The sequence below is a fragment of the Sceloporus occidentalis genome, unplaced genomic scaffold (assembly GCF_023333645.1).
Source record: "Sceloporus occidentalis isolate IW3139 unplaced genomic scaffold, rSceOcc1.0.p SCAF_214, whole genome shotgun sequence".
In the NCBI taxonomy this organism is placed as follows: Eukaryota; Metazoa; Chordata; class Lepidosauria; order Squamata; family Phrynosomatidae; genus Sceloporus; species Sceloporus occidentalis.
The window spans coordinates 141,738-264,404 of record NW_028317194.1 but is presented as its reverse complement, the minus strand read 5'-3'; the positions used below and the strand labels follow the sequence as shown (position 1 = coordinate 264,404).

At 43.0% G+C, this 122,667-nt stretch overlaps 3 protein-coding genes across 9 annotated transcripts; 1 reads left to right on the top strand and 2 right to left on the bottom strand.

Moving 5' to 3' along the window:
- Window positions 1–4,068: 4,068 nt before the first annotated feature.
- Window positions 4,069–62,258, top strand: LOC149277421 (potassium channel subfamily T member 1-like). 6 transcript variants are annotated; one of them, XM_089502867.1, is made up of 32 exons: window positions 4,069–4,187; window positions 22,483–22,524; window positions 29,915–29,994; window positions 30,839–30,938; window positions 31,756–31,809; window positions 32,124–32,172; window positions 32,693–32,752; window positions 34,438–34,512; window positions 36,278–36,361; window positions 37,222–37,316; window positions 40,561–40,741; window positions 42,528–42,692; window positions 43,168–43,304; window positions 43,415–43,478; window positions 43,665–43,773; window positions 43,910–44,018; window positions 44,885–45,034; window positions 45,314–45,543; window positions 50,014–50,230; window positions 51,747–51,852; window positions 52,225–52,397; window positions 52,826–52,897; window positions 53,188–53,322; window positions 54,019–54,130; window positions 54,311–54,412; window positions 54,975–55,058; window positions 55,542–55,670; window positions 56,255–56,275; window positions 56,498–56,798; window positions 58,855–58,917; window positions 61,833–61,917; window positions 62,135–62,258. In XM_089502867.1, exons 1-32 carry the CDS (start codon window positions 4,093–4,095, stop codon window positions 62,256–62,258), a joined length of 3,603 nt encoding a protein of 1,200 aa, XP_089358993.1. In that variant the 5' UTR covers window positions 4,069–4,092. The 6 variants fall into 6 exon arrangements, with proteins under 6 accessions (XP_089358993.1, XP_089358994.1, XP_089358989.1 ...); XM_089502868.1 differs by lacking the exon at window positions 22,483–22,524; XM_089502862.1 differs by lacking the exons at window positions 4,069–4,187; window positions 58,855–58,917 and adding an exon at window positions 16,559–16,707.
- Window positions 62,259–79,784: 17,526 nt separating this feature from the next.
- Window positions 79,785–94,346, bottom strand: LOC149277420 (calmodulin-regulated spectrin-associated protein 1-like). 2 transcript variants are annotated; one of them, XM_089502860.1, is made up of 18 exons: window positions 94,184–94,346; window positions 90,629–90,891; window positions 89,835–89,996; window positions 89,205–89,285; window positions 88,090–88,122; window positions 86,902–87,043; window positions 86,572–86,711; window positions 86,334–86,430; window positions 85,933–86,092; window positions 85,511–85,602; window positions 84,736–84,811; window positions 82,276–84,619; window positions 81,599–81,735; window positions 80,928–81,142; window positions 80,712–80,814; window positions 80,489–80,604; window positions 80,242–80,360; window positions 79,785–80,087 (listed from the first exon to the last, which is right to left on the bottom strand). In XM_089502860.1, exons 1-18 carry the CDS (start codon window positions 94,344–94,346, stop codon window positions 79,785–79,787), a joined length of 4,746 nt encoding a protein of 1,581 aa, XP_089358986.1. The 2 variants fall into 2 exon arrangements, with proteins under 2 accessions (XP_089358986.1, XP_089358987.1); XM_089502861.1 differs by lacking the exon at window positions 88,090–88,122.
- An 11,517-nt stretch (window positions 94,347–105,863) lies between these two features.
- On the bottom strand, window positions 105,864–112,927 carry LOC149277419 (ubiquitin-associated domain-containing protein 1). The gene is made up of 10 exons (XM_089502926.1): window positions 112,790–112,927; window positions 109,594–109,714; window positions 109,261–109,334; window positions 109,011–109,118; window positions 108,502–108,604; window positions 108,293–108,401; window positions 107,932–108,157; window positions 107,618–107,704; window positions 107,303–107,441; window positions 105,864–105,979 (listed from the first exon to the last, which is right to left on the bottom strand). Exons 1-10 carry the CDS (start codon window positions 112,925–112,927, stop codon window positions 105,864–105,866), a joined length of 1,221 nt encoding a protein of 406 aa, XP_089359052.1.
- Between the last annotated feature and the right edge of the window lie 9,740 nt (window positions 112,928–122,667).

Sequence of the window (122,667 nt, the reverse complement as noted above, 5' to 3'; positions counted from 1 at the left end):
GTTCTGATGGGTGTATCAGCACGTGGCTGCGCAGGAAACCCTGGTAAACGAAATTTACTAATAATTGGTATTTAAAATCTCCTTGTAATTCAAATATAATTATTATTTTTTTTGTAATTTATTTATTATATTATTTTTTATTTATTTTTATTTTTATTTATTTATTATTTTTGAATTTTAATATTTTTATTTATTTATTTGCAACCAAACCCCCCCCCCAAAATGACACACATTACGTGGTAAAGTTTAGAAACTTTTATACTGATCGCGATTTAAAAGAAAAAAAATTCAAGGCGTCTGTGGAATGTTCAGGGCGTTTTATGAATATTTAAGGGTTACTTTGTAATTTACTTGATGTACAGAAGGGAAGTTTGTTTAAAAGGGGGGAGAAATGTTACAAGAGACCATAATCTAAAGCTAGAGGGTTGGGTGGAATGGAACGTAGTTTTACTTTACTGAGAGGGTGGTAGATAAGTGGAACAGCCTCCCAGCAGAAGTGGTAGAGGCTAATACAGTGAGGGTATTAAACATGCATGGGATAGACATACGGCTCCTGAATCTAAGACGAGACCAACGACTGATTAAGGTTCGAGTCGTTACAGCGGGAGAAACGGGCGACTAGATGGGGGCCGGTCACAACGACACACCCGATGATCTGCCTGCCTTCATGTGAGGAGATCCTGAAAGCCTCCGCCGGTGGCAGGGCTGAGGCTGTGAGCCAGCAGTGGAAAGATTTTTCTCTCCGGTTGAGCGCTGGGTTAGAGTGAGGAGGGCAGCTGGATTATTTCAGACTCTCAATAACATTAAAAGCGTTCTGCCGATAGATATTTAACTGTTTCAGTGCCTGAGGGGTTAAGGAAAAGAACTACCTTTTCCCCCTAGGCATGAAAAGGGATCAGATGTCCAGGTATTGATAAATTACCCTTCCCAGACTGGCGGGGGCAGGGAGAGCTGGAAAGCTACCTGTTTCTTCCCATTTTCAGTGGGGGAGGGGGTCTCGCTCTCATGGTCCCTGTGCAGGTGGTCCTGGCCATTTTGTTGTAGGATTATAACCAGAAGGTGGGTGTAGACCCCGAGACACCCAGCGGGGTCACGCAACGCACACAGCGGTAGTGGCAGTAAGGACAGGACAGGTGTGTGTATGGATAAGTATATAAAGTGTTAAAAGTGTGTGTATGTGTGTGTATGTGTGTGTATGTGTGTGTGTGTGAGTGTATGGTGTTTAAGTGTATGTTAGTAGAGTGAGTGTGTGTTACTGTATGGTATTAGCATGTGTGTGTATGTTTATGGTATTCGCATGAGTGTGCGTTACTGTGTTATTGTGGGGTGCACATGTGTTTGTATATGGTGTTAGCGCATGCGTGTCTGAGGGTATGGTGTTAGCATGAGTGGAAGGATGCTTTTAGTGTGTAAGTGCAGGTTACTGTATGGTGCTGGAGTGTGTGTATGTTAGTGGATAGTGTTATCATGAGTATGTGTTACTGTTATGGTGTTATGGTGTTAGCATGGGTGAAAGGATGTTAGTGGATGGTGTTAGAGTGTGTGTGTGTCAGCATATGGTGCTAGAGTGTCAGAGGTGAGCCTGGGTGGTGGTGCGAGAGAGAGGAGGGAGATGTATGTGTATGGTGTTAGAGTGTGTGTGTGTCAGTGGATGGTTTTAGAGTGTGTGTGTGAGTGTATGGTGTTAGCATGAGTGTGTGTGTCAGCATTTGGTGCTAGAATGTGTATGGTGTTAGAGTGAGTGGGTGCCAGAGTATGTGCATGTCTTTTAGTTACAATTTGGGGCCCTGAAAAAATACTGCATCCAGAGGCCACTAACCCAAGGCTCACCACTGGGTATAACTGACCCCTCTCCGGGGCATCCCTATGATTTGGGGAAATTTAAGGCTCAGATGCACATTGAGGTCTCGCTTGCTCGAATCCATCTCTAATTTATGTCTCCGAGGGACAGTTTGAGGTCTTTGCGTCGTTGAGTAGGGAGAGCAGAACTCTAGCGATAAATCTCATGAGATGTTCTTGCTGGATGTCAACTCCATGAACAAAAGCTAGAGGAGAAAAGAGAGATACAGATTCTGCCACCGCTCCACTCACTTCCAGCTCTCCCCATGCCCCACGGGTTAAGTTCTGTAATACGTTATGATTGAGCACAAGGGTTAAAAATCCCGAGGACGTTGTATCCAGGTCCCAATAACCACTTGTGGTCGGATTCATTGATCGAAAAGCATCCATTGAAGACACAGAGGACGCTCTGGAGGTCACGTTGTGGGCCGACCAACCTCCTGTCCATCTGCCGAGGACAATGTCCGATCTCGGCAGGGTTTAATGTATGGGGTGGTATTGCCATGGAAACAGCACTGATACAATGTGACAGCAAGAAGCTCAGGAGGAGGAAACTCGTTACTCGTGAGTTATTCCTGACGTGTCCTCTGCGTGTGGAGGTGAAATGATTCAGCGGCGTGGCTGGGCTGGTGGTGAGACACGCGGTATATCCGGGGGGGGCGAGCCGAACGAGTCTGATCTGCCGGCAGATTCCGGGTTTCATCTAAAAGCCGATTCTCGGGAATTCTTTCTGTTACGAGAAAACGTGAATTAGGATTTTATTTTTTTGTGCATTCAAGAAAAATTCACTTTGATCTAGGAAAAAAAAATGAAATGTGAATCAGGAGCAGCCACCGCCCTGCAGAGAGGACGGCGCTAAATGATGTCTGGCGAGGGCTTCTACATTTACAGCCAATGACTGCAGGCGATACGGAGGCGCGATACGGGGGGTCATATACAGTAACGATGCAGCAGCCAAGACACTGCAGCATTTATTCTGGTTCTTGCCCAAAGTCTTAAGCCTATGGTATTCCTTGGTGTCTCCTTAAAGGGTTAATAGTCTAAGAATTTTAAGTACAATACATCAAAGATAATACGGGCGTCATGGTTACTATCAATGAAGTAAATAAAGGTTTTATCTCATTTTGTTCCAATAAACTCCTTTTATCTGCCGTTGCTGTCAGTCATGTGATATTTTGGGTGACTTTCCCGGCTCAAACACCGCACTGAGCTGATGCTTTATGGCGATGCTAATGAAGTCCGTTCCTCCATAGACTTTCATTAGACAGAGAGTCTGGCTGGGTGATTAAGACTGAGCCATTCTATTGTTCCCCACAGGCAGGATGATAAGGAGTCGGGGGGTTTAGTAGATCGGGGGTCAGATAACAGAGCGAGAATCATACAAACGGCTGATATGCAGCTGCCTGAAAACATCATATTATGGGGCAAAAACTACAAAAAAAACCAGCAATATTTTTCAAAAAATATTTTTAATCTGATACAGGAAATAAAAATAAAAGTGGGAGATCGCTTTAAACAAAGGTAAATGAAACTGCTCTGAAATGTTACATTTTTTCCCTGCACAGATGATTCTTAGATTTCCTGCTGCTATGGCAACACAATCACTGCACTCTGCTTGTGTCATATATATACTGAAGCAACAATAAGTATTTATATATATATGTATAAGTATAACACAATACTGTAAATTAGGGGGGAAATATTTAACATCTTGTGAGCCATTACAGTCTGCGTATCCTCACATTAACCCATTAAGTGCCAGCTTTGCCGAGCCTGAGATGGGCTTTTTACCCCCCATTTAACCCTGATGACTTACTGTTGGTGCATTCAACTCTTTCTCTGCGGGGATCTCCAGCCATGCACAGCAGCACAGAGTGTCTGGAGGAGATTAAAGGGGTAACTCCCATCACTCCTGGTCAATAAAGCATTAAGAATGTGAGTAGCACGTACCTGATGCTCTATCCCAGCCTGCAGGGGTCTCCCTCTCCCGGGCTCCTGCGTGAGGCTCCTGGGGCATCCAGCTGAGGCTGCTGTCCCCCCCCTGGTGTCATTAGCCCCCCCCGATGTCAGTAGCCCCCCTGATGCCAGTAGCCCCCCGATGTCAGTAGCCCCCCTGATGTGAGTAGCCCCCCAGCAGGGGTGAGGCTGTTTGGGGAGGGTTAGAAGCTGTTACATTGTATCCACCTCCTTCCTCCTTCTTCTTCTCCCAGGCTCGCTCCCGATGGGGTCCTCTTAGACATCGGCTCCCTGAAAATGACCGAGCTGGAGACCGAGGTGCCCCCCCTGCCGCCCAGGTACCGATTCCGGGATCTGCTGCTCGGGGATCAGACCTTCCAGAACGACGACAGGTAAGAGCGGGGGCTGCGGCTGAGCGAGGCCGCCCTGGAAGGCACCGGAGCCGGCTGCACGAGGCTGGAGCTGTCCGAGGTGCTGAACGTTCCACGCAGCTCCCAACACGGAGACTCCCGTGACCTTCCCTGACCTGACATACTTCTTACTGATATAGGGAGAGATAAGGGAGGACTCAGCAGTCTCCTCATCAAACAGCAATCCAAGGGTCAACACCACTGGCTAATAGGCACCAGTTACCCCCTTTTATAACACCCGGTACCCCAGTAAACACTGAGGCTCCCTGGGACCTTCCCTGACCTACTAATATAGGGAGAAAAAGAGGGAGGACACAACAGTCTCAGCATCACATAGTAATCAATAGCAACACCATTAACCAGTAGGCACCAGTTCACCCCATTATAATACCCCAGTAAGGTTTACCCCACTCGGCTGAGGCTTTAGCTCTGCCGTCTTTCCCCCGCCGAGCCCAGAGGGAGCGATCAGAGCGCCAACGATATCAATTCCCGATCAATAGCCTTAATTAAACGGTGCCGGCTAATTGCCCGAAGCCGAGCCCTGTCTGCCCCGGGCAGGAACCGGCTGCTCCAGATACACCGTCAGACTGCGCGGTCTCTTGCGAGACATGGACTTCGCGACAGTTTTTGATGTTACGTCTAAAGCATGGACGAGACCTGGCGGGCAAATTCGCGGGGGCGGGGCTGGCAAGTATGGATTGGCCCCCCGCCGCGCAGGGTTTAGAACATTGAGGTTGTATTTCTAATAAGAAACCCAGAACACCTCTGCGGATAGAGCGTCAGAGATGGAAGGAAGTTTTCGTTTGCTGAGATGGTGGTGGATAAGTGGAACAGCCTCCCAGCAGAGGTGGTAGAGGGTAAAACAGTGAGGGTATTAAACATGCATGGGATAGGACTATGGCTCCTGGATCAACGACGATGTATTTAGATTTTTGTAATTTTAATGTATTTGATTTTTTTTCATTTAAAATTCCAAACTCTGGTCCCTTTTGTGATTTGATCAAACGGGGTAAAACTTGCTTATTTGATGAAAACGCGTTCTGTTTGGAATTCCGGCGGGATCCGGGTTTTGATGTCGGATCCGCGGTTGTAAATTGGAACTTTATTAATTTAGAAATGAAATCCTCTGAGAACGGCCAAACCTTTGATTTTATGCCTCCTTAGTCTTAGAAGTTACAGAAAATGAATATTTCAGAAAAAAACCCCTCAAATATACAGGAAAAAAAATGCCGCTAAGTGTTGCTTAGATTATGAGGATAATTATTAGATTAATCATCGCTAATTCTATCCCAAAAGGGATAATGACAATTATCTCCTGTAATTACGCTTAAATCGCTTACATCGTTTTCATTTTATTCGCTATCATAAACCCCCAATAGATCTTGGACAGAGAAAGGGTTAATTGCTCACTAAACAAACAATAAATGCAATAAAGCTGATTTATCCAATTATGATGACAATTTAGTTTTGTTTTTGCATTTTGTACATTTTTCATTAAATAATTTGATAATTCCGAAAGAATATTGAGAAATAAAAAGAATAATAAAAACACATTTTAAAATTAATTAGAATTAAGAAATTGTGAGTTTTTTTTGTGGGGGAGGGGAGTGGGTGAAATCAAGGATGACCCCCCCCAAAAATGAAGACTTTAAGGCTTGGAAATCCTAAATAATAGAACTTCCGATGACATCATAGGCATGAATAACGTTCTATACAATATTATGGTTAAAATTTTAAGGGGAAATTATGATTTTAATTTGAAATTTTTTAAGAATTCGGCAGTATCTGTAAAAATTATATTTCTATTTTTCTAAATGTTATTAAAAAAAAGTGATGTTATAAAAAAACAGATTTATTTCGATAAATAATATATAATATATAGAATAATCTGAAATATAATATATAATAAATCATATCTAAAATAATATGAAATATTATATATCATTCTAATAATATAGAATATATAGAATAATATATTAATGTATCAATATTATTATTTATTATATAATACATTTTGATATATAGAATAATATGAAATGTAATATATAACAAATATAAATATATATAGAATAATATATATTATATGGAATATATATTATAAATATTGACATATACCTAAAATAAAATGAAATGTAATATATAATAAATATTATATTTAATCAAATAAGAAAAAGAAAGGGGAAAAAATCCAGTTATAGACCTGACGCGTTTCAAGGCACCTTAATACTTTATCAAAGGTATTATTATGGGAGGGATCAGGTGACCCAAAACATTACATAAAAAGTAGTGGATACTGTTACAGGGTCACCGTACCCAAGGCCGGGTCCCCCTGTTTGAGGGCTGAGGAATCACCAGTCAGTCCCTCATATGGATAGCACTCAGCTATCTACGGATCATCCAGACCACCATTCGTAGTAAACCAAGAAGAACTCTCTTTATTACAAACACACAGAACTTATATACAATCTCAATGCAATGTGTACCGAACCCAACCCCCAATCCCATCACTCACATCCCATCACAAATCCCATCAGTATACAGGGGATGTATCAGGTGAGGGGATTACAGAATACAATGGGTTCCCCCACCTGTGTTATCCCCCCTGTAGTGCGGGTGCCGTCTGGGCAGACAGGGCTGTGCTGGCTGATTAAGAGCCCCAGCCAGATTATAGGATCGTCTCTTTGAAGGCTGGGGCTGAATCCACATCAGTCTCTGGGCCGGTTACACAATAAACACAATATAATATATTACCGGGTCACGGTATACAGAACCGGACACAAAAGTGCTCCGTGACCCGGCTAAACTTCATATGACACATGAGCCAGCTAGCCTGGCCCTGTCACAGATACGTGGACCAACATCCTTGGAATCCTCGTAAGATAATAGCGACAGTTATTGCTTTAATCGCTGACCGGCGCTTTGTGTCCCATAAACCGGGAATAATGAGATTGTTTGTAATACAGAATGGTGAGTCGGGGAGAGATACGGTGACCAGCGGTGGGTCAATATTTGGACTGCGGGTGTTACCTGCGCAGACAGGTGCTCGATGGGCTTTCTGTTATCGCCAGATGATTTCTTTGGCATGGAAAGGGCGAGCTGAGTGACGGCTGGAAGTCTGTGTTATGGTAACCCGGGGGCAGCTTAGACAATAGAAACTGGATCCCCTATGTGGTCATGGGTTGCGGTCCTGCTGGACTCGCGCTGGACTCGCGCTGGTCTCGCGCTGGACTCACGGTATCACGCTGGACTCACGCTGGACTCACGCTGGACTCACGCTGGACTCACGCTGGACTCACGCTGGACTCACGCTGGACTCACGCTGGACGTGCTTGACCAGGACATCTAGTTGTGAGAAGTAGACCTCAGCTGGTGGAGACCCTCTTCATGCAAAGAGTTGTTAACCCTTAGAAATCTAGAACCTGCCGGCAGATCGGCCCCATTTGGCCCCATTCGGCCCCCTGTCTAGTCGCCCGTTTCTCCTGCTGTAAAGACTCAAACCTTAATCAGTCGTTGGTCTCGTCTTAGATTCAGGAGCCGTATGTCTATCCCATGCATGTTTAATACCTTCACTGTATTACCCTCTACCACCTCTGCTGGGAGGCTGTTCCACTTATCTACCACCCTCTCAGTAAAATAAATTATATTTTTCCTCTTAGCAGTCACAGGCATATGATTGTATGGAAAATGTCGCTAAATAAACTGAAAATACACTCCCGCTCCTCAGGTTATTCTGATTAAGGTTTGAGTCTTTACAGCGGGAGAAACGGGCGACTAGACGGGGGCCGCCGGGGGGCCGATCTATATTTTCCATCTTTTATACTCCAGATTTTCTGCTGACTCAGCGCTCTCCTCCAGCTCGGCTCGCGGTGTGTAATAGGCGCTATCTGCCCAAAATATCTCCATTCATCACCTACTTTGTAAAGAACGGCCGGCGGAAAAACAACGAGAATTTATCTCTCCAGAAAATACCGATTGTCACGCCGCAGATTCCGGTTGCCTTTTCTGGTTTTATCTGTTTTTCCTAATTTTTGCCCCATAATATAAAGTTTTCAGGCAGCTGCATATCAGCCGTTTGTATGATTCTCGCTCTGTTATCTGATCCCCGATCTACTAAACCCCCCCGACTCCTTATCATACTGCCTGTGGGGAACTATAGAATGTCTCACTCTTAATCACCCAGCTGGACTCTTTCATTAATGCATATCTATGGAGGGACAGACTTCATTAGCATTGCCATAAAGCATCAGCTCAGTGATGACCACCATACCACCCTGATCATGATAGAATGAGGTCGGGGGGTGCAGAGGTTTAAGGAAGGCGTTTCTTTCATTAGATGGCGTTTTGCTTTGTGGTAGAAGCCGGCATGCAGAGGGAATGGCACAGCTGCAGTGATTACAGGGAGGGTATCCCCAGGAGTGAAGGTTTGCTTTAACAGAGGTTAAGAACACGGCATTCAATCCATGCGCGGCTGAGCGCCTGCCCTCGGGGGGGGTTGTTGTCATCTGTCACTTCTCATGGCTGTTACTGTATCTCCCGCGTGCAGCGGTGACACCGGGACACATGTTTGTCTCCCTCTGCACTTTTACTTACAAAAAGCAGTATAACATCTGAGCCATAAAAACATTAAATTCATTATTAATTTAAGGGAAGGTGGCAGGGTGCAAAAAAATCTATATATAAAGAGAGGCCACAGCAGTCTCAGCATCAAACAGCAATCCAGCCATCAATACCAGAGGCATCAGTTAACCCCTTTATAACCCTGAACCCCAGTAACACTTAACAAATGTATCCAATAATCCATGGGAAATAACTGATTTTTTTTTTAATTCCCCAAAGTTTTTGTAATACTTTTTTCATATAAATTCCGCCAATTTTAGGCAAAAAAATAGGATATAAATAAAGTGTGAAATTATACCCTCACTGGCCATGCGCGGAAAGGACGCTCCGGGGGGTATCCAGGTGTAAGTGAATAATTGCACAGAGCCTGTAAAATTTCTCGCAGATCCATTGAGCCCTACGAGCAATTATTTCATACTGCGTCAGCAAGGTACGTGGCCCCCGGGGGGCCGCTTCGGAGCCCTTCAACCGTGTCATTGTGTTAGGAAATGTTTGCATCGCTATGCATCTGAGCGAACCATGCGCAATGCCAGATGCACACCGGACAGTTATAGCATCTGCCTGCACACCGTGAGAGAGAGGATATAGGCTATTAGTTAGAGTGTGGTAGATGAGTGGAACAGCCTCCCAGCAGAAGTGGTAGAGGGTAATACAGTGAGGGTATTAAACATGCGCGGGATAGACATACGGCTCCTGAATCTAAGACGAGACCAACGACTGATTAAGGTTTGAGTCGTTACAGCAGGAGAAACGGACGGGGGGGGCGACGGGGGCCGATTTCTGGAATTCTTTGTTCATGAAGCGTTATCGGAAGAGAACATCATTGAAATCCATTCTCATCTATAATTTCCCCCTGCATCGAGTTAAGTGCGTCGTAGCAGCACCGGCCCAAACTCATCATTTTTATGGATTTCACAGAATTTCCCTTACATGTGAAGCTGTCACTCCCGCTGCTCGCGGAGCACAAAGTGTTCGCCGATGACATCACAAACGCTTTATTAGCCTGAATATATTTTACCAAGCAACGCACATCACGTGGCTCGAGATCTGAAGATAAAATGACAAGAAGCAACTGATTTGATGGATCCTGTTGTAATAAATGAACGTTTTATGTCACTGGGTGGGTGTTCATCGGGGCCGCGCGCCATGTTACAAGATATGGATTCTGTGGGTGACACGCGGTGGTAACGCTGTACGAGTGACATTGTTAGTACATGAATATTACAATAAAAATCTTTATATTGAATGCAAGGACTGGGTGGTAGATAAGTGGAACAGCCTCCCAGGAGAAGTGGTAGAGGGTAATACAGTGAGGGTATTAAACATGTATGGGATAGACATACGGCTCCTGAATCTAAGACGAGACCGACGACTGATTATGGTTTAAGTCGTTACAGCAGGAGAAACGGGCAGACTAGACGGGGGCCGGATGGGGCCGATCTGCCGGCAGGTTCTCGGTTTCTATATTTGTAAACGATAGCCCCGTAGCAGTTGCCTGTAATACCCTTTGGCTCCACTAGAGGGGGGTGTTGCGCAGTCTTCTCGATGGTCTCTCGTTGTCTGGTTACTTTGTATAAATCTTACAGAAGACGAGGTGTGGGGGGGGGGCATACCACTTTTTTGCCCCCTGCCCCCCTTTTCCCTTAGATTTGCCCATGAAGTGGTGGCCGTTGGGAAGCCAATCTACCCTTTCAGAGATTTTTCTACATGAAGTCAGTTATCGATAATTCTGAGTTTGAGCATATTATTAGAGTAACCATTTCCGGTTATCCTCCCCGAATTGCTCATAACGACCTCATAAGGGTTCTCAGTCTCAGCCCTTTCCCAGTTCCTTGCTGGTGCGTCTGACCCGCGAAGTAGCATGGAACGGGTTTTGAAGCCGATTCTGTAGCCCGGGCAGGGAGTCCTGTGGGCAGTAAAGCCTGCGCGGCGGGTACCAAGAAGCCGTGCCAGAGATTGATAGGTTAATAATATACTCAGCGGCTGCCTCGCGTAGGGCGTTATTGCGCGGTACAGATGGAATACCCCGCTGCTTCCAACCATAATAACACCGGGGGGCTTTCATATAGAAATAGGTCTCCAGGGATTATTTTAAGACATATTTTAAATTTCAAGTCATTTTTTTTTTTCATAAAGTGAAAATGTTGATAGACAAAAGTATTGGGACACCTGAACATTACGCCAACGGGGACTGTGATGGGGTTGAGGTCAGGGCTGAAGAGGACGCGCCAAGACATTTTGGACAATGCTCTGCTTCTGACTTTGTGGGAACAGTTTGGGGAAACCATTTTCTCTTCCAGGATGACTGTTGGAGGAGTTGGGTGGGAAGAACCGGCCGCCCAGAGCCCTGACCTCAACCCCATTGAACCCACTGTGACCAGATCCACTAACAAGCTCAGTGATGGCGTGTCCACGTGTCCACCATGGGTGCATGAGAACAGAGACCCTGGTCACTCACTGGTTACCATTGGCATTGGCAAGTTTGATGGCCCAGGAGTTCTTGTTACCTTCCAAGTGCCCCTGTTTAGTTTGGCCAGCCCCTCTTTGTGCCCTAAATGCCCATTCCCCTCTTTGCTCATTTAAAACCCCTCCTTCCTCCCTCGTGCTCCTCTCTCCTCCCCTGATGCCCCCCTCTCTCCTCCCCTGATGCCCCTCTTTTCTAGGAGGTCAGAATGTTTGCTGGGTATGAGGGGATCGCAGGGTTCCACAGCCCTAAAAGCCCCAATCATGTGTATAGAAAACAGCAGGAGATGGGTTAATTAGTTACCCCTCTTTGTGGTTGGGTTTCTGCAGTTTATATACAGAAAAAGGCAACATCTTCTAAATTGTGTTATCTATGCCATCATATGGCATCTTTTTGCTGACCGAAGTCCAAACGAAATCAAATTTAAGTCGGTGATTTAGAGCCGCCAGCAACAAATTACATTCCGCTCTGTGAGGGCAGGGGGTTTATTTAATACAAGTGAACAATCTGTGAAATGTAAGGACTTCAGGTCTATTCCCCATCTGCTCTGATCTGTAGGACCAGGAAGTCACAAAACAGCATTATTAATGGGGCATTAACCCTTGCTGCCCTGGGCTGCTATTTGTCCCTTGGAGGGAGCTGTAGGAATCTACAGAAGAGATTAATGTATGCGGAAACATCGAGGTACTTTAACAAAAAGGTACTTTTTCTCTCCACACACTAGGGGAAGGTTTTTTTCAGTGCGCTCTTCACTTCCTGTTGTGTCAGGATGTGCTCAGAGAACGCACAGTGGTTCGTTTATAGTTTCTGGAAACACCAGAGGCCAAGTGATGATACCAAATGTGAATTATTTAAACAAAATGGGAAAACCTTAAAACAAAAACTTAGAAAGCTTAAATTTTTGTTTGCATGAGCAGCCAGAAAAAAAACTAGATGGCCTTATTGTTTCGAGCTGTATTAAAAAAAATCCTTTTTATGCGGTTAAGAAATGTTTCAGACCTCAGATCCCCGCAGTGTTCCTGTATAAAGCCTCCTGCCTTTCACGGCGAGAGCAGCGATGACGCACATTGAAGTCGAGATGGTGTTATCTGTAACACAAGAGAGATGCTGACACGGCAAACAATGTTTGAGGTCCAGTATGAACATTTTTACAAGAAAGCATCACTATTGACAAATAAATATTTGAAACAATGTCTACAAGCCCTCTTTAGTTTGATCAGTCCCTCTTTTGACCCAAAACCACTGTACTCCTCTTCCTTATCATGATGCCCTTCTTTCTTCCTCTGATGCCCCACTTTCCTATGTTCATGTCCTTCTTCCCTCCCTTGTGCCCCTCTTTCCTCCCCTGGTGCCCTCTTTCTTCCTTTGATTCGCCACTTTCCTATCTTCATGTACTTCTTCCAACCCCTGTGCCCCTCTATCCTCCTCTGATTCCCTCTTTCCTGCCCTTTCTTCCTTTGATTCCTTTGATCCCATGCCCTTTTTCTTACCTCGATGTCCCTCTTCCTCTCCCCTATGCCGCTCTTACCTCCACATGCCACTCTTTCTTCCTTTAAATACCTCTTTCCTTCCCTGTGCCCCTTTTTTTCTCCCCTGATGCCCATCTTTTTTAGGGGCTTAGAATATTTGCTGGGTATGAGGGTATCGCAGGGTATTCTACAGCTTCCCTTTAAAATCTCGGGGAGGGTGTGTGGCTATTAAGGGTGTCAAATGGAATAATTGTCCGATTATTGTCACATTTCTGTTAGCCTCCGCTACATACTGTGAAGCCACCTATTATGTGTAACTTGAGAATGGGAAACATCTTGCGTGCCAAGATAGACATTCTAAAGGCTTGTTTGTGCCTGAGTAGCTTAGCAAAGGAAAACAGAAGTGCCGAGCTGACACTTGCTTCATTGTTTAACAAGATAATGGGGGACAGATCCAGGTCTTGGTGTTTTTTTCTACATTGACCAAAAAAAGTCCTCCGGGTGACAAGTACGCAGGCAGTTGTTACTTTGGACTCTTCAAGGACTCTCTGCCATTTTCATATTTGGTGTTTGATGGAGGTTAAGAAATGGACAGCTGCTGTGAAGACCACCAGTGTCTTGGACCTTCATGACAAACCCTCGCTTCGCTCTTCAGCCTTCTCCTAATGATGATGTTATCTGGGGGAAAAAATCTACTGGAAAAATACGTTTTGATCAAAAGGATTTTATGTTCAAGACAATGGAACCCAGCTGTGTTCCTTCGGGATCCCAGATAGATCTCGATGACTTTATCTTATCAAAGACACGTTAGGAACGGCATACATTTTAAATGACAATCTTCTAAACGATTACAAGTTGTACACGCTAGGAGGCTCTTGTGATCTGTGTATTTGTGATCTTGAAACTCCTTTTGATCATCTGATTCTCTGTTTGAAATGAGTTGGCCTCCCAGCCTTATAAATGAAGTCATTAAACAGGGATGAGCCTCTTGGTGATCATCGCTGATCATGGAAGGTTAAGAGCGCGTGAAACAATGTTTCTACAATCCACTCGCAGACGTGGTCTCCATTAACACCCAGTTACTTTCTGCAGGAAAATAAAAAGCTGACTCATCAAAGATTTCAAAGGCCGAAGCGGCTGGGTGCACAATCGGTCCGCGTCGCGCCACTTAGCAGGTCAACCGTTGCCCACTAAATGTCTCAAGTCATTACACGAATTAGCAGATGACCCAGAAAGCTATGGAATCACGAGGAGAGACTGTAATACACTTGCTGGAAATTCTATTCTGAAACTAGCTTAAAGTTCCTTGGGTTTCATAAAAGTTCTCTAGGACCTTAAGGGGTAACCGGGTGGCTTCTAACCAAGCTGCTAAGGATACATCGATGATCACATTGGCGGAAGGCTTCGCATGTAGTCCAAACAATTAAAAATACTGTATTTTCAGTGAAGTCATATTTTTTTATCTCTGAGGGTCTCAGAGGATGTGAGGGGCTCCTTGACTTCAAAGTCTCTTGGAGCCCCTTCTTCGACACTTGCGTGGTTACAGCAGTTACCTAAACTGATGGAATGAGACTCGGCTTTAACAAGCCACAGCTCAGGAATTGCATTAGTAAAGTGCTATAGACTTCACTTACATTAAGTGTTACAAATGATAATTATGGCATCCAAAAGCTAGCACTCAGATTGGTGATTAGAAGGAGCGCAGTTCCACGGAGACTTTGTAATGGAAACAAAGAGTGTAACGTTGGGTCTGTTCCAGTAAAATGACTTAATATGCCCCGTTGGAAAACAGAAGGAGAAAACGGATTGCTACATTGTATACACGGGCTAGAACAAAAGCCATTACACTTGGATTGCTTTAAAAGCATTGGCCGTTGGGGTTGCATGGAGAACGAGGTGCTTTGGGACATCTCTACTCCGATGGGTCTAGAATCTTAGGGTAAAACGTTCTCTAATTATTAGAACCGATGAGTTCTAGTGCAATATTCTATGAAGATCGCTTGACTTATTGTGCTCTGTCCTATGGAGATCACGTCTCGAAGGCATAAGAAGATGGTCATCCAACAGATTCGAGAAGCTTACAAACACAGAAGTCAAAGAATTCATCCCAATTTCTACCAGTAGCGTCTTTTTATTTATTTCTCTTTACAATTTCAGGCTCGATATATGTCCCAAAATCCAAATCAGAGGATTGATTCACTTCTTATGATAACTTCACGTCCAACATCTACTGGGACGTCCAACAGGTAATGCAGATAAGGAAAACTTCACTTTTACGTTATCTTGAAGAAATCTGCGGAAACCCTCTTCTTATAGGAGATTTTATTTACTTCTGATGAATGAAGACATCAAGTTTGCAGATATATTCTTTGATGTCCCGGTCAAAGTAGGACAATGGAGTATCAACCCAAGCCATTGGGATAGTAAACTCAAGTCTTAGACTGATGATGAAGAGCGACCTGAGAATGTGATGTTTCTGGAAATAGTTCCTTAATGGAATGCTGTCCATCGTCTTGGTATTATAACGACCCTGCTCTGTAACCTGGTTGTGCTAAGTATCTAGACCACCATTGTCCAACCTTGAGTCAATGGTGATGAGTTTCTCCAAATCAGAGGACCAGGTTGGGCAGTGTTCTCATAACCAAGGAACCCACCGTGTCACTTGATGGAGATCCACCATGATCCATCGAAAGATTCTACCCAGAATTATTGTAATTTGGGTCCACTTGAGCCAATATGTTAAGTTAGTGAATATGTTGTAAGGTGAATATCATTTCTTTTCACGTCGAGTAATGGCCTCGTTTCCACCCTTTGAATGGACTTTGTGATGTGATACCAGAAAACAGGTTGCCCTCCGAAGGGCTCCATCATTTGTTTTTGGAACTTTCCAGGGTTCCCAGTAAGAACCAGGTGGACGGGAAGCTGTATACAGGAGCTGTCAGGTCTAAGCAGGATCCGGGAGGGTAATTCGGACGTCCACTTTTTTTGTGAGCCCTGAGTCCCGAGAGGCGGCCATTTCCTTATCTGGGAGGCATTTACAGCGATAAAATACAGTGACCACATACGCTTTCTACCACTCAGGGGCATTAATATTTCATAAGGGGGTCATATCCACCCGGGGGGAGGGGTAATGGAGTCTGTCTACTTGTACATTTTGTAATTTTGTTTTTTTTTACCAAATTCTCTAAAATTAAGCTGACATATTTTTGTGGTTCCTTTAAGAGGCTTTAACCCTTTGTGTATCATATACCTTTTTCTGTAGGGCAGATCATTAACCCTCGTCAGTCTGGGTTGTTACAACAACGCTAGAGGCTCAGATTGAATGGAAGGAAGCTTTATTTTAAGGGCGGTAGATAAGTGGAAAAGCCTCCCAGCAGAAGTGGTAGAGGGTAATACAGTGAAGGGATTAAACATGCATGGGATAGACATACGGCTCCTGAATCTAAGACGAGACCAACGACTGATTAAGGTTTGAGTCTCTACAGCAGGAGAAACGGGCAGACTAGCCGGGGGCCGGATGGGGGCCGATCAGCCGGCAGGTTGTGGGTTTCTATGAGACGTATTCAGGTGATTAGGAATGAAAGTGTGATGTGAGAGCGGGAGGCAGGGTGTCTGCGCGCGAGATCTCAGCCAAAAGAGCTCTGCCTGCTGCCCAATATCTTGCTTAGAGAGGAGAGGAGAGGAATGTTCCATTCCTCGACGGGGAGCGGGGAAGAAGTATAAATAAGGTGGTACTTTCCAGCATCACCGAACTGCATGCACCATAAAGATTCTCATCCATGTGAGTTGGGAGCAGAAGGAGGATGACCAGAGCCAAGATGAAGAATTCTCCGTCAGACACCAGCGCCGGCTCCAAAATCGTCCCACCAATTAGCAGGGAAGATCTTAACGGCGTCAGCCCCCTGCTACCAGCTCGGATAATGGGGTCTTTAACAAGCGACGCCGGCCAAAGGTATTAAGGGAGCTGCAGCGATGCATGAGGCATGCAGGGGTGCGTAGCAATGCGATGAATGGGTCCATACGCTGCATGGGATGGAGGCACCGGCGGGATTTCACCCCAATTCCCCATTTTGTAATCAAAGATGCTGGAATTGAATGGGTTAACAGGAATGATGCATACTGGCACTGAAGGGTGGCGTACGTGTTATACCAGTAGAGTAAGAAGCATCGTGTTTATAGGATCACATGATGCCAAACCCAAAATCATGAGAAATCTCTGCCCGGACCGGCCTTATGCCCTGAAGGGTTAATGTTTACATTTGCGGCTCTGGAAGATGATGCATGGAAGTGGTAGATACCCCCTATGTCATGTATCACCCCTCCTATACCATGTATCACCCCCCAATACCATGTATAGCCCCCCTATACTGCATATCACCCCCCTTTACTATATATCACCCAATACCATGTATCACCCCTATCCCATATAACCCCCAATACCATGTATCAGATCACCCCCTATACCGTGCATCACCCCCCATACAGCGTAATACCTCCCCTATACCACGTATCACCCCCTATACCGTGTATCACCCCTATACCGTGCATCACCCCCCATACAGCGTATCACCTCCCCTATACCGTGTATCATCCCCTATCCCATATAACCCCCCATGCCCTGTATAGCCCCTATACCACGTATCACCCCCTATACCGTGTATCACCCCCTATTCCATATAACCCCCCATGCCCTGCAAGCCCCCTATACCATGTATCGCCCCCATGCCCTGTTTATTTCTCATGCATTTGTGGCACTTTGCATTTGCTTGACTTCCTATTTCCATGTCCATAAATGCAAAGCAGTTCGGCTCCCACGACATGCGGTGTGCAAGCTCTTCTTTGCGTATGTTGCATTAACCCTTTCGTGTCCAGCATCTCACAGCTGCACCGTGGAGAACACTCTATACATTACATATAATTTATAATATATATATAAATAATCATAAAAAGAGGAGCGTGTTACACTTAATCCCCGACGGACAGTGTTCTTTGTTTGTTTTGTGTTGTCTGGTGCAAAACAACATAAAATTAGTAAATTTTCCTCCCAAAACTCAGAATACCAGAATTCTCTGGTGTCTGACGGTAATTTTGGGGGTAAAATAAACTTTTTTTATATATATATCAGCGCGGTGATGTGTTCTTGCTTAGAGTTGTATAATATCCGGGCTTCTCTAAAACCCAAGTTGGTAAATGTTCAAAACATGAGTTAGAATGCAAAGAAATGTTACTTTACCAAGAGGGTGGTGGATAAATGGAACAGCCTCCCAGCAGAGGTGGTAGAGGGTAATACAGTGAGGGTATTAAACATGCATGGGATAGACATACGGCTCCTGAATCTAAGACGAGACCAGCGACTGATTAAGGTTTGAGTCGTTACAGCAGGTTTCTATGGCATTTAAGTTAGTTTTAGTGAACCTATACATTAGATAAAAGTAATTGGCCAGTGTGTGTGATTCTAGCCCAGAGATACAATCTAAATGATATATATATGAATAGAATAAATGTACGTATATATAATTCAATAGTTGGACCAATCGATCAGCTGTCTGTTCAAGAGTTCGGAAACTTAGTTGCAAAAAAAATGTCCACAAACAAAAAAATAGGAAACATAGAAACCGAGTATTTTCAGAACCCGATTTCCAATCAGTTGGAAGTCCAAGAAAACCACCCATTGGAGTTTTCCAACAAACAAACTTCTCGGCTCGTGGTCTCGACTCAGGAACGTTTCTCCTACTTGACGGTCCGAGCCGACGCGGCGTAATATGTGATTAAATCAGTGAGATAATCTATCCTCAAGTATTATCCAAGGCCGCCTCTTGGTAGACAAAACTCACCAGGGTTGTCCCTTCATGATGGAGTCAACCCATCGATAACCCACTGTTTATAAAATAAACCTCATCAAAGCAAAGTTTGGTAACTTTGTATCATTGCGTCGTCTCAATGGTGTCTCTGATGTAGATATGATTTATTTTCTGCTCTAAAATTGTGGTATTGCCGATAACCAAATAAAATAAGTGTAGTAATGAAATATATAAATATAACAAATAAATGTAAAATTAAATGACGATATAAAAAGTAGGACCATTTGTAATTATAGAAAATATATCTTGAAATCCAATATAAAAGTATTTTTGTTATTATTTCTATGTATTTATTATACTATTTTAAAAAAACATGCGTTCTTTAAATTTGCAATTAATTAAATCTTAATAAATGTTTTAAAGAGGTCCCTAAAAAAAAAGATATAAATTAGTTGCTAAGTGGGTAATAATAATAATAATAATTCTTATTATTATTATTAATAATATATGTTTAGATTTGTATTATTATTATTCTTCTTATTATTATTAATAATAATAATCTTATATTTTTTATTATTATTTTTATTATTATTATTATAATTTATTCGCCGCGCATGTTCTTTTAAGGCATCCCTAAGCTGTAGGAATACAAGACGCGGAATTAGTATCAATTTCGTGGAGGAACACGGGAAACACAACATTCCGAGCTTGTTAATGGAGCACCTGTGGTCAGTTGTTAAATGACATTGAAATCCGCTTTCTGGAGCAATAAGCCATTCTTGGTTACTTATGAAGAATGGTTGATGAGGACGGGACGTGGCCATGAGAAGATGCAGTGGACGGGGAGCTCGCTGTGGCTTTTAATCGACCGGGGTGTTACTTGTAACATTGTGGCAGTTTGTTTTTTATTTGATGCAAAGAACAGGAGGGGAGTTTGTTTGAAAGGAGGAGAAACGTTAGAACAAGAGGCCAGAATCTAACACTAGAGGGTCAGAGGCTGAGATGGGATGGAAGGAAGTTTTACTTTACTGAGAGGGTGGTAGATAAGTGGAACAGCCTCCCAGCAGAGGTGAGAGAGTCTCTACAGCAGGAACAACTTGAAGTTAAACAAGTGGGGTTTTTTGGCCATATCCCGCACCTAATCATTTAATGGTTGTATTTTGCGTTATCCTGCTGGTAGAGGTCTGGTGCCTGGAAAGCCCTACGGTGAAATGATTTTATCAGACGAGTGGCAATCTACAAATGTCTTGCTGTATGTTAATATAATTAGGGTTATTTATAATAGGCATAGGCCGGGCTAACAAGGGGAATCGAGACAACAGACATGCCCAGGGGCAGAGGGATGGTGCCACGTCTGTTAGAAGAAAGAGTTGGCTTGACCTGTTGGGTGGGATGCAGGGGACGTTGGGTATGAGGAGCCATCGTTCTTCTCGATGGTTTTATAGAGTATTTGCAGGTCTGGATTTATCTTTAGATTTGGCATGGGGATTTTGGAAAAAATTTTTAGGGACAAGGACCAATTTAAGAAAATGACCAAAGATTTCAGGATGTCTTCTCCTTGGTATGGTCCATTGGTAGGTTCTCAAGAGCTTTTTTGATGCACATTTGAAGACTATAGACCCAACTTTTTTAAGTTTTTAAAGTAAAGGAAGTGACACTCGCAAACTCATTAGACGTCCCATGGGGACTTCCATTAGATTACTGATATCAGAAGAGACATCTCTTTGTGATTTATTGCCAAATGCATCATTATCTAATGACTTCTGGAAAAATTCCAGCATCCCGCTGATTACCAGAGTGAATATTTAATTCCATTTTATTTGGGAGGATAAAAGAATTGTGCCCCAGAGTCCTTAATGAAGGAGCCAGCATTGTATAAAGGTCCAATTACATATATAGAGTACTTTAGGGCAGTTTATTGTTCTTTTGGCCACCAAAGGATTATTAAAGAGCATATTTTGGATATTTCAGTAGGTGTACGTTCTATGGATAATTTCTTCTATTCTGTATAATTCCAAAATTATTAGAATTTACTGGCAATAAAGAACATTTTCTTTGGTTCTGTGTTAAGCAAAACCATGATATCAATCAGATTTATTCATCTACTTGCTATTAGATGAACTGTCAGAATGAGTTAACTGTAAGCAAAAATATATATAAATATAAACATATCTATAACTATTCAAAATTATAAAACAAATTGCTAATATATAAAGATATACAAGTATGAAATGATTATATAAATAAATACAATTATTATTATTAATTTAAAAAAAAATGGAAAAAATGGTAGAACCCCGGCAGCTGAAGTGTTAACTAATGATTTGCATTCTAAATTTAAAAAAATGGCCTTAATTCTAAAAAAAAATTGATTAAACTCAAAACTGAAATTAATCATTGTTAGTCCTTTTAAGGATACAATACCCACTCAGGGCACAGGGGAAAAACTCTTAACCCCAAAATGTTTTGTATTAAAGAAAAAAATAGAGAATTTTGAAATATTTGTCACATATATGTATGTGTATGTATGTATATATATATATATATATATATAATGAGCTGCGATTTCTTCACGCTGTAACAGGCTGTTTTATGAGATGGCCTCATTCTTGAATTGTTCTGTAGAATGTTGGCGGAGTTTCTTCCTCCGATATAATAGAACAGCCTTTTGTTATACAGAATTATGGTGAAATCAGCTGGGGGTGCACTTTACGGAAACCTAAGGCTATTGAGTTTGCAATCCAACGTCCCGCACGAGCATTTACAAGCTTCGTAATTGCCGTCTTCAAGAAGGAGCGCTTCGCTAGTTGCTCTCCTCCATGCTGGGCCCTAAAAGCCTGACCGTGGGGGTTTCATGATGAAAATATGACAGATATCCGGGCTAAGTAGCTTGCAAAACCTGCCATTAAACTTATACAGATACATTAGATATGAAAAAATAAGGATTTTTTGGTTATTTTAGGTTTGTTGTAGACCATCGATGGTCAATGGAGCTTTCATGAAGGTCTTGAGGTTCTTCCATTATATAAATTAAAAAATATATATTTCTAGGAGATACATTTAGTCTTAATTCTTTAATATGTAGTGAAACGCCAGCTCTGTCTTTATTTTGGAGGAGAAACATCATGAGGTTCCCCCTTGATCATGAATAGTTGATACTGTTGATGGAGTCATGCTATGACATCATAAGGGGTGAAAAATTGCATCACTCATGTTTTTTATTTTTTATTTCTGCAAAAAATATATTTTGGGATAAATGCTTCTAGCGTTCCTGTTAACCGACATATTGAAGACCAAGCGCAGAATGAATATTTAAACATATCTCCACGGGCATTTAAAGATGGCTGTTTGAGGTCTTGCTTTAAGGTTGTCGCTGTTCTAAGATGCTCTGTGGGGCTTTGCGATCGGCCCTGGCTGCCACGAGAAGCATGAATGGGGGGAATGCCAGCATGTCTGAAGACGCTCCACCATCCTTCTTTTTCTTACCGCATGCTACAATTTTGATTAATATTGGAATGGCCAAAAACTCTCATCAGTAGCCAATGATAAGCACAGAATGGAAAACATGGAGCCGTCAACCTCTGACGTGGGTCTTATTTAATATTATGAGATGAAAAAATATACAATTCATCTTGGACTTTGGCCAAAAATAATTAGAAAAATGGCCAGTTTCAAAGCGTAGATAAATTGGATTTATATAAATTAATGTAAGTTTAAAGGAATCAGCACAAAATATTTACCACGTTTAATGTGCATTAATTACAGATTTTTATTAAAATTTACACTGTTGCTTTATCATTGGGTTACTGATTTAAAGTGCGACGCGGCCGCGATTTGACGGGCAGGGCGGTGTCGGAGGCTATTTCGTCGCCCTCTGTGATTGTGAATATCCTCATGTTCTTATCATCCTTTGGTGCCCGCTGCAGGACGCACACGGAAGAATTCAGTATGGATCATTCTTATTCACAGTGAGTTGCGTATGCCGCATATTGTCTCCTATTGAAGGTTTAAGTTATGGGAGAAGAACTTACACACCATACACTAACACACACTCTAACATACTGACTCACACACTCTAATGCTATACACTAACACACATTCTAACACCATACAGTAACACAAGCACACATGCTAACACCATCCTCTCACACACACACACACACACACTAACACCATACACTAACACATACACCTCATTGCCATAAAGTAACACACACACTCACTACAACACCATACATTTACACACCCATTCACTCTAACACCGGACACATATGTAAACACACACTGTGGCTCTTTCTCATCATCACCAGTGCAGCGTGCACAACTCTCCCTCACTGCTGACACTCTACTAGTACTGGGTCACTTATAGTGTGTTACGTGACGCTCGGCATCCTCCCCTGGATCACAACAATTCTCCCCAACTAATCCTCTGATTTCTCCTGCTGTAAAGACTCAGATCTTAGTCCGTCTCTGGCTTCAGATTGAGGAGCCAAATGCCTATCCCATGCCTGTAGGCTGGATATTGGGGAGATCGAACCACAGGACTGGGGGTACTGGGAACCATTGGTAATACTTCTATCACCCAGAAGTTGCATTATTTGTTGTTTTACACACACAGAGAGGCAGCAAGGTATGTAAGGATGCTGAGCATATAGACCTAAGTGTATATATATATATATATATATATATATATATATATATATACTGTGCTACTACTTACTGCAGTGAGTCACCCTGTGGCAGCCTCTAGGGGTAATTATAATTAGCATCTGCGCTCCCTGAAGCCCGGCTTCCATACCTTAGCATTACTTGACACCCATAGACTTGGAAGTAGCTCCTTAGAAGACCGTCTGTGTATAATACTGGCCGTAACCTGGTATTATTTTAAAGCTTTTCTTTAAGCAGCACATCGTTCGGTGTGTACAGCGTATTAAGTAAACCTGTCTTATTCCTGCGAATTCCATGGAAAGTGCAGACGATATTCCTTTTGATTACAGAACGTTCTATTCCACTAATCCCGTGCCAAGTAAGAGTCCTGCCCCAGTACTTTATAATTATAATCAATTAGCGTCAGGCTGCAGCGGCCCTAATTGGGACGGGATTAGGGAGGTCAGGGCACAGGTGTTGGTAACCAAAGACTAAAAGGCAGGAGGTACCAACAATCAAAGCGGCGCGCACGGAACCGAGGTTCAGGCTACAAGGGGAGAGAGCTTAGAGCTTAGACTCCAGGACAAAGAGAGAGCCCCCAAAATGATCCCGGATCCCCTTCATTTTAATCGGTACGTCACGGCGTGACTCGTTGAAATGTTACACTAATGTGATCACAGCAGCCAGGCATTCGAAGGAGCTCATAACCACTGACTGTCCCTGTTTAGTTTAGCCAGTCCCTCTCAGACCCAAACCCCTGTGTGCTTCTTTCCTCTTCTGGTGCCCTTCTTTGCTCCTCTGATGCCCCACTTTCCTCCCCTGATATGCCTCTTTTCTCCCCTGATGCCCCTCTTTCTTCCCCCACCTGCCCCTCTCTACTCCCCTGATACCCCTCCTTCCTCCCCTGATGCCACTCTTGCCTCTCCTGATGCCCCTCTTTTCTAGGAGGTCACAATGTTTGCTGGGTATGAGGGGATCGCAGGGTTCTACAGCCCTAAAAGCCCCGATAATGTTTATAGAGGAGCCCTGACCTCAACCCCATCGAACACCTTTGGGATGAACTGGAACGGAGACTGTGAGCCGGGCGTCTCGTCCAACATCAATGTCTGACCTCACAAACGCTCTACTGGATCAATGGGCAAAAATTCCCACAGAAACCCCCCAAAATCTTGTGGAAAGAATGGAAGCCGTTACAGCTGCAAAGGGGGGGCAACTTCATAATAATGTCTGTGTATTCAGAATATGATGTCATCAAAGTCCCTGTTGGTGTAATGCTCAGGTGTCCCAATACTTGTGTCCATACAGCGTATGTAGTGGGATACATTGTTATTTGATGCTCTGTCTCTATACTATCGGATAGTCATGCATTATTGATTCCCGGAGATAACTGCAGCCTCTCCTGCTGGGATGATGATTCATGTTTACACGAGCAACGGCGGCGATTCCGACGCACCGGGAGAACCTTGTTTAGCGTTTCTCAGCAATTTTCGCCAAATATTATCTAACTCTGGCAGAAGTCCCCGTGCGGCGGGCTCTAGACGTTGCCACCTGGTCCCGTGGGGTATATCGAGGACATTTCTTGACTATGTGTTGAAAGCTCTATAAATAAGTTTCTGTTTTCTGATATCCTACGGGTGATAGGAAGGTGGACTCAAAAGTCCTTACGTTGATGATCTGCTTCTTAATTATAGGTATTTTTGATATAAATAATTTAGAATTTGACGAATTTGGGTTTTTTTGGTCTCAATGAGAGGTCTAGCTTGTAAATTCTATTCTGCTCTGCCTACTTCAGTTTTAAATATAAAGTTTTAAATAATTTTTGTAAAGTAGGTGTTGATACTGTGACATTCATGTAGGATTGGTGGTGGAAGGGAGGTATGTTTCTCCTAGATTCCTTTCCTATGTGAAGTAACACCTGAGTCTTCCACCTGCTAGGTGATTAATTTAGGTGAATGAGAGGGCGGATATAAAAGGGAAGCCAGGAGGGCAGGTAGCTCTCTGGCTGAGGACACAGAAAGCCTGTCTGTGGGAGAGACATGTGAGTAAAGTGAGTAAAGTGAGTAAAGTGAGTAAAGTGAGTAAAGTGAGTAAAGTGAGTAAAGTGAGTAAAGTGAGTAAAGCGAGTAAAGCGAGTAAAGGTTGCTGGACATATTATGTTAAGTTGGCAGAGAGAAGCTCTCCAGCTGGTAGCGAGGGACATCCCTTGTGTAGTAAGTGCCGGACAGGCAAGGTTTTTCTTTTGTTGCTGTGTTGTTATATTTTTTGTTTTTGCAACCTTTCTAATAAACCTGACCCTGTGTCAGATTGCACGAATTTACTGCTGTTTGCCTGGTGTGAATGAAGACGGGCACTTGTCCCTTGACCTCAGCGAGGGGCGATCCCAGACCTACCTCACAATACAAAAATAAGTTTTTCCACATTTAAAAAAAAATAATATATATATATATATATATATATATATATATCCTTATGTATCCACGATAAGATGAAGAATAACTATGAGGTTATTATAATTGAGACCCATCTAAAGCCGCCAACAATGATACCATGACACCCTGTGCTGTACAGACAGTCCCAATACCTTGGACCTCTGTAACCTGTTATGTACCTGCAGTTCCGCTGCCCGCGGTGTTCTGATAAAACATTTCTTAGTCGTTTTGGCCAAGTCTTAATTACCAATTAGACTTTTGATCCCAGCATGTTAGAATTACAATATACATTCAGTTTCCGCACGACCCGTCAGTCGGGTTATATTATAATACGCCAGAATCTGTCTTGTTTTGGATTTTTTTTTTTTTGCTCCTGTGCCAAGCCGTCCCTTTGACTTAAATTTTTTCTTACAAAGTCAGGAACCTTTAATTGATGAAATAGAAACTCAGCACGGGTTCTGCACCCTGTAACAATTTTACTGGCGTCGTAATACGGCACCCATGCCACCAGCAACGCATCAGGATGAAGATGGCGTCACAAAGGAACTCGCCTTTAGGTCTGTGGGCTGAGCTTCCGTGTATTCTGGATACTTCTGGTTCTGGAATATATATTCGCTCTCCGGAATATGTTCAAGTTTCTCACACACTTGAGGTTGCGGAAGGGCTGCATGGGTTTAGTAGCGTGGTTCCATCTAAGACATCTACAACCTGTTGGGTCAAAACTACTACAAAGCACAGTAGGAGTGTATAGTCCAGGGTCCCCAATTTCATTCCCTATGGACCCCCAACAAATCAGGAGTTGTGGATGTCCTCTTGTCAGTCTGTCTGACCTTTGCTTAAAAGACCCACCTGGGCATTTGTCAGAGGGTCCTGAAACATGCAATGCTGGGGCCATAAGAAGTTGAGCTCGTTGGCCACTGGTGTAGAGCTCAAAACCATTGTGTGGAGTACAACCATGGTTTTCCTATACACCCCTTTAACTTTCCCAGCTCATGTCTATAGTTCACTGTCGTTCTTCAGTCCGTACTTTGTAGATTCCTCATAAACTCAAGCGGCTGAGAGTAATTTGTGTGCCACGAGCTCTCGTACCACTCCAGATACCAATTCCTCCCACCCCCTGAGATCATCGTTCTGGGATTTTTATAACCGACGCAAGGCTTGGGTTATCGTGCCGATGATACGACGTATCGATCTGTTTGTGTTTTCTGTCTCTAATGCACTGAATTATTTCCCGGAATGAATTAATGAGTAGACATTTTAGGAAAGCTCCGTGGGGTCGGAGATATACCCGGCTTGGATTTTATCATGGTTGAAATGCGTGGTTTGATGGTTATGGTTTAGTTCTTGCAAAGTTTTTTAATGTTTCAGATTGTCTCCTGACCGAAAGGCCCCACTATAGAAATGGGGAACGCCTCATGGCTTTTCAGAACCTCTTAACATTGTCTCTTTTAATGGTACCATTTTTTTTACTTGCTATAAGAATTCCCCCCATCTTGTGGTTGGCCTTAACTGTACTCTCATCTTGTGCTTGGCCGTGACAGTTCTCCCATCTTGTGGTTGGCCGTGATAGTTCTCCCATCTTGTGGTTGGCCGTGACTGTGCTCCCATCTTGTGGTTGGCCGTGACAGTGCTCCCATCTTGTGGTTGGCCGTGACAATGCTCCCATCTTGTGGTTGGCCTTGACAGTACACCCATCTTGTGGTTGGCCGTGACAGTACACCCATCTTGTGGTTGGCCGTGACAGTGCTCCCATCTTGTGGTTGGCCTTGACAGTACACCCATCTTGTGGTTGGCCGTGACAGTACACCCATCTTGTGGTTGGCCGTGACAGTACTCCCATCTTGTGGTTGGCTGTGACAGTACTCCCATCTTGTGGTTGGCTGTGACAGTGCTCCCATCTTGTGGTTGGCTGTGACAGTGCTCCCATCTTGTGGTTGGCCGTGACAGTACTCCCATCTTGTGGTTGGCACATCAATTAATTAGTGAAGTGAGGTTTTTGGACATCTGGTGATGTCTATGCTGGTATTACTGATTAGATTCAACGGAGCATTTTCACTCTTCTAAGTACAAATCAAACCGATTATCTAGCTCGTGGCCCCAGAGTGGGTTTAGGGGAGGCCAAGAGGGATTGTTTCTCCTATACAGGGTCACTTGGGAGGTATGGTTTTTGCAGAAGAAGTTAATTGGGGTCATCCCTTTATAATGCATAGCAAGCTGAAATGTTCAGCTCTTGTGGTCTGGCTAAATAGTACAATACCTGACACCCTCACCGCAGCCAATGTACAGAACAAGAATGGCAGGGACGTAAATTGGAAGTGTTCACCCACGGGGAGATAACGTGATCTGTCACAACGCACGCCTCTGTCCCTTGTATGCTTCATTCACTATGTGGCTATAAATACACGCGCATTCTCACGCTACGGGAGTCTCCGGGAATCCTAGCTTTATTGGAGGAGGGAACGTGGGTGAGGATTAAGATCTGATCTCCGTGATTGGAGTGATTTGGAGGGTGGTCCGTGGTCGCAATGGGGGGGGGTTTATCTGTCAGCTGCCTCCACTTTCTAGATACACAGAGAAGAATCAACTGTCCTAGAATGTTCTCACCTCACCCCTTGGTTGTCGGCCCTCTAACATTAATTGACCCCCCGATAGCGGCGCTGCTTCTCTTATTATTTAAAATGCGCCCCTCGTACACTCTATTTAATCCCTCAACACTCATGAATGTGCCCTCTCTCTTTCTAGAGTGTACGTGACAGTTTCTTTGTTTCCTGCCCAGTTTTATTAGTAGGATTCACATTACATTTTATTAATAGAGCTCTAGCGGATTCCGCGGCGCTATTACAATAGCGTGTGTGAAAACCCGGCAGAGAAGGAGAAGAGGGTCCTGCTCCTGTGAGCTTACAATCTATTCCATTACGGAAGCCATGGTCTCCACAATTGGACGGCGGATTCTAAATGAGATCTCGCTGGTAATCTATGAAGCAGCGTTGGTTCATCTCTTTTTTTTTTTTATGGTGTCTAATTTAGGGTTTTGGAAGCTTTGCGTTTAGATGGAGGTATGAGGTCATGGCTTCTTTATGTACAAACAATACCAAGTTCTGCTCCCACCCGCGGGTCTCCTTTTAAACGCCACAAATAACAGCTCAGCATTGCTTTATTTTCTGAATGTTACCGCCTCTGCAATTTACAGCTCAGCCGTAATTCACTGGAAATAACGTTTTTATGCATTCGTTAATGTTCTTCTTCTGAAACTATATGAAAATAGCCCATTTTGACTTAATGGTGTGAATGTATGCGAAAGCACAGACCCCGGGTGACCTTGTTTTGTCTAATCAGTCCCTGCTTGGTTCTCCAACTTCTGATGCTTCTCTTACTGCAATGTGCCCCTCTTTCCTCTGCCATACCGTCTTTCCTCCAATGGTGCCCCTCTTTCCTCCCCTGATGCCCCTGTTTTCTAGGAGGTGAGAATGTTTGCTGGGTATGAGGGGATCGCAGGGTTCTACAGCCCTAAAAGCCCCGATAATGTGTATATAAACGGCTTTATAAAATAAACGGGGTAAATAAACCACCTTCTTCTTCTTCTTATAAATGCCTCCTCCGGTTATGGGGTCCTACAGGTGTTAGTTTTCCTTGTATGTGGACAGAGGGAGTCTAGTTCCTGGACTTTTAGGGGTCCTTGAGGACCGGAAACCAATGGTCTGATGGCTGCAGCAGGTATGACATCATTTCCCAGGGCCATATGATGTCATGGATAAGCAAGAGAACAAAAAAGGAATCTATTTGTTGGTGGAGTCTTACTGATACAGCACACACTGTTCCACGCTCACCAGAGCTTACAGTCTAACGCATCGGTAGATTATACGGGTTTATTAAATACACAGAACTGTAAAAAGTAGGTTTCGGGAAAGTAAGGTTTTTTGGTTTTTTTTTATTCGACCTTTACTTCTTTGGCTTTCCAAATGGGCGCGTCCAACGCGATGACTACGATTATGAATTCACTTTGTAACACATTAGCCTTCCGGAGAACGCCGGCTGCGCATTTACATAATGGCACCGGCAATTTTCCCATCGCTGAAACCCAACTAAAAAAAAAAATGCATTATTATCTGGCAGGTTTGGGTTAGGAGGTCTCGTTAACCGTTTGCGTGCCGGACAGTAGAAGGGTACCGGGGCTTGTAGGGGTCGGGTGGCCATCGTAGGCGAGAATGAGATTTGTTACACGTCGTATTTGATACAAAGTTGCATGTCCACCTCCATTCACGTTCTCCTCTGTTTATTTCAGGGTCCAGGTGGAGTTCTACGTCAACGAAAACACATTCAAGGAGAGACTCAAACTGTTCTTCATCAAAAACCAAAGATCAAGTGAGTTTACTGAACTTGGAACTAATGGGAATTCCAAAAAAGTTATGGATTCTGGTCCTCTTTCTTATCTGGGGGAGGCTGAGATAGATTAGAGGCTTAGATGTAATGTACTTTACTGAAATGGTCGTAGATAAGCAGAACAGATTCCCAGTGGAGGTGGTAGAGGGTAATGCAGTGAGGGGTATTAAACATGCGTGGGATAGACATACGGCTCCTGAATCTAAGACGAGGCCAACGACTGATTAAGGTTTGAGTCTTTACTGCAGGAGAAACGAGCGACTGGACGGGGGCCGGATGGGGCCGATCTGCCGGTAGGTTCTATGTTTCTGTAAAGGGTTAAAGAAAGAAAAAAATCTAGCAAAGGGATCGGAGCGATCATTGTAATGCCCGGACTCACACTGCCACCTACTGGTCGCTCTTGATTTATCACAATAATCGTCGGAGTTTTATATAACTTTTTTGTTTTTTTCCCCATGCAAGGCTTTGAAAGTTTGTTGTCTGTGAGGCAGTTGTGTTCTTGCGTGAGTAGCTGTCCCTGCTATCTGAGTGCTTGTGTACGTGTGCTGGGAGTTGTGGGAGTAGCTGTGGGTTATGTCTCTGAGTGGTATGAGTTGTTTTATGAGTTGTATGTGAGTCCATGCGAGGTTCTGCCTGTGAGTGCTGTGCGTTGTGCCCCTCTCTGATCGTCGTGTAGTTGTGAGTGCATGTCTGAGTGCTGTGAGTTGTGTGAGTGTCGTATGGGTTGTATGAATGCATGTTTTTATTTAAGCCTCATATACCCGACATAGCTGTGAACCGGATCGTATTGTAAATGGTGGCTGCTGTCGCTCTGTTTTTGATGCAGGCCTCAGAATTCGTCTTTTCAACTTCTCCCTGAAGCTGTTGTCCTGCCTGCTGTACATCGTTCGGGTTTTACTGGACGATCCGACGGAGGGCATCGGCTGGTAAGGCTCGCCTATAGATCCGTGACTTCCGCTTAGAAGGAATAGAAGACACACTAGCCATTCCGCAGCCGGGACCGGCCATCTGCCACGCGGGGCAAATGCGTAGCGTGCGCCGTAGGACGCATTTACGTCATCAGGCGGCAGCCAGCTTTAAAGGGCCAGGGCCGTCTCGTCCAGCCCTGATCACAGCTGACATTCCTGCTTGAAGACAGGTGACCTCTTCACCGCCTATCACAGGGTCTCCTATTGGAACTCGTGGAGTCGTTGCGATGGAATTTTTGGACAGAATGTTACCCAGCAAACATTCCGACCTCCTAGAAAAGAGGGGCATCGGGGGAGGAAAGGGGGCAACAGAGGAGGACAGAAGCATCATGGGAGGAAAGAGGGGCATCAGGGGAGGAAGGACGGATTTCAGGGAAGGAGAAAGGGGCAGCAGGGGCGTAATGACCGGAATCAGTGGGGAAACTGGGGTATCAGGGGAGGAAAAAGGGGCACAGAGGAGGGAAAACAGCTCAATGGAGTGTAGAGGGGTGCAAGAGAGTAAAGAGGGGCACAGGGATTTGGGGACCAAAGTAGACTTTTGGAACATATCCTCTTCAACAACGAGGGGGTACGGTGGAAGTGAAGTTAAGCCACACATAGAGGATTTTATTGGGGTACTCGGTGTAAGTGGCGGTCTTTCCAAGGTTTGTGGAGACATCACACGCGCACGCACACACGCTTCCCTCTGAACACGCGTACAGTCCCCGAGACATCCCGGCCGCCGCTTAATAAACTCGGAAATGATTGTGTGAATAACGCGTTCTCGTCTCCACAGCTGGGGCTGCTCCAAACAGAATTACACGGCGAGAAAATACCCGGATATTAATTGGTAAGAAACTGGGCTTTTTTTTTTTCGTGTTTTTCACCGGCGCGGGGGATAGGTGGGAGAGCAGACGTTAAAATCGGACCGGCGCATTTTGAATAATTATAGTTTTAATCTAATTTCCTGCGTTCCCCGCGGGGGGGGGCAGGATCCGAGCTGGCCGGACGCTCATGCGCCGCGTGTGCCTGAGCGATAGAGCACGGGGTGGGCGTTATATCTAAACCCTTTCTATATAAATAAGCCAGAGGGATAATTACCCTGCTTTTCCCTCTTAGTAGACTTTTTATTTTTATTGTTCACGGCTCGTTGTGATTGTGCAGGGATCCCATCTTGTGGGTGGACAGGAGGATGCCGCTTTGGGCTATTCAGGTAGGTGAATGACTCTTAAATTTACCCTGCGATGCCACTGCTACCCATCTCCCCCCTCCACCCCCCCTGTGAAAAACCTTGATCTGCCTTCTTGCCTCTGAAAAGCCTTCTCCTTAAGGTCCTTATCTCATTTCCTCTCCCATGAAGCCTCGTTTGGCTTCCATAGTAGTGCTGGACCCCCCCCCATGCTACCCAAACCCGGGGCAGTTGCCCTGTTGTGAGGCTCTTGGTGGGGGAGTTGGGCTAGCTTTCTGCCCTTGAAGACTTTGGAGGTTCCCTTCTTCATGGGGTAGATAGAGTGGGTAAGAAGGTCATATGTCCCTGGTGAGACCCTAGAAGAAGAAGACCTGAGACCCAGAGGTCCATGATGGACACCTCGATATTCCCACTGGTATTTGACAGTGAAGCCTCAAGACCCCGGCTTTCAAAAGAAGTTGCCCCTCGCTGTAGACTCTGTGCTGGCGCCTCGGGGTCCGCGGGGTTCCCCTCCATGTTGGTAATTGTTGGCTGTTCCTCACAGGTCACCGTGGCCATAATTAGTTTCCTGGAGACGATGCTCCTCATCTATCTCAGCTATAAGGTAAGATGTACGGCACGCAACGTGTTCTGCGATGCAGGGAAGAAGCCCCTCAAACATAAACTGCCAGAGGGGCCACCATTCATTTATAGGACATTTAGAAGAAGCATAATGGGGTTTATTTACCCCGTTTAGTTTATAAAGCCGTTTCCTGCTGTTTCTATACACATTATCGGGGCTTTTAGGGCTGTAGAGCCCTGCGATCCCCTCATACCCAGCAAACATTCTGACCTCCTAGAAAAGAGGGGCATCAGGGGAGGAGGGAGGGGGGCATCAGGGGGAGGGGCACAGTGTTTTGAGAGAGGGACTGGTAAAGCTAAACAGGGACACTTGGGAGGTATGCCTATGGTTCCATGCCATCCAGAAGACATCACACGGACGTTTCCCCGTCACGATTCTTTTTCAGTCTCCGCTTGCAATCCCCTGCAGACAGCGAGTTGCGATAATCGGCGCGGGGAGCGAGGATTTCCAGATAAACGGCTGAATTTGGGTTTATCCCGGTATAAAAAAAATAATAATATTCCCCCGGGCATTCAATATATGAATTAATTTGCATTTTATGCGCTTGTTAGAATCTAACGCCCCCCGGAGACGAATGTTGGGAAGATAAGTGAAACGGATGATTTTGCGGAATAATTAATTCTTTCTAATAGGTATTTTTTAATCGGACTCATCAAAACGGCACTTTTCCCTCCGGTCTTATCGACAATGAGCATTAAGACGAGATTTGGGCCGAAAATAACCTGTTTACTGTCAGATGGATGTCTGTATTCAGCCTAGTAATATATGCCGTGTGTCCCTGCTTAGTTTAACCAGTCCCTCTATGAGAGCCACGACCACTGAAACAAAAGTGTCTCTTTTCAGCCATTTAGGTGTAAAAAAAAAAAACCATGAGGCTGTTGGATTAACTCTTAACGACCAACCCATGAATTAATCAGTGCAATTACAATCACCTGCCCCATGTGCTGACATCACATTCTTCACCTTTACATGGTTTTTTGTAACCGGTGGAGGACTCAGGAAGGCCTGATGTCTGCCCCAAATACCCCCGGACAATGAGCTGCCCTGCGCAAAGATATCTTCTGCGAATAATTCAGGAGTTTTTCAGTATTATTTTTATGAATATACTCGGCCGTTCAAAGGTTTGGGGTCACTTCGCTGTTTTCATGGAAACCAAGGAAATTTCTGGCTGTAACATAATTACTAAAGGGTTTCTAACCATCAGTGAGCCTTTTAAACTTAAGGAGTGATGGGAGCGATAAAGGAGTGATGGGAGCGATAAAGGGCCTCTGTGCGCCTATGAAGAGATTCCATAAAAAATCATCCGTTTCGAGCTACAATAGTCATTTCCAACATTAACCCCGTCTGCGCTGGATTTCTAATCCGTGTTATTTTAATGGACAAAATGTGCTTTTCTGCCCAAAACAAGGACGTTTATAAGTGACCCCAAACTTTTAAAAGGTAGTGAATGTATTTGGTCTGGTTTTTTTTTTTTGGTTTTTTTAGGAAACTGGGATGATTTTCGAGTAGAAAACTTGTAATTCCTGGTTGTGTTAAATTCCATCACTCTCAGCCATCCGCGTGGCTGGATATGGATGATAGGATTTGTAGGCTGACAAAATCACTTTCTTTGCTCCTCTCCTTTACACTTTATGATGAAAATCATTTTTTCCCTTCTCTTTTCACAGGGCAACATATGGGAACAGATCATTCGGATTTCATTCATCTTGGAAATGATTAACACCGTTCCGTTCATCATTACTGTGAGTTCTTTCTCATTTCCCTTAATCAGTCGTTGGTCTCGCCTTAGATTCAGGAGCCGTATGTCTATCCCATGCATGTTTAATACCCTCACTATATTACCCTCTACCACCTCTGCTGGGAGGCTGTTCCACTTATTTACCACCCTCTTGGTAACTTCCCTCGCTGTATTAACCTCTACCACTTCTGCTGGGAGGCTGTTCCATTTATCTACCACCCTCTCAGTAAATGAATGTACAAGGTGGATAACTGTAGGATGTGTCTTTTTAATGGTTAAATCATTGGAGTCCGATCTATTGGTTGCGTTGATCGACCTTTCAGAAATTCCCACCTCTGTCCCTCCAGCTTGGAGAGGAAAATTCCCATTGAGTATCTTCCTGATGAACGTTTTGAACATGAATAGTTTTTTTTTTTCCTCTTGTTTTCTATTGAAAAGAGAAAAATGCAGGTTACCCAGGGAGGGGGAGATTACATTTTTTTTTTATTTTTTAATGCAATTTCTTTATTGGCTCGACCATCCTTGGAAACCACACGTTCCACAAAAGAAAAAAAAAAGAGAGAGAGGAATTAATTTTCCACGATGTAATTTAAAAATAAAAAAAAAGGTTTCTGGTGTAAAAAAACAAAAAAACATCTATTTATTTAAAACAAATTAAAAAAAACCAATGAGACAGATTGAGAATCCGAATGCGGAAATTGTAAGTAGTTTTGCGAAATGACTTAATTTATTTATTCTGACAGCTGTGAAGGTGGGAGTTTTAAACCCAATCGTTCCGACGACGTTTCCCATCATTAATTCTTACAGGATTAGGATTTTAGCAGATTTATTTATAATTCCATTGTTTTTGGGTTTTTTTTCACAATTGTAACAGTAAAACGATACATTGTACAGAATTCATGGCTATAAACGAACTTTCGGGCTTCACGCTGGGTATAAAAAAGTGTTTTTGTTTTTTTTTCATTTTGACTTCCCCACCTGATTGTGCCGCGCCTCGGGGGGATTAGAATGCCGGAGCGGGTATAAAAGCGGAATTACAGCGAGCAGACAGACGGCCGCGGGTTGCTTTTTTTTTTTTTTTTCTTTTTCTTAAATAAAATGGTAATTTTCTTGTCTTTCAAAAGCAAACTCCATGGGACTCCCATTACTCTGTTCCTACTTAAAGGAGATTTACCTGGGGAGGGGGGCACTTTTATGATCAGAAAATGTCATTCCCACGCATTCTTTTTGTTGTCGTTGGGGCTTAAATATGACAAGTGGGGGTTTTATGGGAAAACGAGAAAGTCCGTGAGATGCGTTATGAGAATGTAGCGTTCAATAAACGTTAAAGGTAAAGTCAACCGGCAAAACTAGTGGATACAAAAAACAACTTAAATCTTGGTAGTTTGGGGGGGGAGATAACATTTGTGGGATTCTATCCAGATTTATGATTTTTTATGAATATTATTATTTTTATTTATTTATTTTTAATGGTCCGTATAAATATTTTAAGTGTATTTGGTATAATGGAGATGTTTTATGTTTAATGTTCAGATTTTTTTTTTTATATTGCCTGATAACATACAGAATGTTCATCATTTCCAACAGTACAAAAAATATATATTTTTGGGGGGGGGTCAGAGGTGGAGCTTCAGCAACAATTTTTGCACAATTTCATGACTTTTTAATAAAATGTTCTAATGGAATCGTATAAATCAAATATTATTTTTTTTTAATAATTCATATGATGATTTTTTTATTTTTACTGAATTTTATATTTTTTATTTCAGATATTTTGGCCTCCTCTACGGAATTTATTCATCCCTGTTTTCCTCAACTGCTGGTTGGCGAAATGCGTTTTGGAGAACATGATTGTAAGTATGGCAGCCAACCCTGCCAGCACGCGACGGTGCTGTCTGAGCCCCATGTGTAGAAAGATGGGACCCCCCCCCCACAAAATCCATAGTAACCCCTAAAGAATTTGTGTCGTCACGTTCAGCCCACGGAGACGCCATCTTCACTCTGCATTTATTATACCCTGCATATAAAGAACAGGGTGGGGTATGTTTGTAGCTCAGGAAAAAAAAATACAAAAAAATAATAAAAAAAAAATCGCACAAAAACGTATAATTTTGGTCCAAATTCTTTAAACCGGACCTTTTTGCTCCTCTCCCGGAGCCGTAATCCTTCGGCACAATGTCAGCCCTCTTCATTAATCAGCCCGGCTCCGCTCGGTCCGAACAATGACTACGCGGGAAAGATTAACCCCGAAGCCTCTAATTTGACTTTCCTCCCCGTTTTGTGCCGTAATTATTCAGCATCGTTCTGTTCCTTTTTTTTTTTTTTTTTTTTTTTTTTTTTGCTGGCGGAGACCGGTCATTGTGCTGATTAGTTCTCCGGCAGGTGATTAGCTCACCGGTGAAATGTTCAAAAGTATATTATATGTTCGGAGTAAAATTTCCCTGACCTTAACCCCTTAATGACAAAGCCCATACATGTACGGGCTCAAAATGCATTGTTTTCAATGTGTTTAGGGACCACCCATTGTCCTTAAGGGGTTAAACTGAGAGTAGGCAACTTAGTTGTACTTTTCATGTCCCCATCTACTCAAACTCTATCCGTTTTCTTTAAGTGAATTTATTCTTTTTATGTGAATAAAGACCTTTTTTTATATACATTGTATCACCGTATATTTCTTTTTGGAACGCTCTGAACGTTATTCATTCGCTTTCAGAACGACCTGCATCGGGCTATCCAGAGGACGCAGTCCGCCATGTTTAATCAGGTCATCATTCTGATTTGTACTCTTCTGTGCCTCGTCTTCACGGGGTAAGCAGCGAATTAACTATTTGCAGTCTCAGCGGGGCTATAGGGTGTCTGCGTTGGGCGCGTTAATTGCATAGGGGTGGGATAAGAGCCCCAAAAAAGGAGCCTCAACCCCCTAATCTTGCTTTATTATTTGTTGTAAGGAGCGTTTAAAGCCTAGTTCTTGATGGGTTAATTAAACAAGAATTTGTTTCCAATATATATATTTATATGATGTTCTGTGGACTTTCCCAACCAAGCTTTCACATAAATGTTTTAGATTTGTTTAGCTTATGATTTATTAATATAATCTTCACAATCTTTAGTATATTTGTGATGAAATCGTTGTTTTGCTTGCTTGTTTTTGGTTCCTTTGGAGGCAGCCATTTATTTTTTTTAATTTCACGCGCTGAGTTTTTGTCTGCCTGATGAGAGCCCCGAAACCGCAATGACACTTTATGGCAGTGCTGCAAAGCTGTAGTTCCCCGCCCTACCATTGGACGGGACAATTAAACGATAACTTAAAAACAGTAATAAAAAGGGAGGATATAGAACCTGGAATGTTACGGACTTTGAGCAGTTCCTCTCGGGGAACCAGGAGGCATCGAGGCTTTACTGCCCCGTAGGGGGGTAATTAACTTTTGAACCATTATGATTGTCTTTTTGGACTCCCCTTGAGCGCGTGGCGAGGAGCCCAAAACTCAACAAGGACGAGGACTCGTCTGCCTCCCACGAGAGGCGCTTTGCACGTGGCTTGGAATTCCGCGTTGCGTTTTGTCGCCGGCGGTCTCGGTGGAGGAGGGAGACCGAAGAGAACAATCGGTCTTAACGGGGCGAAATTCTCCTCTGCTGAGCCATTGTTGAAGGTCTCCTTCGCGGATAATGACTCACCGCGTCCCTGACATCACGGCAATTACCGTCTCTATGGGCCGCAAACGGCGCCTGAAAAGAGCCTCTCGCCGCCGGCTGCAAATCAGCCAATTACAAGTTCTGTGGGCACAACGGCTAATTACCTCCTAAAATTGGAAGGAAACGTGTTCCTGCCGCACGGGTCTGTGTATACGAGTAGGTGGTACGGTACATGCATTCCGCGCGCGTCTCTTCCGTGTTCCGTTCTATAAGCGGCGATGGATCTGTTGACTACTTCTTCGGCGGCCCTTGTAAAGCATAACATCGTCCTTTATTAGATGGCTACGTAGGTTGTTAAAAGGTCGTTTATTGATCACGAGGTTCTATCAAAAGGGCAGCGTTGCTTTACTGCATAGTCATTTTATACTGCAGATGGATTTATCGATGGGGGCCGGGGTCGGTAAGGAAGCCACCTGGAGATCTAGAATGTAATAAAGAAAGCAATATGGAAATTGGCGTCTGTGAATTACTGAGAGGATGGTAGAAAGGTATACCTGGGAACGGTTTGGGTTTGCCCACTCCACACCCCACTCCATGCCCACTTCCACTCCAGTCATGGCGTTTTTCCCCACCAGCGTCAGCCCAAAAAGAGAGGGTTCCGGGTAGTTGGAGCCTGGCTGTTGCCGGGGATGTAGATAAGCGGAAGGGCCTCCCAGCAGAAGGAGTAAGGATGCTATAGCTGTTTCAGTGGAGAGCCGTCGTGACCAAACAGAGCCTGAAGTGGCTTTTAACTCGCTTGCGTTCCGCTATAAAAGGAATTTTCCTTTTTTTAACGTTAAAGGAGATAGTAAAACATGATGTTTCAAAACAATTTTTCTGGCAACCCATTAAGGGATAATTACCTTCGGCCGGAGGCTAATGTAACCCTGAAAACAGCTCTTTTATTCCTTAATAGTTATATTAACTAAACATGAAAGGCCAAGAAAAATACACATTTTGTTGCTCGACGCCGTCCTTTTTTCTTATTTAGTTGTTGATTACGAAAGATCTAATAGTCAAACAAATCGGAAAATATTTCCAACAGAAACGTGATTATATCCGTTAAAAAAAGGTTGTTTTTAAGAGGATGGGGGAAGGAATTTTTATCTGTACTTACCACTTCCTGTGGTGTTACATCAACTTCCTGTTTGGGTTACTCTTCCGAATCTCAATATCATATAGATGCATATGGGACTTTATCATTTTCATACCCCCAACATGACAAATGCCCATAGAGGGGCACTTTTGTTTTAGGGGGTGTCGCTGTGGGCAGGGCTTTACCGAGACTTTTTACTGTGATTTTTGAAGCCTGTTGGTAGCTATTGGTGAAAATGAGTTATAAACTTAGAAGAATAATAATGGTGTTATTTGCCCCGTTTCCTGCTGTTTCTGTACACGTTATTGGGACGTTTTTTAGGGGAGGAGAGAGGGGTATCGGGAGGAGAATAGGCGCATCAGGGGAGGAGAGAAGGGTATTGGGAGGAGAATGGGAGCATCAGGGGAGGAGAGAAGGGTATCGGGAGGAGAATAGGAGCATCAGGGGAGGAGAGAAGGGTATTGGGAGGAGAATGGGAGCATTAAGGGAGGAGAGAGGGGTATCAGGAGGAGAATGGGGGCGTCGAGGGAGGAGAGAGGGGTATCGGGAGAAGAGGGGGGCATCAGGGGTTTGGGGCCCACAGAGGGACTGGCCAAACGAAATAAGGATATGTTGGAGAAATGATTTTTGAATGGAAGGAGCTAATGTGTAATTTTTCACCCCATTCTACATAAGTTAAATTACAGCTGTTCCAACCCGTAATGATCTGTATTATTCATAACAATCCGATTTTCCATAAAGAAACGATGGCGGAATTAGCCTGGCGGATGTCTTTGTCGCAGCAGTCCGTGAATTAAAAAGCTTGTGAGTCATGGGAACGCTTATTTGTCCCGGAGCTTGACATTTCCTTCCTTCGTCACAATCGTCATTATGTAAGCTTTGTACCGTTTATGAAAAGGCCACCGATTCTCCGCAGCAGAGAGCCTCGTGGTCCTTATCAGCTCCGTCTAAAACCCGTACGGAATGCGTGACATTTCTCCGGAACACCGCCATCTTGGGACCGTTTCTAAAGTTATTTTTAACGTACATTTCTGAGCCTTTTAACCGATTATTTTTTGTGCGTGTGGCCTCCCAGTTCTAGAACCCACCCATCGCTTTCCCAACTGGAAAGTCCAGTTTGTTATTGGGTTAACCGTTGCATGCTTTCCACCAACATATGATGCAAATAGTCTCTTCATATGTTGGGGCTCGGGAGCAGTGGGGTCTCGGAAAGAAATCCATGGTTCTAGAAAGCGATCAGTAAATGAGCACCCCTCAAATTTTCATACCTTTGTTTCCCCCCAGAATGTGTGGAATTCAACACCTGGAAAGAGCCGGCGAAAACCTCTCTCTCTTCAAATCCTTTTATTTCTGCATAGTGACCTTCTCCACGGTGGGTTATGGGGACGTCACCCCCAAAATCTGGCCTTCCCAGCTCTTGGTGGTGGTTATGATCTGTGTGGCGCTCGTGGTCTTACCTCTCCAGGTAAGTTAATACATGAAGTTATTTGCACTCGTTTCAAATATATAAGTGGGGTGGCAGGATGACCCAAAGTTGTCCTTGCAGCTGGGCTCGTTGCCACCACCATGTCTTTGTAGAACCTCAAACAAAAACGTCAAGGAGAGTGATTTCGGTTTGGGGGCGGCTATGGGGATTCCCATGGGCAGATACATTGTCATTATAGCCCTTTACTATATTTAACAGAAGCTTCATGAAATATGCATCATTGAGAAAAGTTTGGGTCAGGCAGTACTTTCCATACAAGAAAGATTAAAACCATATTTTCCATGTTTTATTGCGGCCTGCCGGGGCTTCGACTGCCTTTCAGAGATTCCGAATGCCTCTTACACAGATTATACATCAGGTTCCTAAAATATTGATGCTCAAATTACTCTAAAATGTATTATTACCGTGTAACCAGTCCAGAACGGTCCCAGCCCTGGAAGAAAAAACCTGGTGGACATGTGCCTACAAGAACCTTCACCGAGGGTTTGCTCTTCATTAAAAAGGAGGCTTTGGTTCTTGTATAATAGTCATCCAGAGAAAAAGCCTCCATCTCTCGTAGAACCCAAGGTTATTTTCTCAACGCACCGGAGAAGCTCATGTCATCCCCCCCCACCTCCGGCGTGCCAAGAAAACCAGTAGAGATGAGCACAGTTGTCACTGTTCTTTGAGACGGAACAGATGGGACCTGCCATCGCCACAGTTACCGTCGGCATCCAAACCACCCAGGCGTGCGGAAGCATGAAGCCGCCTGACTTGACGAACGTTTTACCTGGCAACGGCGTTACACAAACAGCGGCTTTTCGGAGATCGCCCTACTTAGCAATTCAGATTCTGAGACCCCGGGAGACATCAAGTCTAAGCGATCGTTTACACATCTGGGCTGTGATTTTTAGGAAACAAAAATGATCTTTTAGCTGAAGATTTCCCAGGATTCTAAAGGCTTTTGATTTTATTGTTTTGCTTTTAGCGATACGTGCTTTTTAGATGATGAATTGTGGTATTGCGCAAGCCCTCATCCACTGGCGCGCGTTCGAGCAACGAATGGAATTCATTCGTTGGGTATCATTAAATAATTGAAAAACATTCAGTAGACGTTCAAGAATTTGGGGAGGAAAATGATAACTTGAGGTGTTACAATGTAACTTTAAAACAAACCTGACTATAGAAAAATATAGTAATAAGTAATTTATGGGGCCACCCGGTTTCTGATAAACTAGGAAAAGCAACTTGGGGGCACAAATGTGGTCAAAGTTAGACATCTGGTGGTTGTCGACACATTGTTTCCAGGCTGAAGTTTCAAGGGTATGATGTCATTCGGTGGTACCCTTAGTCTTTGCTATTGGAAAGCTCAGAGGTGCGCAGGTCAGAGGGTATCCTGAAGATAAGACCAGGGATGGAAGAAGGTTTTAAGGCAAGAGTAGACGGGTCACATGGTTCTTACCCGCCATCAAATTCAGTGCCTCTTCCATGGCTGGTAGACCATCAGAAGTATCAGATCTTCCAGACCACCTTGGGATTGATGTCCCAATTTTCCGTGCATCTGGCAAGCAACTTCTGTCATTCCTCCCCTCCAAAAAATAAATTAGAAAAAAAATGGGTCCCCTTGTGCTCTTTTACACCAACATTCCACCCAAAAGATGTTTTTAGAATTTTAAGCGTCATCCATGGAACTTGGTCAGGTCTTCGAAGCTATTCTAACGTTTCTTTCCACCAGCCGTTCTTTCTGCAGTTATATCGAGCTGATAAATTTCCCGTTTCATCGTAGTTCGAGGAGTTGGTGTATCTGTGGATGGAGAGACAGAAATCGGGGGGGAATTACAGCCGTCATCGAGCCCAGACGGAGAAACACGTTGTTCTTTGTGTCAGCTCCCTTAAAATCGATCTGCTCATGGATTTCCTGAACGAATTCTACGCACACCCGAGGCTGCAGGTACCGCCACCCAATCGGCCTCGAAACAATGTATCTGGCGCATTGATTTGTTGTGCTTGGAGGTTCCGACGTCATGTGATAAATCAAAGTCGGTATTTGTGTCTCCAGGGCAACTTATTCTCGCCCAATGTAACGGTACGAAAAGAACTCGGCACAGAATGGGTGTTTATTAACCGATTGTTAACCGACCCATTTCGCTTCTACGACGAGGGTCATAGATAAGCTGAGCAGCTTCAAGTTTTTGTTTTTCTTTTGTTAAGTTAGAGACAGACGTTGAAGGGATTTATCTCAAGAATGTGATGAACGATGGAAAAATGTACTTTTCCATACTTTTCACCCGTTTCTGGAGGTTCTCAGTTTGCCCTCGTTGCTCATTTCTCCATTAGGTGCGAGTTACGCGTAACGTTAGAATCCGGTGGATCGACCGCCTGCTCCGGGAGTCTGACCCGTAGCTTCCCTCTTTGTCTTGTTTCAGGACTACTACGTGGTGATCCTCTGCCCCACGGAGATGGACATCCAAGTGCGGCGGGTCCTTCAGATACCCCTGTGGTCCCAGAGGGTGATTTACCTTCAAGGATCCGCTCTGAAAGATCAAGATCTCATGAGGGCCAAGTAAGGAACTCCTTTTATCTCTGGAAGTATCTGGGGGGCCGGTGGTGGCCGTAAGGACCATTGCTGCAGTCGCCCTAACTTAAAACCGCGCCTCCTTCGTGTTTTTCTAGAATGGATGACGCCGAAGCCTGCTTTATCCTCAGCAGCCGCAACGAAGCGGATCGCACGGCAGCCGTAAGAGCTTCCCTTGTGTCCCCGTTCAGATTTAATCAGTCGTTGGTCTCGCCTTAGATTCAGGAGCTGTATGTCTATCCCATGCCTGTTTATTATCCCTCGCTGTATTACCCTCTACCACCTCTGCTGGGAGGCTGTTCCACTTATCTACCACCCTCTCGGTAAAGTGAAATTTCTGTTCTTTAGGACCATCAGACCATTCTCAGAGCCTGGGCTGTGAAGGATTTTGCTCCTAATTGTCCTCTTTACGTTCAAATTCTGAAGCCCGAGAATAAATTCCACGTGAAGTTCGCAGGTGAGTTTAACATCTTTTTTTGCGAATTTTTAAAATAAAAATCTTTTTTTTTTTTTTAATATACATCAAGGAAATTCTACATAACATTTGGTGCAAATGCCGTTTAATGCCTGTGGTTGTTGACTTTGAATCGCAGATCACGTGGTTTGCGAGGAGGAGTTTAAATACGCCATGCTGGCCCTGAACTGCGTGTGTCCCGCCACGTCCACCCTCATCACCCTCCTGGTTCACACGTCCAGAGGACAGTAAGTAAAAAGACTTCCACCCCCTGGCCCAAATCTGACCCCTGTTCTGGGTTTTGTTTTTTGTTTTTTTGCTCTAAAACACATTTTTTTCCCCCCAAAAAACGGACCTTTTTTAAATATTAATAGAAAAGTGAAAGTCTGCGGGGGAGATCTCGGCAGAAAATGGATTTGTGGGTCAGATATTTCACAGCTTCGGTTCCACCGCGTCCGACGCCGTTCTAGAGCAGAATGTATCCGCATGCCAGCCGTCCTCGTTCTAGAGCAGAATGTATCCGCATGCCAGCCGTCCTCGTTCTAGAGCAGAATGTATCCGCATGCCAGCCGTCCTCGTTCTAGAGCAGAATGTATCCGCATGCCAGCCGTCCTCGTTCTAGAGCAGAATGTATCCGCATGCCAGCCGTCCTCCCCGGAACCAAACAGCAGATTTCACGCGTAAACCTGTGAAATGAAACAATTCCAAATCTTTATTTTTGGATTTGATACATTTGGATGTTCTTCAGGACTTTATTCATTTTGTAACCAGAAATGTTTTTAGCAATCATCGCGTTTGGAACCAACTCGAGATTTCTGGATAATAGACGTTTTTTTCATCTAGAGGGTCCGTTGCCATGGGAATGTGGATCCCACTCGCGCAGCACTGAGTAGATTCCAGATTCATTCGAAAGCCCCATCCCGTTCGTCAACCCGAGCTGGAAAAGCGGCCCGCGACATTAAGGGTTCACCCTAAAGGGCACATATTGGGATAGGGGGTGATTGCGAAATGCGTCGGGGGTGGCCCTTGATGCTGCACTGTTAATGAATCACAATATTACTGCGCCTCGCGTACAGTTCGCCGTTTAGTGAATAAGCCCCGCTCGTGCTTCCAGGGAAGGCCAGCAGTCCCCGGAGCAGTGGCAGCGGATGTACGGGCGATGTTCTGGTAACGAGGTGTATCACATCCGCATGGGGGACAGCAAATTCTTCATGGAGTACGAAGGGAAGAGTTTCACGTACGCGGCTTTCCACGCCCACAAAAAGTAAGAGTCTCCGCATGTTTAAATCTCCTCACTGTATTAGCCTCTACCACCTGTGCTTGTAGGCTGTTCTGCCCATCTACTACCTTCTCAGTGAAGCTCACCATTAGCCTCTACCATAGCAACTTTGAGATACTGTTTTAGCCCCTCTTTTTTCTTACCCTCCTTTCAAGGGCATATCGCTGGTGAATTCCCCCCCCCCCCCCGGCATAGAATGTTGGAGACTTGTTGTGTTTGAGAGTAGTTTCTGTCCTCTCTTTCTCCTCCGTTGACTTGCTTTAGGTACGGCGTGTGTTTGATCGGCGTGAAGAGGGAGGACAGTAAGAGCATTTTACTGAACCCCGGGCCCAGGCACATCATGGTGGGGTCCGACACCTGCTTCTACATAAACATCACCAAGGAGGAGAACTCGGCTTTCATCTTCAAGCAGGAGGAGAAGCAGAAGAGGAAAGGCAGAGGACTCTTCGATGGACCGTCCAGGCTGCCCGTTCACAGCATCATCGCCAGCATGGGTACGTTCCCCGGAAACCTCCCGTTACCACGTATGCGGAATGCGTTACAACATACAGCGTGTGCTGCTCCGTTCACTGAGACCTGATGTCAATGTTTGGGGAGTAATCATTTATTTAATCAGTCTTGGTGTTTAAAGATTCTGGGCAACCCTAATCAGTCGTTGGTCTCGTCTTAGATTCAGGAGCCGTATGTCTACCCCATGCATGTTTAATCCCCTCACTGTATTACCCTCTACCACTTCTGCCGGGAGGCTGTTCCACTTATCTACCACCCTCTCAGTAAAGTAAAACCTCCTTCCATCCCATCTCAGTCTCTGACTCTCTAGTGTTAGATTCCGGTCTCTTGTTGTAACTTTTCTCCTCCTTTGAAATAAATTCCCTCCTGTACTTTATCCCTTTATGTATTTAAATGCCTCCCCCCTCTCTTTTCTCTCCCATCCCCTCCCCCCCAAGTCAGACATATTGAGATCCCTTATTCTTTCCTAATATTTGTATAAGAATAATAATTTAATAATGAGTTATTTTGAATCCGACGGGTCCTCCCGCTGTCCTACCTTTTTATAACGTGTCGTTTTTTGGTGCCGTGTTTATGAGACGCGTGTAATCTTCGCGTCCTTTTCTCTGAAGCCAAATCTTCTTAAAAAGAGAAAAGAATGAAAAAAATAACACTTTGTTAATAGAGAAAGGCCGACCGGAGCTGAATGAGCGGCATTTCCTCCCGGAGGAGCCCACCGGGGAATATCCTCCAAAAAAACCCGCGTTGCATTTCGTTCCTGTTGAAAAACTCAGAGGAATAGAATAAAAATAGCCTGAAATCAGCAGCGATGGGACCTGCAAAGGATTCTGGGAGAAGCCCCGAGTGGGTCGTTTTAATGGACAGACAAAATAATTCCTTCATATGGATTTTAACACTGAGTAGCCAGGGCGATATTTCTATATGGATGAGAATTTTACTGAAACCGGAGAATATATTCTAAAAGTCGATGCTAGAAACACAGAACCTGCCGGCGGATCGGCCCCCATCCGGCCCCCGTCTGGTCGCCCGTTTCTCCTGCTGTAAAGACTCAAACCTTAATCAGTCGTTGGTCTCGTCTTAGATTCAGGAGCCGTATGTCTATCCCACGCATGTTTAATCCCCTCACTGTATTACCCTCTACCACTTCTGTCAGGTGGCCATCCCACTTATCTACCACCTTTCTCAGTAACATAAAAAGGATCCTTTGATGTAAGCAGGATTTCATTTTTAAGTGAACTGCTCAAAAAATGCTGATTTTGTGGCACTTGCTGCTTTACTAGAGGCCGGTTGGTGAACCTTTTCTCCAAAACCGTCCATGAAGGTGGTGAAGAGGCTAGAAGACAATAGTTTCCCCTCGGTTTGCTCTCTTCTGCCCTGAATCCAAGTTCTCACCAGTTTAGACCCCCATATGTAATTGGGGATGTAGGACGGCGGGCTGCACAAAGTCAAGTTGTCTCTCGTCTTCTCTAGAAGTGAAGATCTGAAGGACTTGGGCCTTTCTTCTCCAAAGTCTTCTGCTCCATGGGCCGTTGTCACTCTTGTGTTCTAATCAGAGTGAAATTGTAGCCATGAAACCGAGTTCTACCTCCATTAGTGGATGAAAGCTTTCTTCCAAAACTCATTCTAGACTCTTGACCTCCCTCTGTCTGAAGACATTATCGTCTCGGTCGTGTTATATAAGACCAGATGGAGCGTCCTCTCCGAGCGCCTCGCGTACCAATCACACGCTCTTTGGAAGGAGCCCGTTCTATAACAAGCTGCCGGGTTTATTATCTAGAAGAGCTTTTCATCCCCCTCCGAATGATGCATTATCTTTTCTTATGTTCGCTGTGATATATCTCATTAACGTGGCTTCCCGAGGAGTGTGTCGGACGTAAAAGAAGAACGTATTCTGTAATGGGGGGTAAAAAAAGATACATGATAAAGACATCACAAGGAATTTGCCTAATGGATCTTCCTCGTACCCGCAAAACATTCTAAACTCCTAGAAAACAGCGGCATCAGGGGAGGAAACAAAAGAGAGAGGGGGGGGGGGACAGAAGAGAGACTGGCCAAAATAACAGGATATTTGGCAGGTATGCTTTAGTGCGCCGTTATAAACTGATTGTGTTGGCCTAAATGTTTTGGCTTCAAATAATATTTGCCGCCTAAGCTGATGTGGTAGAAAGTTCAGGGGCATTTTTAATTCGGGAACTAAATTTGTTGCCCGGGGCCTACGTTCACTCTTTCATTTACTCATGGTCTCACACTCTCACGCTCATTCACTCACTGTCTCACTCTCTAATGCTCTCTAAATGTTTCCTTAGCTTCCCTGCCGACCGCTTCTGCCTCCAGTTGCACATCTTCTTGTTCCTTATCTTCCATCTTCTCTCTTTTATCTTCCATCTCGGTCTGCATGTGCCAAAATTTCGTTCTCCCTGCCCATTCGGTTCAGACGAAAATTCGGGGGGGCATATTTGATGCAGGAACAAAATTTGTTGCCAGGTGCCCATATTCACACACTCACACTCTCGTTCTCGTTCACGCTTTCCCTGCTCTAACCGTTTCCCTACCTTCTCCTCTGACCCTTTCCGCTTCCGCATCTTCTTGACAGAAGGTAGAGGCGAAAAGGCGAAGAACAAGAAGATGCGGAAGCGGTCCGTGGAGAAACAATTAGTGTGAGAGAATGAGATTGAGAGTGTGTGAATGAATGTGGATTTCAGATGAAAATTCTGAGGTTTTCGTTTTCGTCCGCTTTGTGGGAGTGTCGTGCAAATCATAGAATTTGCCAACATTCAGTAAATTTGTGTTTCATATGAATCCGAATGAACGAGTCTAATTCCTATCAGTCCAAACCTGCGCAAACCAAAAACAGAGACATGCGATCATTCGTTTGCTTTTCCGCCGTGGATTTTATTCACACGTAGTGTGGAGGGCTGAATCTTTTTGCTTTTGTCTTTGTATCCTTGGGTTCTGCGTCGCCGTAAGAGCCGCGTTACCTCATTAATCTCTTCCACAAGCGCAGGACGGGTCACACAATGTCAAAAAAACAACAACAAATCTGAGCTGCGCAGAATCGGCCCGCGGGGACTAACCAGCTGCTGTCCTGTTATTGTTACAACATCAGGGTACCTAACAGCCCCGTACAACGAGGAGGAAGGGGCATTAACTCTATCACACACGATGGAGTAATACTGGGGGGGGTTAACCCTTGACATACCAGTGCATATTGCTGCTCTGTACAACGTCGTTTAAATAACAGTATGTGATACGCAGCACTTTCTGGCTTAAAAGGGGTTGGGGAAACATATGCAAATAAGGAACACGCATGCAAATTTTACGGCGCAGAGGACACACCGGCCTCCGATCTCTGCGGCTATTAACAGAAGCGACAGGGTCCTTTCCTTTGCCCTTGGAATCTGTAAATTGTTCTTGGTGCATCCTCTGGATTTGTTGGCTCATCAGTCTTTACTCTGCGATATCTGAGAACCGCGGCTTCGATTATATTAGAGGACTAAGAGACTGAAGGATCTCAATATGTCCAGGACCTTTTTTTTATGTTACTGAGAGGGTGGTAGATAAGTGGAACAGCCGCCCAGCAGAAGTGGTAGAGGGTAATACAGTGAGGGTCCATGAGATAGACATACGGCTTCCTGAATCTAAGACGAGACCAATGACTGATTAAGGTTTGAGTCTTTACAGCAGGAGAAACGGGCGACTAGACGGGGGCCGATCTGCTGACGGCTTCTATGTTTTTTAGTTGCATTTGTTTCTACTGCTTCGTGACTCAAGCAAACAATCCTGATTTCTGTAAATATTCCTCCCCGTCTCTCCCCTTTAAACTCCGTTAATGATTTCTAAGCATCACTGGGGGGGGGGGGTTTCCTGGAGAGCAACAAACGCCAACATTTCAGTGACTTGATATACAGTCCTTCTGGTTTTTGTGAAGGATCTGTCACACCTCCCCGTATGTTTCCTGGAGCAGATCTGTCAGCTTCCTGATACAGACCGACCCTAAACTCTTAAAAAATTAATGCGGACGAGAGACCGCCAACTCCGACGCCTACTCCTTCCGAAATGACAAGCTCCACCGGTTCAGCTATTTAATCCCATTATCTCTCTGTGTTTTAAGAAGGTTCAACGTCTTTCGTCTCCTGAAGACAAAAAAAAGCCAAAAAGGAGACCTCATGAGGCCACAGACAGGTCACAAAATAAAGGAGACCACCATGAATGATTGGGACTTCCTCAGTTTGATGGCTGGTGGATTTTCCATGCCTTCTCAGAAGCTTGGGGCAGTAGAACATGTTAGGTTTCCAAGTTAGAATGTTGCAGGAGAAAAAACCCCGAGCCTGGTCTAAGGTTCTAATGACTCGATCGGGGCATTTATAGGTAGCCAAGTTTCTATTTTATATATTTTTTTTGTTTTATACTATGTAAATCTAGGTCTCCGTTGACTTTCAATGTTTGTTTCCCAGGCACGGTAGCCATGGACCTGCAGAATACAGAGTGTCGACCGGCGCACAGCAGCAAACTAACCCTCCCGTCGGAGAACGGCTCGGGGGCTAGAAGACCCAGCATTGCCCCAGTGCTTGAAATTGCAGATAGCAGTACGGTCCTGCCATGTGACCTCCTGAGTGACCAATCAGAGGATGAGATGACACAGTCTGACGACGAAGGCCTCCCAGTCCTTGAGTAAGTTTCAACAAGAGAGCAGATTCATTGTCAACATTGGTTGCCCCTCGAGATGGACCTCGCTGATGGGTGGCCTTCTGATGGCGGCCTTGTCTCGAGGTCGGTTTGCCACACTTACAATAGCATGTAATTCCAACAGGTTCTAAGGGGGATATCTTTATTTCCATTAAATCTTTCGTTGTCAATGACTACTGATAGTCGATGACCGAGACTCGGAGACCTCTTCCAATGGACAATGGCCGAGCTTCTGGAATGGCAACCACCGCTCTCTCTGCTTCTGTAACAAATCAATGCCATGGTTAAAGTGGGTCAACCGCATTCTTAAGTCCTAGATTTCACAATTTGTTATACTTGGTAAACCAAAGACCGTTTACATATTGATCTAAACCTTCATCTACGCGTTAGAAACCAACCTGATCTCCATGCCAACGGGCCATTTTAACATAATTATTACTTCTTTTAAGGAAAAGATTTACTAGCAACGGTCACTAAACTGAATTTATTTTGTCTCCATAATCGATTTAATCAGCTGGAAAAAAAATAATAAAAATCACAAAAAAATGACAAAACAGCACAAATAAATTGAAATAAATAATAATTTCAATAAGTCCCTCAAGAAATTGAAATAAATTCTACCGATGTGATATATATCGTCCTCTCTAAGTCTCAATATACCCCCTATAGACTCAAGACCTACTTTCAGTATCCGTAGAGCCTAAATAACTACCCCCTCGGAGTACAAACCGCTAAGAGATGCTGATACCCCCCTCCAGAAACTGCAACAAAACACTCTTTACGGAATATGTTGTATATTATTCGGAAAGCGGAATTTTCATATGTTCTAAGAATACATGAATAATGTTGCTTTTCTGGGTAAATGTCTTTTATATAAAAGGTTGGAGCGTGCGAGATTAACCACGGCGCAATGCTGCCCCCCAGTGGCCGGTTAAAGCAAACCGAATAAGTGACTACAACTTTTGTGCTGTTATTTTTTGTTATTAAAAAATACAATTTCCCAGGTCTAATTTTGCGTCTTGTTGAATAAAATTATTATTTTTTATAAATATTATTATAATTTATAATTTTTTCACTTCATTTCTTTTATTTATTTATTTTTAGGAGGCCCAGTTTAAATGCAAATTAACCCCCCCCAACATTTTTACAAATCACACCAAACACTTTTTTTTTTTTTTTTACGGCAACAACCTATCAGTATCTGCTTTTGTGTCACATGACAATTAAGCATCCCGTAAAAATGAAGATGAATGAGGCGAAATGATTGATTAAATATTTCTGTGAAGGGTTCGGCCAATCAACAGTACTAAGCGCAGCCTCAATTATGTTATTCTGTTATAAAATATTAATAAAGTAAATTTTTCCTTTAAATAATTTACAAGTTGGCTATACAGTCTATTCCACCTCGCTTCAAGGAGTTCATGTATCTAAAATAGAACTTTGACGATCAATGGAATTGCTTCCGGGTTCCAGAATCATATTGTGTCCTGTCGCTCCGCAGGTACGTGAAAGGATACCCTCCAAACTCCCCGTATATCGGGAGCTCTCCAACCCTCTGCCACCTTCTGCCTTCGAAAGCCTCGTTCTGCTGCCTCCGCCTGGACAAGGTACGCTCGCCCCATTTAATATTGTGATAAAAAATGCATTTCTGGAACCAAAACATCTTCTGTTGTAATGATACTTTTTGCCAAAGCGGCGGCTCTCAGTGTTACCTCCTGTCTTTCCGTACGCGTCGTCTGGTCCTGCATATATAATTCAGAATGGCCACCAAAAAATCTAAAATCCTAATGCTCGATGCCACCAAATGGTCTGTTTTGAGGATCTAGTATCCGTTTTTGGGCTCGTTCATTTGAAATATGTTGTTCATATTAGTAACGGCTCAACACCGCGTTGTAGTTCAGCAGATGGCCGGTGGTGGGTTGCCCACTCGGTGGTAATTGCACACTGACACCCCATCCCCCCCCCGTTCTATGTCTCAGGGCTGCAAACACAACAGTTTTGAAGACGCCAAGGCCTACGGCTTCAAGAACAAGCTGATTATTGTATCGGCCGAGACCGCCGGCAACGGACTGTACAACTTCATCGTCCCTCTCCGTGCATATTACCGATCCCGCAAAGAACTGAATCCCATCGTTCTGCTCCTGGACAACCCGTATGTTTTTCTGTTTGACTCTTTGCTAGAGGTCCATAAGCAAAATATTTGTTGTGTTTCTCCCAATGGGTGAGGTCCAGAGCCTCTTCTAGCTTTCTTGTCTCGATGCATTTATTGGAGGTTCTAGATCAGGACTTCTCGATCTAAGGTTCATGTACTCCACAGGTTCTCCTGATGGATCTTAGTTGCATTTCAGAACCTATTAAAGACTAAAGATTAGTGGAACTTGCTGGGAAAGTAACAAGAGGAGGTTCTTCCTTAGGATAAGTCGAACGCTAGACTAAAACGGGGCACTTGGGTGAAACAAACAAAAAAAAAAAAAACCCTGTTCTAGAGCAACAGAAATCCTCGTCGCTGCCCCGATCATTCTGCTTAACTATAGCTGTTCTCTCATCGTGGTTACATGACCTTCCACGTCTCGTCCACAGGCCTGACAATCATTTCCTGGAGGCCATCTGCTGTTTTCCAATGGTCTACTTCATGGTGGGGACCATCGATAAGTAAGTTGGCTTTCGACAGATCTAACCGCATAAAAATAGTTGGTATCGACCCATTTGTAAGCAACCTGAAATTGTAAATTATTTTTAACTATTTTAAAACCTTTAAAGAGTAGATCCTCTTATGGATTAGATGCGAGATAATAAAGCCAGAGGCCATACCACATCCCATGACCCTGGAGATAATGGGTCCTTAAGTTGAACGTCTGCTCACAGCAAACATTTAACGGATAAACCTTCATCGGAAGAAATACACGAACTCATTAAAGTAACGACCTTTTCTCTTCCCTCAGCCTGGATAACTTATTGCAGTGCGGAATCATTTACGCGGACAATCTGGTGGTCGTGGATAAGGAGAGCACCATGAGCGCGGAGGAGGACTACATGGCAGATGCCAAGACTATCGTCAACGTGCAAACGATGTTCAGGTGAGGAAGCTTCCTCTGAGTTTATTCGACGTTATTAGAAAACTAGCACCATAGGAGAAATCCCTACCCGCTTTCCATAACGGTCACCACGCAACGCCCCTCGTGATTAAACTCTGGGGGGGGGGGGGGGGACGTTCCCATTTAGACATAAAGACAGAGGAACCTTTTGTAATAAGGAGGTTGACTGAATTGTGAATTACGAGTGAGGAGGACCGCAGCCTTTTCCGTGACTGCCTGGTTTGGGTCATGCCTATTAAACTGAAGGAGATGAAGGACGGCGGTGGCTTCTCATCCGCCAGCTGCCCCCAGAATGTTAGAACCTCGGAATTTTAATAACCTTTTGAAAAACAAAACGTTCCAAGGTCTTCTCCGTCATCTCCTTTTAAATAACATTTTTCAGAAGCATTTCTAAAGCCTGAAAATCAGCCCATTTTTTTTTTTTTTCTACAAATTCTCTTGGGTTTTGCATTAATAAAATATTAAAGCCTCAGCCGATGTCGGTATACGAGCAGATCTGTCCTACAAGATATGTGGATGTGCGCATCGACCGTCCTTCACCCGTTGGGTTCGTTCTTGAACTTGGCCTGGAAGGGTGGGGGGGAAACGCTGCGGTTGTAGGAATGGAAGGGCAGATACGCAAGACGTTGAAACAGTAACCCTTTGTTACCTAGCACTTTGTTTCTTTCTCCTTTACAGGCTTTTCCCAAGTCTCAGTATCACCACCGAGCTCACGCATCCCTCCAACATGCGGTTCATGCAGTTCAGGGCAAAGGATTGTTATTCCCTCGCTCTGTCCAAACTCGAAAAGGTAAGGGCACATAACACAAATTCTAACCGCCCCCCCCCCCAGTGCCCGTCGGCGTCCCACCTCCCAGTCCGTGCCTATGGGGTTGGTGGCCACAGTGTTTGTGATGGACGTTCTATATAAACGTAATATTATACCAAACCGCTGTGTATTCCGATGACGATATCCTTGCCGTGTTTGCAGAAAGAGCGTGAGAATGGATCCAACCTGGCGTTCATGTTTAGGCTTCCGTTCGCTGCCGGCAGGGTGTTCAGTATCAGTATGCTGGATACGTTATTATATCAGGTCAGTACAACTCTCAGCCAGCTTGGGGCTCTACAGGCGGCATCTCGTTGGTCTTTTGTATCTCCTTTAAGGCACGCAGCTTACAAAGTGTAAATAAACACGGGCCGTCATCTAAAAACTTTTTTCTCGCCCTGAGTAACTAAGTATCTATTTTATTTTGTAACCCATTGGCTTAAACATTATCCGTCTCTTGCTTAGAAAATAATATATATATAATATATTTGCCGTCACGCGCCTTCCAAACTCCATCTGATTGGCTGTTCATTTGCATTTTTTTTTTTTTTTTTTATGTCTTCATAACTTGTTTTAAATACAAGAAAATATTATATTATCTTTTATATATCTTTGGGGAAATTCACACACATTCTCGCATTCTAATGATAAATGTAAATGGTTTTTTTGTGATGATGGGTCCTCTTTAACCGTGTGAAAGCCCAGACAAACTATTACTTCCAAATCTCTCTTTTTTGGGGTGTTCTCTGTAGAAAAGTATCTCCAGGCGGCTGCTAATGGGGGAATGAAGGACAAATGAATGGCTGGAAACTTTTTTATTTCGTTTCAGTCCTTTGTAAAGGATTATATGATAACAATCACCAGGCTGCTCCTGGGCCTGGACACCACGCCGGGATCCGGATACCTCTGTGCGGTAAGCATGGACCCTTCTTCCTATGTTTAGAAGTCTTCCAAGAGATGGAATCCATCCCTACTAGAGAGACGTGTAAAGTAGACATGGGCACATAGGCCAAAAACAATTTTGGCCTATAAACTGACGCCGACTTCAACAAAATGGCAGCGCTTTAAGTGACGTTCTTTCCTCTGATCCTCTAATCGGGGGAGAGGATGTCACCGAAAGCGCCACGATTTGGGGGGAAGTTCATCTTAGTGCTAAATGGTGGCTCTTTTGGTGACATCCTCTCCATGTTGTAGCTGATACATAGTGTCTGTGCAAAAATGTGACGCAAACAGAGAATGTTCACTATAATTTCACTTCTGTAGTTTGTAATAATGTGATATTATCCCTAACGGTTAATTGTTGCCGACCTTTGTCTAGAAGCCTTTTATGGACCCTTTAATCTACATGCGATTGGTTTTTAGTGCCACTTCCTGTAACAAAAAACGTTTATTTCAGATGAAAATCACAGAAGACGATCTGTGGATCCGGACGTACGGACGGCTGTTCCAGAAACTCTGTTCCTCCAGTGCTGAGATCCCAATCGGAATTTACCGCACACAGTCTCATATGTTTTCAACATCGGAGGTGAGACACCATGTCAAGGTCGACCAATAACCATTTGGATGGATTTTTTTTTTGTTTTGCTGATTTCTCATTTTCTCTCCCTACCTTCTCCGACAACCACCCTCGCGTCTCCGCCGCCCCGTGTCTCTCCTGTTCCCGGTATCCGCTTCTTTCTGTCTGAACTCTTAAAAGAGACAGAGGGAAGCAGAGACGCGGAAATGGTCGTCGAAGAAGGTAGGCAGGCAACGCGAGAGAGTCGTAGAGAGTGAAAGTGGAATGGATACGTGATGAAGCTTCTTTTTCAGATTGTAGAGAATTGAATGCCCCGTTCTCGTGCGATACATAGTTAAATTTTATACTAATATATATATATATATATATATATTATACTATCCCATTATGGGAATCATATCGTACGCTTCTCTCCTGTATGCTCCTCCACTGGGGCTATTGTAGTTGGTGGCCTTTCCGGGCTTTTTTTTTTGCTTTTTTTCTTTTCATTTGTTTTCAGATATTTCCAAAATTAAGATCTATTCTGGTTTTTGCTGCCTAAATTCTTGGCGTCTTATCTCAAAATAATAAGCCTTTCTTCTTAATTATTACAGCCACATGACATCAGAACGCAGGTGAGTCCTACTGTTTGATATCCGAGTGAGATATATATATATAATTTTTATTAATTAATACTAAACTATTACAAAGTATAGATTTTCTTTTAAATTTTTTTGTTAAATACATATAAATTTGTATTTTTATTTTTTTATTTTTTTTTTTATCCTTTTTATATGATATTTTTTATACTTTGACCCAAGCGGTCGAGTCCCTGACCTTCTATTTCAATGTTCCAGTCTCAGATCTCGATCAACGTCGAGGATTGCGAAGACACCAAGGACGTGAAGGAGCCGTGGACGGCGAAACCCAGTCACCGGAATTCCACGTCCAGCGAGCCGTCGGAACACCCGCTGCTTCGCAGAAAGAGTATGCAGTGGGCCCGGCGGCTCAGCAGGAAAGGGAACAAGCAAGCAGGCAAATCTGCCGAGTGGATCAGTCAGCAGAGACTTAACCTCTACCGGCGATCGGAGCGGCAAGAGCTGTCGGAGCTGGTGAAAAACAGGATGAAGCATCTTGGTCTGCCTACCAACGGCTACGGTAAGTCAACGGGGGGGCTTATTGCAGTTGGCATACAGACGTTCATCACCAACGCTCGGGTTCCATTCATCTGTTGTGTTGATGTGAGGTTTGTAGACAAGTCGAGAAATACCGCAAACATACATGGATAGATACTAAGGGTTGGGGATTGTAGTTTCTGAAATAGATGAGTCAGAAGATGATGGATAAATGGAGCGGCCTTCCAACAGAAGTGGTAGAAGGTAACCCCATGAGGGAATTGAAGCTTGGAAGGAGAGGCAAAAGGCTGGACTGAAAATAAGATCGAGAAGAGGGAAAAAAATATATTACTGAAGCTATGCTCCATGTATCCATCTTTGGGGCCCCAAATCCCTGATGCCCCTCTCTCCTCCCCTGGTGCTCCTCTTTTCTAGCAGCTCAGAATGTTTGCTGGGAATGAGGGTATCGCAGGGTTCTACAGCCCCAAATGCCCCCCTTGGCCATTTGGAACGTTGGTAGTTGTCCCGTTAGAACAATGCCCAAAACATGCTCGTGACGATGTTGTGAGATGCTGCGCGACCTAAGATGAGACCTCCGAGGTTCCTTCTAGACGGGTAATCCCGGGATCTCTAAGCTCTTGCGAGGCTTCATGAGTCGGCGTCTCGCTGCATGAACCTCGCGAAGAGGATACGAGCGGAGCTTTGGAGGGTGAACCCTTTTATCGCAGCATCTAAATATAGATCTATAACTCACATCGCTGGAGCTTCTCAGTTCACTCGCCTCCATGTCAATCCAACAAGTGAGTTGAGACCGCGCCATTGCTTCTGAACCTCATACTCTGTGTCGTTAGTCGATATCCGATGAGTGTCTTGTCTGAAGAGCTTACACTCTGTAATGTTGGCTCCGGTTTGTCTCTTGTGTTCTCCGTAGCGCTGTGTTTCATAGTATTAATTTACACTGTTCTCGTTCCTTGACGTTTCACCGCATTACCTCCCCTGTAGGCAGGGATTCGGTCGGATGCACCATACACGATCAATGTCAAACCCTGTGCAGCCAATAGAAACTAAGATCTTCTTAGCGCAGCCAATGAGAAATGGGGTCTTCTTGTTACTGCTGCCAATAGAGAATGGGATTATCCCCTTAATGCAGTTTATGATATGGAATTTTCCACCCACTGTTGCCAGCGGGATACAGGATCTTCCCCTTACGACAGCCAATGGGAAATAGGGTCGCCCCCTTACTGCACCCAATGGGAAGTGGGGTCTTCCTATTTGTGCAGCCAATACGTGGAATTTTACACCTACTATAACCAGTGGGATATATGATCAGACAGCCAATGGGAACGTCGGGCGGGTGGGGGGAACATAACCTTACTTGTCTCCTATTGGATCCCCTATCTCCCTTAGAGTTCTAATTTAGAACTCTGAGGTTTAAGCACGTTCCCCTCCATGTATGCAGATGGATATTTTGTATGTTCTGATTGTGTGGTGTATGTAACGTGTTCACGGATTATTACTGCATGAAGGAAAATGAGAATGACCTTTAAAATCCTGCTTTTTAACGGAATTGTTTTTTTGTTTTAAATGTTTTTTTTCCCTTTTTATTTTTGTGATTTGGTAAATTCATGCAGGCAACAATTTAGAAAAATATAACATTTGGTAACAAATACGGTTTTTATTATTTTATTTTTTATTTTATCCAGACTAGGTTATTTTTTATTTATTTTAGCCCCGGTTGACTATTCGAGAAATTCTGTAAGTTAAAAAAAAAAAAAAAAAAAATCTTTTTAATGGTATAAAATAAATGGGACAAAGTTTGTTTTCCAAATTGTTTTTGGACCAAATGTGCTCCAGGGTTGTGATTTAGGAAACATCTCACCTTTTTGTGAACGTTCTAGCTCGCGTGGGTTGGTCATGCGCCAGCGTGGGCCATACCATCATACCATGCCAGAAGGGGGAGCTCTTGGAATGTTCAGACGTGACTTTATTTGCCGGTTAATGCAGAACCTGTCGTATCTTCTAAGCTGATTCTCTCTCTCTCTCTCTCTCTCTTTCTCTGTCTGTACTTTTTTCCCCTCTCGTTTCTGTATGTCCTGTAGAGGATGTAGCAAATTTAACTGCCTGTGATGTCATGAATCGGGTAAACCTTGGAGATTTGCAAGGTAAATTCTTCTCCTTGGGAGTCCAACTTGACTCAGCGCTCAATGGGTCCATGATTATGCCAACTCGCCAGCAGGGTCCCTTTAATCCCGGCTAGATAGGTCTTCATGGGCAAACCAGTCATGGTGTCGGCCTGGGCACAACACACATACCCCCCACCCTTAGATTATGCAACATCTGATTTATTAATAAGGTTTTTTTCACTTAAACGGTGGGAAGAAAGGGATCGGGAAGGGGCAAAAATTTGAGCGGCATGAGTAACATTTCTGGAGCTCTTGGGGGTTTGCCCAGCCCCCATTCATGTATTTATAATGATACCCCATGCATACGTGTCCATCCTGGAAAGTAGGGGGCTTTGTATTAAAAAAAATGGGCACTCACTGGATGCAGTGATCTATACATTAAGCTGGGACTCCTTACACAAGGTTACTTCAATCAACCCTCGTGGATTTCATGCCAGGTCCGCGGTTAAACGTCTTAAATGACCCTTTAAACCAGTAGAGCGTTATCCGCCATCTTTATGTTCTGTTAATATATTTAATTTTTTTTTTTAGTTTTTTTTTTTTTTTTAAATATTTAAAATTTTAGCACAAGATACAGACCTTGTTCTATTAGTTAAATCAATTTATTTTTATTTTTTTGGGGGGGTGGGCAAGCGCGCAGGGGTAGTTTTATGTAAGTGGGAGGAATGGTTGGCTTTATATAACCCATTGATGTGCTCATCTGTACAAAAACTGAGAGAAAACTGTTTTTATGGAAGCCCCCACAATATATTGCCAGTGTAAAATAAAAAATAAAAAAAACATGGTATTCCATTAAAAGCATTGATCACTTTTACCTGATCTGCTGGTCTGCTCAGCAATGCGTTCATGGCAATATACTCAGTGGGTTAGGAAAGGCTTTGACTCACTGCATGAATTCACCAAAAAAAAAAAAAAAGCTTCTTCCTTGGAGCGGGACGTGCCGCAAATGTGTTGCCTATCATGATGTAATAAACAAACATTTTGTGATGGTAAACGGGTTTGATTACCGGTCACATGATGGATTTCTACTATTCAGCGTTCTTACTGCAGCACAAAAGCGGCACCGTCGGTTAAAGAGGAAGTTCCATCTTACTGCCTTTTTGATCATTTTATAGAATTATTACATTTACTAATTTTACTAAATTTATTATTTCGTAAGAATGTCCAAAAACGATAAGGGACCCCAACAAAACAAACAAACGAAGGAGAAAGCGCCCAATTTTTGTTTAGAGTTTTTCTCCTCGCTCTATCTCTCTCTCCCCCCCCTCCACTTCCCTGTCTCCTCTCTGCATTTTTCTCTCCTCTTCGATGCGCTTCCGCAACCCGGCTGAGCCTCGGCACGCACCACGGGGACATCTTACCCCGTTAGTCGGGTCACATGGGAGGAACGGGGGAAGAGGTTGCCCGCATGATGTGCATGGAGGTCGCCCTGCTGCGGAAGGACTCTGAAGAGGAGAAAAGGAAGCTGACAGGAGACAGGGAATCAGTTGTCTGAGAAGTTAAGGAGAAAAAGAGGAAAAAAAAATCAACAAATTTTGCGTTTTTTTACAGAAGAAAATACGGTGGATTCCAACACCATGGAATGTGTCTTCGAGTTACGCTGGAACTTCCTCTGTTATGAGTTTTCTTAAGAGGTGCCGAGTCTTGCAGTAAAACGACCTGAGACTTTAGAACCACGTTCTCCATTTTCACCAAACCCACTTCATTCTTCATCTTCACCCGTCTACAGATAAACCCAGTTCATTCACCCGCATTCCATGTGAATGGCCAACATCCTTTGTAACGTTCTAACCGTATTTTTCCTTCCTCACAAGATCGTCGGAAAGCTCATGTAGGTGCATTTGTTCCCCGATATATGGTTCATGAGACACTGAAGGACGTTCTTACGGAACCCTACGTTTCATTCCTAATGTTGGGTAGACTTTGAAAATTTGGGTTCGGCCAAAGAGGTGGTCCTTTGGGGACCTGGTGGACCTCATCAGAGGCTCCCGGTGGAACTCAGGAGTAATCCAACAGTATCCACAATGGAAACGCCATTGGATCTCATGGATTTTCAATAGATCTTTTCATTTTGTGATTCTGTGAAAAAATTCTAATTCGGTTAACCTACAATCTTTTTTTTATACAAAAACCCAGGTTTTAAGTACTGTTGCCTGATTAAAGTTCTAGGGTTCCAAATAACTGATTACCCAGTTAAAGACATGATTACAACTCACGTTAATAATGACTTAATTACATTGATATATTTGGTTTTCATATCGATTGATGATATTTTGACAAATTTATAAATTTCTCTAATAGATAAGTCGGTGAATAAAAATAATTTTTAGTTTTCAGACGACAAATTTTCTTTTCCTGGACGAAAATTCTGAGGAAAATGGAAATTTTTCCATTTGGAAGCAAAGTTTGTTGTCGCTCACCCTCACTCATGCTTACGCACGCTCTCATTCACTCTCTATCATTCTCCTTTTTGTCACTGTCTCAAAGCAGAAGTGGTAGAGGGTAATACAGTGAGGGGTATTAAACATGCATGGGATAGACATACGGCTCCTGAATCTAAGACGAGACCAACGACTGATTAAGGTTTGAGTCTTTACAGCAGGAGAAACGGGCGACTAGACGGGGGCCGGATTGGGGCCGATCTGCCGGCAGGTTCTAGGTTTCTGTTCTTACATGTACCAACTGAACGCGATGTTTGTTAGTCGTGTTTCTGGCCATTTCTGTAAAGTAGGTGAGACAAATTTCGCAAACTCTGGCATGGCCGCTGTCACTTCGGGGCTCGGCCAACTCGATACAGAAAACATGGTGTCTGATGTATCCGGGGAGCCGACGGAGCGCGCCGCTGATGTAATAAAACACTCCGCATGTATACAGTTGTCTTCTCTTTCTGACAGACGAAATGAACGACCACCAGAACACGCTGTCCTACGTCCTCATCAACCCACCTCCGGACACGCGCTTGGAGCTCAATGACATCGTGTGAGTATCACGGGGGGGGGGCAAAAGGAATAGAATGTTCAGAACGTGTTTAATATTTCATAGAATGTCTGTGATAAAGGAACCGATTCTCTTTGCAGGGATGGGGCTCTTCTACTTTATCTCTAGAGGAGAACTTTGGGTTTTTTGTATCCAATTTATCTTTAAATCCACTTTTTTGGGTTGCGCTTGTCATTTTTTTTTTCTCTCCTCTTTGCAGGTATTTGATCCGCTCCGATCCGCTCGCCCACGTCGCCAATGACTCAAACGCCCAAAAACACAGTAACAGCTTCAAAACGGAACAGGTGGGCAATCCAGAGACCAGAGACGAGACGCAGCTATGAGGAAGGGCCAGGGTTCGGCCCGGACTGTTCCTATTCACCCCGCGTGCGCGGAAGGAAGGCGAAGCCGTACGTTCTGCCGGTACCGTCATCCGAGGGGCTGCTTGGCGCTCCTGAATCTTATGGGATAAGTGGAAGAAGATAGTCCTCGCATATCTCCACTGCCATTAGTAAAAGGAACCTTCCTCGCGATGACATCATAAGACTTTATTGGGCAACATGGCGGCTTTTTTTTTTTGTACCGTTCCGTCAGAGGCCATCGAACAAACCCGTCGATTTCACCAAAATCTCTGCGTCTTAAGTCCTATTTTCACATTATAACCTTATTTAAAGCTTGCGACGGAACTCTCATCTACGTTAGGTTCTGTCATTAACCATTTGATACATAATATCATCGCATCATCCCTGCAAGTGCTTTATTCCTCCTGGCATGAAAACAAGTCTGGATTTAACCATTTCATGCTTAGCCGTTACATACAACGTCTTACACGCCAGGGCCGCGGGAAGCTGAAGTCCCTGGAACGAGATGAAATGGTCTGTACCGCATGGCGGCAAACGGTTCGTTTTACCTCCAATTGCCTTAATCCCTTAAAAACAATATTTTTTTTGATTTTGCTATCAGGAGACTGCATTAAATCTTACTTTTTTTGCCAATATAAAGACACCCCCAGTTAGTAAACATATCATGTTTTTAACTCCAAGCTTGTTGAATGTTTCTGCCCCCCCATCACGGCCAGAATGTATACCAACAGATAGAAAGCCAGAACCTACCGGCAGATCGGCCCCATCCGGCCCCCGTCTAGTCGCCCGTCTCTCCTGCTGTAAAGACTCAAACCTTAATCAGTTGTTGGTCTCGTCTTAGGTTCAGGAGCCGTATGTCTATCCCATGCATGTTTAATACCCCCACTGTATTACCCTCTACCACCTCTGCTGGGAGGCTGCTAAAACTAATTTTTACAAGGCCACAGGGTATAAAATAAAATGTATTTCTGAGAATACAGCAGCAATTTTCTCCAAAATGATAAATTAGATATATTATTCCACTTATAATTAAAAACATGTATCGTCATATCAACCATTTAAAATGCCCAGGGGCCCCGCGGGTGGCATTAGGCAAGCCCTGGTCCACAAATGCCTTGCGCCCCATGGGGGTTTTTTTTATTATAAGCTATTTTAATTTTAGAATTCAGAGGTTATGTTAAGCGTAATAAAATGCACTAAATTGCCTCTTACTGGGACCACGTCGGTATTACTCGCCTCTAACACAAAACAATAAAATGCGACAATTAGAAACCTTTATTCCCGTCTGCATACAAATTTTATACCCTCTTTTTGCATCAGTGTTAAAATTAGGACTTGAGAGTCCTTGGAGGATCTTTTAATACCAAGCCTAGGAGAAAAATCGCAATTGTAAAAAAATAATTAAAAAAAAATATTACTAAAATCATGGATTTTTTAAAAAAGAAATTAAAGTGCTTTGGAATTTAATGAGATTAACCCCCTGTATATTTCAAAGAAGATCAAAAAAAAACTATTTTAGTAATTATCATGAATGGAAAGGAAGCTTCACCAGTCCTGGGGTAATATTCAATGCGTATCAGAAACATATCGACAATCAAAGGGTTAAATATAATCCCGGCCGTGACAGATGTATAATTTTTTTTTTCTATTATGAATATTGATTAATTTAGTTTAGAATCAGTGAGATGCTACTTAATAACAAAATTCAATTAAATCGACATTTCCACTTTAATAAAATATACAAATAAATGCGAAAGGCTTTCAACGCGGCTTATTGCAAATAGATATAAAAAATCAGAAATAAATCGTTTTCATCGTAAATACAGATATTGTGCTTTTTAAAAGAATTTCAGTATATTTATATTGTGTTTATTGATATTTTGTTACATATTCCATGCAATAATTCACCTTAATCATTATTGCCCTAAGGTGCTCTTCTTATGCTACCTCTTCATGTTTTTGGGTCAGAATTGCCGTTTCTTCTGTGCAAACATATAAACTAGCCTGGATGTTACATACGGTACCGATTCTTTTAGTTTTTTCTTCGATACATTTCAGCCGATTAAACAAACATCTGGAAGAAATTCGATCAGTAAAAAAAAAAAAAAAATCATTAAAATATTAAGATTTAGGAGAAAAGGTACATGTGCTAAATTCCCAAAACTATGCCAATTTACAATATGGATTTAAAGCCTTTTTTCCCAGTTTTGTATTTTTTTTTTATATATATATATATATATATATATATATATATATATATATATATATGTTTATTTTTTTTCCTGATTTGGCAATTAAAATGCAAAAAAGAAACCATAAAATGTATAATATCTGTATTTATTTATATCATATCTGCATATCACATTAAAAAGGTATTAGTATTTGAAAGCACAAGCGGCAAAGTGATTGGTTTCCATAGCTATATTATATATAAATAGCTATAATATATATATATAATTGCTATATAATATAGGACTCCATTAGCTATAATATATATATATATATATATATATATATATTATTCCAAAGCTATATTATATATTTATTGATATCTAATATAGCTATGGAATCCTAGATTATAAATCATATATAATATATATATAAATATAGCAATATATATAACATAGCCTGTGGTCCCAAGAGCCCATCATTCGCTGGAGTTTGAAACAGATATATTATTTAGGTTTGATAAGCTGCATATAGGCATGATTGTAACCTGAATGATAAATAATATTCTTTTATATTTAAATATAGATGTATTGATAAGGTTGATCTTTACTATTAAAGATTTCTATGTCATTGTTTTTCCTAAAAATCTCATGTATATAGATTTATTTTTTGTCTATATCACAATATCAATGCACTTGTAAAATATTTAGTAAAAATATACTGAATGCAAATATGATATATTATAATAAAATTCAACTTTATACAGCACTAAATTCAGTACATGGCCGTATGAGAAAGCATGAAACAGGCACTAACCTTTTAAAAGTGTTTTTTTTAAGAAAAAATACAATTTTATGGCGTTTAGAATTTTTTTTATTATTATTTTCGTTTCTTTACATAAGTCCCGTAAAACAAATAATATATATATAATTTTAAAATAATAAAATAACAAAACTCAGATCCTAAGCTGAATCCTTAGACAATTTGTGATACCAATACTTACCGGGTTTATTTTATTTTATTTTTTGAACCAAAATTGGTTAGTTTGGTAGTTGGATAAAGACTCATAAGCACAAGCTGCCTGTTCTTAGAAAGCAGTTCAACAAACAAAACAATCTACCCCAGCTTGTCCTTCACTTAAAGGATGACAAACATTGCAATGATTTTTGTGAAAATTGTCAAAATTTAGACAAATTTTAATTTTCCTTCTAAGCAAAACAAGGTGCAGAATGAAAAAAATAAAATAAAAATAGTTTTTTCTGGGCGTTTTAAGGTAGGTTAATATTTTATATTTCTTGTCTCGCAAATTAGGTCTGTAATTTATAGTACAAACTATGTTTTTATTTTGCTAGAATAATCATTTCTTTTCATGACATCCTGTCTGAGTATCAAAGTTTGATAGATCAAAATATTAGAAATCACACAAAATGTAAAAAAAAAAAAGTGTTATTAGGGAAAGATAAGTATTTTTGAGGGAAATATGAGATGACTCCCCCAGTATTTTTTTGTATAATTTATATATTTTTTTAATATATAACTGTTTTATGAGCTATATTTAAATTTTCCCAAAAATAAACAAAAAATATTAATCTCAAATTTTTATTTTTTTGTTACATTATATGTTAACGCAAGACCGTTAACGTCCCATGCGTTGTGCCAATCCCACGATCCTTTGCTGCATGGCCGGTCTTTACATTTGGATTGGATGATTATGTAATTAGGACAGATTAGAATGTGTTACGAATATTTGAACGGAGTTCTGCATTTCTTACGTCTGCTTTGATAACGTTTGTGAATAAACGATGTGATGTAATATTCAATGTATCTCCTTCACATTAACCTCTCTATTTCTAGGAAAATAAAATGAAAAGAATATTTCAAAATAATAAAAAGCATGTATTTTTCTTACATTTGTTGGATTTTTCTTTTTTTAATTTATGTGGGGGGGTCAGGTAGTCTCTCTACTACTAATGATATAGGGATGTATATATGGGATTACAACAGTTAGAAAAATAGTCCGGACCTAAAATAATGAAGTTAGGGCAAAAATCAGAGATATTAAGAAACTCTAGGGTTTTTTGGTTTTAATGGGGTTTTTTTTAAAATCAATTTTGTTAAAATTTAAAATCTAATTTCTGATCTGCCACAAATGAGATTATGAAGATATAAACATTTATAGACTCGGGTCTTCCTCGTTACAAACGGTTGACAAAGCTAAACGTTGCTTTAAGGTGCTCAACATGTTCAGAACCGCCAGCTCGCTATCTGCCCCCAGCTCCTCCTTAGTAGGGGGTAAAAACCCCTGACCTGGGTTAAGAGACGCCCCATTGGGTTCAGGATCAGATTCCGCGAGGTTAGGGGCTGTTTCTGGAGGTCTTACTCCAAACTGCAAACCTTTTGCTACTTTGCAGAAGTGGAGATTTGATAAAACGCCGAGGTCATTGTTTTCTCGGTCAACGTTTTCTACCCGACCAAACCAATCATGGAAGGGCTTTAGTTTCCGGTTGTACAGATAATTTACGTATTCCAACGAATCCATTCTTTTACCACCAATAAAGTTCGAAATATTAAATTGAACGCCCCGTTGTGTACAAAGCTCATCCAAGTAATATGGAATTCTGAATGTCTTTGGATCGCTGTCAGAAGATTCTAATTCTAGAGTTTTTGTGTTTTTTCTGTTTTCTTCACAAGTTCCCTGCTCTGATACTTTTGTTAGCATTGAAAACACAGACTGGTAGGGTGTTTTGGAAGATTTAGTTGATAGGTAATCCCTCAGATCCACCTGATTGTCTTTCTCAAGTGGGTTCAGCTGAGGAACCTTCTTCCAAAGCAGGTTTGTTTTATTAGCGTCTCCTCTCTTCTGAGTTCTGTGGTCAACGAGTTCTGGCTGGCTTTGGTTGCATTTTTCTAGAGTTTTAGAAATTTTGTAGGATTCTTGATCTGCGTTTTTCGATTTGACCGTTCTTCTTGTGTTACTCGTTACGTCATCGTTACTGATGGGGACGTTAATATTACAGGACTCTTGGTCTTCTGTTGAGTCAAAGTTATCCTCCCATGTTCGGCTCAATTTCTCATGAATGGTCGAAACATAATCAGGTGGTTTCATCTGAAGAAGGCTTGTACTACAGTCTCGGGGATGTAACAGCTGGCCATCAAGGATACTTTTGGTTTCTCCAACGGCAAACTCAATGTCTTCTCCGTCATCTGGTTGGCGACCATCAACGCAGTCACCAAATCCCACCAGTTCGTTATGATGACCTTGGGTCTCGCAAATTCCCATGTTTATCACTCTGGAGTCGTCATGGGGCACCACGTTGCCCAGATTGTAAGCTACCCTCTTACAATTAACATGGGTATGTTCTGAGCTGGTGTTACCATAAAGAGCCTCTTGGCTTGTTGGGTTTGGATTTTTAGATAGCTCTATATCATCGCCCAATTCACGATCAGTCTCTGATTTGATGTTATTGTCCAAGAAGGCAACTCTACTGAGCTTCCGATTGTTAAGTAAAGAGGTTGCCTCTACCACCAGCTCCGTCTCATCATCTGCCATATTCTCAAGGCTCTTCAACCCTTCTGTTGAGGTCACTGGAGCCAACAGGTCTGTTATGGAATAGGCATTTAGATCAATTTCATTGGTTTCTGTGGGACATGTAGAGATAGAGGGTACATCTTCTATACTTGCTACACTGTTACAACTCGATTGTAAGTCTTGAGTTTCCGAAACACTTTCTTCTTTCATGACATGATCAAAGTTTAGGTTATCGGTTGACTTAACCAGTCCAACTGTAACCAACTGCATTGATCGCTGAGATTGTTTGTCACGGAACACGTTCAGATCTGGGAGACTTACATAATTCTTTTTTTTGTCTAATCCGGGCTTTTGCAGAATGTTACTTTTGTTATAGTTCGATGGCAGATACGGAAGTGAGATTTTCTCTGTAGGGATAAAAAGAAAAGGCAACATATATGGTAAATATAAATAAAATTAACCGTAACACAAGAAAAAAATCAAGAAAAATCTCTAAAGTTCCAGGTCAAAGGACATTCATCCCTTTCCCCTATATAAATATCATACAAATTTAACGCAACTTCTTATCACTACTAACTCAATAGTTTTTTAGGGCAAAACGCAAAAATTCCTTCGAAAACTACGCCAAAGTTTCCCTTCTCTTGCGACGTTCCGTCAAAAAAAAGGTTTCTGCACAAAAATAAGTTATTGAAATTTTAATTTACCATTTTCAGCTCGATTACAATTTCCATGGCGGCATCTGGGATTTTCTGGAATCCTTTCTCTGCGAGATTCTGACTAAGAGATTGACTTTAACTCGGTCATTACCTTCAAGAAGGTCTTTGTCTGCTGGAGGACCTGGATTGGATTTCAGGGATGGTGGTTCTGTAGGTAATATTTTTAGACGTTTCAAAGCGCGCGTGGCCGTTGGACACGGTTGGAATTCGTCACAACAATTTGTGTGATATTTCCAAAATTTCTCTTTTTCAAACGCCACATGCAACAGTGGTAAACTCCCGTTGGTTTTCTTGCTCTTTTGGGTTGATGTATCACCTCTATCAACGCTCAGTCGGGTTTGGGGTAGTCCATGTTTAGTATCCTGAAGAGCATCGTCTACACCAACACCGCCATTTTGGAATTGGCTTGTTACGAAGACATCGTCCATGTGCTTGACCTTCAAGGACTTGTTGTCCAACTGGCATGAAGAAGATGAAGAGCCAACTTTTAAATCAAGAGTCTCATCTCGAAGATTGACGCTCAGCTGGTAACCGGTGTCGCCGTCGGATGTGGAGTTACCATCCTTAATACATGAGAAACACGGCTGCTCGTTTTCCGAGTTGGAGTATTTGCTTTGTTGGTATTCTACGCAAACTTCCAATCCGCCTGTGGGCTCTCCTTCGGACCCTTCTCGTTCCGTGTCTTTATGTTTTGAAGATGTTCCCAGGTTTTCAGTAAAGATATTCATATCCCTGCCTGCTTTCGGTCGATAGTCCGCTTCCTTTCGATGGAAATCTTTGGGAAGGTGGCAGAAGGTGCTCCACGTTTTACATTTTCTCTTTAATGTTACGGAGTTGCAGGTCACAGCTTCTCCCGCATCCTCTGGGATATTAAACGCGGCCAACGAAAGACCCGACGACTCTACGCGTGTTTCGATGTACTTTACAACACCTGAAAACGAAGAAAAATGTTGGTGAGATGGAATTATCAGGTCCCTTTAACACAAACTATTGAGAGTAACTTACTATCACATGGTATTGCGTAAATACATTTTATGGGGTGTACCCCAAATGATGATAATTTAATTATATGTCCACATTTGATTGTTTTTTATGATGATCCACAAAACCTTCCATTCATCCCCATATTCTGTAAACCTACCAGTAGCACTGTAGTGGACTTCATTTATTTTCTTGGTGGCATCATCGCTGTGCTGTAACAAATCGAAACGCCGGTCAGTCTCTAGTCCCGCGTCAGGCGGTAATTGCAGTTTTTGGCCGTCGTCATGTAAAGTGGTGACCCCAGTTGTGTTCTCGAGTCTTTCTGGTGCCACCAAATGCACGGGAACCGCGGAGTTATAGATCACACAATCCATGAACCCCTCGTGGAGGGGAACAAGACCCGGGGAACTGAAACATCTGGAAACCCTTCCTACATCTCCACGTTGGTCTCCTTTAAAAGCTAAAAAGTGACCCAACTCGTTCTTTTTTAGGTCATTTTCCACTGTGACTTCGGAGCCAGATTGTTCAATTTTGGATAAAAAGCTGGGATTGTGAAAAAGCTTCTTTTCTGTATCGAGTGCACAGTTTGCTTGATTCTCTGATGGTGGCACGTGGACCTTCGGCGGGTGGTTGTTGAGGTTACAATACGATAAATTAGCTCCAACAGCCAAACAAGTCCGTTTATCCTCTCCGCGGGTCTTGATCAGATCCCCGTCGGGCCTTTCTTCGGTTACGTTTGCCACTTTGTTTTTCCACCGCTTGGCCAAGAAGCAGACAATCAAACACATAATCAGGGTGAAGGACAGGCCACCTGCAGAAGATCAAGTATGAAGAATGAGTATAATAATAATAATTGTCCGTATCTGCCGTCACATTCTATGTTTTCTCTTTTAATCAAACCAAAAAGATATTTCTCCCGGCTTAGTTAACAAAACCGTTCACGCCATATAGTTTCTCGTGGCCCAAAAATGACTTTATGACCTTGACAAAACTATATGTAAATCTTTTTTAGATTTTTTTAATAGATTTCAAATAATATGCTGTTTTTGCTCAAAACATCAAGGTTTATTTGAAGAATGTGAGGGGATTTGCAGTACAACGCGGAATGAAACGAACTATAAACTTTTTTTGTTGTGCGCTTTATTTGAATTATTTCACATAGTAACACATAACATGGTGCCATGCCAACTAAATGCATGAGAGAAAACAAAAAGTTACAAAATGAAACACAAACTACATATATCCCAATTATTTATTATTATTTATAATTTATTGGGTCAATATAAATATTTTTTTTCCATCAACAAACCCATTCCAGACTTTAAAAAAAACATTCCGGGTGCTAGATATCCGACACTCCATCTCGGAATATATTATATTATATATAAAATTCTATACAGAGACAAGCAAGCGACCGGCAGACAGAAGAAATGTCATTTTGGAATTCTCGGTAAAGGTTTAGAATGGAGACTGAATTTTTTTCTCGGTTCCAAACTCATGAAGGTTAAAATTTGTCTCTGTCTTTTCCAGCCTTATCACTGGATCTCCTAAAACTTGACAGCATCCCATATACGTCGGTACGTAAATAGAAACCGCCAATGGATTGGCCAAGTGATATTTTAATCGTTGTAAAAAGCACATAATATACGAGTTTCGTCCTCGTCTCTCAATTGTATTTACTCCGGAAAGTTGGGTTTGGGCACTGGAAGTATATATACAGCATTTTGCAGGTTCCCATGGTCCTCACAAAGGCTAAACGATACGTTGAATGCCACCACCGGCCCTACGACATCGGGGGAGACCTGCTCGCAGCTCGTTGCTGGTGGATCTGCCTCCACCTCGCTCGTGTCCACCTGCCGTGGTTTTCCACCACTTCGTGCAGTAGATTCATGAAGTTATATTCATTGTTTTCCAGTAGTGTGTCATCATCCGGCGTGGTCCTCAGGTTGGATCTGCCAAAGGAGTCTTGGCTATTGAGATCTTCCCTCTGGATTCCAGTTTCTGGAGAGGTACGGTTTCTTCGTGAGCGGTAATTATGGTTGGACCTCTGGTAGACCCTCCTGGCAGACAAAGCGCTAGACTGTTCTCCTCCTCGACACTTGGTCTCCTCTTTATTTTTTGGTTTCAGGGACGTCTCCTTAGGACACTGCTCATTAAAGATTTTATTTTCCGATGGTTCTTTACCTTCTTGTAGTCTATTGAACGTGTCAACGCGGTGACCGCCATCTCTGCTCGGAACCCCCTGGTCTTTCGCTTGCTGTCCCATTATACGTGGGGCCCTCAGATCCGGAGAAAGGTTAAGCCATTTTAAAAAGTTTTCATGAGACATATCTGACTCTTGGCTAGACTTGGTCTTCTCATGGGGCCATGTATAGGTTCTTCTCAAGGGACGTGGCTTTAAAGTTGATTTGTGGGCAACTTTTTGGCTTCTATGGTTGTTCACAAGAGGTTCTTCAGAAGAAGTATGAACACTCAAGTACACCAAGGGTTCTAGATTGTCTGTGTTTGCCTCTCTTAGTCTCAAGTCCCTAGAAACCTCAACTGGCTTTTGTTCTGCGGAGAGACACGCGTACGTCTCAAAGTCTGGTGGATACAGTTTATCTCCACGCGCCAGATTCTGATTTACTCCAGCATGTGTCCCACTCACGCTCATGGCATTGCCGGTTATGTTCTTGACACAACCGCTTTCCAAGCTATTGTAATACCACAGCTCCACGTTACCATCGGAATTCTTACTCGAGACATAGAATTCCTTATTCTTTGTGTCGCCAACATTCCGAGAAGCCTGTTGTTCCTCCATCTTTTTCTTACAAAGACTTGAATTGGTTCGAAGGCCGTAATCATTCAGCAGAATGGCCGAAGCGGACTTAGAACGACCTTTTTGACCGGTATTTTTGGAAACGGTTACGAAATCCACCATGTTTAACACCCCAACCTTCGCCGACTTAACCGTGCCAGAAACGGCCTTTTTTCCTGCGTGGCTGGTGGCTTTCGTTCCGCCTCGTTCTCCATCTGGTTCTACCTGCTTCTTGTCTTGTATCTTCTTCCAAAGGAGGAAAATGAACAAAAATATCACTGCAATAAAATAAACAATATGGCTGATGTTTGTTTTTGGATCGTAAATTAGAACCGGTCCGCGAGAAAACATTTTTACAATAGGCTTCGGTTTTTGTTAATTTGGTGCAAAAACTTCAACTTTGGCAAGCGGCAGATCCGCTCTTAAATAAATAAATATATATATATCTATTTCATTTTTTTATTACTTGGATGAAATAAAAGAGGCAGAGTACATTCTATCGATTTTCTCCATAGAGGGTGGAACAAATAGATACATTTATGTATCACGTTGTCTATCGAACGTTCACACCTTAATCTCTTTAACCTTAAATAAAGGTGAATGTACAAAAAAATAGGAAATTATTTAAAAATCAGAACAATTACACGATTAAAACATGTTACAACCCGTGGCGTATCCTGGCCTGGGGTGGCAGCCCCCTGGCACAAAACCAGGGGGGGGGGACAGATGGCCCTCTTGGACAATTAAATTGCCCAATGGGCACCTTTGATCTCCCCAACGCTATGGAGGCTATGCCGGCTCAGCACAGCTTCTATAGACTTCATTAACCCCTTAAGGACAACGGGTTTCCTCAAACCCATTAATGACAATGCATTGTAAGCCCATACATGTACCGGCTTTGTTGTGAAGGGGTTAAAAGGCGTTGTGCGGCATTAAGACATGGGGGAGGCGGTAGGGGTTAGCGCTGTTACACACTTACCGAGCACTACGAGTAAAGCTGGTAAAATGACATGAAGGGAAACCTCGGCAGGTGTCTCTTCGATGTCAGGTGAGGTGCAGTTAACGAAGGAGACGTCCCAGACCGGTGTGCCGTGCAGGTCCGGAGGGTTGTGGCAGGTAACGCTGTCGGCTTTAACCAAACGTGACTCGTTCCTTAGCTCTGGAAGACAGAGAAAAACGGTTTTAAACCCAGGACATGACTTTATTGCAGGCTGATAATAATATGAAGGGATTAATATTTCTTCAAATTGATTTTTTTTGCATAAAAATGGCTTTTACTTGAAACGGAACCTTCGGATGAGTTTAGATACAAAAATGAAAGTTCTGGAATGGGACAATAGCTGTCGGCTAATTCAATTCCATATTAATTCGTCATCAAATCAAATGAATCAGTAAATTACCAACTCAAATCATCAATTAATAAATTCTCAATCAATGAATAATCAACTTAAATCCATTCATTAATAAATTCTCCATCAATCAACAAACCAATTCTTAATCAATAAACGATCAACGCAACTCAGTCAATTAATAATTTCTTAATCAATGTACGATCAACTCAAATTATCAATCAATAAAGCAATTCTCAATCAATACATTCATCAATCAACTTAAATTCTGAATCAATAAATCATCAACTCAAATCGATCAATAAATACATTTTCAATCAATTTATTAACTCGAATCATTAATCGATAAACCAATTATCAACTCAAATCAATCGATAAATTATCAACTCAAATTATCAATCAATAAAACAATTCTCAATCAGTAAACAATCAACTCAAAACAATCAATTAATACATTTTCAATCAATTCATTAACCCGAATCAATGATCAATAAACCAATTCTCAATCAAATTATCATCAATCAATAAATTATCAACTCAAAATTATCAATCAATAAACCAATTCTCAATCTGTAATCAACTCAAAACAATCAATTAATACATTTTCAATTAATTAACTCAAATCTTCAATCAATAAATTATCAACTAAAATCGATCAATTAATAAACTCTCAATCATTGAATTATCAACCCAATCATCAATCAATAAATAAATAAGTTTCTTCTGATGTTTTCCAAGTCTGTCTAAAAAAGAAACATGGCGGCAGTCGCCCCGGAACAGATGGAATCCCACCGATCAGCGGCTATTCTAAAGCACGGGCCCCCCCTCTAGAATTATCTCGAAATAAATCAGGAAAATTTATATTATGGACCTAAATTTGTAGGAAATTACCTTCCAAGAAAATAGCAAAGTTTTTAAGAGCGCAAGTGCAATTCCAAGGGTTGCCGTCTAAGCGGAACGAGGCGTTCTGGAGATGGCCGAGGACCTCGCTTTCCAAGTGCGAGATTTTATTGAACGATAAATCGAGATACGATAAATGGGAGAGAGCCTTAAAACTCCCGCTTCTGATCGCGGCAATCGAATTGTTCTCGAAATTCAGCATCCGCAGACCGGTGAACCCGGCCAACATCTGATGGTCGACCTCGTTCATTCTATTGGACGTTATATTCAACATCTCCACCGCAGCCGGGTTATTAAACCAAGAAGGAGAAACCATCTGCAGGTCGTTGTTAGAAATCAATAGGGAGGTCAGCTCGGGAAAACCCTGAAACGTCCCCGATTCGATGGTGCGGATTCTGCCGCCACCAAAAGTGAGACTTTTCACGGACTGCAGTTTGGGGTTTGTGAACGACGTCGGCTTTAGAATTCCAATATCGCTTAAAACGAAAAAAATGGACTCGATGCCTGTTGGATAGTCTAAAAAACAAAAATAAAATAGTTAATAAAATTAATGTATTTGACTGTTTTAAATTTAAAAATAGCAGAAAGGTAAATTATATTCTTATTTCATATATTATTCCTATTATTCTATTATTCTTATATGTTATATATTAGTTTTATTTCATATATTATTCCTATTATTCTTATTATTCTTATTATTCTATTATTCTTATATGTTATATATTAGTTTTATTTCATATATTATTCCTATTATTCTTATTATTCTTATATTTTTAAATATATGCAAATACCATTTTTAAAATGTTTTTCATGATTTTTTTTGTAATAAAAAAAATTACACTGTAACGCAATTATTTTTTTTTCTAAAAAAACCCAAAAAACAAAAACAGGCATCAAATAATTTCATATATATGAAAAAAGTATATATTGATACTATTATGTTTGGCCACTGGACTTCATCAAGCTTTACAGAGGGGAAATCATTTTACGAGGGACATATAATATTTTACATTATCCCCCCCCCCCGAAATTTTTTTACTAAATAAAGCAGGTTTTTGTTATCTTGAGAAAAGACCCAAAGTCCCAAAGCCTTTTTAACGTCCTCAGTAATATTTCCATATCTAGTATATTTAAGATATCATTCGCAATATATATATATATATATATATATATATAATAATGAATAATTAATATATATATAATAATTATATAAAATTACATTTCTTACCGTAGTCTAAAGTTGTGCAAATATGTAATTCATCCTTTTTATGACACGTTGCTTTTGAAAAGGTAACAAATCCCCAAAATACGATCAATGAAAGTAATTCTGAAAAATAAAGGAAACATTTTAAATCTTGAAATTTAATATGAATTTGCCTAAAATATGACATTACAATATATATATAATTATTATATAGCTTTAATATAAAATATTATATTATAAAATAATATATTAAAAAATATATAAAAAATAAGTTTTTCCGTACTTTTCATGCTGACTCTTTGGTCGAGGTTTCTCCAGAGACCGTTAGACGCGCAGTATGTTTAAGATAAATGTAAGAAAGGGTGAAGGGAGTAGCGAGGAGGTATTTCCAAGCCGGGCAAGTTCCAGCCTGCAGGCTTCAAACGACCCCCCCCAGTGATCTCGATCTCCCTTTTCCGTTAGAGCCACCTGCGCGCATGGTTAGCCATATGCGTCCGGGTTAATCATAAAGGACGAGATGAAAAGTTAGCTGTTGCGCGGATGAACAGGAAATTTGGGATTTTGATTTTTAATAAAAGTAAAAAATTGCCTGGATGGGAAAAGTTTGGGAAACTTTGACGGATATTTCCAACCCAATGACGTCACGGCGTGGATAGCAGGAAAGAAATTACTCCTTGGATATGATCCCCCCCCCAACTTTATAAAATCTATAAAAATGATTGCAGCCCATTAAAGGCCATCAGGGTCCTTGGTGGGGGCCTTTTACCTGCCGTCAGATGGCTCCTTAAAAGCGGAGGAGCGGCAACCAGAACGCGGGTGATTAAAACACGTTCTTTCCATCTGGAGGTCCTTGCGTGTCCCCGCAGTGTTGTAGGCTAACTCACTAAAGTTGCAACGACACCTCAACGTCACTCGACAAGCGGTGTATTCACTAAAAGTGGACACTTCGCCGATTTGATACGTTGGGTCTAAGTGCAGCTTCTCGTCGAGCTCGGAAGAAATGGACTCAGCAGCAGCCGAGTCGGTTCCTCTGAGTTATTAGGGGTTTTTCTCAAGGGCCAAGTTCATTTTGTTGAGTCGAAGCTCTGTTTCCCTCCCTGTTTCAACAGCCCGTGAACAGACGCATCGAGGTCCTTCCACCGCGACTTAGGAGACAAGCGGCATCTACGTGCGAGTGATTGAGTTCACCTTGGCGAATATGCTGCAAACTTCATCATTGATCGTGGCCTTTGCTAAGTAGACTCACCACGATCATTAGAAATCCAAAGTAACCACTGGGGATGATGGGACTTGTAGTTAGAACCTTTACAAGGTATCAGGAATATATAAGAATACATTAGACAGCGGAGCGCGTGGTTACAGGGTATGCAACATGAATAAGGTATCTTTCAAGGGATGTAGAACACATAACGAGGTAACCGGCTTTAAAATGATGGCTTACAAATCATTCGACAGACACCGCTCTTTACATCACATTACTCCTTAAGGACAATGGGCGGTCCCTAAACCCATTGAAAACAATGCATTTTGAGCCCCTACATGTACAGGCTTTGTCATTAAGGGGTTAAAGCACTAAGTTCTGCTCTTGTTGGGGCAGAGGAACATCAACTGTCAGCGATCGACAGCGTCCATAAAAAACAAACAAACATAAAAATGTGCAAAAGGATTGCCAAAAAACTCATAATCCTTCTTAAAATATCTCTAGAGGTAAAAATAACATGTATTTAATCGGAGGCTGAGGCAGAATGGGTTCAGTCACCGCAGCGGAAGTTCTGCATAATCTTGTGTTTTCTAGAAAGAAAAAAAAGTGTGATTTTTGTTAATGGTTTCTCCATCTAGGAACACAAGCGGATGGAAGCCGAGTTAAAAGAGTTTAATTTTGTAGCTGAGATCCTCGCCATCAACTTTGAGGTCAGAACGACTCGGTGGATCATTATGGGATTCATGTACGGACACGAATATCTTGTCTGCATGTCGGTTACATTTTAACTCGGGTTACTTTATAATTTATCAACGAGATATAATTCCCGGAGAAAAGGTTATCTGTGCCGTTTGATCGGTCGCATAGAAACGAACTCAAACACAGATGTATCTTTAAAGGGTCTTTGACTTCACGCATGTCACCAATGGACACTTCAAATGATACTATTTTTATTCAAATTAAAAGGTAATAGAGGGTAAATTAACCAAGAAAGTATAAAAATCCTTAAAAAAAAAATGTATATATATATATATATATATATATAAACAATAAATTGTATGTAAATTAAGAGTGAAATGTGAATGAATGAATTTAAAAGAAACGTACGCGTGGAAAATAAATGAAAATACATACATTGTTTAATTTTATTGAGCCTCAGTGCTTTCATAAAATAAATATGAAACAGAATGTCCACTGTGAGGGGGGGGGCAAGCAAGAAGAAAACCATGAAAAACACTAAACTTTATACTTTTCAGCACTTTTAAAATGGTAAAGCTTTGGACTATATACACAGAACTAGCCACCGTGAACATATATATATTATATATATATATATATACACATAATTTTTAACAATTTACACCAATGTAATTAACGGGGAGGGGGGGATATTTGGGAAGGTAAGGGGTGTGGGGAGGGGGTTAAACCAGGCTAGTTCTCAGCCAATTGCTTCGCTGCTTTTATACATTAAATTCGGGTGCAAGAGATGCATGATGCATTTTAAATTTTGCAGCAATGAGTCACATGGTGAAAGCGACCATCGGTACCAACTCATTTCAAGTAAAAACTGGAGTCTACTTTTTAATGAGACAAAAATAATAATAATAATGGTTTCCCCTATGTAATAAATATTTATACCTCCCTTCCCAGCAAAAAAATAGAAATAAAAAATAATTCTTCGTAAGAGCACACGAGCCCTCATCGTAGCGTGCTTCATGTTGACGTTAAAAGAGCAACAGAGATAAGATCACAACCGCAGACATCGTAAAACCGTTAAAAAGGACTGATTTTTCTTTATTTTAAGTGCGCCGTTGCATTGTATATAGACGAGTACCGTGCTCAAAGTGGGGTTCTACCTACTTCTAAACCATACAAGATGAGGCGGAATACTCGGAATATTCTCCGATATTTCTCTAAAACAGAAAACCATTTGACGGGAGGCAGAATTAACGTCCGGCTCAACATTCAAGGTTTCCAAAACAATTATATACCTTTTTATTTTTGTCACACATTTTCAAGTCTAAAATACCAACAGCATTTTTTTTTTTTTGTGGGGAGAACAACATTGTAGTGCGAATATTTCCGATAAATAAGTTAAGGTTTGTTTAACTGTGCAAGGGTATCCTCCGTACCGGGGAAATCTGGCTGTAGAAGTTCTATTACTTTTATGCCGACTATCTGTATCGGTCAGAGATTTTTGCCAGAATGCTGATTTTTTTTTTTGCTGTGAAAAGCGACCTCATATTGGCTAAATTCTTGCATCTAAAGAAGTTTCAGAAGCACTTCGGGAAAAATAAAATGCCACTGGATAGAATTTTTGCAGCATGCAAGGTCTTCCTTTATATGAAAGATAGTCAGCTTTGCATTTCACGGCAGACACCACCCATTCATTTATTAAAAAAAAAAAAAAAAAAAAGGAAAAAAAGAGAACACAGACATGTTTTTCAAATGAATTAGGTTGGTGCTGGAGAGAGAGAGATTAAGCACCAGGTTCTTCCGTATCAAAATGATTCCCGCCAACTCCGTCGCCGTAAAACCCTATCTTTAAAATCCCCCTTTGAAAAACATTCAAAGTGCTGCCCACCGCTTGTACCGATGGGAGGAAAACGTAGTAAACAATTACATGTTTTCAGATGTTTTCCCCCCCCCGTTTTTTTTAGCGTTACTTGTACACCGGATTCTTCTTTGGCAAAGCTGGTCGCTTGGCTTGCCAGAGGTGGTTATGAATGGTCACAGCGTCCACGCTGGCAGACATGGTTTTGGCCGGGATCACCGTAAACTGTTTCCTGTCCGAGCTGTATTTGTAAAGTTTGTCGATCATTTTCTTCGTGATGCTCTTTGGGCCGGTTCCGGTCAGTTTGAAGATTTCTTCGGATTCCGGGTGAAAGGAGTAGAGCGCTCTGAACTGACAGCCGGCGTCTCGGAACAGGATAATGTAGTTGTTGGAGTCGCATTTCTCCAGCTCCTGAAAAGCGTAAATAAAAAAAACAAAAAACCCCACCAGGTCAATTTGTTCAATTTAATTTAATCAACAATCAACTTTTCTGCCCGTTTACCCCAATCTTATATCTTAGAATAAAAAAATAAGAATAAAACTTAATATAGAAGCTTTTTATTACCTCCAAAGTTGAATTTTTCAGCGACTCGTTCACTTTTCCAGCTAAGCAGCAATGGGATATAGCGTTGTGGATTATTGGCTTGTTTGACTTGCTGCTTGGCTCTTTATAAAGTTTGGGACCTATAATAAAAAGACATAAAAAAAAAAAAAATAGATAAAATGAATAATTAAGACAAGGTAGAGTGATTAATGATTAAAGTGGAATACAATTCAGCTCATAAATTCTAAAAAGGCACGAAGCCGGATACCTGAATATTCTGCCACGGAAGCGATGGAGGAAGCGGTCGATGCGTTTTCCCAGTCTCTCTCGCAGTTTCTGCTCTGGTGTCTGTTCACGATAGGTAAGGTTTCCACGGAGTCGACTCTGTCATGAGTGGAAGGACAAGGAAAAAAAAAAATAAATAATAATAATAAATCAACACTTCTGGCTATTCCATTGGATTTGTTCATTGTGAAGCACGTTGGGTGTACCTGTGCGAAGGGGTCCCCCCCGAATGAACGCTCTCTGCCTCGGTGGTCGCTCCGGAGGCCAAGGAAAGGCTGGAGCCAGACTGGGCGCTGCTTAAGTTATCGGCTACGGCAATAAAGAAACAAAAAAAGTTAGCACTGGAAATCTATGAAAAGCCTGAAAACGGAAAAAAAAATAAAATAAATAAATCGCCCATTAAATGCAAGACGGGGACGTACGCGTTGACGAGCACTTTGTTCCCGAGTCGCTGTAGGACTCCTCCCGGTGAACAGACTTCGGTCTGGTTTTCTTGGGCTTGGCCTTGGGTTTAGGCCTACCGAGACCTTGCTCCTCGAGGATCTGCTGTTGCTTTCTCCGGAGATACTCCTGCTTTATTAGTTCTCGGCGAGCCTTTTCCTCTTCCTTGCGTATCCTGTCTTCCTCTGCTTTGCGTCTACAGGGAAACCAAAAATGTTTAATTAAATTTAAAAAAAAAAAATAGTTAAAAAAAAATTAATTCTTTCTAGAGTTCTGGATATATTATATACTTTTTTAAATAAAAGTTTACTTTTTCAAAGAGAGTTGCACGGCGGGATTTTATAGCTACCAGTACTGAAGGTGCAAGCGCACTAAGCAGCGGCTATCCCCATACTTTATGTTTTTATTCATTTATTACACCTTTTCATGTGAAAATTGGGTTTTCTTTCACCGTATATTCATAGGAAAATAATATACCAAGATTTAGGTTTTTCTCTCAAAGGGGGTAGGTTGCCAACGAATGCGTAGCTCCAAAAAAGGATGAAAATCAACAAGCCGTCCCGTAATCAGCTTTGACAATACAAGCCACTAATATAGTTAGTAATGTCATATTTAACTTAAAAAAAGGGTTTTTGGCTTAAACGACCCTCACCGAGCCTCGTCTCTCTTTTGTTCGACTTCGGCTTCTAACTGCTGTTTTCGAAGGCGAGCCTCTTCGGCCTTCCGCTGCTGTTTCAGTAAGAACGCTGCCCGCTTCTTTGCCAGCTCATCTTCTGCTTTCTGATCATCCTAAAAGTTTTAAAAATAAGCACATTATAAAAGAATAAGACACGTTTCTACACCAAGCAGCGGCGCGTTCCTGACGTTTGTAGTTTTGCTGGATGTTTTTATCTGACTTTCGCCTTATTTATAAGGCGCCGGGGAGGTTGAGGGATGTCATTGGGCTTGCATGGCTTTAATTGAGAAGAAAGAAGGAAAAGGAGCTTTTAATGACTTCTTCAAGTTATATTACTTTAGAGGGGTCAGTGGGGAGATCTCAAAAACATTATAGACCTTAATAAATAATGGAAAAGTAATATCTTTATCTCAATCGTGACAATCCCCTCATAGCAACGGGAATGTTTGCCAGCACTGGGTGGCTGATCATTTTTAAGGTTACATGTGAAAACTATTTTTGACAAATCCCAAACACTATCTTAAAAAAAAAAAAATAATAATTAGCTTTACTCGGGGTGTCTAATTTCACTGCATTTCTGGCAAAAAAAAATCTAATAAAAAAAAAATAAAAAAATAAAAATCTAAAAAAAACATGGCTAAAAGACTACTTGCCTTGAAGAAAAACCCAACACCGGACTTCTGATCTTCAGCAATGATGTCGGTGGATTTTTCCGGCTGGTCGATTTCTCCGACTTCCTCGGGGTCTTTCAAAACAGACAGGTCCACCTCGATAAGACTGGTTTTGCTCTTCAGCCTCTCGTCGACCGGTACGTTTTCCTTCCCCGAGCTCTCCGAAGACCCCGCTATCCGCAAGCCGCTCACGGCCTCTTTGTTGGCCTGCTCGGCGACGTTGGTGGCGTCTTTGGAAGTGGCTAGCACAAACGTCCGTTGATTCTCGTCAACGAGCCTGAAGCTGCTCGCCGACAGCTGGTCCTGATGGGCGCTTCCTTGATCCGGACTGCCGTCGAAAAAGGGTTCTTCCGTAGACGGGCAGGGAGACTTTACGGTCGGAGCGCCCTTCAAGTGAGGAAGGGTATCTATACTTTGCGTCGGGGTAATTACCCGAGCAGAGCTTTGCTGTTTGTCTTTAGAGGCTTTTTGCTCGGCCAGCCGCAAGGCTCGCGGGTTTCTCCCCTGACCGAACCTGCTGTTTTTACGAGCGCTCCCAGCTCCCGTGGGAGACGGCGGCTCGATAAACTGTACGGGCGGCTTTAACTTGGTTTCCTCGCCGTTGCTTTTAGGAGCTGGGAGAACCGCAGCCGGGGCTTTCATGAGCATCTCCTGTTGTTGGGATATTTTGAGGATAGCTTGTTGCAACGTGCTTATCGTCTCGTTGAGCTTCTCGATGGAGAGATCGCATTCGTTCACGTCCACCTCGGAGTCGGCATCGTCGGCGTTGGGGACGGCGTTGTCGACTTCTGCCTCCTCCTGCTTAAGTTTAACGATCGCCGCGGTTTCTTGGATCTTTGCATCTTTGTCGTTTTCTTTACTTGCGTTTTCTAGTTTCTCGTGGTAATGCTCTACTTTAGCGTGCAGAGTAACCGGACCCTCCGATTTATGCTTGACGTAATCTTTTGGCCCCGGCTTCATCGGCTGAGACGTCCCTTCGTTTTTCTTCACCACGTGCAAGAAAGCCGCTTTGCCCAGTTTTGAACGCTGCCTGGCGGACAACGACTCCATTTTCTTTTTCTGCATCTCGATAGCTCGCCGTTTCTCCTCCAGTTGCATGTGGAGTTGCACGAGTTCGGAAGCCAGGACGTTCACGTGGTCTTTGTTCGGCCGCCCCGGGCTCTGCTCCCTCCTCTGTTTCCACGTAGTTAGCGGAGGAGGGCCGCACTCCGAGCCGTCAGGAGTGGTCTTTTGTGAACTACTAGTGCTGGACTTGGTTTCGTAGCTATTGAGTCGGTGAAATTTGCGTTCGGCGAAGCTGGTCATCCGCACGCTTCCGCTCGCCATGGAGACGCTGCTGACCTGCGAGATGGTACTCAGGCAGGGGCTGGAACGTCCACTCGCGTCATCCTTGTCATCGTGTTCTTTCACTTTCATGTCTTCCTGCAGCTTGGCCGACTCCACGTCCCCTATATATTTGCCAACAGGGAGCGAAGGCGCCAGTTCGGGATCGCAGTCCTCCGTGTCCAGGTTGTCGGAATCTGAATCCTGCCGTAAGACAGTCCACGTACCGTCCGGGTCTTCAGGATTCCCGACCTTCGGGCGTTCTACGAAAGGTTTATCGTCGATGACCATCTCCGCTTTGGCATCATGAAGAAAGAATCCGCCGCCCGGCTGCTCGTCTTGCTCGACACTACTAGTGGCGACGGGTCTGAAGGTACTGCTCCCCGTCTCTACAGATAACTGCAGAGGCTCTGTTCTAGGAGAATCCGACCCGGGTGGAAACTGCGAACTATAGACCGGAGTAAAAGTTCTATTCAAGTTGTGCGCAGCGTGATTGCTAGCAGCTTTCGTCCGAGAAAAGGACAGATTGCCCTCATTTTGTCGTTTGGGTAGAAAACCTGATTGTTTACCCTCCCCGTATTCTTCCCTCTTGGGCACAATAAGTTTTTCTTTAGATTGTTTAAGCACGGCAGGCATTAAGGGCTCCAAGAAAAAGCTTTCAGATCTATGGTCTAGAGCATCTCCTGGCCTCCTCGAAGACCTGGCTGTGCCTGGTTGACTAGATGCCCTGGAAGACACGCTTTGTAACTCCAACTCTCCTTGACTCGACGTTTCATCCGATCTTATAAAAGCAACGAGTTCCTCTTCGTCGTCCATCTCGACGTTTCCCAGCAGGCTCCTTGAACTCGGGAGCCCTGGAGTGGGTGGCGGGTGATGCTTTGGAGTCGCGTTGACAATGTTTGAGGCCAGGCTGTCTTTGCTGATGGATCGGGCAAGGCTGACACTATCTCCAGACGCCGCGTCCACGTCGTCGGTCGCACAGTGAAGCGCGAAAGGCATCGGCCTTAACAAAAATTAAAAAAAGCTCTTTACAAACCTGGTTATGCAGACACGGCTTACGCCTCGTTGCTCATAACAAGAGGAGTACAAGGAAAACACGTTTTTGTGTGATTTACCCACCTTGGCTTCTTCTCAGGCCAGGCTATCACTGAACCTCGGGGCTGCCCGTCCGCCCGTGTCAACGAGTCTCTGTGACCTACGAATTCAAAGTTACACCAATAGTACTGCTGTGAAAATGCTAACGTAACAGCAATAGCTGATATGTAATTAAAAGTCCAAAATCCTGCACAAACCCGGCTTACACTCCGGTATCATCTGAGGATAGCCTGATCCGGTTTGCTTACTTTATAAAAGGTGCCGTTCAGGCGGAATGAAAGTATTGCTGCGACAGAATGCATTCGTTTAAGGAAAAGCTCACCGGTAATGCCTCGTTTAGGCCACATGAGGGCAACCTAACCTAGTATGAAAGCAAAGCACTAGATGACCTCATAACACAACAAAGATGGAGGTCACAGGGTCGGGTGTGGACTAACTAACCTTATTGAGTTAATGCTATCATTGCAGTAGGTTATACAAACAGAATGCCAGGATCTTCTATATTTTCCACTCATCTGTTCCAGATCTTATCGACTATTATATTGTTTTTCCTTTTCCCAGATGTGGCCATGGCGAACGAGGCTGATCTTTACCCATAATGCCATCACTTACACATCATATGAAAAGGTCTACATTAATAAAATCATCACCAACTACACAGAAGATAAAAATGCTCATTTAGTTTGGTAGAAAATATTCCTGAACTTCTTTCCCCCACAATGTTTATCCGGCCGCACGGGAATCATCGTTCAGGTCGGCTGCGACACCGACGGTTGCCGTCCTCGGGCTCTGTACTTACTGGGACTCTCTTCCGACTGTGCGGTCTTTTGCTGTTTTTGCCTCAGGGGTAATAACGGGTGCGATGGACTGAACGCTGCGCTGCCTCTTCCGCTAAAACAAAAAAAAGCCAATATTAAGATCAGATACTAAGTGCCGACGTATCCAAGTCCCATGTTTGGCCCCTGTGAACGGAAACTCAAGCACCATCTCCTGACTCCGCTTAACATCAGATAACCTGCGCCCGATCATCCAACCAAACTAACCCCTGCTTGAGGTTCATTGTTACCCCAAGGGTGGGGAAAGAGGGCCTACTTGCTCCCTAAATCAATGTTCCTAGCACTAGTCACGGCCCTGGTGCACCTTTTTAGTGTGTAGGACTTGGGGCAAAGGGGAAATATATTATATTTGCGCCCTGTGAGCCAAATCCCTGGAATAACGTACTTTTCCGCCTCTTCTGGCTGCAGGTAGGTTGCTCTGCACGCTTCGGCTGTGTGATGCGCGGGATCAGAAGCACTTGCTGGGCTGGCCATGAAGCTTCGCTTTGTGGCGTTGGAAATAGGTACCGATGGCCGACTGCTTTTATGCGGTAACGCCGGCTTAACTGCGCAGAGAGACAGTAAGGCTTTAGCTAGAAACAAAACATTTTAATATGATTTTTTTATGACTTCCATATAAACCAGAATCTACAGGGTGACATCAGACACGGATTTTTTTTATGAAGAGTGAACTATATACTGTAAAAACAAACATATAAAAATTTTTTTTTTTGTAAAAACCACATTTTTTTAAACGCCTTCCTGTTACAGATTAGGAGAAAATAACGTATATTTTAATTGAAATACCTTCTTTTGATTCTTGAGTATCTCTCGGTTGAACAAAATCTGGTTTCACGTTCTCAAACCACCAGAAGAGCTCAGCAATAAAAACCATGAGATTTGGCTAAAGACAAAAATAATAAATAATAATACACATTACTAATAATAAATAAAAATTGCAGTAATATAATAATTACAGTAATAATAAATAAAACATTAATAAATCTAATAATAATAAACATTTATTGTAACTAGGTAAATCTACCTTAAGAACCATCGGTGAGTACAACATGTCTTCCAAGGCAAGGTAAAAACATTTGTTTAGATATTCATTGGAGAATTCCTTAAGAAGCTGGATGTTGTACAGACTGTCGGCTATCGACATGACTTCTTTTAAGCAGATATCTGAGGACGAAGAAGATAACATTTACCAAACATTCTATTTCCACGGGTGGGAGATTTTCTTTTCACGTGCACGATATAAAGATCCAAAGCTTGGTTTAATCTGGATAACATACACCGTTCAGCACTGAACCGATTTAAGCGCCGTGGGAGGCGAGTACGATACCCGAGGCTGATGGGAAAGGCCACATACCCTCCAGTTTCATGTGATCAGGACAGTAGTAGTGTATAACGGTGAGAAGCGCAGCCCCGTCACTGACATCCTTCATGAGGTCCTCGAGTAACGGAAAGTAAGGTAACTGCCTGTTTGACGGATGGTCTCGGCGGTAACGAACCTGGTTTAAAAAAAAAAAAATAATAATAATAAACATTGCTGAAAAAACCAACTGCTTTGGTTCAAGGGCTACGTTTTGGGCAAATTCTACCGTTTTAAACTAGGACTAAGATAATAGCAGCCTCGTCTTTGCTAAATTAAGAAAGCAGATGAGGAAAAAAATAGAAATAGAGCGTGTGTTTCACAAATACATTGCCAAAAAATTAGTATTAAATATCCACACTGCATTCGGGTAAAAAAAAAAAAAAAAAAAGATAATAAAATGAAAAATAAATAAATTAAAATCCAACCTACGGTGCCGTTAAAGCACTGGTTGATTTTATAAGAAAACAGGGAGTGGGGAGGACTAAGTTCAGGGAGGTGAAAGGAGCAGGAATAAAAGGTTCATTTTGTATCAGAAAATGTCTAACGACTGCAAACATTTTCCCGTCATAGATCTCGCATCGTAATGCGGATTGGAGAGATATGATTTGTTAGGAGACACGGACACAAAACCCTAGATCTACGGCACTCGCTAAAAAAAACACAAAAAAGGTTATAAAGTGTATAAAGCAAGCAAGGCGTATTCACCTCCCCATCCCCCAAACCCCAGCCTGCGTTTAGACATAAATATTAAATACTATACCACGCGAGCGTACTCCACGGGCTCCCGCATGCAGTGCGCTAAGGCATGCATTAGATCAGGCTTACACAAAATGAATAAAAATGGACAAAATTAACAAAAAAAAAAATGTTACACATACAAATGATTGCGGTTAGTCACGAGACAAGCTGGTAACACTTTCACAGCGAGTGTGCATGAATGAAGAGCGGGAACGAATGTATTTTTTTTTTCTTTTGTGTGGATATTAGGTACGGAATGTGTCTGCAATGTTATCGAAATTAAAAAGTAATATTTTTCGTAAAAGGAATCTTCCTTTGGTGGGTTTTACTCTGAAATAACGATTGATAAAAGAAAAACGAAAAGGATATATAATCGCTAGTATGGAAGTGCTCTATGGGTTAAATGGATGAATTCACAGACAGAGCTCTATTTTTTTCACTTACAGGCACTAACTTCCAATACCATTTTGAAGGAGACTTTTCAGGAGGGAAGGAGAACAGGTTAGGCACAAGAAAGGACAGTTCTGCAGAACATGTTAATTGGGTTCAAGCATTGTTTTTTAATCCCCAGCATTCCGCAAATGCAGTGACAAAGCAGCGAACACTTCCCCAGAATTAGATTTAACGGACGCTTACACAATGGAGATGCAAAATGCTCAGATCCCACTATAGGATAATAAGGAAGCCTCCGATCAAAAGCCAACGCTCCCGTAGAGGTGCCCCACGTTATACGGTTTATCGCTAGCTGAGTAATGAAGTTCATGGTCGTTGACTTTTGTAATACCGGCATTATTTGTTCACATTCACTACCATTCAAAAGTTTGGGGTCACTTAGAAATATCCTTGTTATTCAAAGAAACAGATTTTTGCCCATTAAAATAACATGAAATGGGTCAGAAATCCAGTGCAGACGGGGTTAATGTTATTAATGACTATTGTGGAATCTCTTCATAGGCGTAGAGGCCCTTTATCACTCCCATCATTCCTGTGCTCCAATGGCCCTTTATCACTCCGATCACTCCAGTGTTCCAATGGCCCTTTATCACTCCCATCACTCCTGTGTTCCAATGGCCCTTTATCACTCCCATCACTCCTGTGTTCCAATGGCATGTTGTGTTCGCTGATCCAAGTTTAAGTTTAAAAGGATAATTGTAATAATTTGTAATTATGTTAGACAGAAATTTCCTTTTTTTCCCCTGCATGAAAACAGCTGAATGACCCCAAACTTTTGAAGGTAGTGTATAAACCTGCACAGCCAAACACTTATAAGCATAATTTATGTTACTAGCATTTACATTTCACGAGATCATTAACGCTAAAAATTTAGGGGTTATTAAAAAAATAAAAAAATTTAAAAAAACAGCAGCAAGACCCAAACGGGCTCTTAACCACTTTAACTAAAATTAGTACCAATTAAAAGTAGAAGGTGGGAAAGTTAAAATTAAGTTCAAATTATATTTAAGGGGGATTTATTAGACACACGACTTGTGTCACGACTACACATTTTCAAGGTTAATTCAAGACAAAATAAAAATAATAATAATAATAATAATAATTACCTTTGGATGACTTGGGCTCTCGACGATCTGTTGTTTTAATTTCTGCTCTCTCTCTAGTACTTCTCTCATTTTAAGATTAACCTGGCAAAAGAACAAACATATATTATATATATATATTACACACACACACATATATATATATATATATATATATATATATATAACACACACACACATATATATAACACACATATATATATATATATATATATATATAACACACACACATATATATATATATAACACACACACACACATTATGTTATACATATATACATACACACACATTTTTTTTTTATATTGTAAGATCATGAGCGGGGGCCACACAAGCCCTCCATCTAAACTAGGAACGATGCATGAAAGTGCCATAAGGCTAGACGGCAGCTTACTGGCAGGGTCCTCAATGCCTGTTGCATCTGTTTGTGTAAATGTATCTTTCCTACATTTAAATTGCACAGCGCAGCGGTATACGTCATCGCTTAATAATAATAATAATAATAATAAATTACATTTTCAATAAATACAACGAACGGGCTGTAAAAATATTCTCCGTAGATACTATTTGTAATTTCATTAAAATTCCAGAGCATTTCACCCTCGTAGAGAAATAATTAGATATAAAAGAAATACCTTATTGACCCAGAAGACCATAGCATCCTCCAGATCGTACGGGAGCTCTTTCGAGGCACTAAACGTCGAGAAACGTTTGACGCTGGCGACTACTTTTTCAATGCTGATCATTTCTACCGTGTACGCCATCATGAGGGCATCGATCATGGACATGTGGGCACTCTGACAAAAAGTAAAGTGAGGGCTCCGGTTACATTGGGGGGGGGGGTCTAGAGAATAAGAAAGTTAACACGGATACTTACCCAGACTTATTTTTATTGACTGCATGGAAAAAAAAAAAAGTGATCCTAGAGAAAATTACCACTTTTTTTCGGAAGATTTTATATTATCAGCTGTTAAGAACATTACCAACTATTCATAACTAAACCCTAAACCGCGCTAAACTGTAAGCTGAACATATAGTCCATGAGAAGAGATGCAACTTTTTTACAAGGTGACTTCATCACGCCCTCTTCATAAATTAAGCTTTTTGCTTTCGTTATCTCATTTCGAATGGCCTCCGGCCTGAGTGCTCTGTGAGAAAATCTATAATTTATAGACTGTATTGATTGACCGGAACTCAACTCCACAGCGAACAAAAACTCACAGCCGAAACGGCGAGAACGGATACACCATAAAATACATTTTATCTGCAGAGGATTAAAGAAAAACCATTACAATGTAACAATTTTGTATTATTCCAGAAGCCTGAATTTCTTTGGATCTGTCCAATTACAGAATTCGAATCAGACTCCATTAAAGACCACTTAATTTAAGCAAATTTGAATACAGAGAAATGTAGAAGGCGAACGGACCATTTTGATTGGGCAGCAGCTGAGGTCCGAGTCGGACACGGGCACGTCGTCGCTCTCCATGACGTAAATCCCCTTCCGAGATAAAGCCTGAATGACGGGCTGGTGGCCCTGCAACGCCGCCACCTGATCTCCTTTCAAAATAAGGCCACAGACGCGGCAGTAGAGCTCGCTGGAGAGCAGCAGCTTTATGACGGGCGGCTTAATGTGCTCCTGTTCATACTGGTCCACGTAGAAAGGGTCTTTCAGCTCCTCGGGGACGTTATCTGAAAGGACACCAAACGTGAAAATCAAACCACAACTACATTAAAATCATCTCAACGACTTCATTTCAAATAGTAAAATATATTAACAAGAAAAAGGGATTTTAGAAATAGACTAAACATAAAATGTCAAATACAAAACACTGAAGAAACTATTTCTATATTTTGGTTTCCATGAATCAATTACTACCCATTATAATGCAGGGGGGGTTAAAGTAAAAGTAAATGAATAATTCTGCACGCGGTGCGTCTCATCCACGGCAACTCCTGGGGAAGCACGGAGCAAACTCTAAAGGGAAAGTCCCAGGGAAAAATACATGTTCCCCCCCCAGCGCTGTATACAGTAATATACTCCCCCCCCCAGCGCTGTATACAGTAATATACTCCCCCCCAGCGCTGTATACAGTAATATACTCCCCCCCAGCGCTGTATACAGTAATATAACCCCAGCGCTGTATACAGTAATATACTCCTCCCCACGCTGTATACAGTAATATACTCCCCCCCTGCGCTGTATACAGTAATATACTCCTCCCCGCGCTGTATACAGTAATATACTCCCCCCCAGCGCTGTATACAGTAATATACTCCCCCCCAGCGCTGTATACAGTAATATACTCCTCCCTGCGCTGTATACAGTAATATACTCCCCCCCTGCGCTGTACACAGTAATATACTCCCCCCCTGCGCTCTATACAGTAATATACTCCCCCCAGCGCTGTATACAGTAATATACTCCTCAGCGCTGTATACAGTAATATAACCCCCAGCGCTGTATACAGTAATATAACCCCCAGCGCTGTATACACTAATATACCCCCACCGCGCTGTATACAGTAATATACCCCCACCGCGCTGTATACAGTAATATACCCCCACCGCGCTGTATACAGTAATATAACCCCCAGCGCTGTATACAGTAATATACCCCCCAGCGCTGTATACAGTAATATAACCCCCAGCGCTGTATACAGTAATATAACCCCCAGCGCTGTATACAGTAATATAACCCCCAGCGCTGTATACAGTAATATAACCCCCAGCGCTGTATGCACTAATATACCCCCAGCGCTGTATACAGTAATATACCCCCACCGCGCTGTATACAGTAACATAACACCCAGCGCTGTATACAGTAATATAACCCCCCGCGCTGTATACAGTAATATAACCCCCCGCGCTGTATACAGTAATATAACCCCCAGCGCTGTATACAGTAATATAACCCCCCAGCGCTGTATACAGTAATATACCCCCACCGCGCTGTATACAGTAATATAACCCCCAGCGCTGTATACAGTAATATAACCCCCCAGTGCTGTATACAGTAATATAACCCCCCGCACTGTATACAGTAATATAACCCCCCAGTGCTGTATACAGTAATATAACACCCCCACCGCGCTGTATACAGTAAAATACCCCCCCACCCGCGCTGTATACAGGGAGACTTTCCCCAGCAAAAACACCACACTGAGCTGATGCTTTATGGCAATGCAAATTAAGTCCTTTCCTCCATTGCTTTCATTAGTCAGATAGTCCAGCTGGGTGATTAAGACTGAGCCATTCTATTGTTCCTCACAGGCAGTACAATAATGAGTTGGCTGTCCTATTACTAACCAATAGCATAAAAACAAAACGTTTTCTTATCTTCTCTCTATAACAGGCCACACTATAAGGACGCCGGTGCTAGAGCACAGGTGAATGAATGAGATATGTCCTAGTTTCCATGCAAGACTTTCTGAAGTTCCCCAGGGCTCCGTGTTTCCTTTAAACACACCAAACCGCCATATCTTGTGGACCCGTGACTTCAGCCTCCCAATTCCCCAGACACTCCACTTAAAGCAGCAGCATTATTTATGTTTTCTTCTCCTCTCTTCACTATGGCAACCCCTCCTCCTCTCATTAAGGAGCCTTTTAATGGTTTTGCTGTTTGACGTAATTCAAAATCCTGGTTCTTAGAGTTCTTGCAGCAAAGTCCTGCCGTACTAATTCATAATTAAAGCAGCAGACCATGTTCTCTGTATGAAGTGGCCCTCATATGCTGGAAACTCTATACAATACACGTCAGCCATAGCTTTACTTCCTCGACAGGGTCTACATTGATGACACACCATTGGATTCCATGAAACCATCCGCAGGCTCACGTATAGGACACGCTAACTGGCCAATCGACCGTCCCGTTTCACCCCTCATTCTTTCTTAATGTTTAAAGACTTCAGTGGAATTTATTCACATTCCATTCATTCTTGAACTTCAGCACGTTCAAAACAACGACATACTAACTACCTCGCCTTCCATTAATCACAATTCTGCATGAAATGATGCCAGGCATGATACTTTATGCTCAAGAACTCCATACATCCTTACATTCATACACACACACACACACACACACACACACAGAACTAGGGCCAGTGGTACGATGAATTACACAGTTTCAAGGTCTCTGGTGGTTTACATTAATGTGGACTTTGGCTGTACGATCGCAGCACTCCTAGATGTATTTACAAAGGCAACACGTGAATAACATCTAAGGCATTAACCTCTGCAGAATCGTACTTGGGGTTGATGCTTGCCCTAAATGTTGCTACTCCTCGTATCAGATTAATAATATGTTTTCAGAAATATCGCTCAGTTGTTTTTTTTTGTTGTTTTTTTAAACCAGTTGTAGTTTTTGCCCCATAATATTATGTTTTCAGGCAGCTGCATATCAGCCATTTGTATGAATCTCGCTCTGTTATCTGATCCCCGATCTACTAAACCCCCCACCTTATCATACTGCCTGTGGGGAACAATAGAATGGATCCGTCTCAATCACCCAGTCACTGATCAATGAAAGTCTATGGAGGAACGGACTTCATTAGCATTGCCATAAAGCATCAGCTCAGTGTGGTGATTGGGCAGGGAAAGTCACCCAAAATATCACATGACTGACAACAACGGTGGCTCCAGGTCTGCAGATCAAGGGAGTTTATTGGGGCAAAATGAGATAAAGCCAGGTTTTTGCCATCAACCAACATTACTGTATACAGTGCTTTGGGGGGTGGTTATTACAGTATACAGCGCTTTGGGGGGGGGTTATTACGGTATACAGCGCTTTGGGGGGTGGTTAATGTATACAGCGCTTTGGGGGTTATGCTCAAGGAGAATAACATTTATTTTCCATTTAAACAACTAACTCTAGACACCATCAAAAATAACGACTTCTGGTGTTTTTAAAAAAGATCAGCTTCTTCGTGAAGAGGACATATAATAAAATCACCTCCCCACCTAAAGCCACGACTTATCTTACCGATGCCGTACGCCTTGGAGCAGATCCACTGTAAGTTTGCATCAATTTTCGCCCTGAAGGAGTCGTACATTTCTAACGGAACAACCTCGGTGGCGCAGTCCGCCAAGGAATCCATCTTTCTTCTGGCGCTCTCGCTGCCGGCGCCAACACCGACGTCCACCATCTAAAAGGAAGAGGCGCAGAGCGGGTCAGGTGCCAGGAGGAGAAACTTTTTTCCATCTCTTAGGAAACGGCTAAAACGGTGCTGGCAACAAAACGGTTAAAATAGTAATGGTTAAAATGATTTAACCCCTGGAGTATTAGAGGTATAAAGACGAGACCAACGACTGATTAAAGTCTTTACAGCAGAAGAAGCCGGCGACTAGACAGGGGCCGGATGGGGGCCAACCCGCCGACCCATGTTTTAAAATGTGCTTGTGACACAATGTTATTAACAAAACGTGCCCATGCGCTGTTATACACGAGGACCACTTAAGATGAAGGCGTTAAATAAGTCGTAAAACATACATCATCGTACGGCGGATTTGCCTTTCGCAGATCACATCATACATTGTTGCAAAAGAGACACTTAAGATTCCATCATTTAAACCGGACCCCATTGTCTTCCATATAGCACACCTCACTGGCGCCCCCCAAAATCTGCCCGAGGATGGTTCCGGTGCTGGCCGCGCCGGTCCAGGTCGGGGTACGAGATCACCGCGTTTTTGTTTTGTGAGGTCAGAACTCATTTTCCCCCAAAGATCAAACATACAAAGGCAGCTGCTGACTCAGCTAAACCAGACAATCCCTCTCCCTCCCCGGCCCTCGCCCCTTCTCTTCAGCCTACGGCTCGGCCCCCGGAATAGCGGATCCGTTTAATTAATTGCCTGGGATATCGATAGCCCTGCGGCCCTCGGTCACATCCCCACCCTGATCAACATCTATCCTGACAACTCATCCTGTAGAGTCAGCAGCAGGCCCCGGAAACAAAAGGCCCCGCGTTACTCCTTCGTATCCCGTTATCTACATCAATCAACAATAGAGGGGATCCGGCTAACGACGGATGGAAGACGAGCCCCGGGTACCAGCTCACGGGCTCTGGGGGCTCACCAGGCCTCCCCCTCCCTCACCCGTCAAGCAGTAGAACCGGCACCGGAGAACAAACGGAGCATCATCCCCAATATACCCCCCCTATACACCCTTTAATTGCTTGATGCTAACACGGCTCCCGGATCCCTCCATTCATCTCACCCTACTGTCAGCTTCTTTATGTCAACCGGGCCCTAATGTTACCAGTTCCTCATCCTGATCTGTAGTGTATATATTACATTAAACACCAGATCCACCTGCCAGCAGAGGTGTATATATATATATATATATATATATATATATATATATATTGGGGAAAGGCCTTCCTCACCTTTTGTTATGATGCTTTGTACAGTGCCACGTTATATGAGGGCGCTTTGTAAATGAATAACAATGTATAGAGGTTTATATAGGATACATGGATACGGAACGCTCGGGAATTATGTACAAATTAGGAGGCACTGAAACAATTGGCAGGAAGGCAAACGACATTCGGCCCGGTTAGTAGTCACAGGCAACTAGGAGCGACATGCAATGTGCATCAAAAACACGCCACACGTTATATATACACATTATATTTACATCCATTCATATATGTGAATATGCAGCCCATCCCCGATACAGCCACCTGCTCTACTGACAGCACGATATATACAGGACTACCCATTGTCCTTCCAGCCCACCCCCTGGTGAACAGCACTAGCCCTCCACCTTCCCTCTAACCCTCAAATACCCCCTCCCATCAGATGCCACCCACCCCTCTCACCCTCAGGTGCCACCACTCCTTTCACCCTCAGGTGCCCTCCCCCACTCTTCAGGTGCCCCCTCTCCCCCATTCACTCACCTTTGCTGTTCCTGCGGAGGGCAGTTGAATGAATGAAAGGCGCCCCCTGCGGTTACCCCCCTCACAGTGCGGATGGTCCAGCCTCCCCCCGGCCGCGGCCTACATACCGGGCCGGCCCGCCAGGGGCAGCCTCAGCCGGTTACCCCTCCTTCCTGTCACCGCCGCCGCCGAGCCCCGCCCCCTGCAGGGTGTCTGTCACCGGGGACACGCTCACTGACCCCTCCAGGAACGTCTGTACAAAGCTTGTCTGCCCCTCCCCAAAGCGGGGCCCCCGTACGACAGCAGACTCAGCGATGCGGATACAGCTGACAAGACGCCGCCGTTCACTCGGGTCCCGGCTGCGCAGGCGCGGATGGTTGCTAGCGGTGACGGGCACTGCGCATGTACGGCTGGTTGCTAGCGCTGGGAGACAGGAGAGAGCGGGCACAGGTACCACGCATGCGCACCATACTGTTTGGGAACTTGGGGAAGGATTGGATTGCGCATGACTATTATGCCGCACAGCCAGGGCGCTGTGATCTGGCATGCGCATGCGCGATAATTGGTGCCCACTGCCCAATGCGTTCTTTATCTCCTATGCAGCTAAATTCTTGTGCCCCTCTCTCCTCCCCTGAAACTTATTTTTCCTCCCCTGATGCCCCTCTTTTCTAGGAGGTCAGAATGTTTGCTGGGTATGAGGGGATCGCAGGGTTCTACAGCCCTAAAAGCCCTGATAATGTGTATAGAAACAGCAGGAAACGGCTGGTAAACCGTAAATTAATTAGGTAAATAAACCGTTAATTAATTAGGTAAATAAAATCCACTATTCTCCTAAATGCCCCACTCAGTTACACAAATACCCCGCAATAGGGCACAAATTGACATAAAAAGTATGGTTGAAAGCCCCACCCCCAACTCTAACCACACCCCTACATCTAATCTCATTCATAGAGTCCCGCTCCAACCCTCATCTCTATAAAGCTTTTCGCAGCCAATAGATCTGGAACGTGGAGATTTTGCGTATTACGGACCAAAAAGCTTATTAAAAATTATTCCAGCCGTTAATCTAAATCCTCTGTGTTCTGAGATGTTCCGAACGGCGATCGGTTCTATAAAAGCTCTTTATATCACAATATCTGGCAATCTGTTGCGTTATTTTAGTCGAGATGAAGATCTCATGAAAATGTTTTTTTGGTGATATCGATCTGGAGCGACATGCCGTTTGGGGGTAAATAATTAACCGCATCGTTCTCTGCCCACCATTCTGGAGGAACCGGATTTTGAAGACAAATGAAACAGTGAACTCGTAATTTAAAGAAAAACATCTAATGACATCATTAGGGTGAAAGTAATAAACTCGGTTATGATGTTTTCGTTCGTGGTGATGGCGGCTACGGGGTATAGAGTCACACACAGCCAGAAGAAAATAGGTTTCTAGCCGTACATGGGCTAAAGAAAACACAGGTTTAAAAATCACATATGCCCCGGAAGTCACCCCTTTTCTGGGGACTGTTGACCTCTTCTGGCCCCGCTGGTTCCGCTGTCTCTTCTGGATGTTATCTACAGATAATAAGTATTTTAGGGGGCTGAGCTCTGTCGTCTACGGTGATCTTGGACCAAGAATGGTCGGGAGAAGACATCTTCTCCATAGAAGTGCAAAAGGACTAAGGGTACCTGCTCTACTAAAGAGCTCCTTACTGCACTGGTTCTCCAGACGTAGTTCAGAAGGTAACTCGACAAGCTCCTTCTGCCGGTTCAGCCATCGTTGACTTCAAAAGGCGATTGACTTGAGGAACGTCCCACCAGGTAACGTTCTACACCATGGAGGACACCAAATTATCTTTAAGTGGAACCACAATAGTGACCTTCAAGAGGCCGATCAATATGGATTATGTATAAAAAGAGCTCATGGTGCAAAGTTTGAATGAGTGGTCTTATCGCCATGCTTACTAACGGAATGTTGCTTTGGTTGGAACAGTCCTTCGGTTGCTAGGGCGATAACTTTTTATACATAACCCTCTGAGCTGTTCCTGGTCGGCTCACATAGGGCTTTCTAAATTCTCAGGTGCCCTTAAAAAGCGCCGTTCCGTATGGATTACGTACAAAAAGAGGTCACGTAAGAAGTTTAAATAAGTGGTCTTATCACCATTGGAAATGTTGCTTTGGTTGGAACATTCAGTCAGTTGCTATGGTGATAACGCCCTTAAAGAGCACTGTTTGAGGTCCTGATGCAAAGTTTGAAAAAGTGGTTTTGTTGCCATGCCTACGAACTAAACGTTCTGTTGATTGGAACATTGACATTGGTTGCCATGGTGATAACTTTGTATCGTATAATGTTGGATGTATCACGCGGGTCTCGTTCTTCGGGGAGCGTCCATTGTGAACCGCTGGCCGCAGCTGCCGAGGCCCGGCCGACCCCACGCTAGGTGATTCACTGCTCGTCATTTTGCCAGTATTTGTATCGGCGCACAGGAGCATGGCTGCTGTCTCCATGGCAACAACCACTGCATGAATCACGATGGTCATTTGACGTGACATCAGAGGGAGAACCATCTTAAAAAACAAACAACAAAAAAATGATTAGGAGGCAGGATGAGGGAGCGCCTAGTGGGTCTTCATGGTATTCATTTGCTAATTAACAGAAGGACACAATGACGGAAGCAGCTTGGGTTTATTCCTCCCCATCCTCATGCCAGCAATGGCAATCTGGCTTTTAACCCTCTGCTCACCACAGGGGTCCGGGGCCTCGGAGTACATGCTTTATCTTATTGGATGTTAAGGAACTGGTAAGGTCAGGATTGCACTGCACAGGGAGCGCGAGGGGCAAGTCAGGAGCAGGGAGCGCGAGGGGAGAGTCAGGAGCAGGGAGCACGAGGGGAGAGTCAGGAGCGGGAGCGCGAGGGGAGATTCGGGAGCGGGGAGCGCAAGGGGAGAGTCGGAAGCGCGAGGGGCGAGTCAGGAGCAGGGAGTGAGAGGGGTGAATCAGGAGCAGGGAGCGCGAGGGGCGAGTCGGGAGCAGGAAGCGCGAGGGGCGAGTCAGGAGCAGGAACTATATCACTTCTGTAATATGGAGGATAAAGCCATGGATTTCGGCGGATCACCGGCCGTTACGCGAACGCCTGCACTTCCACCATGTCATTTATTGATGGAGGATCCACGGCCGCCCCCCCCCCCGGAATGGAGTGATGCATCGCAGCGTCTGCGGCCCCCGTGCATCCCAGGGTAGCGCCGGCACGACAGCCCCAGAGCCGCCGATATTACAAATGCGAGTTTAAATCAGCTGAAGCATGAATACAACCCGCCATCTGCTCGCGGCAGGCTAATCCCCTGCGGGGGGGGCGAGAAAGCTTCCAGAAACCAGGTGCACGGGTGGGAGACAAAAATGCAGCACGTTGCCCTTTAAATTAACCCCCTAAGTGCTGCAGACCTACCTTTATGATTGCAGGTGACAAGAGAGGCTGGAATCTAACACTAGAGGCTGAGATGGAATGGAAGGGGGGTTTTACTTTACTGAGAGGGGGGTAGATAAGTGGAACAGCCTCCCAGCAGAAGTGGTAGAGGGTAATACAGTGAGGGTATTAAACATGCATGGGATAGACATACGGCTCCTGAATCTAAGACGAGACCAACGACTAATTAAGGTTTGAGACGCTTCCTGAAATGTCAATTTAATTAAAAAAAAATTTGATGACATCATTACCAGACCTGACTCTACATTCATTCTGATACCTTGTCTGCCATTCACAATCTGATGATGTAAGAAAGCGGATTCCACGCTACATTGCAGTATCTGGGGATTGGTATCTCTAACACTAAACTCACAATAATAATAATAAAGTTGTGATGTCATCAATATAAAATCCATGATTTATCGCTATCCTCAGCTTACTTAGGAACTAAAGGCCAGCAAAGCTTTAAGGAGAACCCGATGGCAGAAACCCAACGTACGACTAATCTAAACAACATTGTATCCATCTGTTAAGATTCTAACGCAATCGCAATTATACGATGATGTAACCGAGGAGATGCGCCCAGTCATTAAAATAATAGCTAAAGACTTTTCGGTTGCGTAATTCTGTTTTTTTGTGGACGTGATTCATGTCTGAATGGCTTCGTCTTTTGTCGTCGGTGTCACGCGGAGCAGGAGAGCCGGTAAATCCGCCAACACAGGTAGGACGTTGGCGTTCGTGCGAGAGAACCCATTTGGGGGACGTTACAACTAAGTGGCGTTTCCGCGCGGCAGAAAAAATTACTTTTATTTATTTCTTTATTTATTTTTCAGAATTTTTATTTGATGGGTAGAAATGGGCAAAAAAAATAAAGACATTGATAAAATAAATGTAGAGATTTTTTTTTAATCAGGAAATCTCTCAAAGGCGTGTCTAATAAATCCAAAATTCATATTTACGATTTTGCTATAAAAAACCATTTTTTACAGGTGGAAGATACTGAATGAAAATATACGTAACGGGGAAAAAATTCTAAAATGGCACAAAACCCACAAAAGTGAAGCATTTGTACTTTTTTTTTTTTTTTTTTTATATATATTTGGAGTAACTTAACCCAAAACCCTAATTTTTTTTTTTAAATCTTTGTTAATAAAAAAAAAAACAAAAGAAAAAAACAAACAAACAGGTTGTATATCCCTTTGAAACGCGCTGCAGATCATCTATTAGACGTGAGTTGGGCCCGGACCTCCCACCTCCCCGCTCTTACGTAAACTTTACTTTGTGCCCAAACGCTCCCTGATTATTGTTGACTCTCAGACCTCGCTGTCTTTGCTCACTCGCACTCACGGAAGTGAAATCCGAAAGTAGCAACGCCTGGCGTCGGGTTGCGCAAGCGCCTGTGATCCCTACACCTTTCACACCGCCGGCGGAGACCTGTAAACATAGAGAAAGGTAAGCGTGTGTCTGTGCGCTGCTAGGAGACGGCATCTCGGCCGATACAAGCATCGTAGAACGCACTTAAGATTTCTTCGGTTGTTGGTTGAGCGAGTAGAAGAGACCCGACCATCAGCCGTGGTCTAGTTCGCCTGGTTGCTATATGTCCGGAATGTTCCATGGAACTTAGATGCCCCCCCACACACACCCTTATATTTTTCATAGCCGTAGAGGGACAGTTTTATTTTAGGGAGAGGGGTCGGAGGGATCTGCACTTTACCCTAACTTTTTAGGTGACTTCATATTTATTTAGACCATTTTTTTTTTTTTTTTAAATATAACATTTTCTAGCAATGGGCTAACCTCTTAAATTGCTTCTTGAAAGAATTTTTTTTTTAATTAAACAATAATAAAAAAATGTAAAAAGAAAATTAAAATATTAATTATATTTATAAAATTATATAATTATATATATATATTTTTAATAATAAAAATAATAATTTCATTACAATTTAAATTGTACCTAAAAAACACATTTTGTGTCCGCAGGCCGCATCCAGAGGTTCTCTCTCCGCCGGGTGTTTAAGGTTTGTCCCTGACCTTTAAACCGCTGTCATCTTTTACGTAACGAGATTTAAACTGGATACATAACCCCTACGTTAAAGCTTCTCACTCGGCACCTGCTGGCCTCCAAAAATAGCCTCCCCCTCGCCCCGCGGGTATAACTTACCTCCCGCAGAGGGGGCTACAATGTGGCAATAGAGAAGCTTTGTTTTATTGGCACGTAAAGCAATCGCTCTTATCGGAACGCCTCATTCATTCGCTTTTATGTTCCAGGTTCCAAATTTTTTTCACACCTGGTCTTCTAGAACAGCCAAAGCCCTACTAGGCTTCTTCGACGTGGATATTAAACGCGCCGTTAAATCACCAGACCCTGATTTCCATCGCTGAAGACACATATTTTCTATTAAGTGGAACGCTTTCTATTATTGCTTTTTTATTATTATTATTTATTGTTATTATTATTATAATTATTAATATATTATTTCACGTTATATTTTACTTTAATATTTTACCCCTCGGAAGATGTGATTTGGCAAAACCAGCCTAATAATTTCTCTCCCTTCTCCTCCCACCCTTACAAACGCTGCCTGAGCCAATCAGCAACCATCAGTGGCAATGGGGAGGAATAATCATCATAATTCTAGTAGCGCCTTGCCATTGCGATATTCAGGTTCCCAGATGGAAATCATCTACTTATTGAGTCACAGTCCGGTTTTTCCTGCTCTGGAAGAGGCCGTCGCGCCCACAGAACGCAAACAACAAGTTTGGAGGTGAGAAAAAAAAGAGATATATTGAAATATATTGAATTTAAACACAACAGATAATTGTATACATAAAAAGAACGCACGGAGTGCCATACAGCCCTCACATGCAAATGAACTACAGTGAAGAAGTTTTAATTTGCATATAGTGCAGCCCTGGTGAATTGCTCATTTGCATGCAGAGCCCAGCGGGTACCACCAGGTAAGTCGCCACGTTCCCCGGCGGAGGTCAGCAGATCGCGAAACAAAAGGTTTTCTGGACCAAAAATGATTTAACCCAAAATCCAGCAAAACGACTTCACATTCTATTTAAAGAGGCGTTTGAGTCGCTGAACATTAAAAACCCTAAATAAAATATAATCCCTAAAAGTACGATTTGGGGATTTTCTTTTAAAAAGATTTATCTTTGGATAAAAGACCAAGATTGACTTTGCCATTAAAGCCAAATTCCCTCTAGATTGTAAGCTCCTGTGCGCAGGCCCCTCCTCCCCTGTTCCTGCACGTCATCTTGTTACGTTATATACCAAGTCCTGTCTACCCTTTGTACAGCGCTGCGGCATCTGATGGCGCTATATCAAAATTAATAATGAACCGCTTCACAAAAGCAAAGTTCTACGAGGACAGGGGGATCGGTTTGCTAAATGCTTACGTGGCAAAAAAATGACCTTTTTCCCCCCAAAGTTAAAAAATGGCTTCGAAAGGGGTATTTTAAGTTACAAAAATATTAGTGTGTGATAAACGCTTGGTTTGGACCCCAAAAAAAAGTGTAATAATGTTATCCCAGCTGTTTCATTATGCGAACAAACACAACGATCCTTCCCACACAGATACAAAAATAATAATTACAAAGAAAAATGCGGAGTTGGCAAATCTATCCCCAAAATAAACAGGATTTTTGACATTTTTATGCTGTGCTGTCCCATATGCAAATGAGCTAAGTGATCATTTACCTATGGAGCATCATGGTGACATCACAAGGGGGAGGGGGGGAAAAAAGTGGGTGGATGGTGAAGTTCCAGAACGAGGATTTTGGGACCCAAATATTACATAAAAACCAAATATATCAGAATTATGATGAAAGAAAAATTCAAATTTAAACATTTTACTGCACGGCACACTTTTAATGCTCAAAAAAAAAGTCCACATTTACAAAAAGGAATAAATATATATATTTCACCCACTTTCACATACAGCTAGCCGCTTAAAATCGGATTTCTCCGAGTCACGAGGCCATCTAGAAAATCTCCATTTAGTAGCCATTCCAAATAATCGTACGCAAGCAATTTAAAAATGTAACATTTTCTGGGGCCGCGAGTGTATCGATTCCGGCGTATTTACACCAAAACGATCTGAGAATTGTTAAAACGAAACAAAAAAGCGAGTGGCGACGTCAGAAACATTTAGCCCTGAGAACAAACTTTTATTCCATAAAATTCCTTTATGGACTTAGAAATGGGTGATTTCACCCCAAAAGTTGCCCCCCCCCCCCCGCTTTTGGTTAAACCAAGAGAACATCAGATTTTTTTATTTTTTTTTATTTGCGGGGAAGAGTAGGATGGTTTTTGGGAGAGATTATTGTGGTTTTTACACTCAAAGACAGCAGCGTGGGATACCACCAATCACACAACAGCTATAGTGGAGGACGAGCCGTGAGCGCCACCTAGTGGCCGGTCGCCGACTCTTCCATGCGCTAGCTCGCGTTTCTAGGGTAAAACATCCATGATTTTCAAATGTACCCCTCCTTTACGTCACCCCGTGTAATCAGCGGTTAGCCAAATTCACATCCTGTATGTATTTTTGGGAATGTATCGAACAAAATTTTTTTTTTTTTTAAAAAGGGCACATTTTTGGACTAATTAGGAATTTTGTTCACCTCCCTGAGTACAAAGGGTTAAACGGGATCTCTCACTCAACATCCAGGGAAATTATATATTATTATAATGCGAATTATTATAAGCCATCGGAAAATACTATTCCCGAAACCGCTATCAGACCTGACATTTCTGGAAGAAGGACGTGGATTTTACAGTTTTTTCTTAATTTTGGTTATTTTGTTTGGTATTTTAAACCTCTTTAGTTTGGAACGCAACCATTATCAGAACAGATCGACTATTTGCAGGGGAAACGCAGATAAAAATTATAGCGTTTTAATCACTAATACCCAACTAGATTTTGTCTTAAAAAAATAAATTTAAAAAAAAAAAGCAAATTCTTATCTTTAAAAAAAAAATAAAAATGCTTGTTAAATATGACAATTCTTGCTAAATTAATATTGATGCGTAACGTGGACTGGACTTTCAAGACAGTTGTTTTAAAGTCTTTGCCCCTCTTTTTCTTGGGGGGTCTTTACGGTAACGGGGGGGGGACAGGACCGGTTGCCAACTGACTTTGCCATAGAGTGATACCTTTAATGTATAACGCAGCTCTCGGGTACATCTCGGGCCGGTGTAATATGAAGCCAAAAAGAGGCCATAATAGCCAAGAAAGAGTATATTAATAAAAATAAAATAAAAAATTATATATAATATTTTTAAAAGGGGATTTATTATTTCAATGCACATTGTTTTGTATCAATGCACGGAGAAGGTTTTAAAGGACCTTAAAGATAGTTGCCAAGGTAACCTTGCAACTTAAGAAATACAGAGATTAACAAAAAAAAACGCGCATGGAATTCTTTTAGCGGAATGACCGAAAACACCGAGGATTTCTTAAAACCAAATAAGGACAAAATTTGTGCTACGAAACATCTGGAGGGAACTCGAAACCTTTTAAACCCCCCTTAGGCTGGATCATACCACTTTTTCGGGTATGATCCAACACCCACGGAGCGCTGGCTTCTCGGGCAGTTAATGGGTTAATCAACACAAATTCTATGATGTCATGAAAACAGGAACCATATGAAAAAGAGATCATTTTTTTTTCCTTCAAAAGATAAAATAAGACCCACACGGAATCGGATAAAATATTAAAAACCTTCATTTTTTGTTCTTCTAGGGATTAAAATGATATGACGTTAAATATCTGGTTCTTTATTTTTCTGGATCCCTCAACAGTGTAGGATGTGATAAACTTTCCACTGTACCACCTTCCCCTCGTACGGCGCCGCCAAAAAGGAGATGATATGTCGCGTGTTCTCGGGGGGGAGACGGCGCGGGATATTTTGGGGGTTTATTCACTAAAGAGCGAGTTTGCAGGGGAGCGGCGTTGAAGACATTCAAGAAGTCTCACCAACCGAAATCGGTTTTAAGAAGATCGAATGGGGGGGGCCATCTTCCGAGATTAACCCTTTCCGAACGTTGCCTCGCCTGCAAACTCTCTCATTTCTGTTTTTGACGCAAACCCCGATAATTTGGTGTTATTGTTTGAACCGATAAAGCGAAAATTCCACATTTTACGAGCGCCGCCGCGGCGTCACCTCGCCTTCTCTGTCGGGGGTTAATAAAAACGTACAGACTGACGCTCCAGAGCAGAATGAAGGGATGCGGTAATCCCACTCGGTGCCCCCACCCCTCCCCTTCCTAAAAGTCCCCCAAATTCCGGGAGACCCCGCAGAAGGACGTTCCCTCCGGGGACAGCCGGCCCTACGTGCGGTTTAGGGTTTGGAAAATCCTAGAGATCTGAAGCATTACAGGCCCGGTTTCCGGGTCATTCATCCACTGGGTGCTGTTCAAAGGGTTCTCGAGCATGTCTTCAAATGCTGGTGGTGGGGAGGAAAAAAAAAAAAAGGCAAAATAAATACATTTTAAGCACTGAAATAAGAAACGTGTTATTACACTATGAAGTGTTTCTTAACTAGCATTTTGTTATAAAAAGCCCAATATTTATAGATTTTTATAAACGCTCATTCAAAACGTAGAAGATTAAGTAACGGAATGTAAAGAACAATTTGTTGCCAGTTTCTGTTGATTGTGCCGTTGCTGTCAGTCAAGTGATATTTTGGGTGACTTTCCCGGCTCAAACACCACACTGAGCTGAAGCTTTACGGCAATGCTAATGAAGTCCCTTCCTCCATAGACTTTCATTAGTCAGAGAGTCCAACTGGGTGATTAAGACTGAGCTGTTCTATCGTTTATGCCAATAGTCTGTCACCGTGGCAGCCAGGTGGGTCGGTCTCAGATATACAGCAGGTACAATGATCGGATTATCGTTGATGGGCAGCCGTGTACTTTGTGAGTAAAACCGCTGGCCTTAAAGCACCAGTGCCACTTATTCATCTACCATACTAAGTATTGGGCAAGATTGTAGTTTAACATCCGAAGCCTGGAAACCCGAAGCCTGACATGGATAGGCATTCCAATAACCCTAGAAGGAGCTTCTACCAGATGACTTTTCAGAAGAATAATAAACAAACCTCAAACATCGGAAATGGCTTTATTTATTTATTTATTTTTATTAATACAGCGATGTCCGTGGGAATTACGTAGAACGAAAGGTATCTAGAAGGTGATTTATTTTTTAGCTCAGGACACAGGGCCGTTGCCTCCGTAAGGACATGGCATGTCAAGTGCTGCTATTTAAACCTTGCCAAGCGCGAGATCGGATGTCTGGCACGGTAAAGGCCGGTTATCATTAACAGCAGAAAGGTCACCAGCTGGTGATGCAACCGTACGGGGATTACTTGTCATATAACATATACTCATTCAGACCATTTACCCCAAGGGCCATGCATTATCAAACCACGCTATTACTTTTACATGTACAGGTACTGTGCATGTAACCTGTATACAGTAACCCCCCCCCCCAGCGCTGTATACAGCAATATAACCCCCGGCACTGTATGCAGTAGTGTATACGGCTCACCACACCGAGCTGACGCTTTATGGCAATGCTAATGAGTCCGTAGACTTTCATTAGCCAGTGTCCAGCTGGGTGATTAAGACGGACTCATTCTATAGTTCCCTTCATACAAATGGCTAATATGCAGCTGCCTGAAAATATTATATTATGGGGGGAAAAACTACAACTGGTTTTAGAAAAAGGGCAATATTTCCGAAAAGTTCATTTTAACGTAATTACTCACCTAACAGTGTTTTAGGGTTGGTCAGACCTAACTGCACCACCGGGTTGTCGAGGATGGCTTGAAACAGAGGGCTACAGGTATCAATTCCTTTGTCTAAATCCTCCGGCGACGGCTTCTTATCTCCCAGCAGCCATTCGCACTAAAACACAAAAACGGCGAGAGGAACCTGAAACCCAAGGAGGTCATTAAAGAAGCGCGCGGTATTTCCCCAGAATGACGGTAAACCCCAAACCGTATCTATTTAAATATCTCCGTCCATTCGGCCAGCGCACCAACACGCCGGCCTCGTCGATGCTCTCGGGGACGTATACTCACTGCTGCGTCCTGCTGGTTGTTATTCACACGCAGGGCATCTATCACTTCCTTTTCATCAAACCCCATTTCCATGAGCGCGACGACAGCCTGCGGGGAAGAACGAGACGCTGGAATCTGCTTCCATTATTTTTTTACAAGAAAAAGGGGGGGGGCTACCTGTACAGCTGCTCAACTGAGAGCTGCTGTGAGCAAAGGACAGGAAGTGATGTGTGCAACAGAAAATGATTTCCCTCAGACTCAACAAAAGCAACAAACGGAAATATTAACACATTATCGAAAGCTATTGTTTATAGTCGGGACGGGGTGTGACTTACACGGGGATCTGGGCGGAATTCTCTTTTCCTTCGTATTTTCTTAAATATTTCAGTGAGCTCGTCTTTGGGGTCCTCGGCGGTGGCTCCTAGGCTGGCTGTGGCTTCGGCGTCACTAGACGCGGAGCCTCCTGCCGCCTCGGAGGAATTCTCGCATGGAAGAGGGGCGTCAGCCATGGGGTCATCCGCGTGTTCGATCAGCCACTCCATGGCCTGTGTTACCGACATGCTGCGTGACAAACGCACAGTTTAATCTAAAGCTGCCGTTTAGTCCGTTATGGTACCAACCCGCTTCCCCGCCGAGGCCAAGACTGTCGGAACTGAACCTCTAACCACAAAACCGGGTAAAGCGGAAACTACCTACTGATTTAATCGGAGGGCTTTGACGGCCCGGCTTTCTGGGAACCCCATCTCCGTTAACTGCCTCAGTGCTACTTCATCCACTCGATCCTCTTCATCCTCGTCCAACATGGCTGAAATAATAAATCATTTAATTTTTATTTTTTTTACAAGCTTGTAACTAAAAATGTCGGCTTTTTTTTTTGCCATGTTAGCCCAGATAAAGAGGAGTACCGTTAGCTTTCTTAAAGAGTTCCACAGCATCCGGGTTCAGGGCCAGCAGCTTCTGCGCAACTTCAATTAACGACACCAAGATCTTCCGCAGCTCGCTTTGGAACTGGAAGAAAACAGAAATTATTAATTTTTCTTTTGTGTATATTAAAAATGTTTCCCCCCTGGGTTGAAATAACCGCAGTAAGCCGCTCTCCGTCACCTCTGATATTGGATTGAAAAATGAAAGTTGCGAAAGCCACCACTAGAACAAATGCATAGATGTATTACTGAGAGGGTGGTAGATAAACAGAGCAGCCTTCCCAGCAGAAGTGGTAGAGGCCAATACAGCGAGGGTATTTGAACATGCATGGGGTAGGCGTATGGCTATGCAGGCACACGCGATAATTCATGGCTATTTCGACACCACTGTTAGGAGGATAGTATTGTCCACACGGGACCGCGTCGATCACGGCTGAAGGGGGTAGGATTCTGTCTCCTGTAAAGGCTGCCGGGTACGCCGAGCTACTCACATCTCGCATGTTGTGCTGCGTGACTGTGTGATCCGTGTTGTGAGCGGCCAAGCCCGCCGTGGCTTTGAGTATGGCTTCCTTGTCCGGAGCGCTCTGTTCCTGCTTCCTCTGCAAAAAGGCAAATCAGAACCCTTAAAAGACGCTACGGGGCGAAAAAGGACGTTGATGCCCCCCCCGGCGGGTCACAAAGCATGCGCTTAACCTTAAACCACCTCCCGACGGAATTGTTAGGACGCCCGAGACGCTGTACCTTTTCCTCGGCTGACACATCAGCCATCTTGGGTGGCGGTGGAGGGGCTCGCTTTTTGACCAATAGCAGGACATCTACGGAGAGAAGGAAACCATGAGAAACTGAACCAAATCATCAAACCCCCAACACCCCCCCCTCAACGCAAAATTAAAAAAATATATAATAAATTCCTAACACAGACACAATGGTAACGCACAGCACTGAAAGCACAGCGCCGAGTATAATGCCCCAACGACGATGTAAAAGTGCAATATATATATATATATATATATATATAATACATATGCCCGCTAGAAGGGGGGGCTACAATCTATTGGAAGCGGACACATCCACCTTTGTCCTGCACGTTCTCTTCGGCGACGGTTTTGGTGTCGGACAGCACCCGCTCCGAGGAGGCGTGGATCAGCTTGTGATGCGTTAGGGTCTTCGGATCTTCCAGGCTGCCGTGAGTACACTGCGGGGGGGGGGGCAAACAAAGTCACAACGAGTGGAAACTCACAAACCCGCTACACAATCCTACAGGAGAAACCTCTGAGATCTTCTTGTCTCTCTCTCTCTCTCTATGTTTCACTCTCCCGATATGGGTCAACTAAAAAAAAAAAAAAGGGTTTAAACAATCCATTTCTGGTCCAAAAACCATAAGGTTTCCTCGATTGTTTGGAACGATTGGCTGTTTAGGTGTAAAACGAAGAGGCTTCCCTTTAATAGCTTTCCGGGAAGGTCGGCCATTTCCGGCTCCGCCGGGTGTCATCACAGGCAGGACCTCGCAAATAGCTTTTAAAGGGCTTGGAGAAGACTCCTGACGCCCTGCCAAAGCCGTTACATCAGCCTTTACTGTCCCTAATTCCACAGCGGCTTCATACGCCGAGCACAGGCGCATACTCGCTACTTTAACAGCTCCCGACCCGCGCCAAAACCGTTACATCAGCCCCGGGGAAACGTTCCCGAAATTCTTTTCTCTCGGACTCAGAAAACGACACAATTTGGGGGAAGAAGACCTGGACAAAAAGTTACGCTTATGATCTTAGGCGACAAACCACGACAAGAGGTTACATTATTATCATCATCATGGAAATGGTTACATTGTATTCAGCCTGAAACAGCGAACGGCTTCCGTATAGAACTAACCGGACTACTTGCTACCGAGTAGACCTACTCTACGCTCTCTTACTTCATTTCATATTTCCCTCCTTAAAGGGTCCCACCCAAACAGGGTCCTCTCCTCATCTGGCAATCGGCATCTTAGGAAACGTCAGCAGCCCTACTAGACACTAAAAGAATATCGTGCCACTCAACGGAGTAAGCGTGTGTGTAAGAATTACGGCTCCTGAGTTGTACGGTGTTCTTAAAAGGAATAGTCAACGCTTCTGGAACTTCTCGTGTTGTTTCTTCATCCACCCCTTCTGTCTTGAGTTCCAGGAGGCTGGAGGTACAGCCATGACAGACAAGTACTATGCATGTCGGGCTCACTCGCTCCCAGGAGGAACGGAATCGATACTCAGAGTATATTCTGGATGGGTCAAATCCCCTCTATAAATAGTTTGGAGAAAGGGGAGTAGTGCAGCCTTCTGGGCTATTAATAATGCTCTGCTTAGAAAGATCAGGTGACACATACGGGGTTAAGAGAAGAACGCAATGCCCAGGAGGGTAATTCTTCTACAATCACCTGACCGTCGGGGCTGGGGAGGGGACTCAAGACAGAAAAACATCTAAAGGACGATGGTGACAACCAGCGTCTCATCCGGGGAAGCTCCTCTAAACCGTATTGCAGAGGTAACCAAAGTTCAACGATATATTAGGACGACGTTAAAGGGTTTAATGGTGCATTTCAGCGATGCATCAAGAGCCGGCAGGAATTCCATCCGGGTTTAAAGAGGAAATTAATGAGAAAGGCAGCAGCTGGCCAAGAAGGTCCCTCAAATCCAGAGATGCCCAAAGCGGGATCATTATAGGTGCCGTTCTACCTACCCTACCTGATGAATTTATAATCCCACCGTATTCCATATCCTTCAGTTATTGTCCTGTGGCGGTAAGGAATATGTAATAATCGCATCAGATAAGCCACATGCCTCAATGTACCGAAGCCATCGACCCATTCATCGGCGGAACTCTGAGGACACCGATCTGCTACGATGTAACATGATAACAATATCATCTGACATTAGCAACAGCGTTTCATGCCGAGACCTCTAGTCATGCGCAGAACCGTGGCTCACAAACTAAAAGTAGCCGATGTGGCCAAACTGCAATAACGATTGCCCAGAGCTGAAATCATCTTTGAAGAATTGCCCCACCGCTGCAAGTAATGGATAATATGTTAATTTAAATATATTCACTACCGTTCAGCAGTGTGTGGGGTCACTGACATTTCCTTGTATTTGAAAGAGAAGCCGATTTTGGCCATTAATATAACATGAGCGTACAGAGGCTCTTTATCACTCCCATCACTCCTGTGTTCCAATGGCCCTTTATCACTCCCATCACTCCTGTGTTCCAATGGCCCTTTATCACTCCCATCACTCCTGTGTTCCAAAGGCCCTTTATCACTCCCATCACTCCCGTGTTCCAAAGGCCCTTTATCACTCCCGTGTTCCAAAGGCCCTTTATCACTCCCGTGTTCCAAAGGCATGTTATGTTACTGATCCAAGTTTAAGTTTAAAAGGCTAATTGATCTTTAGAAACCCTTTTGTAATTATGTTACGTCCTTGTTTTCCGTGAAAACAGTTCAGTGACCCCAAACCTTCGAAGGTAGTGTATACGGTAACATTCTGGGGACGTGCTAAATGTGATTGGCGTCATGTGTGATGCAGAAGCGGCAAGGCAAGGGAGTCTCGTCTGATATCCCTTAGTCATTAAAAAAAATCAAGTTCCCCTGACGTCTCTCCTCTGTTTCTTTTGAAAGGTCTAGGACTCTCCACACCGTTCTTGTAAAGGTCTAGTTCTCTCTCAGGTCCTTTGAACACTCTAGCACTCTCCCTCGTCTTCAAAAGGTCTAGGAACTATCCACCTTCTCTCGGAAGGTCTAGGACGTTACTACCTTTTTTTCCGAAGCTTTTTGTCTTTTCCTTGTTATTTTGAAAAATCTAGGAGTTTCCCCTTGGGGTCTCTTTCCTTTCAACAAAAAACCTTGGACTCGCCTCCTTTTTAGTTGAAAGATTTAGGGTTCCCTCCCATTTCTTCAAACACCTTAGTGGTGGCCTGACCCTACCCTCTAGCTCCTGGTGGTGGCCTGACAATCTCCCCTAGCCCTTGAGGGTGGTGTAACCCTCTCCCCCCCAGTCTCTTGCGGTGGTATGGTCCTCTTCTTCAGTCCCTTCAAGCGTCTGTCCCTCTCCTCCTAGACCCTTCTGGTGGTCTGGACCTTTCCCCAGTCCCTTGGTGGTGGTTTGGCCCTCTCCCCCCAAAACCTTGTGGTGGTTTGGCCCTCTCCCCCCAGAACCTTCTGGTAGTTTGGCCTTCTCCCCCCAGAACCTTCTGGTAGTCTGGTCCCCGGCCCACACCACCCTGTGGCCCCTGGCCCCCAGCTCACATGCTTCAGACACTTCTCCTTCAGCTTCTCCACGGTGGTGTCTTCAGTGACCTCCTCCAGCCACTCGGCCCCTTCCACAGAGCAGACATGGAGCCGGAGCACCTTCCCGGCGAAGATCTTCTCCTCCTGGACGAACATGGTCCCGGGGTGCCTGGGGCATGACACGGTGCCCGGGGGGGGGGGGGCAACAAGACGCGATGCACTCACAGCCGTCCCTGGCACACAGACTCCCTTCCTGCTCCTGCGCGCCCAGCTAGCCGGAAGTGACCCCGAAGCATGCCGGGAAATGTAGTGACACCGCAGCAGCTACAATACCAGCCAGCTCCACCAGGGGGAGTGCTTAGTACACTGCACAGTCTTCTCAATCTTCAACATAAACGTTTGTTACCAATCTATTACTTATATTATTATCATTAACTTTATATATATTATTATATTATCTTTCACAATATTTGATTTTGATGTCTTTTGTTCGGATACTTTGCCCCCCCCTTCATGTTGCAAATAACTTGATAACAATATGAAATATTACTTACAAATATTATTATACAATGCCATTAAAACACTTGGTTCAGAGTTTTTTGGCCCTTAGTGAATACGGTCTGTATCGCTGTGTCATGGTGGCGTTGTGTGCGGACCCTGGTCGGGTTGCGACCCCTGGTGGCTGTACATGGAAGTGCGTTGACAAAGCAAGACACCCTGGAATGACAGACGCCAACATGTCATCCTCTGCCATATTAAACCTAATTTCAAGCCGCAGACCCTCAATATCAGTATACGCTGTGCTTATATATATTTATTCCCCAATGGGAATCATTGCGCCCTCTGTCCCTGGGGGGGGGGGGGGAGGTTGTTATATATACTGTTAAGGTTTATATTGGAGATCTGTCTAATTGCCCCATATGTACCATGAGCTTCCATACACCTTGCCACAGACACTGGATACCCATGCAATGCCTGGTGTAGTAACATTGTATCTTGGGGGGTATCAGCAGTGTGTGTGGTTATTCCTCTCCCCTGTTAAGTTACTGACTGTTGCTGATTGGCTGAGACGGCCTTTGTAAGGGCTGTTTGCCCCTAAGGACTGGACGTAGAAGGCTAACCCGCTCCCCTTCCCTTGTCGGCTGCCTTTGGGAACTAATTAACTCATTAGCCGTTTTCCCGGCAATTCCAGATCAAGTCTGGATCAAGTCCCCACCAAAAAAAAAACCAACCCACTTATGGGATTTCTCCGACCGCACGGTGCGGATAATGACCCATTAATACTCTCTGTCTGAGCCAGGCGCGTAGATTTGGGTCTGGAGTTTACGACGAAGGAACAGCTCACTCCCACTGACTCTCCAGATGCTGCCGTCTCCTAGAAGAGATGGTTTAACATTATCGGAGCCAGCGGAGGAGACGAGATCTCCTCCATCAACGCACCCTGGGAGTGCATGCGCTGCTCTTTTTCTACAAAAATGCTGACTCAGCGGCTCTTAAGTCACGTGCGTCACATATTAAAAATGTTCTCCAGCCTTGCAGCAAAAGGGCAGCAGTCCAGAGCTTGAACCTTTCCCGGGGGGGCCGCAGCGGACTATTTTTATAGGCATCTTTGGCCGAGGGCTAGCGGCAGACATGGGGGGGGGAGCAAAGCGGAGAGGGGCAGAGATTGGAAAGGAACACAGCAGTAGCTTCCCCAAAGTATCCTGGGAGCTGTCAATCATGGCCCGACATTTTGAGGACTCGTTGTATGTCTTAAAAAGTAAAGGATGATTGACAGCCACACTCTCCTTGGAGCTCTGCAGCAGCTGAGGTTCCCACCACTATTTTTCATTGGAACATTTTTTGTAACTGGGAGAATACTGGGAGAAGCGAACGAGGAAGAACGTTACCTTCTCGCTTGAACCTAGAACCCCCAAGTTCTAAGATTTACAATTTGCTTTAAAACCAACCTTTTAAAAAAGAGGAAGGTGGTTACTTTGTTACCTTTTGAAGGAAAATTCTTAATTAATTAAATATTAAAACATTTATTATTGAATAGATTTGGTGGAACACCGACTCTGTCCGTGGTGCTGAAAGGTACCCGTGACGTCTCTCTCGTTATGAATGTTCTACCGAGAAATGGTTAATCACATACAGGAAGATAGAAAATAAAATATGTGGTATGTGTGTTTTTAGTGTCTTTTTTTATTCTTGAAACAAAATGATTCTTGATAGATTTCCCGTGGCCGTTGCTTTTCCATCGTTGGCTTTGAGTCATTTGTTGGGTGGAAGCGAAGTTTGATTTTAAAATATATTGAAGGTTCTTCTAAAAATAAGGAAGTGGGTAAATAATAGAGATGATTATGATGGCAAAACCCCCCATGAACTTCATCTTCCCGGACTGGCAGGGAATGGGAGAAGAAAGAGTGGCGCATCTCCTCATGTCCCACCAGGACACTATGAAGTCATCCCTTGGACCACCAGTGTGAAGATCAAGTCCAAGACAGGTTCTCCATACATCCATACAGAGCACATGCCCTTGGGTTCTATGGGCACTCGTTGAGGAGACACCGTAAAATTTTAGAAAGCTGATCCTAAATTGGTAAATCCGTAACATGGAACCGGTTGATGGACCATGGTTACCGTGGCCAACACACTGGAACCATAGTGTGGAACCATGGTAGAGGGTAATGCAGGGAGGGGATTAAACATGCATGGGATAGACATACGGCTCCTGAATCTAAGACGAGACCAACGACTGATTAACGTTTGAGTCTTTACAGCAGGAGAAACGGGCGACTAGACGGGGGCCGAACGGGGGCCGATCTGTCAGCAGGTTCTAGGTCTCTATGTGTGATATAACGCACCAGAGGAAGAGACCTGAGTTGACTCAAAGGCTTGCAATTTAATGCAGTTCAGGTTGCCAGATCAACTTTACCAGATTGCGCTCAGTAAACGGATTACTTGTCATGTTTATTTCTCACTCTGGAAAGTCATTTTCTGCCTTCAGAAAACAAATTCCCCGTCTCCCATCTGTTTCTTATGAATAATAAGTCATTTCAGGAGATACAAGATTGTTATTGGAAATGAGGCATGGAGGCGTTTTTTTGAAATGAATGTGTGAATAATAAAACTTTACAGAAAGTGATTAAAATAGGTTTACAATATGAGCGAAATGGAATAATATCTCCCTAAATACACGGTAAATAACCTTTTTTTACCTTAAAAAAATAATTCTGGGCAATAAAACACCAAACTCATATCCTATAAGTAAGAAATTTCAATATTTTGTGGTTAATTATTGTTACTTTTTTATATTTTTATATTGTCTTTACGACACCCTCCCTTAACCTATCTTTCAATAATTTCAAGGTTTTTTTATTCATTTACTACAAATAGACTGTAAGCTTCCTGGGTAAGAAACTCCGCACTGAACCCATATTGTATTTTTCTTTTTTTTTTTGTTATTTATTGTTATTTGTTGTCTTTTTATATTTCATAAAACCCCCGCCATTACTCTTCCTTTAAGAAATTTCACATTTTTAATTAATTTACTACAATTAGACTGTAAGCTTCTCCGGTAAGAAATAAACCCATTACTGGAGTTTTCCTATGTTTTTTTTTAATTTATTTTAGTTATTGTTATTTATTTTATATATTTTCTCATAGACCCCCTTACACTTTCTTTAAAAAAAATGTCAATAATTTTTTTTTTTTTTATTATTATTTTCCTACAATTAGAGTGTAAGCTTCTTGGGTAAGAAGATCTACACTAAACCTGTTTTCCTCCTTTTTTTTTTGTTAATTTTCATATTTTTCTCTTTAAATTTTTTCCCATTTCAGAGATCGTCTTTAAAACCCGCAAATAAAGTCGTGTTAACTCCTAAGGGAAATCGTCAGGTGTGGGGGGGAAAAAAATGCTATTTTTATAATTTTATCACTTTTTTTTGGGTGGAAACATAAACTGCGGAGAGAGAACTGTTTTATGCACAAAATGAAAAATTTCTCACCTGCAGTCGTGTATGTAAATGAAAAGCTCCAGAATTTTTATCGTCTACCGCTTGGGCTTATCATAGATACAATTATTAGCCATTTAAATTCACGTATTGTAAAAGTTACTACGCGTTAAACATTTCCAAAACTGTTCCCCCCAGGCTGCCTTTCCTAATAGGCTTAACAGATTTCAGAAATCACACTATAAAATATATTTAAAATAGAGATTTTTCTTAAAAAAAAATGTTTGCGTTTGCATTTCACAAATTTATTTGCTTTAAAATAGCGATTCTCGAGCAATTTTTAGCGGTGATTTGCATTCATTGAATGTTCCGAATGTTTCTCGGAAATTGCGATGAACGCGGAGAGAGGGAAGGGATTGGCAGTTAATATGGCGGTTTTTATTTTAGAAGGACTATTGCCATTGGCCAAAAAAAAATAGCCTCGGCCAATAGGGATGGAAAAAGCCAACGGTCAAGGAATTTTGGGGTTTTTTTTTACCAAATTTTACACGTTTTAGCTGTTTAATAAGAAGGGTTCGAAAGAACGTGGATTTTTCACCATAAAACCATGCTGTAGAAGTGATTGTAGGTGCCACGTATGATGTCATACATGACACCTTGGCTAAAAACTACAGAGGATTTGAAAAAATTCTCCAAGAGGAGAAATGTTTAAACGAGAGGACATAATCTAACACTAGAGGGTCGGAGGCTGAGATTGCATGTTAGGAAGTTTTGCTTTACTGAGAGGGTGGTAGATCAGTGGAACAGCCTCCCAGCAGTAGTGGTAGAGGGTAACACAGTGAGGGTATTAAACATGCATGGGATAGACCTACGGCTCCTGAATCTAAGACGAGACCAACGACTGATTAAGGTTTGAGTCTTTACAGCAGGAGAAATGGGGGCCGGATGGGGGCCGATCTGCCGGCAGGTTCTATGTTTCTAACAAGGAGGGGTGTTTATAAAAGAGTCTATTTGATTTATAGCCATAGAAAGCCCATATTCACCTTTAATTTCATGTAGGGTTGAAGGGTCCGGTGATTTGGGGCGAACGCTTTGGGCTTCCTCTCCGTTGAGGGCCGCGCGGATCTTTCTGTGTAATGATTTCCTTGATCATGACAATCTTGACAATGCAATCATGAAGTTACATTGTAGCCGAGACGCGGAGGGAAGGTGGGTGGACAGACGGCCATCAAATTGCCTTCCTGAAATATTGCTGATGGTACAGAAGTGACAGAAATAACCCCGGGGCAGGGAGATGATGGCTACTTTCTGTCAGGCACAGCTGCCCGCAAAATTCAGCAGAAAACCCATCTTTTGGCTGCTGTGATACATTTCTGTTCTACGAAGCATTTCGTCTGCCTCCTGCTCATAACGTTGAGGGGTTTAGAAGCCCCCATAAAATGATTCCGCTGCATTCTCCATTTAATGCTTCCGTACTCAGAGCCAGCGACGGGAAAACGTTAGAGACTGCAGTACTTACTTAGGTCTCTTCTTCAGACACGTTATATCACACATAGAAACTTAGAAACTGCCAGCGGATCGGCCCCATCCGGCCCCCGTCTAGTCGCCCGTTTCTCCTGCTGTAAAGACTCGAACCTTAATCAGTCGTCGGTCTCGTCTTAGATTCAGGAGCCGTATGTCTATCCCATGCATGTTTAATACCCTCACTGTATTACCCTCTACCACCTCTGCTGGGAGGCTGTTAACCAATCTACCACCCTCTGATTGAAGATGTTTGCTGTACATTCGATAGTATATTAGTGTTTATGTTTTTGTAACACCCCAGTTTTACTTTATGTTATCAGGTTCTGGAGGACGAGTTCTATAATAGCTTATGAAATATCTCTCACCCCAAATGGTAGGATTAACCGTACAGTTGTAAAACCCTTCCATAGGCTATTTGATAATTCTAATACAGGTGATGAGGTCACATAAAAAAATGTTGATGTGGATTTTTTTTTTACAAATAGCAAAACTCAACCTGTGTCACCCCCCCCCACTCCATATTTAAAATAGATAATAAATGAGGTTGAAAAAAGGGACTGCAGAGTCATCCAGGCCAAGAATTAGCTGCTCTGTACCCTCTATGAAGGAGAAAAATAACATCCGGGTGCTTAAAAAGTGCCCCTTTATTATCTTTCTAGCTTTTCATTATTCTCAAGTGGGCAGAAAAGTAATTGTCTCCAGAGACTTCACGCTCTTCTAGTCTGCCCTCTAGTGGATCCTCAGAAGTATTGCATGAAGGTGTCGTATACTTCAGGTATCTCTGTGTGTTCTCCAACTAGACCACCAAGAGAACACAAACCACTTTCTTTTTTTACTGGGAAGGGGGTAAAACATCCAGTAGGCACAGAATTATGCCCCCAGCCACTAGAGACATCCTGGTAGAAACGTTTTAGCTGCCTATCTGGCTGAAGATGATCTATCTCAATTTCTCTGGTATAGACAAAACTCTACACACATCCCTAATAAAAAAAAGTGCATACAGGAATACCTACTCTAAAAAATAATAATAATAAAAACCCCAAGGCTGACCATCTCCGGGATCGTACCACCATCCCGTCCTACCCAATTTCAGTTTCTCACATCCCCAGATGATACGGGCCACAAGGTTAGTCGAAGGGGAAATGGACTCGCTCTGTTGTGCTATTTTTGAACCTCCGCAGATGGTTGTGAAGTTTGACTCAGTTTGGGCAAAACGCCATGTAATAACTATCGAAAAACAAGGACATCAAATATTAACTACGCAGCACAAAAGGATTTTAATTTAGATTGTACAATGAATTGGTCGGTAGCGGGATGCCAAATGGCCACATTGTTTCAGGGCGAGGAGCCGCTATTTGCAGCTTAACTATATATATATATTTATGTGGCAGCAACATACAACGTAGCCAGATTAGAAAGATTAATGTAACTCATTCACCACCAGAATGAGGCAGTGATCAGAATGTCCACTGGGGGGCGATAAACCCTGACCTTCAGGCAGGATATATGGCGCTGATGAAAACCCCATAGCATAGTGAAAACATACATTGTTAAAAAATGTGTTAAATGCATTATTTTGGAGAATTCTTTTATTTTCCTGACCTTTCCTTTTGAAACAACAAACCGTTTGCACGAAGACATAACGAATATTCTGAACTTTGTCATTCATTTTGATTTGTTTCCTTGAGGTTCCTCCTTATTTTCGAGCATTCGTGCGAATGCATGAATCAGTCAAAAAAATTAAAAATTACATTTGTACGAATTCGAACGCACAAGTCTACTATCAAAGTCATCCTTAAGCTCTCCCACCTCTTGGAAGGTTCATTTTTATCCAAAACGCTTCATATCATAAAATAAATCTCTAGTTTGATTGCGTCTTCTGGTAGCCACCCCTTTTCTGTTTTATAAAATATCCTGATGAATATTTTTCTTCTGTTTTTGAATTTCCCTTATTTTCAAGTTATTTATTTTTGAAAAAAAACTGCCAATTTTTTGGGGGTAGGAGGAAGACGATGGGTGATGAAGCCCACAGAGCGCGGCTCCGTCGGATGCTGAATGCATATGGCGCATAGACTTTATACAACCTGTAGATATTGTCTATGGTAAAAAAAAATGATTCTAAGAATCCGCTAAAAAGAAATTCCGTAGAACCCGTCGGACTTGCACTTAATCCTCTCTCTTTTTTTGGGGGGGTAATTTTTCCTCCGTGACAAATGGCATTTAATGCGAGGATGGTTGTGTTAATGCCTTCTTTGACATTCTGTTAAAATATGGTACATCGCTAAATAATTGAGCTGGGGAGACAAGTCAGGATTGTGTGTTTCTTCTGCAGTGTAATTAATAGTCTAGCGATTAAATATGAAATCATTCCCGGCCATCAATAATTTAGGCGCCGCGGGAGAGGTGACACGGCTGAATTCTACCAAAGAAACAGAATTACGCACAAGAGCACATTGGGAAGAATCTGTTTCTTTGTTCTTTGACCCAAGTTCCTGTAACATTATATTAATTTTAATGGCCGGTAACTGCAGCTGGTCATGGTCAGTATGATAAAGGGGGCTTTATGAGGCCCTCAGAGCTTTGCCCAGGAGCCGCAAAACTTTTTCATGGGATATGAACGTCTGCCTTTAAATGATCTGGGGAAGAGGTTACTTGACTTTGTAGAATACAGAAGGGCTGGAGAAGAAATATGCAGCACATGTTCGGAATGAAAGAACATGCTGAAGGTCAGGGCGGGTGGCACGCAATAAGAATGGAAGAGTGGGCTGAACGGAGGGGCAGGTGGCACCTGATCAAAATGGAAGGACAGGTTGAAGGTCAGGTCAGGTAGCAGATGGTCTGAAGAGCAGAGTGGGTTGAAGGTCAGGGCAGGTGGCACACAATAAGAATGGAAGCGTGAGCTAAAGGGTGGGGCAGATGGCACCTGATCAAAATGGAAGGATAGGTTGGGGTCAGGGCAGTTGGCATGTAGTCTGAAGAGCAGAACAGCCTGAAGGTCAGGGCAGGTGGCACACAATAAGAATGGAAGAGTGGGCTGAAGGCTGGAGCAGGTGGCCCTTGATCAAAATGGAAGGACAGGCTGAAAGTCAGGGCAGGAGGCACATAGTCTGAATGGCACAATAGGTTGAAGGTCAAAGCAGATGGAAGCATGCTCTGACTGGCACAACAGGTTGAAGGTCAGGGCAGGTGCATTCAATCAGAATGGAAGAAATGGTTAAAGGGTGAAGCAAGTGGCTCCAGAAAAATGGAAGGAGAGGTTGAAGGTCAGGGCAGACGGAACATGATCTGAGTGGCAGAAAAGGCTGAAAGGGACACATTACCTTAATAGCTGAATAGGTTGAATGTCAGGGCAGGTGGCAAAGGAAAGAATATCTATCAATACTTTCATGTTTTAATGTAAGTTTCTAATACGGAACCTTTTGATAAATAAGATTCTAAGGTCTGCATATCTCACATTCAAACTGCGTTCAGCGCCACGCGCGCCCCATAAATAAAGATATATACGCATTCCGATGTACAGCGCGGCAAAATGTGATGTATAAATCAATAAATAATAACAAATAATAAAAGACATATCCTGGCGGCTTCTCTGTGGCCGTTCCTCCCCATATCTCCTCCGCCAATAGCCCGCTTAATAGAAAATTTACCGTTAACCCAACGTGTCCCTCACACGCATTAATGAAACAATTTCTATAAAGAATGAACATGCTTCGTATAAACCAGCGAGGGGGAATTACAGACGCAGCCATTTTTACTGCCTCCCAGGAACGAAAGCTTTGAAAAAGTACAGAGCATAAAAACAATGTGTAAATGAAAGACGAGGGGAGGAAAAACGCTATCGGGCCAGGCTGTAAAAATCTGTTTTTCTACATTGTATCTTAAATAAAATGTAATGGGCTCTTTGTTTTTGTTTTTTTGCGGGGTGGAATAATTCAGCAGGTATACATCATTCTGGCTCCGTCGCAAAGTAATGTTTAGGTCAGAAATCATCTTTATGGTGTTCCCAAGATGGTCGCATGCACTGGAGCACAAATGGTTAATATATGATGATTTAAAGGTATTTTACCCTGTAACATTAGTATTGGGGGGGCGATAGGGGGCAAATTGAGGAGTGTCTTGGCTATTGGGCCATCTATGAGCTGGGGTACATGGGGCAAAAGTGGCACTCAGGGCCGCCATGAGGGGGTAAAACCAGTCCTGGTCTACTGAGCCTGGCCTCCTTGCTCTCTCATGGCCCCTTATTGGCTGAAAACATCGTAGGAGGGGCATAAGCCAGGGATTATGGGTGGGGCATTGGGATGGTTTGGGGAGGACTGATGGGAGGGGCATGGGTGCCCAGGCTTGAAGTCCATACTGGACCCCAAGCCCATCCAATGGTGGCCCTGTATAGCCACGCCCAGAGGTGTATTTACCTTTCGCACTGCCCTAGGCCCAACC

Coding starts and splice junctions, on each gene's coding strand:
- LOC149277421 (XM_089502867.1), top strand. CDS start 4,093: ATGACCGAGCTGGAGACCGAGGTGCCCCCCCTGCCGCCCAGGTACCGA. Junction 29,995..30,838: donor CATCAAAAACCAAAGATCAA/GTGAGTTTACTG, acceptor TTTTTGATGCAG/GCCTCAGAATTCGTCTTTTC. Junction 61,918..62,134: donor TTGGAGCTCAATGACATCGT/GTGAGTATCACG, acceptor TCCTCTTTGCAG/GTATTTGATCCGCTCCGATC.
- LOC149277420 (XM_089502860.1), bottom strand. CDS start 94,346: ATGGTGGACGTCGGTGTTGGCGCCGGCAGCGAGAGCGCCAGAAGAAAG. Junction 89,286..89,834: donor TGGTCTTCTGGGTCAATAAG/GTATTTCTTTTA, acceptor TTCTTTTGCCAG/GTTAATCTTAAAATGAGAGA. Junction 81,143..81,598: donor CAAAAGAGAGACGAGGCTCG/GTGAGGGTCGTT, acceptor GTTTCCCTGTAG/ACGCAAAGCAGAGGAAGACA.
- LOC149277419 (XM_089502926.1), bottom strand. CDS start 112,927: ATGTTCGTCCAGGAGGAGAAGATCTTCGCCGGGAAGGTGCTCCGGCTC. Junction 108,158..108,292: donor AAAGCCCTCCGATTAAATCA/GTAGGTAGTTTC, acceptor TTTGTCACGCAG/CATGTCGGTAACACAGGCCA. Junction 107,442..107,617: donor ACAACCAGCAGGACGCAGCA/GTGAGTATACGT, acceptor TTTGTGTTTTAG/TGCGAATGGCTGCTGGGAGA.